The sequence below is a fragment of the Heterocephalus glaber genome, unplaced genomic scaffold (assembly GCF_053883595.1).
Source record: "Heterocephalus glaber isolate CG9 unplaced genomic scaffold, H.glaber_assembly_v1.0 deba00000347, whole genome shotgun sequence".
Classification (NCBI taxonomy): Eukaryota; Metazoa; Chordata; class Mammalia; order Rodentia; family Bathyergidae; genus Heterocephalus; species Heterocephalus glaber.
Genome location: NW_028258143.1, coordinates 29,752,645 through 29,895,962, shown reverse-complemented (window position 1 = coordinate 29,895,962; position 143,318 = coordinate 29,752,645). Strand labels below are relative to the sequence as shown.

At 41.3% G+C, this 143,318-nt stretch overlaps 4 protein-coding genes, 1 long non-coding RNA gene, 1 other non-coding gene and 2 pseudogenes across 22 annotated transcripts in view; 1 reads left to right on the top strand and 7 right to left on the bottom strand.

Moving 5' to 3' along the window:
* Positions 1-4,334, bottom strand: part of LOC101709058 (cryptic protein) — a 10,620-nt gene extending 6,286 nt beyond the window's left edge. Inside the window, exons 1-6 of one of the 5 annotated variants that reach the window (XM_087198689.1) lie at positions 3,273-3,737; positions 3,034-3,188; positions 2,714-2,763; positions 2,453-2,623; positions 1,750-1,861; positions 1,624-1,680 (exon numbers count right to left, since the gene is read on the bottom strand). In XM_087198689.1, coding sequence (XP_087054815.1) covers positions 1,624-1,680; positions 1,750-1,861; positions 2,453-2,623; positions 2,714-2,763; positions 3,034-3,056 — 413 coding nt within the window. In that variant the 5' untranslated portion in view covers positions 3,057-3,188; positions 3,273-3,737. The other 4 variants (XM_087198688.1, XM_087198687.1, XM_004835996.4 and 1 more) reach the window with 4 other exon arrangements.
* A 36,311-nt stretch (positions 4,335-40,645) lies between these two features.
* On the bottom strand, positions 40,646-71,263 carry LOC147829895 (uncharacterized; annotated as a pseudogene). The gene is made up of 2 exons (XR_015445737.1): positions 46,195-71,263; positions 40,646-45,966 (listed from the first exon to the last, which is right to left on the bottom strand). The product of XR_015445737.1 is annotated as an uncharacterized LOC147829895 (transcript).
* Positions 71,264-71,442: 179 nt separating this feature from the next.
* Ptpn18 (protein tyrosine phosphatase non-receptor type 18) lies at positions 71,443-102,264 on the bottom strand. Of its 8 annotated transcripts, none has more exons than XM_087198675.1 (16): positions 102,080-102,264; positions 100,240-100,348; positions 99,993-100,069; positions 99,813-99,908; positions 99,676-99,714; positions 75,959-76,027; positions 75,200-75,262; positions 74,762-74,904; positions 74,198-74,264; positions 74,040-74,117; positions 73,858-73,947; positions 73,540-73,628; positions 72,704-72,906; positions 72,219-72,293; positions 71,834-72,019; positions 71,443-71,595 (listed from the first exon to the last, which is right to left on the bottom strand). In XM_087198675.1, exons 1-15 carry the CDS (start codon positions 102,170-102,172, stop codon positions 71,952-71,954), a joined length of 1,359 nt encoding a protein of 452 aa, XP_087054801.1. In that variant the 5' UTR covers positions 102,173-102,264; the 3' UTR covers positions 71,443-71,595; positions 71,834-71,951. The 8 variants fall into 8 exon arrangements, with proteins under 8 accessions (XP_087054801.1, XP_004836043.1, XP_004836046.1 ...); XM_004835986.3 differs by having other exon boundaries at positions 71,958-72,019; XM_004835989.3 differs by lacking the exon at positions 102,080-102,264 and adding an exon at positions 101,696-102,011 and having other exon boundaries at positions 71,958-72,019.
* A 13,685-nt stretch (positions 102,265-115,949) lies between these two features.
* On the bottom strand, positions 115,950-118,543 carry LOC147829894 (uncharacterized). The gene is made up of 2 exons (XR_015446334.1): positions 118,395-118,543; positions 115,950-116,114 (listed from the first exon to the last, which is right to left on the bottom strand). It is a non-coding gene; the product is annotated as an uncharacterized LOC147829894 (long non-coding RNA).
* A 1,321-nt stretch (positions 118,544-119,864) lies between these two features.
* Positions 119,865-123,126, bottom strand: Imp4 (IMP U3 small nucleolar ribonucleoprotein 4). 2 transcript variants are annotated; one of them, XM_004835983.4, is made up of 9 exons: positions 122,911-123,126; positions 122,704-122,812; positions 121,692-121,775; positions 120,999-121,108; positions 120,786-120,918; positions 120,550-120,704; positions 120,383-120,477; positions 120,200-120,273; positions 119,865-120,107 (listed from the first exon to the last, which is right to left on the bottom strand). In XM_004835983.4, the coding sequence occupies exons 1-9, from the start codon at positions 122,911-122,913 to the stop codon at positions 119,995-119,997; spliced, it is 876 nt and encodes a 291-aa protein (XP_004836040.1). In that variant the 5' UTR covers positions 122,914-123,126; the 3' UTR covers positions 119,865-119,994. The 2 variants fall into 2 exon arrangements, with proteins under 2 accessions (XP_004836040.1, XP_087054760.1); XM_087198634.1 differs by having other exon boundaries at positions 120,383-120,704; positions 122,911-123,101.
* On the bottom strand, positions 122,264-122,413 carry LOC147829893 (small nucleolar RNA SNORA26). The gene has a single exon (XR_015447497.1). It is a non-coding gene; the product is annotated as a small nucleolar RNA SNORA26 (small nucleolar RNA).
* A 336-nt stretch (positions 123,127-123,462) lies between the features above and the next one.
* On the top strand, positions 123,463-127,870 carry Vma22 (vacuolar ATPase assembly factor VMA22). Of its 4 annotated transcripts, none has more exons than XR_001184217.3 (6): positions 123,463-123,731; positions 123,810-123,913; positions 123,997-124,079; positions 124,998-125,129; positions 125,308-125,425; positions 126,816-127,228. XR_001184217.3 is itself a non-coding variant. In XM_021266439.2 (6 exons), the coding sequence occupies exons 1-5, from the start codon at positions 123,489-123,491 to the stop codon at positions 127,429-127,431; spliced, it is 711 nt and encodes a 236-aa protein (XP_021122098.1). In that variant the 5' UTR covers positions 123,463-123,488; the 3' UTR covers positions 127,432-127,433; positions 127,686-127,870. The 4 variants fall into 4 exon arrangements, 3 of the variants coding, with proteins under 3 accessions (XP_021122098.1, XP_021122094.1, XP_004836041.1); XM_021266439.2 differs by lacking the exons at positions 125,308-125,425; positions 126,816-127,228 and adding exons at positions 127,283-127,433; positions 127,686-127,870; XM_021266435.2 differs by lacking the exons at positions 125,308-125,425; positions 126,816-127,228 and adding an exon at positions 127,283-127,649.
* LOC101705438 (inactive tyrosine-protein kinase RYK pseudogene) lies at positions 127,795-129,596 on the bottom strand (annotated as a pseudogene).
* Between the last annotated feature and the right edge of the window lie 13,722 nt (positions 129,597-143,318).

Below are 143,318 nucleotides of genomic sequence, written 5' to 3'. Positions count from 1 at the left end.
TTTTCATACTGAGAACTATTGTTTTAGGAGGGACACAAGAATGTCACAACAGTTCATTTACCATCTGTAGAAGTTAACTTCTCTGAGCCTCAGTTTCCTCAAATATGAAAGGTACAACCTACTTACTTCATAGCCTACCCAGGAGCTGACTGGGTTAGTGGGTAAGGAGTGCCTCAGTTGAGTGGAGAGCTCACAGATACAGCAATCATCATAGTCACCCTAATGTCATGAGCACTACCAGCACAGCCCTCACCACTATCACTGCAGCGTTAAGCAAGACCAATTGATCAAAGACCACAATGGTGTTATTGTCCTATCTGTACCCAACAAACTACTCTGAAAGAAGATATATTGTTTTGTACAGATTTGATGAATAGAAGTCACACTTTCAGAGGCCATTTGTCACTGTCCATGGCAGACAGACAACAGTCCAAGCCTTGGGTATGTCCAAGTAGCATGTAAATAGTGATCAGATATCCTGGAACCTATAGGCCTTTGCACTGGAGCCTGGAAATGAGTCCACCTAGCCGCTTCCCCACATTCCCACTGGGTTTGTGTGGCGAACAACTGCAGGTGGAAACTGATGTGCCTCTGAGACACAGGCTTCACCTGCAACTCTGATGCCTATCCCCAAAATCTGTGTCCTCTGATCTTGGGGTCACAGAAGAAGTGGCTGGTGAACTGGAGGCATAAGCCCAGCAAAAGCATAACTGATAGATGAGAAGGAGTTCTGGGGAAATATCTGCACTATGGGAAGAGAGAAGTGGAGAGAGAGGTGCCATGGAATAATTTTGCTTTATGGGCATCAAGCAGAGTGAGCTGGGAGGAAATGGGAAGGTAGGTGAAGAGCTGAGCATTCACTGATGTGCTCCTTCATTCATGGCTCCACCAAGAGCAAAGGTGGAAGACAGAATGTGGAACTAAAGGGCTTTGGCCCCACTGGCAGTTCCCTTGCAGTCCTGTGGCTGCCTGAGGACAGAGGGCCTGGCAGTGGAGTTGAAAGGCTATGCATCATTAAGGGTTCCCCTCCCCTGCTGGAGGCCTCCAGAGCTGACAGGTGAGGGAGGGGCAAGAAAGTGGCCAGAGGTTTGGCGTCCTTGAGTGTTGTCTGGACTCACTGCACAACCAAGCCACCAAGGGATGACACAGGCAGATTCGGGGACTTGGGCTGAAGGGTGGTGCCTTCCCTGAGTGTGCCCACCACTGCTGAGAAGGAGAGGAGGGAAGGCCTAGGATTCGGAACTGAAATGCAGTGCTGCCTGACTCTGCAGGGACATCACCACTGATTCACTCAGCCAGCTTGACTCCCATGGTGAACTCTGCTTACCAGCTGGTCAGCTCCTGAAACTGGCTCACTGTCAAGGACGTTTAAGGACAGTCAAACCCAGTAATCTGGATGTTTAAAAAACTTGAAATTTTAAAATAATAATTCACTACCCGATTCACAAAGCTCGTGACCTTCTTAAATGATGACTCCACCAAGTCTGCTCCTTTCGAGGTCCCTGACACATAGGATGCCATACAAGGCGCAGTGGGCCGGAGTGAGCGGAGCGCAGTAGGGTCTTCTTACCACAGCTGCCGTGCGTCTGGCTAGGCAGGCAGTGCAGAGCCCCAAACACACACCTGCAGAGGTGGCAGCTGCGAACGGTCCAGGCTCCGTGCCCCAGGGCGCCGCAGTCGCTGCGGAGAGGGGAGCGCATCAGTCCCGTGATCGGAGACCGCCCCGCACCCCCGCACGCCCTCACCCACCTGCGCCTCTGGTCATGCTCGCAGTAGCGGCCGGTGAAGTGCGCGGGGCACACGCAGAAGCTGCCCAGCACGCAGGTGCCACCGTTCCTGCAGCAGCGCGGTGGCGGCGCACCTGTGGGGTCACCTGGCGTCACCGCGATTGCCTCTGCCTGGAGAGGACAGGACGCGACCACCAGGAAAGCAACAAAACCAACTCCCTGCTGAGCATGTGTGCTCGGGTAAACTCTGCTTGTTAATTCAGGGATTAAAAACAAACTACTGAGGGCTATGGTGGTCAGGAGAGGCCGGAGTACAATCTGCAAGTTGGATTCTCTCTCCCTCTTCCTTTCACATGTTAAAGTCTGGCTGTGGCTCCCTGGGACAGTGATTAAAGACAGGCCTCCCAGTCGGGACCACCAACAGGCGCGACGTCAGCCAGCCCCCCGCCTGGGGACCTGGAACCCTTCTCTGTGTAAGCCGAGTCAGGGTTTAGCGAATGCAATGCTTTACGAATTAAATAGCAAGACTTTTAAAAGAATAAACACCTCACTAGGATTTTTTTTTAATTTTGAAGTGATTTATGAAGATGATGAGATGTTCCCTTTTGATTTCTCATTCTATCCGTAACTTATCCCATTTTTTTTTCTTCTTTTTTCCAGATTTTAAACTCAGTGTCCACTAACCAGAATCACCCAAAGGTTTCTCTGTTGGCAAGGAGACTTACGCTCTGCGTAGACCCTGGAATGGAGAGGAGATGGCTGAGGCCTCCAGCTCTCATCGCTTCCATTGCCCCCCCTGAAATTATTCGGGGTCCTAGGGAGAGTAGTCGGCTGGAGCTTTGGAGCTGCGACGTTGCTGACTTCTCTGCCACCTTTATGTTTCTCTCCATGATAGCCTTTCAAAAATATTAGATATGAGGCTGATAATGATCGAGAAAGATGTTTTATGCAATTACCATTGAGACTATGAACAAAATGCTTCTTACTGTTTCCCAAGTGGATGATCTGTAATGCCAAACATACTAGACACAGCAGCCTAGAATATTTAAGAAAATTATTAAAGTTTGAAAGCAGAAATTTAAAATGTAATGCAATGATTATATATAAATATATAACTAAAATATCTAATAATATAATAAAATGCAATCATTTTGGAACTTAAATTTGGCTAATGTTGTCATAGTTTAGAAAGATTTAGAGCTGAAAGTGAATTCTTCCTCTAGTAGAAGCAGTGGCACATACACTGCAGTTTATTCTGAGAGCTTTAACCCTGTTTTGACTCCAAGATCTGGATGATTTCTCTTACCTGACATGGTGCCTCCAGGTCATTTTCTCACTGACCAGTCTGGTTGGTATGAGCGTCTCCTTCCTTCATCAGTACAATGAAAACCAATTTCCAAGGAGGTTGAGTCTGGACAGTTTTTATACTGGAAGGTATCTGCATTCCACTCTTTGGAACAACTGCATCAGGACACAGAGTGGGTTAGTATGGGAGACACAGGCACTTACTTCCTGTGCTTCAGCCAAGAAAAACAGCCATGAGACCTTTCAGTTCTCCTATGGAAACCCGTTAGGAGCTCTTGCTGTGGCATCAAGGAGCCTGAAGGACTGTCCCTCAATGAATCATGGCTGAGGAGGGGGTGGAGACACAGGCTGATCTACCCCCACTGGCAACTTGGCCCCAGCAGTATTTACAGTGCTGATAGCAGCAGGGGTGGCCAATCCCTGATGTAAAACATTGATGACCAAGGGAGCAAGGTTTTTACCTCAGTGAAAAACAAAGTAATTAAAATCCAACACAAACAGAAAAGCTTTCATAGGAAAATGGAGATTTTTCTAATGTATACTTCTTGTCCTCAAGATAGTGAGGCAGCCCAGTGAAAGGAGCTGGACATCACTAGCAACCTGGGTTACAGAAGGTGTAAATGTGGAGCAGGAGGTGAAGGGCATGGGTTAGGGGGATTTCCACTCCTGCTTTCTCAGAGGCATCCTTCCCGCTACAGATAAGCAAAGTGACCTGCAGCACTTACCTGTGGGAGGCACAAGAAAGGTGAGGAAACTGAGGCTTTGCAATGTTAAGCCCTTGGCGTTGAGATCTTTGAAAAACATGAAGTGCATAAATATGTATGAGAAGCCCATAGAGTATGATATACAAAACCTGTTGCACATAGCAGTCCCTGCTCACTACCTGACACCAATCAGAGTGACTTCCAGCACTGTCTCAGTTTTTCTAATTACCAAACTCAAGACTGGGGCCCTTTTATCAGTATTAGAGAACACCTTGCAACTCACTATGGCAAATTGGATTTTAATAGAACTGATTTCTAAAAAATAATATGCTTTCATAAAAGATTGAATAACTTTTGACACTGATTTGATTTCTTATGCCTTTAAATGTGAGGTTTATTAGAGACCATCAAAGTAGCAAGGTACTGTAAAGCCTAGTTAGCACAAGGTCTCCTGATGCAGGGTTCCGTAAGCTTCCAAGATCAAGTCGAGACTGGCAGACCTCCAGGGTGCAAAACTCACAGAAGATGGCACCTCAGGACTTCAGCAAACATCTCCAGGTGCAGCTATGAAAGTTTCATTTTTAAGTTGAATGGTTATTATTGGTTTATAACATAAAGCTATATACAAAAAATAAATATATTTTATGACTTTAAATTAATAGAAATTTCTATATGAACTAAATGGTGTATATTAAAATAAAACCATGTGTAAACTTCAAGGGTTGTATTTCTTTGTATAAAAAATTTTTAAATTTGTTTAAAGAATGTTACAGAAACAAAAGCTTTCTGGTAGTAGTAAAGTTTTAGATGGGTCACCTAAAATCGAATTCCTCACAATTTCTTAAATTTTTTATATTGGACATTTCCAAACATACACAAAAGTTGGGAGGATTTAGTAAACTCAGGTTCACCGTGTAAGTATTAACCTTTGACATTCTTATTTCCTCTCAAGCTTAATGTCTTGAGTTTTTAAGAGTTCATTCCAGATTTTTGGTACTGGGTATCAAACCTAGAGCCTATACATGCCAGGCCAATTCTCTTCCACCAAGCTATAGCCCCTACCTCTCAAATGGGGTTTTGTTTTGTTTTGTTTTGTTGGTACCGGGGATCGAACTCGGGTCCTTGTGCTTGCAAGGCAGGCAGTGGAACCACTAAGCTAAATCCCCAGCCCAAAATATATATATATATATATATATTTTTTTTTTTTTTTTGGTACTGGGGATTGAACTCGGGACCTTGTGCTTGCAAGGCAGGTGGCAGAACCACTGAGCTAAATCTGCAGCCCTCAAACAGGGTTTTGAAAATCTGCTCTTTACAAATGGAAACTGTAGAAAATGGAAAGGAAATGTTTTGTCTTTAGCAACAAGAAACATTCACAGAATGTCTATCTCTGGCTGTTTGCTTAAGATCTGAGGAGCATCAGGGCTGAGGCCTTAGTGATAAAGCTGCTGATGAACTATCTTTCACCACTCTGTCACTTACTCTCACCAGGCCTCTGTAGTGCCTGGTGTTTCATTTGCTCAAAGGTCTAATAAAAGAAGTTTTGCATCTCCTTGCTGGGAGAGTTGCCATCAACAAAACTAGGCTTGGGAATGGCTAGAGTGGGGGAAGGTGGGTCCCTTGCCTGGGGTGGGGGGTCCTCTTTCTTGTTATCAGCCATAAACAGATAAGACTGGAGCCAGCCATCCAGCCTCCAGTAGATAAAATGTGTGGGAATCGGGACACCCAAGATTAAACACTATCACATTCTCAGCACAGCAAGCAATCACTGCAGCATATTCAGTGTGAAGGGTTCTTTGTAACATTAAAGCTGCTCATGTGGGCTGCTCACTGGGATCCATGGGAGGGTGAAAATTAATCTCTCTTCCTACCCTTGTGCTTTGACTGGGCTACTTTCTATCTGTATGAATTTTCCTTTCCTAGATATCTCATAGGAGTGAAATAATACAGTATTTGTAATTGTTTTTTAGCTTTTGTGGTTCTAGGAATAGAACCCAGGGCCTCATGTGCTAGCCAAATGCTCTATCATTGAGTTCCACCCACAGCCCATGTTTGTCCTTTTGCATCTGGCTTATTTCACATAGCATATTTTTTGGCTTATCCACATGGTATGGTATCAGAACTTCATTTCTATTCATGATTGAATAATATCTCATTGTTTATATGTATTACTATATTGTTTATCCATCACCTATTGATGGACACATGGATTTTTTTTTCTACCTTTTAGGAGAACACAGAGGAAAACAACCACCTACATGCCAATGAGGAAGGTCTCAGGAGAAAGCAAATCTACCAACACATTGGACTTCCAGCCCCCAGAACTGTGAGAAAATTAATTTGTGTTGTTTCAATTGCCCAGTCTATGTTGTTTTGTTGTGGCTGTCTATGGCAGTCCAAGCTAACACCCAAGGTTTTTGTTTTCTTCATAATTTTTAATTTTTTGTAATGGTTGAGATTGAACATATGGGCTCTTGATATAGGGAGAACAGATGTACTAAACCTGCTAGATGTCTGAAATGTGAGTTCACGTTCTCTAAAATTGAAGGATGGATTCTAGGAACAATGGAGGTTAAAAGTAGGAAAAATTTATTGAGAGAAAGAAAGCTTCTGTCTAAGAGAGATGGAAGGGGGACTGGAAAGTGGGCTGCCCGCCCACCCCGCTTTGCAAAGATGTTTTATACTGGACCTGGGATTTAGCTCAGTGGTTCCACCACCTGCTTTGCAAGCACAAGTTCTTGACTTTGATCCCTGGTACCAAAAAAAAAAAGATGTTTTATACAGCAAAGCCATGTGGTGAGGCGGTACAAAGTGAGACAAAACTATAAGACCCATGAGGTGGGACAAAACCATGACCATCCAATAAGATTACAAGTACAATCACCCAGGTAATATTGATTAAATGGGGATCAAATGGGAAAATAAGTCACATAAAAGGAATTTCCCATTTAGAATATCAATCACTGCTATCTCTAGGGGAAGTAGTGCCTCTTTTCTTTTTATAATGCTAACTAGTGAATATGCCTTAATTGTTCTTTATGTTGGGCTGGCATCTTGAGGACTGGGACTTTGAGGGCCCGGTGCCTTGAGGGGGGCCCAGTCTAACTGCCTACAAGATAACTAATTAACTTACCTATCTACAATACTTCCACATGCTAATCACATGCTTTACTACTGAGCTATGCCCCAGACATTTTTTTCCCATTATATTACACATTATTTATCATAGCAATTTTTGCAAACTATAGAGTATATTTCTACTGGCAGCCTTCTAAGGTAAGGAGAACATCTTCTATTCAGTATCTTCCCAAGGACATTTTCATTAACAGGAAAAACTTTGCTGACAATTCCCACAGGCAATGTTATTAGCCCTGCTGTTGTTCTTTAAATCAAATGGTGAATCTGAACTATTTTAGGTGTGACTGCCCAGGCCCCTGAAGAAATCAAGTGCAGTTGGAAATGTTCATCTCATTGACTGAAAAATGACCAACACAGGTGACAAAAGATCATCTCTCAAATGATAGATTTCCACAATTAATTTCCATTTTCCAAATGTGGCCACACCCAGATGAGGATAATCAACAAGACTTTTAGTTTCTAAATAATACAATCTCCTGCAGATTTATTTCCAGAACATGTGGTCATAAAAAAAGGAAAAAGTATACATTCCTTGAAGCAAAGATAGAGGCTTAAAATAAATTCACCTCAAGAGAGAGGTTTAGTTTTACCGGAACTGTGGAGGAAGCAGGCAGTGGTGAACTGAAAGCCAAGCCTGGAATGCAGGAGCACTCTTGGCAGTGCCACCTGTTGACAAGTCTGTCTTCTTGTACCTGGTGGCAAAGCTCAGGAGAGGGAGATCCAGTCTGTCTTCAGCACGGATGCTAAAAGTGCAGTGTGCCTTAGGTTAGTTTTACCTCCCCACCCTGAGCCTTAGGGACCAGGGCACAGTACAGGGGTCTGTGGGGCTGGAAGATTTTATCCTAACCCCAGGATGTTTAATTCTAATGACCTTACTCATGCTCTGTGCCTGCTAGCTTTAGATTGTTAAAATTAGTTAAAATGCCTAAAGTGTGTCACCTAATTCACTGTCCAGAACTGATGTCCTGAACATTGCTATCTATTAGAACAATCTACAAACATTGCAAACATCTGCCAACCACTAGTACGTGACGGCCATGACTATTAGTCAAGATGTCTGGTGATTATCAACATACATCAAGTGACCACTAAACTTTGTCCCCTTTCGTAAATCTGCTTGCTAACTTCCCCTTCAACCCCCTATAAAATAACCTCGGACTCTGAGCCAGTTGCCTCTCTTAGCTATTTTGCTTTGAGAGTGCCGTCTGGCCAGACTAATAAAGGTCTGTTTCATTTTTCCAACTTGTCCGGTGTGTTCCTTCCCAAGTGTTCGTCGCTGCAGTCAGCTCCTCGGAGCGTTTGGTAAGGCCCTCGGTCTTACAGGTCAATAGAGAGCAGACCAATGTGAAAAAGAGAACACAGTGGCCATGAGCTTAATGGCAGTAGTTTTTTGTATATTCACTTCTCAGGCTGATGTCAGATCCAGGCTATCTTACCAAAACCTGCTTGATTTCATGGGAGAGGAATTTAAAACAGCATTTTCAGATTGGTCCCAGGTCCAGGGTTTGGGCACATGTCTCCTAGATCTCTATGACTGAAAGACCATGCCCACTTGCCCAGCCAGATTTTTTTTTTTTTTTTTTTTTTTGTACCGGGGATCGAACTGTGGTCCTTGTGCTTGCAAGGCCAGCAGAACCACTGAGCTAAAACCTCAGCCCACCAGCCAGATTTTTGTCATGCTCTAATCTCCTGCCTCTTTTGTCTCCCTCCTCACTGGAGCTCTTAGGTCACTTAGGATTGATTAACTTCATACTTAGAATATTTAACAATGATTACAAATCATTTAAAGTTCATTTAAAGGTCCTTCAGAGCCTCCATACCCTCCACTCCCACTCCTGTAGCCTCTCCCTAGGACAGACCTATGGCTTCCTGTGAGACAAGATAGATGGGGTGAGAGAGCCATAGTCTTCTCTTCTTGGGACCTGTTACTAGAAGTGAGTTACAGGACCATACTCAGGGAGAGAGTCTCACAGGTCTCCCTGGGTGTTCAGGGGTATGAACACCAGGAAGGCTCTTTAAGGGCTGGGGTAAGACAGAAGAAATAAAGACAGAATGCAGTCTAAGAAAATGATAATTTTAAAACTGTACTTTAAAGGAAAACTGCAGCTTTAGGACACAAAATTTACTCCAGGTTTTTTCCCTTCCAGGAAATTCATTCCAAAAAAATTCCTAAAGTTCTTAAAGACACAGTAATCCTGTTAATTGAGCTCAGGTCCTGTGCTTTTCACCTGTAAATTGCACTTCCTCCACCATCAAGGAAGCAGCGGTATTAGTGAACAGCAGATCTCAACTTGAAACACAGGTAAATGATTTGCACTGTAGCATAGCCTGTGCCAGATGAGTAACTGACAGAAAGTAGGAATACACATCCTAGATCACCCATCTTGAAGACACCCTCAAGACTGCATAAATACACCCAGCTCCAGATCATAACATGCCTTTCTCTCTTGAGGGCCCACACTCTTGTTTCTTTGAGTGTGTACTTTTAAGTTTCTGCCTAATAAATCCCTTTGTGATTCTCACTGATGTGTTTTGAAAATTCTTTCTCTGTGACAGGAGACAGCAATCCTATAACTTAATTTTATGGGTAGGGTGGGTTCAGAAACCTCCTAGGACCCTGTCCAGTAATAGGGCCATGTCAGAGACACAGGTCAAAATTGTTTTGGCATATTTGCTATTTGGTTTTTACCAAAGATATTAAAGTAAATTATATCATTACATCTTCCTCCTCCTAAACATTTCAATATTTAGGATATCTGAAAAGTAAGACCATTTTCCTATATAACCACAAATCTGGGCAGTCGGCCTAGAGAGCTTCTACTCTTCTTTAAATTTGACAAGGAAACCAGGTGAAGAAATGGGAAAACCTTACCATTATATGGTCAATCTATCAATTTTAAATTTTGGGCCCAAGCAGACTGTTTTTGCAGGACAACTTGAAAGATTTAAAATAAAAGTATACTTGCTTTTACATAAAATGTAGAGAGAAGTTTTCTTCAGACTCTAGTCTAACAAAGGACTAGAGAAGGTGCACTGGAACAAAAGAGCAGAGACTTGAGTGCCCCAGATGTGAGAATGGTGTCACACTTGATTCATATAATCATAAACCCAACAAAGGACTCAATTCTAACAACCCAAGACTTGCTATTTTTTTTAATTCATTAAGCTTATTGATACATTTTAGGTGTATGATATGATGACATCCATCATTGGGAATTTGTACCTTTACATGAGATATCTTGATTCTTATTTTTTCCCCCTTCTCCTGCACTACCTTCAATCCCTCCACCCCTCCCTATTTACAAAGACTTTGTTTCCATGTTTTTCAGTTCTTATATTAATTCTATTCCCTTCTTTGCTATTCCCAATACCTCCCCCCTTCCCCTTTGGACCATTTCTTCCTATTTCACACTATCTACTTTAACTTTTGACCCTTATTTACACTTTCAGTTTCTCACATCAGAGAAACTATTTGGTATTTACATATATCTGTCCTATTTATTTCTCTTTTTTTCCATTAAGTTTATTGGTATATTTTTAGGTATACAATACAGTTACATTCATCATTGGGATCTTGTACCTTTAAATGACATATTTTGGTTCATGTTTTTTCCCCATTCCCCCGCCCTCCCTTCACCCCCTTCACCCTTCCCTATTTGCAAAGACTTTGTTTCCATTTTTTTTCTTTTCTCATAGTTTTTCTTTTCCCTTCTTTCCTTTCCCCTACCCCTCCCACTTCCCTTACTCCTTTAGACTTTTTCTTCCTATTATACAACATCAATTATACACTGTTTTAATTACAATACCAAAATTTAGAGGACATTACCATAGATTTTACAGAATTTAAAACGATGTAGAAAGCATATTAAAAAAATGTTTTTGAAATAAATTTGACAACTTCTATGAAGTACCTTGGAAGACAAATTAATGAAACTGACTCTGGAAGAAATATAAAATTTGAGTAGTACCTATTAAAGAAAGTATATTCACAGCTTGAAAATGAACCTATATGACAACAACAGGCTCATATACATTTTAACTGATGAATTGTATCAAACATTTAGAGCAGAAAGAAGAAGGAACACTTCTCCCCTCATTTTAGGAAATCAACATTGTGCCAATACTAAAACTGGATAAACATAATAGAAGAAAAAAGTATGAACATAGATAAAAATTTGTTTAACAAAGCAAACTGTTAGAAGTCAGATCTGGCAGTAGGTAGAAAGTGATTTTATTATAGGGATGGCAGTGTTGGTTCAGCATTGGAAGATCCACCCCCAAAGTCATCATTTTAACAGCAGAAAGGAAAAAGCCATGTGATCCTGTCAGTAGTTGCAGAAAAAGTATTGGACTAAATTCTACAGCTGTTCATGGTAAAAGCTATCAGCAGACTAGAAGTAGAACAGAATCTTCTCAAGAGATCAAAGACATGTACTCCATACTTCCAGCAAAAACACCTTATATGAATGGAAAAGATACAATGCTTTCTCCCTAAGGTAGGGAACAAGGGCAGATATGCCTACGCTTCATCTGTCCATTAAACTTTGAAACATAGGCCCAAACCAAAATAGTCTGGCAATAAAAAGAAACAATTAGCATAGGATTGGCAAGGTAGAAGTAAAATCTTTATATGTAGATGAAATGATCATCTACAGAGAAAATACTAAGAAACCTCTAGGAGCCCCTAGAACTTGTATCTGAATTTAGCAGGATTAGAAAACACAAGGTATATATAAAAATTCAGGTCTATGTAAACTTGCTATAAATGAAGAATTGGATATTGAAATTTAAAAGTTGTGTAGGAGTAGAAAGGACCTAGAAAAGTAAAAAAAAAAAAACAAAATAACAGTGTTAGAAGACATTTATTACCTAATTTTAAGACTTCTTCTAAAGCTACAGTAATTAAGGCAATGGTGGCATACGGAAAGACATACAGATCAATGGAATAAAACAGAGAATCTAGAAATAGAACCACACATATATAGTCCACTGAATTTTGAAAGATTGTTTAACATTAACATTTTATAAAACATAAACTCAACTCAAGAGCAGAGGAAAAGATAGTGTTTTCAACAAATATTACTAGAACACTTGGTATCCATATGTAAAAAATTAATCTCAACCCTTTATTTCCATAAATAAAAACAACTTGAAAGGATCTATGAACCTAAATATGAAAGACTAAACTATAAAACTTTAAGAAGAAATTATAAGGGAAAATGTTCATGAATTTAGGGTAGGCAAGAATTTCCTATGATACAAAAAACATGATGTATAAAAGAAAAAAATTGATAAATGAGATTCCATCAAAATTTAGAACTTTAAAAGACATCGTTAAGAAAATGAAAAGTAGTCCTTAAACAGGTCATATTTATAATACATATAACCTATGACCAGAATATATAAAGAACTCTTACAGCTCATTAATAGACAATCCAATTAAAAGGAGACACAAGAAGATAATAAATAGCCAGAACAGCACAAGGAATTTTGTACAAAACTAGAATCAGAAAAATATTAATCAGTACAATAACAAGATCATATTATACACTCAGGGAGATTAAGTTAAAAGTTTTAAAAGAGCAAATGTCAGCTTAGCTGTGAACCAGTTAGAACTTTCTAATACTGCTAATGTGAATGTAAAATGATAAAACTATTTTGGAAAACAATATAGAAATTTCTTGTATTACTGTTAAGAAACAACAGTTCTGTTCTTAAGTTTTTACTTAAGAGAAATGAAAACACATGTTCACAATAGATTTGTACATACAAGTTGACCATCTCTTATCTGAAATTCTTGGGACCTGAAATGTTTCAGATTTTGGTTTGAAATCCACTTGATCTGCAAAGAGGATAGCTACTCCTGCTTTTGGGGGGGTTCCTGTCACATGGAGTATTGTTTTCCACCCTTTAACTTTCAATCTATGAATTTCTTTTTGAATTAAGTGTGTTTTTGTATGCGGCATATTGTTGGATCTTGCTTCTTGGCCCATTCTGCCAGTCTATTTCTTTTGATTGGTGAACTGATACCATTAACATTGATGGTTCTAACTGATACATATTGACTTATTATTGTCATGACTTTTTCTTTTTGTTGAATTCTCCCCTTTTGTGTTTAATTTCTTGTTGTGTCTGATGAATTCATTCTGCTGGGCTTCCTGGGGTTGTGATCATCATTGTCTTTTCCTAGGATATTGTCTAAAATTTTTTGGAGTGCTAGTTTGGTATTCACGAAGTTCCTAAGGTGCTCTTTGTCATGAAAGTATCTTATTTCTCCATCCATTTTGAAAGATAGTTTTGCAGGGTACATCAATCTGGATTGGAGGCTGTTTTCTTTTAGGGCTTGGAATACATCACTCCAAGCTCTTCTTGCCTTGAGGGTTTGTGTTGAGAAGTCTGCCATGATTCTGCTCATCCTTTATAAATATTTTGTTTCTTTTCTCTAACTTCTTGTAGAATTTTGTTCTTTTGTTGGGTTTCTGGAATCTTAACTATTATATACCTATGTGTAGATTTGCCTTGATCATGGCTAGTTGGAGTCCTATATGCCTCACTTATTTGTATATCAAATTTTTTTCCCCTTGCTTGGGAAGTTTTCTGCCATTACTTCTGTAAACAGTGTTTTTTATGTCATTTGCATTAACTCCTGTTTCTTCATTGACTCTGGTTGACTGTTCTTAAGATATTCTTCTTTACATCATCTATCAGCTGCTCGATTGATTTCTCATGGTCCCTTGCTATTTTAAAGAAATCTTTATTTTCCTGGCCACTAATTGCAATCCTGTCTTCTATATCTGATATTCTTTCCTCACATTCATTCATTCTACTGCATAAATTTTCAGTGGAGTTTTTAATCTCCTTGATATCTGTTTGCATCTGTTTTATGGATTCCATTTGTTTCCTATGCTGGGATTCCATCATATTCCTGAGCTCATCTATTTTTTAAAATCTGTGTCTGCTCTAGTGTTATTTAACACGTCTTTCATGATGGACACAATCTCCATTGTTATCTGAGAAATGATTTCTAATTTTATTTTTTCCAGATCCTCTTTTGTTGCCAGTTCAGGGAGTCCAGGCTGAGTTTCAGATTGTTCCATCTCATTTCCCTTGGGGTTGTCTTTGGTGATCTGGAATTCTGGTTTTGAGACTTGTTTATGTGTCTTCTCATTTCGACCAGGGCAGTGTGCTGTTCCTTTACTGAGGTGACTCTTTGCACTCCCAGTGGCTTTCAATTCTCAGCAAGCCTCAGAGAGAGCTTCTCTCTGCTACTCACCACTGTGCCAATACCTGAGATTGGAATGATGACCTTCTGGATCCCCACGCTGGGCTGTTGTCTTGGCTTGGTTTGTGGCTGGGGTCTGTGTGAACTTACTGATGGTATCTGGACAGGCCTTTCGCTGGGGCCTCTGTGCCTGAGAAGCTGTTTTCCAGGAGGGCCTTCAGCTGGGGCCTGCAAGCCAAAGTTGCTGGTGCCTGGGTGGGGCCCTGGCTGAGGCCTGGACACCCATGCCGCTATTGTCCAGGTGGGCTTCTGGTTTGGGAATGTGCTGCCTTCCTAGTTACTGGTGTCTGGTTGGGCCTCTGACTGGGAAGTCTTCCTAGTTTTTCAAGACAGCAGTTCTTCCACTGGATGGTTTATTAACTATTGATTTTGTGTTTTAGCTGCAAATAACTATTAGCACATAATTGTCTATGAACAAAAGCCCCCTAGGAAGTGTCCTCATTCACTCCAGTAGGTGAGATAATGTCCTAATTCACCCACCTAATTCAGCCACTAATGGTCTGAAGAGCCTGCTCAAGCAACCAGTTTTATAGCTTGCTTTGGAATGTGAGGGATTCTAGTCTCTATGACCTGTGTTAAAGAAGATTTAGTCTGGTTTCTATAACTAACTTTGGGGGAAAACAAAGGACAAATACACAAAGTTTGAAGATCAGCAAAATCTTGGTTTTCTGCTACTTCTAAGGTCTTTTAATGTTTATTACCTCAAAATACTGCGTATGCCTAAGTACTATACAGCATTATTTTCTGAGTCTCAACAAAAGTGATTCTTACTATTAAATGGGGCTTAGACTTGACATCTGAACTTCTTAAAAGGTCATTGGTGACAATAAAATGGTTTCAGTGTAGTGCAAAGGTTAAGAGAAAAATTGGAGTAACTCAAATGGTGAAAGAAAATAGGATGTATTTTTTTAGTCTTTGTTTGTGACAGGGTCTCCATTATTTTGCCCAGGCTGACTTCAAACTTCTGGGCAACACAGTCCTCCTTGCTTCAGCCTCCAGAGTAGCTGGCATACAGGTGCAAGACACTGCCCAGCTAGGGGAGAGGTAATTGCGGTGAATAGAGACCTCTATTTTGGACCCATTTTGCTCTAAAAGGGAGCAGAAAAATAAGGATGAAGATTGAGGGTAATTGGGCACCATGGTTTAGATTTGAAAGGTCCCACAAATGCCTATATGTTATCACAGCCTGTGGCAGTATTGAGAAATGGTGAAACCTTTGGAAAGTGATGTTTGATGGGTGGAACATAGGTCAGGTGTGTGTGCCCTTGAAAGGCACACACACACAAAAATTTTAAGCAACTTCTCCAGACTTCCTCCTGCAGAGCACATAACCAATACTGAGTCCTCTCCTCAGCCAAAAGGAAGTGATAGAATATGCAGATGCCAGTCCCAAGAGGTTGGAGCCCAGTTTCCATTCCATAAAGAAAATAAAAAGATGATGAGTTGAAGATGCCTGGAGGTGATAAAGCAAGTGTGGAATACAAAAGGCAATCTAACTGGCCGGTCGAGTGTTTCTTAAACTACTGTAGACAGGTAAGTTAATTAGATATCTTGTAAGCAGTTAGACAGGGATGGCCCTCAAGAAGCCAACATGGAGGACACTTGAGGAGCCAACATAGAGAAGAATCAAGGAGCCAACAGGGAGAACAATTGAGGCACATTCACTGGTTAGCATTATAAAAAGGAAAAGAGGTACTACTTCCCCCTAGAGATGAATAACAGTGGTTGATATTCTGCTGTTGTTTTTTTTTTTTTTTTTTTTTGGTACCAGGGATCAAACTCGGGACCTTGCACTTTCAGGGCAGGCGGTGGAACCACTGAGCTAAATCCCTAGCCCTAGTTGGTATTCTAAATGTGGAAATTCATTACATGTGACATGTTTTACCATTTGATCGCCATTTAATCAATATTACCTGAGTTACTGTACTTGTAATCTTATTGGTTGGTAAGACCCACCTCATGCCCACCTTGTAATTTTTTCCTTTGGGTCTTATAGTTGTGCCCCACTTTGTACCTACCTCACCTCATGGCTTTGCCACATAAAACACCTTTGAAATATGAGGTGGGTGGACAACCCATTTTCTGGTCCCCCTTCTGTTTCTCTTAGGCAGAAGCTGTCTCTCAATAAATTTTTCCTACTCTTAACCTCTGTTGTTCCTAGAATTCATTGTTTGATTTTAGAGAACACAAACTTGCATTTCAGATATCTAGCAGATTTGGGAGTTACATCCATTTCCCCATATCAAAACCTTACAATGTATTGTTAGATTCTGGAACATTATTTACTCTGGCAGTTTCTGTTTCCTACATGATGTCTGGGTGGCAACTCACTCCTGTCAGAAAAATCTTTAAGACTTAGGAAAGGATTTTTGCTTTCTTTTTGACCATTCTGGAGCCATTTTACCATTTATGATGTGGACACTTTGCAGTGAGAGACAACCAGCAGATTTATTTTACTGAGAGAATCAAGGCAAAAGCAAGGCCATAAACTGAGCAGATGGATGAGACAGAAAGTTTTGAAGGGTTTAGCAAAGAGAGGGTATGAAAAAGTTATCCTCAGGAAGGGCAAAGAATGCCATATGACTCTGAAAGCACCAAAGGGCTCCTGCATTGGAGACATAACTCTGTTATGTCTCTGCAAAGTTGGGAAGATAGCTTTTTAAATCCTGAGAAGAATCTAAACAGGGAGTAACATCATCAGAGTTCAACTTCAGAGATGGGTAGCCAGAGGAGGAATCCAGGGACCAGTTAGGATGCTATGCAGGAAGATAATGAACTTTGCACAGGGGGTTGGAGCAGGAAGGGGAACCTGCTCATTTATTGACAGTGATAGTCAGCAATAATGGGGCTTCTTGCTAAAATGATTTAGCAGAGTTCTTACTAAAAGTAAATTTTACCCAAAAGTGCAGAAATCAGCTTAGGAGAAGACCAAAGGAGATGGCTAAAATATGGTCAAGTGGAGAATCTGCCCATCCCTTCAGAGGTGAAAGTACACTGTGGCTGAGAGGCTGCTACAAGAGGCAATGGACACAAAACTCAAACTCTTCCATATCCAGTTGTTTTTAGTACAACACAAATATGCACATTTTAAGCCATTTTTATCTGCTTGCTTTGCATACCCCATGAAACTCTACCCAGATATGTTAGCTATGTATAAGAGGGCTTGAGGGCTGCAAAAGAACCCAAGCCACTGCTGCATTCAGAGTACTCTGATCCACAGCCTCCCTACTGTGTTAAGCTGACATTACTTGGACCTTATGTCCTTCTCAGATTCTTTCCTTTCCCCAGGAATATCGTTGACTTCTTCCCCTTCTGAAGGTGGTCCTGCACCATGGTTTCTGGAAGGTCTCATGCCACGAAAGCTGTTTTTCACCAGGCAATTCTGTTAAAGCACCGTCTGTGTACATTTTATATGCTATTGCCACCTCATGTTCATCCCTATATTTGATCAGCCCAGAAATCCCTTAACTTACTATATACTCCATTGAATAGTTTTGTCATCTTTGTTGAAAATGTTGATCATATGAGTGAAGGTTTATTTCTGGAATTTCTATTCTATCTCATTGGTCTCCAAGTCCACCTTATGGTGGTACATACTAAACTTTAATTTTTTTGTGTGATATTGGTGATTGAACTTTGGGGTTTCATGTTGAGCTACTTCCCCAGCCCTTTTTATTTTTATTTTGAGATGGGGTTTCACTATGTCACTAAATTGTCCAGGCAGTACTTGAACTTGTGATCCTTCTGCCTCAGCCTCCCAGAATGCTGGACTTACAGGCATGCACCACCACACTCAGCTTACTGCTTTGATTACTATAGTCCTCACTCTGCCTTACTGGAAGTCAAACCCAGGGTCTTTCACAAGCTGGGTGAACACTATCACTGAGCTATACCCCCTACCCTTTAAAAATGTTTTAAATATGTTTTATGTCTCCTGCCTTAGCCTTCTAAGTCCCACTGAACTACTATATCTTTGTCAAAGTTTTAAAATTTGGAAGGGTGAATACTGTCTTTGATCACATTTTTTTTTTTCATACCTGGGATCGAACTCGGGACCTTGTGCTTGTGAGGCAGGCAGTGGAACCACTGAGCTAAATCCCCAGCCCTGTTCACATTTTTTAAAAGATTGTATTTGCTATTCAGGGTCTCTTGAGATTCCATATGATATTTAGATTAGTACTGTTCATGAAAAAAATGAGATTTTTACTAGGAGGTTTAGATTTTTATTTGAATATTTAAAAATATGAGCTCTAGTTATAAGTTTGATTGTCTCATAATGCATTTGTACATATCTGTAGCTGCATAAAGTTCAAATGAATTTTAGGATGAATTTCTCTGTGCAAAATATGTATTTCATAGGTATTGAATCTATGGATTGCTTTGAGTGCTGTCAGTTCATTTTGTGCTCTTATAGAAGAATGTCACAGTCTGTATGATTTGTTTTTTGAAACAGGGTCATGCCATGCAGTCCAGGCTGACCTTGAACTCACAATGTAGCCCACACTGTCCTCAAACTTGTGGCAATCCTCCTGCCTCAGCCTCCCAAGTGCTAGCATTACAGGCATGTGCCAACACACTCGGCTTGGCTGTATAATTTGTAATAACAGAAAATAATTAATTAATTGTCTAGGGGGTTGAATTTGGGTCTTGCACATTCTATGTAAGCACTCTGCCACTGAATTACATCCCCAAAGCAGGGTTTCTATTTATGAGATTATATCATTAGCAAATAGAGATAATTTTACTTCTTCTTTTCCAGTTTGGATGATTTTTCTCTTCATTGCCTAATTGCTCTAGTTACAAATTTCAGCACTGTGTTGCAAATAAGTGGTAAAAACATATGAGAAAAATTTCATGACTTGTATCATTGAACATGCTAGATTCTGTTAAATACCTTGTCCATGAAGTGATCACTTAGTTCTTTTCCTTAGTTCTATTAATATGGTATATTATGTTGACTAATTTTTTTGTATTAAATTCTTTCATTGATACATTGTAGGTATACAACACAATTACATTTCTTATTGGGAATTGTACCTTTACATAATGCATCTTGGTTCTTATTTTTTCCCCATTCCTAGCCCTCCCTTCATGCCCTCCACCCTTCCCTATTTACAAAGACTTTATTTCCATTTTTTCCATTTCTCATCATTTTTCCTTTCCCTTCTTATCTTTCCCCTGCCCTGCCCACTGCCCCTACCCCTTTGGACCTTTTCTTCCTATTTTACATTATCGATTATTCATTCTAATCATTGGTACATTTTAGGTATACAATATAATGACATTCATCATTGGAAATTTGCACCTTTACATAGTCTTTCTTGGTTCTTATTTTTCACCCTTGCCCAGCCTTCCCTTCAACCCCTCCAGTCTCCCCTATTTACAAAGATTTTGATCCTATTTTTCCATTTTCTCATATTAATCCCATTCCCTTCTATCCTTTCCCCTAGCTCTCCCACTTCCTTCCCCTTTACCCCTTTTCTTCCTATTTCACATTACCTATTATACATTTAGTCCTAATTTACACTTTCAGTTTCTCACACCAGAGAAACTCTTTGGCATTTACACATGTGTGTCCTATTTATTTCACTTAAGAGTATCGTCTCAATGTGCATCCACTTAGCTATAAATGTCTCTAATTTCTCATTTTTTATGGCTCAGTAGTACTCCATGTTATACAAAACCCACATTTTCTTTATCCAGTCTCCAGTTGATGGGCATTTGGGCTGTTTCCAAGTTTTAGCTATCACAAACTCTGCTGCTAAGAACAATAGGACACATATATCACTGTGGTATGATTCTTTTAATTCTTTGGGGAAGATCCCCAGCAGTGGAATAGTGGGGTCAAATGGGACTTTCAGTCCTAGTTCTTTGAGGTATCTCCATACTGATTTCCACAGTGCTTGCACCAGTCTACACTCCCACCAGCAGTGCAACAGGGTTCCTCTTTCCCCACAGCCCCACCAGCATTTGTTATTGGTTCATTTCATGATAGAAGCCATTCTTTCTGGAGTGAAGTGGAATCTCAGCTTTGTTTTCATGTACATCTCTCCAATGACGAGTGATGTTGAACATTTTTTCATGTATTTATTTGCTATTTCTACTTCTTTGTCTGAGAAATGTCTGTTCATTTCAGATGCCCATTTTTGGATTGGGTCTTTAAATATGGGAGGTCTGTTCTTTTTAAGTTCTTTATAGATTCGAGATAGTAGACCTTTGTCTGAGAAAGAGCAGGTGAAGATTTTTTCCCACATTGTGGGTTGTCTCTTCACACTGGTGGTGGTTTCTCTTGCTGTGGAGAAGCTTTTTAATAAGAAGAGATCCCATTTGTTGATTGTTTGTGCTAGTTCACGGGCACCTGAGGTTTTGTTCATAAAATCTTTTCCTACACTGATGTCTTCAAGGGTTCTACCTAACCTCTGTTCCAACTGGTTCAGAGTTTCTATTTTAATATTTAGATCTTTAATCCATTTTGATTTTAGTTTAGTGCATGGTGAGAGATACAGGTCTAGTTTTAATCTTTGGCAAGTTGAAGCCCAATTTTTCCAGCACCATTTATTAAAGAGGCTATATTTCCTCCACTGAGGGTGTTTAGCTCCTTTATCGAAGATGAGATGGCTGAGTGTGTCTGGCATTGTTTCTGCATCTTCTAATCTGTTCTACTGGTCCTCAAGTCTGTTTCTTAGCCAGTACCATGCTGTTTTTATCACAGTAGCTTTGTAGTATAGTTGCAGGGTGGGGACTGTGATGCCCCCTGCCATGTCTCTGTTACCTAGAATTGCTTTTGCTATTCTGGGTCTCTTCTTGTTCCAAATGAATTTTTGGATTGTTTTCTCAACATCCGTGAAGTATGCTGCTGGGATCTCATTTGGAATTGCATTAAATCTATGTAGCAGTTTTGGAAGTATGGCCATTTTCACTATACTAATCCTTCCTACCCAGGAGCAGGGGATGTCTGTCTATTTTCTGATATCATCTTCAATCTCTCTTTTCAGAGTGCCATAGTTTTCAGAGAAGAGGTCTTTGATTTCTTTCATTAGGATGATTCCTAAGTATTTCAGTTTTTTGAATGCTATTGCAAAAGGAATTACTTGCCCTATTTCTCTCTCAGTGAGTCTGTCATTGGTGTAGAGGAAAGCTATTGATTTTTGTGTGTTGACCTTGTAACCAGCTACTTGACTGAATTTGGTTATTAAGTCTAGAAGACTTTTGATGGAGTTCTTGAGGTCTTCTATATAGAGTATCATGTCATCTGCAAATAATGACAATTTGACTTCTTCATTACCTATCTTTATTCCTTTTATTTCTTTCTCTTGTCTAATTGCTGTGGCTAATGTTTCCAGAACTATATTGAACAAGAGTGGTGAGAGTGGACATCCTTGTCTTGTTCCTGATTTTAGTGTGAAGGATTTCAGTTTTTGACCATTTAGTATGATATTGGCTGTTGGTTTTTCATAGATGGCTTCTATCAGTTTGAGGGACAGACCATCTATTCCAATTTTTTGTAGGGTTTTTATCATAAATGCATGTTGGATTTTGTCAAATGCTTTTTCCGCATCTATGGAGATAATCATATGGTTTTTGTCCTTGGCTTTATTGATATAGTGTATTACATTAATTGATTTTCGTATATTGACCCATCCCTGTATCCCTGGAATGAATCCCACTTGATCAGGGTGTATGATCTTCTTGATGATCTTCTGCATTCTGTTTGCCAGTATCTTAGTAAGGATTTTTGCATCTATATTCATTAGTGAGATTGGCCTATAGTTCTCTTTTTCAGTTGGGTCTTTCTCTGCTTTGGGGATCAAGGTGATGCTTGCTTCTAGGAATGAATTTGGGAGTATTGTTTCCCTTTCAATTTCATTGAAGAGTTTAAACACTAGTAGCAGCAATTCCTCTCTAAATGTGTTGTAGAATTCAACAGTGAAGCCATCAGGGCCCAGGCTTTTCTTAGTTGATAAGTTTTAATTACATTTTCAATTTCATTGGTTGATAGTGGGTTGTTCAGAATTTTTAGGTCTTCTTCGTTCAACTTTGTTAATTCTTATGTATCTAGGAATCTGTCCATTTCTTCTGTGTTGTCCATCTTATTGGTGTATAGGTTCTGGAAGTGCATATTGATGATCCTCTAGATTTCTGTTGGGTCTGTTGTAATTTCACCCTTTTCATTCCTAATTGCATGGATTTGGGCCTTTTCTTTCCTTTTTCTGACAAGGTTGGCTAAGGGTTTGTCAATTTTATTGATTCTTTCGAAGAACCAACTCTTGGCTTCATTGATTTTTTGTATCGTTCTCTTAGTCTCCATTGCATTGATTTCTCCTCTGATCTTTATAATTTCCTCCCTTGTATGAGCTTTGGGGTTGTCCTGCTCTTCTTCTTCTAGAAGCTTGAGGTTCAGCATCAGGTTGTTTAATTGGGCTCATTCTGTTTTCCTAATATGCGTATTCACTGCTATGAATTTCCCTCGTAAGACTGCTTTCATTGTGTCCCATAGATTCCTATATGTTGTATTGTCATTGTCATTGAATTGAAGGAACTGTCTGATTTCTTCTTTAATTTCCTGTGTAACCCATTGGTTATTTAGAAGTGTGTTGTTCAATTTCCACGTGTTTATGAAAGTTTTTGAGTTTCTTTTGCTGTGGATCTCCAATTTCATCGCACTATGGTCTGATAATATACAGGGGATAACTTCAATTCCTTTGCACTTACTTAAATGTTCTATGTGTGAGTATGTGGTCTATTTTGAAGAATGACCCATGTGCAGCTGAGAAAAATGTGTATACTGATTTTGTGGGGTGGAAGACTCTGTAAACATCTGTGAAGTTTATTTGTTCAAGAGTTCAATTGAGTTCTAGTATTTCATTACTTATTTTTTGTCTAGTTGATCTATCTGTGACAGCGGGGTGTTGAGGTCCCCCATTACAATTGTATTAGTGCATATATGACTTCTCATGTCCATTAGTATTTGTTTTATATAGTTGGGTGCACTAGTGTTTGGTGCATAGACATTTATGATTGTCATCTCTTCCTCGTGGATTCTTCCCTTTACAAGGATATAGTGTCCTTCATCTCTCTTAATCAGTGTTGGTTTGAAATCTACTTGATCTGCCAAGAGGATAGCTACTCCTGCTTTTTTTCAGGTTCCTCTCACATGGAGTATTGTTTTCCACCCTTTAACTTTCAGTTTATGAGTTTCCTTTTGAATTAAGTGTGTTTCTTGTATGCAGCATATTGTTGGATTTTGCTTCTTGACCCATTCTGCCAGTCTATTTCTTTTGATTGGTGAATTGAGACCATTAATATTGATGGTTATAACTGAAACGTATTGACTTGTCATTGCCATGACTTTTTCTTTTTGTTGGGTTCTCCCCCTTTACATTTAATTTTTTGTCATGCCAGATGGGTTCATTCTGCTTTGCTTCCTGGGGTTGTGATCCTCAATGTCTGTTCCTAGGATATTGTGTAAAATTCTTTGGAGTGCTGGTTTGGTATTCACGAAGCTCCTAAGGTGCTCTTTGTCATGAAAGTATCTTATTTCTCCATCCATTTTGAAAGATAGTTTTGCAGGGTACATCAATCTGGGTTGGACGCTGTTTTCTTTTAGGGCTTGGAATATGTCACTCCAAGCTCTTCTTGCCTTGATGGTCTGTGTTGAGAAGTCTGCTGTGATTCTGATGGACTTTCCTTTGTATGTGATTTGTTTCTTTTGTCTGACTGCTTGGAGAACTTTGTTCTTCTGTTGTGTTTCTGGAATCTTAACAATTATATGCCTCTGTGTAGAGTTTTTTTGATCAAGGCTATTTGGAGTCCTATATACCTCACTTATCTGTATGTCAAGCTCTTTTCCCCTGCTTGGGAAGTTTTCTGCCATTATTTCTGTGAAGAGATTTTTTATGTCATCTCCACTCTCTCCTGTTTCTTCATTGAGCCCAGTCAGTCTTATGGTATTCTTCTTTGCATCATCTACCAGCTGCTGGATTAATTTCTCATGTTCCCTTATAATTTTGTAATAATTTTTCTTTTCCTGGTCACTAATTGCAATCTTATCTTCTATATCTGAAATTCTGTCCTCACATTGGCTCATTCTGCTGTGTAGACTTTCAGTGGAGTTTTTCATGTCCTGGAAATCTATTTGCATCTGTTTTATGGATTCCATTTGTTTCTTATGTTGGGATTCCATCATGTTCCTGAGCTCCTCTCTAGATTTATTAATCATGTCTTGCACTAGGGGCACAATTTCTCCTGTTATCTGAGAAATTATTTCTGATTTCATTTTTTCCAGATCCTCTTTTGTTGCCAGTTCAGTGGGTCCAGGTGGTTGAGTATCAGAGTGTTCCATCTCATTTCTCTTTGGGGTTGCTGTAGGTCATCTGGAAGTCTGGTTTTGAGACTTATTTATGTGTTTTCTCATTTCGACTGGGGCGGGGGGCTGTTAGCGCCTACACGGATTACCTCCTCTGAGCTGGGTGAGGTGGGAATGGGGCCAGGAGCAGTGGTAGGGGTGGTGACCCAAAAGCCCTTTTCTGTGGGCTGGGAGCAGCGGGAGGGATGCTGGCCGGGAAGCCCCTTCCTCTGGACCAGGAGCAGTGGGATGGTGGCTCAGAAGCTCCTCCCTCTGGGCTGGGAGCGGTGGGAGGGATGGTGGCCTGGAAGCCCCTTCCTCTGGGCCAGGAGCAGCAGAACAGTAGGTAGCCCAAAACCCCTTTCCCCTGCACTGGGAGCAGCGGGAGGGATGGTGACTGGGAAGCCCCTTCCTCTGGACCAGGAGCAGTGGGACAACAGTTCAGAAGCCCCTACCTCTGGGCCGGTAACAGTGGGACTCAGTACCTTGGTCTGGTGGGCTGGTGTCCTCTGTGTCTTTGTAGTGTGGAACTAGGTGGCTGCCTGTTTGCAGCGGGGTGATTAGGTGTCTTCCGCGCAACTCAGGACCTTGGTAGGGCGTCCACAGACCTTCCTGTGTGCAGGGGGCTGATTCAGCATATTCGGCTCGACTGGGGACCTCGGTAGGGCTTGGGCAGACCTGCCTGTCTGCAGCGGGCTGATTCAGCGTGTTCTGTGTGACTCAGGACCTAGGTAGGGCCTGTTGACTAATTTTCATATGTTGAGCTACCCTTCAATTTCTGGCAGAAATACTACTCAGTAATGGTATAATTTTTTTTTTTTTTTTTTTTTTTTTTTTTTTACTATTCTCCTGAATTTAAATTTCTGTAAAGGGTTTTTGCCTCTATATTCATAAGTGATATTTGTCTGATGAATCTTTGGCTCTGGTATCAGGCTAATGCTGGCCTCATAGGATTTTAGGAAGTATTGACACTGCAATTTTTTTGGAAGAGTGTCAAAAATTCTTATTAATTATTCTTTAAATGCATCCTAGAATTTACCAGAGAAATTATCAGGTCCTGGGATTTTTTTGTTAGGAAGTTTTTAATTTAATCTCTTTATTTGTAATAAAACTATTCAAACATTCTATTTCTTCTTGAGTCAATTTTGGTAATTGTATGGTCCTAAGAATTATTCTTTTCAGATTTCTGGGAAGATGGTGAAGTAGTAAGCAACAATTAATCAACCTCTCCATGATTCAGAATCTAGACACTAGAAAACCACAACTTGGGGAAGAAAAGAAGGAAGGTGGATCCCTGGGACCCAGGAAGGATCTCAAGGGAAAATTGGATCCCACAGAGAAATTGAAAAGACAGACCATAACACAGAAAAATGAAGGGGCGATCTATACTTTCTCCCTGGCTCTTGGCTCATGGAGTAAGAAAGGCAGATTGAAACTACAGAGACACAGTGAAAGTATGTTACTCCAGAGGCCTTCAGGGACAAATGCATCAGTGAAATGAAGCAGTGGGTGCTGTATGATACAACAGCTGGTGTAATGACTGCAGTCCCCTGGAAACAGTGCTTGGTAGGACATTATTTTAGGAGGGGCCAACTGAACCCAGAACATAGAGCAGCCATGGGTAGGGTTTATCCCAGGGCTTCCCTAAACTGCCACAGTGATAGGTTATAAGGGACAACCACTGGAGATGTCCAAGGTCAGGGAGCCGTGGTCAGATGGGCAAGAAATACCCAGACTGTTTTAAGCTAAATGATTCAGGCCCCAACCCCACAATGAGAGGTCAGGCTCAGCTTGAACTTCTGTGGATTTGAAAGCACCAGAACCAGCACCCTGCCCTAAACCTACTAAAGGCTTGCTGGGATCATCCAGCACAGATCTGGGCTCTGACTGTCTCCTTTGTCTATCAGCAAGAGCAGAGCCATGCCCTAAATCGGACACCACCACAAAATTATAAAACCCAAATGATAACCAAAGGTTTGAAATCACAGAGAAATGTCTTCCTTTTCCTTTCTCTCTATGCTTTTGTTTCTTCTGTTTGTTTTTTATTGTTTATTTTTGTTTTATTTCATGAGTGTGAACATTGTTTTTAGTTTTTTGTTTTGCCTTGCTCTTGTTCTCCTCCACTTCTTTTCTTCCCTCCTGTATTCTTCTCCCATTTCCTGAGGCTTAGGTAATCTTCTTTTGTCCTTCAGCCTTGTCTTTAATCTCTTTCTCTTCTTTATTTCTCTATTTTTCTTCTTGTCCATTTTAAATTTTCTCCCTTCAGGGCAAAATCTCCCTATTGTGTGGACATTTACTGTGTATCATTTTCTGATTTATCTTAGATTTTGTTAGACAACTATAAATCTTGTACCCATGCTTAAAGCCAGTAAATAATAGTTATTACAGTTTGTCATTTCCCAGTCTGTGCCTGATGCTATTATTATTATTGATTGTACTAGTTTAGCCAAGGTGATGTAGTTAATTGTGATCAATTCCTCTTCCTTGTATGCCATTATCTAGATTGTCTGGGGAACATAAGCAATAATATAGTCCAGTACCAAAGAATTTGGTGCTAGGTCAAACAAGCTACAATCTTTCATCCCGAATAAATTGAAGAGGCAGGATCCTGGAACAGACTCAAAAGTCAAAAGCAAGCTATCCCTAGAAGACATCTTTGAAAAATAATAATTTCCTAAAGAGTTCTTGATATTAGTAATAAAGCCACTTGCAATAAGCAATATAAGCTATGATAAGCTTCAATGGAGAAAACAAATAAAAAATAGAAAGTGAGAAAACACAGAAACCAAGATGCAACTCATAATCCCCAAGTCATCCAAAGCAAATCAAGGGAGCACTGAGGTTGGAGAAATAAAAAAAGCCACTCAGCTGAATTTTCTGAAATGATAGCAGCACAAGCAACAAAACAGATCAATAAGCCTCTTGATAAAAACAAAATAGAGATAATTGAAGAGATGCTGACCATAATGAAGGAAATGATTAGTGAGTATAGAACAGATACAGATTTTTTTAAAAAAGAAGAGCTTTAATTGATAATGTGAAATAGGTTGAAAAGGTCTAAAGGGGTAGGGGAAGTGGGAGGGGTAGGGTAAGGAAAGAAGGGAAAGGGGAAAGGAAAAAATATGAGAAAAGGGAAAAAATGGAAACAAAATCTTTGTAAAAAGGGAGGGGTGGATGGGGTTGAAGGGAGGGCAGGGAAATGGGGAAAAATAAGAACCAAGATATAACATGTAAAGGTACAAGTACTCAGTGATGAATGTAACTGTACTGTATACCTAAAATGTACCAATAAACTTAATGAAAAAAAAAAGAGGAGCTTAAGAAACACATGCAAACCATGAATGCCCAACATAGAAAATAACTGCATTCCACAAAACAGACTCAAATAGAAATCACAGAGACTAAAAGTTCTACTGAGAGTATACACAGCACAGTCAAATAATATGAAGATAGAATATAAGATCTGCCAGACAGGGTTATAGTCAGTAATTCTCCAATGAAAGACCTCTTAAAAATAGCAAGGGGCCACCAAAAATCAATTCACAGATATTGGGAACCCTGGCCTTTGGTCTCAATCTCCTGCAAGGCAACACGATGCAAGTGAGAAAGAAAAGACACAGAAACAAGACTTAAAAAGAAAGGTGGGTCTTGGCTGGTCCAAGCTGCTCTGGGCAACAAAGACAAAAGGCACCATAGACTTCCAGTGTTTATTGATTACAAGCATGGGAAGAAATAGAGCAGGGTATATGTGAGACACCTGGTGATAGAGCCTGAGATATCTGGCAACAGTGATTGTCACAAGCAAGATTGTAAAAAGGGAGGCACTGCTTTCTTGCAGGAGAGAACAAAGGGAGATTAGGACTCAGTTGTAATTAACCAGCAACCCATCTTATCAGTGAGGGAAGCCACAACTGAGGGAAAAGAATTTAATTGAGGTCACACTGACCTCAGCTGGAAGTTAACTCAATAGGGCCCTGCCGCTTCACAGACAAGAACTCAGGTTTCCATAGCAGCCATTGGCACTGGAGCTATGCTCACCCAGCTCTGCCATCTGACCTGCCCATATGAATTACATAGGCTTTGGTTAGACTCCTAATATAATACAGCCAAATTATGGAAAAGCAAGAAGTTTGGGCCACTTATAGCCTGCTGGTAAGCTGGGCAGGGGTGTCTACTACACAAGATGCTAGACAAGAAGATTAATGTAAGATTAACTGGAATCAATGAAGAATCAGAAGACACCAAAAAAGGGAATTAAAAAAAAAACTGTTTACAGAAGTACTAGCAGAAAAATTATCAAGAATGGAAAAAGAACTTGAGATGCAGAAAGTGAGGCATATGAACTCCAAATAGTCATGATCAGAAAAAACTAAACCAAAGCAAGCATATAATAGTCAAGATTCCAAAAATTCAGCACAAGAACAGAATATTAAAAGCTGTTAGAGAAAATAAAAAAAACCTATAAATAAAAACCATCAGGATCACAGTGAACTTCTCAACACAAACCCTTAAGTCAAGGAGTGCTTGAGTGAAGTATGATAATACCTCAGTTCATAGGCTCTTCTTTTTGTAACAGTTCAGTTTGTGAACAGAAGCATTTGACAACATTTTGCTTCCACTTGTGAACTCTGCATTGGGTCACATTGAATCCCACAGGGAAATTTGATTTGGTTCATGAACAATTTGCTTCATGACCAAAATCATGGAACGAATTAAGATTGTGAACCAAGGTACCACTGTATTTCAAATCCTAAAAGAAAACAACCTCTAATGCAGACAGATTTACCCAAAAAAATTATCTTTCAAAATTTATGGAGAAATAAGGTGATAAAGAGCACCTATAGAAATTCATGACCACCAAACCAGCACTACAAAAAGTTTTGAAGGATATTGTAGAAAAGAAAAATGAAGGCAAAAATTCCAAGAGTCCCAGTAGAATGAATCCACCAGGCATGGCAAGCTATTAAGCACAAGGGAAAAAAGGGAACCAACAACAGGAAAATGATACATCAAGGTAAGTGGACACACATCAGTTATAACCTTCAATCTAAATGGCCTCAATTCACCAATCAAAAGAAACATGTTGGCATAATGTATCAAAAAACAAGAGACGTGAAAGTAGTGAAGGGTAGAGGGGGTGAAGGGAGGGCAAGGGAAGGGGAAAAAATAAGAACCAAGATACTCATGTAATGGTACAAGATCCCAATGATGAATGTAACTGTATTTTATACCTAAAATGTACCAATAAACTTAATGGAAAAAAAAAAAACACCAAGAGACAACAATATCCTGCATACAGGAAACACATCTAACTCAAAAGGAAATTCATAGACTAAAAATCAAAGGATGAAAAACATTTCATGTGACAGGAACCCTAAAAAAAGGAGTAGCTATTCTATTTGCAAACAAAGTGAACTTCAAGCCAAGACTGATCAAAAGAGACAAAGAAAATCACTATATACTTATTAAGGGAAAACTCAAAGAGGAAGAGATAACAATCATAAAAATATATGCACCAAAAAAATATATATATATATGCACCAAATACTGGTGCACCCAACTATATAAAATAAATATTAATGGACATGAAAAATCAAATAAACACTAATACAATTATAATGAGGAACCTCAATATCCAACTATCACAAATAGATCAACTTGAGAAAAAAATCAACAACGAAATATCAGAGCTGAACCAAACCTTTGAAGAAATGGACTTAGTGAATATATACAGAATGTACCACCCCAAAACATTGGAATACACATTCTTCTCAGGTGCACATGGGATGTTCTCCAAAATAGACCACATACTAGCCCATAGAATATGCTTAAGTAAATGAAAGGAACTGAAAGTATCTCATGCATATTATCTGACCATAGCACAATAAAACTGGAAATCAATGGCAAAAGAAACCACAAAAACTTCATAAACACATAAAAATTAAATAATACCCCCAGAGCAACTAATGGGTTACAGATGAAATTAAAGAAGAAATTGAATTGTATTTAATATACAATTAAATGATAACGCCATTACAACATACTGAAACCTACGGGACACAATGAAATAAATCATAAGAGGGAAATTTATAGCGGTAAATTCTCACATCAGGAAAAAAGAATGAGATCAAATAAACAACCAAATGTTGAACCTCAAACATTTAGAAAAAGAAGAACAAGTGAAGCTTGTACCAGGGAGGAAATTATGAAGATCAGAGGAGAAATTAATGCAACTGAGCCTAAGAAAAAAAAAAGAAGAATCAATGAATCAAAGAGTTCATTCTTCGAAAGATTCAATAAAATTTACAAACACCCAATCTTATCAAAAAAAGGAAAGAAAAGACTCTAATCCATGCAATTAGGAAGGAAAAGGGTGAAATCACAATGATATACACATTTAGTGCAATCTCAATCAAAATATCAGTAGCATACCTCATGGAACTAGAGAAATCATTCCTAAAATTCATTTGGAATCAGAAGAGACCAAGAGTACAGAAGACACAGGTAAAAAAAATAGAGGAACTAAGGAACATGATGGAATCACAATACAGGAAACAAATGGAATCCATAAAACAAATGCAAACAGATTTCCAGGAGATTAAAAACTCCATTGAAAGCTTACATAGCAGAATGAGCCAATGCTAGGACAGAATGTCAGATATAGAAGATAAGATTGCATTTAGTGACCAGGAAAAGAAAAATTGCTTTAAAATAGTAAGAGACCATGAGAAATCAATCCAGCAGCGGGTAGACAATGCAAAGAAGAATAACATAAGACTGATCAGAGTCAATGAAGAAACAGGAGACAGTGCAGATGACATAAAAAAACTGTTCACAAAAGTGATGGCAGAAAACTTCCCAAGCTGGGAAAAACAACTCACATACAGATAAGTGAGGCATATAAGACTCCAACTAGCCTTGATCAAAAAAAAAAAAATCTACACATAGGCATATAATATGAAACCCAACAGAAGAACAAAATTCTACAAGCAGAGAAAAGAAACAAAACATATACAAAAGAAAGTCCATCAGAATCACAGCAGACTTCTCAATGGAAATCCTCAAGGCAAGAAGAGCCCTAAAGGAAAACAGCCTCCAACCCAGATTGATGTACCCTGCAAAACTATCTTTCAAATTTGATGGAGAAATAAGATACTTTCATGACAAAGAGCACCTTAGGAACTTCGTGAATACCAAACCAGCACTCCAAAAAATTTTAGACAATATCCTAGGAAAAGACAATGATGATCACAACCCCAGGAACCCCAGCAGAATGAACTCATCAGGCACAAAAAGAAATTAAACACAAAGGGGGAGAATCCAACAAAAAGAAAAAGTCATGACAATGATAAGTCAATATGTATCAGTTATAACCATCAATGTTAATGGTCTTAATTCACCAATCAAAAGAAATAGAATGGCAGAATGAGTTAAGAAGCAAGGTCTAACAATATGCTGCATACAAGAAACACACTTAATACAAAAAAGAAACTCATAGACTGAAAGTTAAAGGGTGGAAAACAATACTCCATGTGACAGGAACCCCTAAAAAAGCAGGAGTATCCTCCTTGCAGATCAAGTGGATTTCAAACCAAAATCTGAAGCACTTCAGGTCCCAAGAATTTCAGATAAGGGATAGTCAACTTGTATGTACAAATCTATTGTGAACATGTGTTTTCATTTCTCTTAAGTAAAAACTTAAGAACAGAACTGTTGGTTCTTAATAGTAATACAAGAAATTTCTATATTTTTTTCCAAAATAGTTTTATCTTTTTACATTCACATTAGCAGTATTAGAAAGTTCTAACTGGTTCACACCTAAGCTGACATTTGCTTTTATAAAACTTTTAACTTAATCTGCCTGAATGTATAATATGATCTTGTTATTGTACTGATTAATATTTTTCTGATTCTAGTTTTGTACACAATTCTTTGTGCTGTACTGACTATTAATCATCTTCTTGTGTCTACTTTTTAATTGGGTTGTCTATTAATGAGCTGTAAGAGTTCTTTATATATTCTGGTCATAGGTTATATGTATTATAAATATGGCCTGTTTAAGGACAACTTTTCATTTTCTTAACGATGTCATTTAAAGTTCTAAATTTTGATGGAATCTCATTTATCAATTTTTTTCTTTTATACATTATGTTTTTTGTATCCTAGAAAATTCTTGCCTACCCTAAATTCATGAACATTTTCCCTTATAATTTCTTCTTAAAGTTTTATAGTTTTAGTCTTTCATATTTAGGTTCATAGATCCTTTCAAGTTATTTTTATGTATGGAAATAAAAGGTTGAGGTTAACTTTTCACATACGGATACCAGGTGTCCTAGTACCATTTGCTGAAAACACTATTTTTTCTTCTACTCTTGAGTTGAGTTTATGTTCTATAAAATGTTAATGTTAAATAATCTTTCAAAACTCAGTGGACCATATATGTGTGGTTCTATTTCTAGATTCTGTGTTTTATTCCAATGATCTGTATGTCTTTCCTTATGCCAACACTGCCTTGATTACTGTAGTTTTAGAAGAAGTCTTAAAATTAGGTAATAAATGTCTTCTAACACTGTTTTTCTTTCTTTTTTTTCTTTTTACTTTTCCAGATCCTTGTACCCTTAATAACTTTTAAATTTCCATATCCAATTCTTCATTTATAGCAAGTATACATAGACCTGAATTTTTATATATACCTTGTGTTCTCTTTTCTTTCTTTTTTTCTTTTGGTACTGGGGCTGTAACTCATGGCCTTGCACTTTCAAGGCAGGCATGGTGTCACTGAGCTAAATCCCCAGCCCTACTTTGTGTTTTCTAATCCTGCTAAATTCAGATACAAGTTCTATGGGCTCCTAGAGATTTCCTAGTATTTTCTCTGTAGATGATCATTTCATCTACATATAAAGATTTTACTTCTACCTTGCCAATCCTATGCTAATTGTTTCTTTTTATTGCCAGACTATTTTGGTTTGGGCCTATGTTTCAAAGTTTAATGGACAGATGAAGCGTAGGCATATCTGCCCTTGTTCCCTACCTTAGGGAGAAAGCATTGTATCTTTTCCATTCATATAAGGTGTTTTTGCTGGAAGTATGGAGTACATGTCTTTGATCTCTTGAGAAGATTCTGTTCTACTTCTAGTCTGCTGATAGCTTTTACCAAGAACAGCTGTAGAATTTAGTCCAATACTTTTTCTGCAACTACTGACAGGATCACATGGCTTTTTCCTTTCTGCTGTTAAAATGATGACTTTGGGGGTGGATCTTCCAATGCTGAACCAACACTGCCATCCCTATAATAAAATCACTTTCTACCTACTGCCAGATCTGACTTCCAACAGTTTGCTTTGTTAAACAAATTTTTATCTATGTTCATACTTTTTTCTTCTATTATGTTTATCCAGTTTTAGTATTGGCACAATGTTGATTTCCTAAAATGAGGGGAGAAGTGTTCCTTCTTCTTTCTGCTCTAAATGTTTGATACAATTCATCAGTTAAAATGTATATGAGCCTGTTGTTGTCATATAGGTAGGTTTTCAAGCTAGGAATATACTTTCTTTAATAGGTGCTATTCAAATTTTATATTTCCTCCACAGTCAATTTCATTAATTTGTCTTCCAAGGTACTTCTTAGAAGTTGTCAAATTTATTTCAAAAAGGATTTTTGTAATATGCTTTCTACATCATTTTAAATTCTGTAAAATCTATGGTAATGTCCTCTAAATTTTGATATTATAATTAAAACAATGTATAATTGATATTGTATAATAGGAAGAAAAGGTCTAAAGGAATAAGGGAAGTGGGGGGGTAGGGGAAAGGAAAGGAGGGAAAAGGAAAACTATGAGAAAAGGAAAAAAATGGAAACAAAGTCTTTGCAAATAGGGGAGGGTGGAGGGGGTGAAGGGAGGGCAGGGGAATGGGGAAAAAATAAGAACCAAGATACTCATGTAATGGTACAAGATCCCAATGATGAACGTAACTGTATTTTATACCTAAAATGTACCAATAAACTTAATGGAAAAAAAATAAAGGCAAGGCAGAGGCATCACAATTCCATTGGGGGAATTCGAATATTGTTTATGCCCAAAGCAGGCTCTAATCAGTGCAGGCTGTAAAGAGTTAACTCCACAATTGGCTTGTTTATTGAAGTGAGTCTAGCCAAAGCTTACACACAGAAGTCAGCGTAACTGGTGCCCATCATGGAGACTTGAACTATGAGTAATTTCCTGCTCAGTAAGACCATTCAGATTGGAAGAGGAATATAGACAACACAAAGTCCTCACATAATGAGTGATAATGATGTTTGACAGGAAGCAAAACCCAGAGAAAAGGTAGGTGCTTCCGAAGTGAGAAGGAAGTCAGCTGTGAATAAAACACTGGGTAATCACTTTAGGCTAAAGAGTAACATTACATCTAGTCGCTCCACACCCTTTTTAAACAAGCAAGCTACATGGTGCTGGCCTGCAGTATTGAAAGAAATGCTGTAAGTGACAATTAAATGTAATTGTTGGTTTACACAAACAAGAACTTTAGATATTATACTTTGGTAGTGTGTCAGAAATAACATCCAGACAGCTCAACAAAGAGGAAAAGTTATCTTCCCCCAGAGACCTTATCTGAGACCTTGACAACTTGGAGCCTTGTGTGCTCTGTTTTGCAGCCCATACCACGGAGCCCAGGAGCTGCTCAAGCTTCCGCTCCATGGTAATCAGCCACTGGTGTGAACTATTTAATTTGGTTTTAGAACAACTGCTTGCCAAATCTGCTGTCTCTCACATAGTGGACTCGCCTCTCTCAGAAAATGTGACATCATTACAGGCAAACCCCAGTGCTCCCCTTCTGGAGGAGCTTGAGCTGCCTCCCCCTCTACCTGTGTTGCTAAGACCACAGGGTGTCTTTAGAGGAAGTAGGGGCAAAAGCATGAGGAGAACTGCTTGGCTTTAGTGCATCAGGATGTGCAGGCGGGGTGCCATGGTCAGACTCAGGGAAAATCAAACAAAACACTCAGATTGTAAAGAACTGAAATGAGAAAATAAATAATGGAATGATAACAGCTAGGAGGGCATAAAGAAAAAGAGTGGAAAAAAATCCCACCACTAGCTTTAAGAGCCCCAAGGCCAGTGCTATGTCATCAGCTTGGTGCTGCCTGCAAATGTCTGGAACCCAAAACAAAGCCAGGAAAATGCAACTGCTCTGTACCAGACATAAAAATTACCCTGATACCAAAACCAGAGAAAGATCCAACTAGAAAGGAAAACTGGCCAATCTCCCTAATCAACATAGATGCAAAAATTCTCAATAGAATACTGTCAAACAGAATGTAGCAATCATCAAGAAGATCATACACCACAGCCAAGTAGAATTCATCCCAGGGATGCAGGAATGGTTACATATGCAAATCAATAAATATAATACACCATATTAACTAGATCCAAGGACAAAACCACATCATCATCTTAATAGAAACAAAAAAAGCATTTGACAAAGTCCAACACCCATCATGATAAAAACCCTACAGAAAATTGAAATAGATGGTCTTTATTTCAATCTGATAAAAGTCATCTATGACAAACCAACAGCCAACATAGATAAGAACTGAAAGTTTTCCCTCTAAAATTAGGAACAAGACAAGGATGCCCACTAACACCATTCCTATTCAATGTAGATCTGAAAACATTAGCCAGAGCAATTAGAAAAGAGACAGAAATAAAAGCAATAAGGACAGAAAAGGAAAAAGTTAAATTATGCTTATTTCCAGATGACACGATACTCTACACAGAAGACCCCAAAAACTCTACCAAAACTTCCAGATTTAATAACCAAATTTAACAGCATAGCATAAAACAGTCAACATGCAAAAATCAATGGCATTACTGTACAGAAATAAGAAAGTGACTGAGAGAGAAATTAGGGAAACCATACCTTTGACAATATCATCAAGAAAATGAAATACTTAGGAATCAGTCTAACAAAGGAAGTGAAAGATCTATAGACTGAAAACATCATTATTTTAAAAAAAAGAAATCAAAGAGGATATCAGAAAATGGAAAGATATCCCCTGTTCTTGGATAGTCAGACCCAATACAGTTAAACAGCCATGATTCCAAAACTGTTACACAGATTAATTTAATACAATCCTGATCAAAATACCAATAGCGTATTTCACAGATCTAGAGAAAACAATCCTAAAATTCATAGGGAGCCAGAAGAGACCTAGAATAGCTAAAGCAATTCTGGACAATAAAGACAAAGCAGGGGGCATCACAATCCCTGACTTTGAAATTAAACTACAAAGCTACTGTGATGAAAATGGCATGGTATTGGCAAAAAAGAGACCCAATGATCAATGGAATGGAACAGAAGAAGCAGAAACAACTCCAAACACACTTAGGTACAATATCTTTGACAAAGGGGCCAAACATTTTCATTGTAAGAAAGATAGGCTCTTTAATAAATGGTACTGATATTCTAGGCAACAAAGACAAGGTAGGGGGTATCACAATCCCCAACCTAAAACTATACTACAAAGCTACTGTGATAAAAACTGCACAGTACTGGCAAAGAAACAGACCTGAGGATCAGTGGAACTGATTAGAAGATGCAGAAACAACTCCAGACACATTCAGCCACCTCATCTTCAAACACCCTCACTGGAGGAAAGATAGCCTCTTTAATAAATGATGCTAGAAAAAGTGGTTTCAACTTGCCAAAGATTAAAACTAGACCTATATCTTTCACCATGCACTAAACTAAAATCAAAATGGATTAAAGATTTAAATATTAAAACAGAAACACCAAACTGGCTGGAAGAGAGGTTAGGTAGAACTCTTGAAGACATTGGTGTGGGCAAAGATTTCATGAACAAAACCTCAGTCACACATGAACTAACACAAAGAATCAACAATTGGGATCTCAAGAGAAAGGAAGAGATTGGAAAGGTTTGGAGATGCCAGATGAAGAATCTGTCCTGGAATGCTGTAAGTCAAACTTAATGGGAGATTCTGGTTAGAGTTCAGAAGACCAGAATGCTGATAGAAGTGCACCCAGTAAAGGCCAGGCTTAGGAGGTTTCAGTTAGAAACAGAAACTTCATTGGCTGCTGGGTTTCAGACCATGTGTATCTGGCTAGGCAGAAAAACTGTCTGCATTTTGCTCATGTCCAGAGACTTTGCCTGAGACTGAGATTAAGAGTGGCACGCTAATCTTGTGGAAGAAATTTCAAGACAGTCTAATATTGAGATGGCAGCAAGGTTACTGTGGGTTGCTTGTAGCAGATTTATGTTGAGAATCAAGAACAAGAGGCCCAGCAGCATAATTTTAAAAGTTTTGAGCCAGGTGTGGTGGCATAAGATGGTAATCTCAGCATTCAGGAGGCTGAGACAGAAGGATGGCTGTGAGTTCAAGGCCAGCCTAGGCTACATAGTGAGACTCTGTCTCAAAAAACCAAAAATAACTAAATAAATAAAAGTTTTGAGTTTGGCCAGAAAGAAAGCACCAGTCAAATTGTGGCCTACAAAGATGGAACAGAGGATAACTTGATTGCTGAAAAGGTTAGCAATAAAAAGTCAAGTATTTTGGAAGAGGACAATAGAAAAGATGGCCTGAGGACATCACAAGAATCATCAGGACTACACACTTTGCATCCTCAGAAGTGCAAAGGTGAAAGACTTTAGTAAGAGATGAGAGCCCCAAAGTACCATGTTCTAGAATAGTGGTTGCCTAAAGAATTTGTTCCTCAATATTAGGTTCATTGTGCCCAGCAATCTAGGCACTCCATCTATACAGTGAAGAAAGAAGCCTGGCTACTGCTTTAGCTGACACAGAGCTTGGTGCCACACACATGGTGCTGGTTTTACGTGCATGGAGAATCAAGGGTTGTGGGGTCAGGAAGGTTTCCACCCAGATTTCAGAAGGCCTGGGAAGCCAAGCAGTGTGCTCCTCAGAGTGGAGTCTGTGAAGCTGTGAGTGTGATGCCAAAGGTGCAATGAAGACTCCCAAAGTTTAGAGAAGCCAGGGATATGGTTCATCTGAGGAAAGCTGCAAGGAGTAAGCAAAGCTGGCCCAAGAGAGAAGACATGAGCACTACAACCACCTGCAGTGCCTTAGGGGTGGAGCCACTCAAGCCCTTTGGTGTTCACATCTTGCCACAGATTGCCACCAATGCTGGACATGGAAATACAGGACTTAATGTTTGCCTTGCTGGATTTTGGACTTTTCCTTGGTCCCAATCCTTTCTATCCCTCATTTGTACCTTTTGGAATGGTAATGCTTATCATTTGCCATTGTATTTTGGAAGTGTTTAACTTTCTTTTCATTTTGTACAGGACCTCATAGTCAGGAGTTTGCCTTAAATCTCAGAGAGACTTTGAACTTGGACTGTTCAGCTATGGCAAAACTGTTAGGACTTTGGCAACTTTTAGAGGTGGGTAAAATCCTTTTGTATAAAGGGATTCATCTTTTTGGGGTCAGGGGCAGAATGCTATAGCTTATATCTAGATGTCCCCCTAAAGCCTCATGAGCTCACAGGTGGGACTTTTCAGAGGTGGCTGAATGGTGTATGAGTGTGGATTAAAACTATTTGATACTAGAGTTAAGAGTGTGTGGTACTAAATTAGTCTGCTGATTGGTTTAGCATAGTTCTGGGTGTGGATGATGGGAAGGCCCACCCCGAGTGTGGGTGGCACTGACCATTAGGCTTGTAGCCTGAATAGAATAAAAGGTTAAGATGGAAGGCAGGCTGTTTGCTGCTTGCTGCCCCCTGCCTACCCTGCCATGGACTGTTTCCTCTATGATGCCCTTCTGCCATGCCACCTTAACTTGGAGTGACTATGTACTGAAATCTCTACAAACTGAGCTGAAATAAACCTTCTCTCCTTGTTAAAAAAAAAAAAATTAAACTTTCTTACAGTTCTGCAGTTCCCATACTGAAACAGGTTTCACTTGGCCAACATCAAGGTATTGGCATGGCTATATTCCTTTCTAAGCTTCTAGAGGAGGACCCATGTTCTTTCTCACTTGGGCTGTTGGCAGAATCCAGTTCCTTGAGCCTGTAGGACTGAGGTTCCTGTTTACTTGCAGGCTGTCAAATGAGTGCAATTCTTAGCTTTTAGAGGCCACCTGTATTCCTCAGTTCATGGCCCTTTTTGCTCATCTTTATACAGCAATGTCAAGTCCCTCTTGTTTTGAATCACTTTTTCTTCAATCACATTCCTCTGATCCATTATTCTGCCTCTTCCTTCCCCCATTAATAGCTCATATGATTAGATTGAATCCACTCAGATATTCTGGGATAATTGTCCTATCTGAAGGCCCTTAACTATGTTTGCAGTCTTCTTTGAACTTTTCTCATGTTCTCCTGGCCCTTAAGTTTTGCAATGAGAAATCTTCAGCACTTTTTATAGGCTCACCTTTATACATGATTTGTCACTTTTCTCTAACAGCTTTTAAAATTCTGTCCTTGGGTCTGGTGTTTTGGTGCATGCCTACAATCCCTGCACTAGGGAGGCTGAGCCAGGAGGATCTCCATGAGTTCAAAGCCAGCCTGGGCTACTTAGTGAGCTCAAGGCCAGCCTAAAATACACAGTGAGACCCTGTCTAAATAAGTAAATAAATAAATAAAACTCTGTCCTTGTGTTGGGCTTCTGGGATTTTGAGTATGAAGTGTTTTGGGAAAGTTCTTTTCTGATCAGGGGTATTTGGAGTTGTACATGTCTTGCTCACCTGTATGTTGAATTTTTTCTTCATACTCGGAAAATTATCTATGATTTTTGTAAACAGAATTTTTATGCCATTCAAAATAACTTCTAATTTCTCTATAATTTCAATTAAACTTGGGTTAGTCTTCATTGTACATCTAGCAGCTATTGGATTCATTTCCTGTCATCTCTTGTTTTGAAGATATCTCCAAGTATATAGTCATCTGCATCAGCCCTACCTTCTAGTTCTGACACTCTTTCTTCACATTGGTCACTTCTGCTGTCCACACCTTCAATAGAATTACTTATCTCCTGGATTTTTGTATCTTTTCATAGACTCTTATTTTTTGCTAAACTGGTCATTAATGTCTTTTCTTTAATCATTGATCATTTCGTTTAGCTCAGCTAGCTTTCCACTTTTGTCTTCTTTAAGCTCATTTTGTTTATTGAGTATCTGTTTAGTCTTTTTTTTTTTTTTTTTTTTTTTTTTTGGTACCAGGGATTGAACTCAGGACCTTGCGCTTTCGAGGCAGTCACCAGAACCACTGAGCTAAATCCCTGGCCCTATCTAGTTATAGTCTTGAACTCACATAACATATTACTGATCATTTTTTTCTTCTCTTATTAGTTTGTATGATTCAGTCATTTGATTTTTTATTTCCTTCTCATCGAAGCCCATTGGATCAGTTTTATGGGAATTAGAAGGTTTTGGAAGTACTTTGTTGTATATTGGGGGTGTGTGTGTGTGTGTGTGTGTGTGTGTGTGTGTGTGTACACTGAGGGTTCAGGATCAACTAGAGTGGAAAGACTTCGTTGCTAGTATTGAGCTCCAAGTTAGTGTCTGTTTCCCAGTGCTGTGATCTTGAATTTTATTATATTTTAGTATTTTTTAACCTCTTTGAACTACTCAGTTTAATAGAGCCAGATCCAGTCACTGTGTTGCAAGAAGAGAATCCCTGCCAGTTACATCAACTTCAACAGATCTTATAGCTACTCACATACATTAAAACTTGTATTAACAATTTCAGCTTTTTATCAATGCTTCATACAGACTGTACTGTAATAACAGGCTGGGATGTGATGGGAGAAAGGAAAGAAAAAGGAAGAGAGAAAGGAAGTGAGTAAATCAGTAATAGAAGAAGACACGAGAATTATCAATAGATGTTTTTGGGGTTTTTTGGTACCAGGGATCGAACTGGGGTCCTTGTGCTTGCAAGGCAGGCAGCAGAACCACTGAGCTAAATTCTTGGGAATTATCAATAGATGAAAAACAGACTGGAGTGGAATTATTTTTATAGCTGGAGTAAAGGGCTAGTGTTGAGGGGGCTTGAAAGAATATTTATGGGAGCGGGAGAAGGAATGCAGATGGAAGGAAGTATAAATGGTGATTGAGGAAACCTGTGAGAATATCAGAACTTTTTAATGTGTTGAGAGTTAGCTTAAGTTTTGATCCTCTATACACAACTTTGGTGAGAGTTACCTTGACTGGCCCATGAAAGGTACTATTTAGAATAAAGCATTGCTTAATACATGCCCTTCTTTGCACTTGTATAGATACTCCCTATATATAAATCAATGCAGGAACAGAAGAGAGGGAAGATGAAGGGATAAGAAAGAGGAAAACAGAGGATAAAAGACTAAAAAAAAGGAAAACAGAAAAAAGAGAAAGAACAAACAAAAAAGCCTCATGCAGGGCCCAGGGATTTAGCTCAGTGGCACTGCATCTGCCTGGGAAGCATAAGGTCCTAAGTTCGATCCCTGGTCAAAAGAACAAAACAAAATAAAACAAAAAGTCTCATGCAATTCCAAAAACACAATATTAAAGCACTGTCATGGGCTGGGGATTTAGCTCAGTGATTCCGCCGCCTGCCCCACAAGTGCAAGGACCTGAGTTCGATCCCTGGTACCAAAAAAAAAAAAAAAAAAAAACCCAAAGCACTGCCATATTCTTATTTATATTAGCAATTCAACTAATAAACTTTTCCCTCCATGTTCACACATGGGGAAGTTTTGACCTATAGGGTGGTATGGGTGGGCCCCTGGGCCTAGCTCTCTTTTTCCCTCATCCTCCTCAGAACATCGCTGTGGCCACAAGTATTCTCTTTTTCTCACTCCTCACTTTCCACAGCATGCTCTGTTGCTGCAGCTCTTGGGGTTTCTCTTCCCCTATGCCCAACTTTCTGCCTGTGAGAGAGGAGGCTTGTTCATCCCAATGGCCTTCTGAGTCTGGCTCTCTGCTGACAACCATGAGGCAGAGGCATAGCCACTTGTGGGCTTGGATTTGTCTTAAGATCCATCCCGCTCTGTTAATTCAAAGAAGGTTTAGCTTAGTACTCAGTTTTCTGCTGATTTCTTCTGGGGCCCTCTCAAACTCCACTCCTTTCCCTGCTCAGCAAATCCCATAGCTGTTCTATATTCTTCCCCCAAAAGCCTTCTGCCAAGCGCTGCTAACACTCTCTAGTGAACACTCCCTGTCTTTGGCCCTTTCTCATTCAGTTAAGTCTCCCCAAAGCTTCACTTTCTAACCCAAAAATTTGGAAAAGACTTTAGCCCTGCTGCATTCAGCAGCCTCTGGCAGGAAACTGTAGGGGCTCCCCTGTGGGTGCCAGATGGTAGGCTTGGGCAGTGAGCTGGATGTCCCATGAACACATTTCCAGTGCTTGGGGGAAGACAGGGTGAGTCCCTATTCCATGGCTGGTTGGTCTCCCCTTTCCCCATGGTTTCTCCATTCACATTCTAGTTACTCCCACAGGGTTCTAGGGCCTCTCCCAAGACGACATATACAGTGGAGTCCGGGGACCCAAGGTCCAGGAAGAGTCTATCTTTCCTAAACCTCCTGACTCTATATTTGGATCTGGTGAGTTTCTCTGCCTTCCCATATCTGTCTTTCTTTTTCACATCCCATCCCCACCCTTTTTCAGTGTACCTGAGGTTTCTGGAAGCCTCATTCTCTCACCTCTGTCACCTAGCAGGCCATGATGGAAAAGTGTACTAAAATTTGAGCTTCCCGGTATCTGATGACTCACATAAATGATGTAAAAGAAATGTGAAGGCTGTCAGAATCAAAATGGAGTCACTTGTGCCAACCCTACCCCATAAAAGTAAATAAAATCAAAAAGTTATAAAGGAAGGGTTCTTGCACATTGCTATGCCTTCTATCCCAAAGGCCATTAAACACCCAAAGGTGTTAAAAGGGTTGGCCACCAGCCTCTGTTGCTATTGGGAGGCAGTAAAACCTTTAGGGTATGTGGCCCAGCGGGAGGCACTCGGGTCATTAGGAGTGCATCAGTGAGTCATATGTTGGGGGTCCTAGTCCCTTCCTTTCTCCACTGATGTGGGTGAGCAGCGTCTTCCTCTTTATGCTTACACCATGATGTACAGTGCTACTAGAGGCCCATGGCAATAGTCAACAACTATGGGCTGAAACTTCTGAAATTATGAGTCTAAATAAACCTCTCCATTATTAACTTGTTTTCTCAGTTATTTTGTCACTGAGACAGAAAGTTGACTAACACACACATAATTGCCTGATAAAACTATCACAAAAGATTGCCAGAACCATAGGTTTTTATAGAAACCATCACAGGCTTCTGTAAATACTTTTACAGGGATCTGCCCAGAATGCTTCAACCTCAGACTGGTGTCACTCTTATTACCATGCAAGCAAGGTCTATTGCTTCAAAAAAGGACTACTGCTTCTGATCCTTCTTATTGTTATCTTTTGGAAACTTCCTCTTGCTTCAGCCCCTTTGAAAATGCGTGTAATTTATAAGGCGTGTGTATTCTCACCACAATGCTCTGCTATTCAAATGCTCTGTCAATCCCAAATAAATATCATAATTCTTTGGAAATTCTTTGATTTTTAAAAACTTAGGTTGAAAGATCTCTCATTGATCTCTCTAGATAAGTTCTTAAAATATGGATTCTCTGGTAAGAATACACAATATTTATAAATAAAGAATAGTAATTACAGATCTATCTGAATGGAATGAGATGTTACATATTTTCCCACTCTGTGAATAAATCCTTGGCTCCTTTACATTGTCAATCATGAAAAAAATAGAAAATAATATAGAAAGACAAAAATGAAAGAGTAAAAGACAAAAAAGAACAGGAAAAGAGAGTTTTGAAGGCAAAATTTGTTTATTTATTTTTGAAAAGCAAAGATAATGAAAAAAAATCTTGAAAGAGGTAGGAACAGGACTGGCATATCATATAAGAGAAGAGGATTTTTTTTTTTTGGTACTAGGGATCGAACTAGGGACCTTGCACTTGTGAGGCAGGCTGAGGAACCACTGAGCTAAATCTCCGACCCGAGGAACAATTAAAAAATAAAACAGAAGTCTTTGACCTCTCATAGAAGACTATAGAAAATTTTGGGGTGGGGGTCAACCAGTATTTCCAAAACTTTTTCATCACCCCCAAACACAAATGCTTTTTTTTTCTTTTGAGACAGGGTCTAGCTATGCACTCCAGGCTAGCCTTGAGCTCACTATAAGGCTCAGGCTGCAGGCTGCCTGGACCGAGATCCAGAGGTTCTCAGGCCTTAGCTGGGACTACAAGTGTGCACCACCACACCCAGCTCTGTTTTATATTTTGAGACAAGGTCTCCTTAAATTTCTCAGGCTGGCTTTGAATTTGTGAATATCCTGTTTCACCCTGCCCAGCAGCTGAGATTACAAGTGTGCTCCTCCACAACCAGGCTGTCCTGTCTTTTTTGTAATGGGCCACCAATGTCACCTCTGCCGAACATATGCCTGGCTTCCTCAGGCTTGTTCCTGTGTCAGTATGCTTTAGATCCTGAGCCAGTAACTTCCTCATGCTTTGGTAGGTGTTGCAGGTGCAGTTCAGTGTCACTCAGCTTGGACTTTTTGCTTTCAGAATCACCCCCCCGTACACACACACACACACACACACACACACACACACACACACACGCACGCACCTGGTTCAGTGGGAGAAGGTGTTGCAGTGGGACCCTGGAACTCAAGGCCAGTGGAAGGTCTTGGATTTCTAGGCAGGGGTCTGGCCCCCTCTCATCCTCAGAGCTCAGGCCTCAGTCACTGGCAGATGAGCTCTGGAGAGCTACCTGCTGCTTCTTGTAGGGACCGGGTGGGGGTGGGGTCACAGGCAGAAGAAGGATAAAATAGGATCTCATTAAGCTTTGTTAAAAAAATTAAGAAATGTTACTAAAGGAAGCTTTTGCCTCTTCAGTTATGTCTTCAAAAATTAGAAAAACAAATGTAAAGAAAAAGAGAAACCAGACCCAGGAAGGCACCCAAGTAAGAATTAACATAAAAATTTAGCAGGAAGAGTCCACAGGAAAAACAGGGACTAGTTGGGAACATGAAACACCAGGGTAACCTGTCCCTCCATACAATAAAATACAAAGGAGATAAGTGGGAGCCACTTCAAGACTCTTATTTAATACATACATGTCCTCTTTAATTTCTAACTCTAAGCTGCCCTTCTATGAAGCGTCCCCCTCCTCACATTTACCCATCACAAATGGGCAAGAAGGTATCAAATGGCCAGAAAGAATGTAGACAGAGGTGTCCAGACTAGGATCAAAGACCGCCAGAGAACCAATCGGATGGCCACAACTTTCAAGTGCCCACATGGGGGGGGGGGGGGATCTCTAGTCTTGAATAAAAAGCTGAGGACAAAACCACACGTGTATTCTCTTCTCATGCCCTCTGCTTTTCCAGAGTAGCTACCTTCTCTTTTATCTGCACCGTTCCAAACAAACTGTCTTCCTTTAAACTCTGCCTCTTTAATTCATTACTGTTTCCGAGTTTACCTCCTGGTAGGGCCCTGGTAGCTGCGTGTTCCCGCTGAGCAGAGGCCTGGCCTGGCCTGGCCTGGCGCACACACCCTAGACGTGACATTATGCCACTCATCCTTCTTCTGTGTAAACAACCTTCAATCAGTGGGCCTCCAGCCAAAACGACCCTGCCAGGCCGGGGCACACAGCAGCCGAAGGGAAGACAGATGAGAGTTCGCTCAGCGTTTATTTTCCACAATAACACGCTGCTCTCTATCCTCCTGCCGCTCAGGTTTGCACACCGACAACGACCTTGGGATTTCATGCTGCACTGTAGGGACTTCCGCCTCGTCCCGCACCTTCTGCCTAGCCTCGGACCCTTTCGCCCCGGGCGTAGTTTCCAGGGGTAGCATTCTCCACCGCATCCCACGGAACTCCTGGCAGCGTGCTTCCGGTCGCAGCACTTCCTGTTGCGAGGTGTGGCTGGGGATTACAAAAGGTCCTCTCCGTGGCGCTGCAGGTTTGGCAGGGGTTCGGGCTCCTGTGTTTCTTCGTCGGAGCACCTAGTCTGCGCTGGCTCTCGGGAGGAGCCCGGCTTGGCCCGTAAAGGGCAGGGAGACAGGTCAGGAGGCCCTCCGGCGGAGAGGGCTGGGCGCACCCTGGTACACTTGTCGGTGAGGAGGGCGGCGCGCTGTTCACGCATGAGCTGCCTGTGACGTTTCCAGGCGTCCGGGGTAGGGCACACTCCGGACATCTTTGCTGCCCAGGCATGTGGCCCAGCGGGACTCAGGAGCGGTCACTCCTTCGCAAGTGAACCTTGTGCCCTCGCCCCGTGTGACTTTGTACCTCGGTGTTAGGGTAAACCGACGCACGACCGAGACCATCAGAGCAGGCAAAAATAAAGCAACAAACGAAGTTTTATTTCCAGCCTGGGTACAAGGCTAGTCAAGGGCGACCAAGCCGTTGACCCTGGGGGCTTGGGGAAGGAGAAACTTTATAGGGGAGTTTGTGTAGGGGAGGGGTACTGCCGGGGGGGGGGGGTCAGGTGATCTCCAGGGTTGTCTGGATCTACACATGTTGCTTCGTGGGTGGGCTGTTTATCTCGAAACCGGGGCTTGGCTTCCTGTTATCCTTTGTGCTTTGCAGCATATGTAACAGCATTGCCTGGTAAGTTTTTTGCCTGGGCAGGGGTCTGACACCCTGGGGTCCCCCCTCGTCTGAGCCTGGTGCTCCCTCCTTCAGTGTGCAGACCACGCCCACGCTGTCTTCCAGTTCTCCTGGCACGGTGCACGAAGGCACAGGGCACAGCTGTGCTGCATGCCCAGGACTTCTTGCTCTGTCGAGAAATGTATTATTTGGTGCAACCAATAGGAAGTTGGAAATATTCTCATTACTGGCCTTAAAGCATTTTTAAAATAAGTTGTCATAAACTCACACATACTAAAACTAGATGAAACCCGACGCAAAATAAAATGATCCATGTCAAAGAGAAAGCCCTTTTAGAAACCGAGTGCCCAAACTATAACCCCCAAACCACTGATTTATCGCAAAGTGCCAACATTACATTTAAACCTGAATACTGAGGTTTTTGTTTAGAAAAACAACATGGCAGCTCATCTCACGTGTGGACTGAAAGGGAGGGATCTGTGTGCCAGCTGCGGCACAAGTTCCATATGTTCACCATCACGGCCTTGGGGTAACCACATAGTGAACAACTGCAGGACTGATGAGCCCTCAGCTCTCATGTCACAAAGACAGTCTGAACTTATATTTTTCCTGGGAATGACATAAGCTTTCCTTTTACCTGTATTTCATTGTTCATGTGTAGAGCTACCAAGTACAAAGTCTTGTACCTTAGTTGTATCACTTCATGGACAACTATTTTAAGTCCCTTCCAAAAATAAATGTGGTGTTTAAAAGAATGAACTATAATACAGAGCCATTTTCAGTGTTCTGACCCATACAGGCCAGGAGATTCACTGTGTTGCCCTGGTCCTGTAGTTCCTGCTTTCTCTGGACACCCAGATTTTCTGGAGAGGGCTCCAGCTCCCACTCTGGTGCATTCTGACCACAGTTATACAGGAGGAGGCTGTGCAGTAAAGAGAAAACACAAGAATTGTCTTCTGACCCCTGTTGTGTCTTGTGCTGGCCTTAGTTTCAGCTTTGACAAGAACTGTTAAACAAGCACTCCTGTTTGGGCATTTGTTTCTGTTTTAACTACATTTAATTATAATGTTAAGTGAACATCAGAAAATATCCATTAAGAAAACATAAACCTTATTTTAAATAGTTACTCTTTACAATTTTTGTTAAGATTTTTTTCTTTCCAGTTTATGTGGACTCATTTGGGAATAACAAAAATGCTACCTATATGATTCTTAATTTGTTATCAGATAAAAAATTGAGGGGCCAGGGATTTAGTTCAGTGGTTCTGCCTCCTGCCTCAAAAGCACAAGGTCCTGAGTTCGATCCCTGGTACCAAAAAAAAAAGTTTGAAACACTAGATATTTTCAAAGTTCACGTCAAAGCTGAGTCGTGAGTGGTGCTCCCCCAACTGCTTTGCACTTGTGCTCTCTGGCAGCTTACAGCACTTTGGGTCCCCTGAGCAAAGTTTGGCTATGCTGCATCCCTCCATCACCTCATGCAGAAGAATTGCTGATTTCTCCCTTGTCACCTTTGTAGAGATGCTTCAAAAGATACAATAGCGGTCATTTTTAGGGGATGTCTCTTCTAATATCATGCTAGAACTTGCTTTGGGGATAGATCTTATTTTCAGGGAAACAAGGTATCATGTTTCCCCCCAAACAAGACCTACTAAGAGATCAAAAATCCCAGCCCCAATCAACCCATCCTTGCCTTGCCTGCCAGGACAGAGTGGCTATTGAGCACTACATTGAGCAGTAAGATCTGTTATAAAAAATCCACTTGTCAAAAAAACAGGCTCTTTGTTTTGAGAAAAAGAAAAGTTTATTCCAGTGAACAGGAACTAGAATCAGGGAGTAAAATTAGGAGATTTTAGCTGTTAGCTGGGAAAGATTTCATCCGTGAATGGATGGGCTAACGTTGGGAGAGAGAAGTAGCCAGCAGGGAAGCAAGACTATACTTACATAGATTTTGGGGAAGAGATTATAATCATAAGGGATTTTTATGATTTGAATGCCCAAGGATGGTCTTTTCAGGTGGGTATGCAGTTACTGGACTTCTCATTGCCAGGGGAGTTGTAAACCATATTTTGAGTCTATTTGCCCTCTTGCAAATGTGAAGCTGCTATTGTTTGCTGAAAGCAGCCTGTTTGGTTTAGGGCAGGCCTGACAAGATCTAATCTCCATGACACTGGGCATCACCATGGTAATGAACAGCTATTCACTGTAGTTGAAGTTTATTTTCCAGTTAGGTTTTATTTTGGGGGAAACACCTAACCTACTAAATATCATAGCTTAGCTACACAGTACATTGTGGTGTATTGCTTGTTTACCCTTGTGATTGTGTCCTCCTGCCCAGTATTGCCAGATACAACATTTTGGTAGCCTGGGAAAAGACCAAAATTCAAAGTACAGTTTGTACTGAATGTATATTGCTTACATACCATTGTGAGGTCAAAATATCATGCCAAATCATAAGTCAGGTCAAAAATTTCAAATTTTTGATATCTCTTAAAAATTATTCAAAATAGAAAAGACTGAAAAGGACTGAATCAACATAATGAGTATATAATAAGAGAATTAAGTAATGGCAAAAATAAATAATAGATGACCAAAATATATTTTTAATGTTTTAAATACTTTAATGTCTGAAGATTATAACATGAAATAAATGTATTAGCAGTGTTAAAATACAAAAGTACAAATCTATTTTATAAATCTAGTCTAGATACAAATCTAGTTTAGCATATCTTAACTGACTTTATTTGCAAACCTAGAGCTAGACAATAGTCTGGACTAAAAATGATTCAGAATACTGATTAATCACACGGCAGGTTATTCTAGCCAGAGAAAAGGAAGTGAACAGAAGACAGAAATGAGGTAAAGATATTCTGATTGGTTACAGGTCACTGTCTCCTTTGAATGTGATTTGTACAGTTAGCTGCTGTGATTGGCTGAGACTTGGCTACTTCTTACAAGAGTAAGTTACTGTCCGTTTGCACATCAAGTTAGGTTGTAGTTCACTATGCATAGAGAAACCTTTAAGCTAAGCTTAAGACATTTAAGAGGAAAAGCTTTAAGCCAATCTTAATTCAGCTTAACAATAGCAGTCCTATACAGACATAAAACTTCTACTTAAAAAAATATTGAAAATAATCAGATGACAATTTAGATTCACATTCAATACATATTTTGATTAATGTGGTAGATAATTGTTCTAAATGCCTTAGAAAAGCTTACGCACGAAATATAGCTCGACTGTTACCCTCATTTAGAAGGAACATCCTTGATAAAGCTACCACTGATTCATAAACTTGAGGAGTTTAAGAATGCCCATATTCTTGCTGGGGAGACATGCAGAGCATGCCTCAGTGTTACCCAGGTTCTTTCTCTTCAGTGTGACTCCTATTAGAAGTTCCTGAGGTGGTGGGGGTGGTCAGACAGGAGATTCAGACATGGCTTCAGACCTGGGCTCTGTGACATCAGCTGACTGCTGAATGGGCCAAAAGGTGGTGAGTTTAAAAGAAGGCAACATTTAAAACTCTCATGATGAATGAAAAGTAAAGCCAGGCACCTTGGTTCTCATTTTAGTGGAGATTAAAAGGAACCTAGGATGACATATGTTTTGGGCAAGGGGCACAACCAATCCCCCACACATTCGGGGCAGACTGTATTTATCCCCCAGGGTTTCTGGGATGATTGAACAAGAGAAAAGTAATAATAGCGGCTAGACATACAGCCCTGGGACTGTTAGTCTGAGCCAATTCCCTGCCTCCTTCTGTCCCCAGGGGTCTGATGTTTGGGAATATAGAGACTTCACGCAGCTGGAAGTGCCATCCCTTACAGAGATGCTGCAGAGACTTAGTTCTTCCCAGCCTTGGTCACTTTATTGAGGTGCCCAGAGGTAGACATGGCTGATACAGGATGTGGTGTCCTCATGTGACGGGCCCCTTGGGATGTGCAAGTTTCATTTCCTCTTCTCCTACAGGGTTATCAGCTTCAAAATACAGAATAGGTTCATGTTCTTGTCTTTCTGTCCCAGCCCAGACCCTGGAGGGCCCAGAGAAACTTCTGCCTCTGCCATCAATCTGGGTGGGCTTGTGAAGCAATCTTGCCTGAACCAGGCGTGGTGGTGCCTGCCTGTAATACAGCAATTCAGAAAGTTGAAGCAAGAGGATAGCAATTTTCAGGCCAGCCTAGGCAACTTAATGGGACGCTTTGTCAAAAAAAAAAAAACCAACTTTCTAGGAACACACAAATACAGGAGAAAAGAGGTCCTACATTTTGTTTTGCTTTTGTTTTGTTTTGCACCAGGGTCTTACTATGTTGCCCAGACTGGCCTTATACTTAGGATCCTCCTGCCTCAGCCTCTGAAGTAGCACATGCCACTGTGTCTGGCTTCTGTACATGCCTTTCTGAGTATGTATCTTATTACTGAGCTTTTTCTATGGGCTACACACTTCAGTCATAATATCTTATTTAATACTATATGCATAAATTTAACAAATGAATTATTCCTGTTATCAAGAGGGAAAGAGACCTCCTGCCACCCTTCCTAGAGTATTACTGTGAGAAGCCTACTGGCTGTGAATCCTTTCTCTAATCTTCTGAAATGTATGTAATTCTCAAGATGAGCTTCTTTTCAGTTTTGCAGCCCAGGAATGTTCTGGGTGGGATACATCTCTTGAAATGTAAATATGTAGTTGGTTCCACACTATACCTATCACTGTGAATTTTACCAGAGTACCTATTATGGTTTGTATCTTGATGTTCTCCTGTTATAGCTTTTGTCTAGTTGTCCCCCCAAAGCCTCATACAATCATAGGTGGGGCTTTTTCAGAGCTGTCTGGATCTAGAGTATATGATGCTGGGATTCATAATGCAATGCTAGGATCACAGGCACTAGGATTAAGGGTGTGAGTGCTACCCACTCTAAGTAGCCTGGATAAGATATAAGAGATAGAAAAAGCAATGGTCATCCTTTGTTGCTTTGTTACCTTCTGCCCACCATGAATTGTTTTTCCTCTGTGGTGCCTGTCTACCTTGGAGCCAGAGGATTATGGCCTGAAACCTCTACAAACTGTGAACTACAAACTGTGAACCTTTCCTCCCTTAATTTGTATGTTGGCTGTTTTGTCTCAGCAATGAAAAAATAACAGCCCCCAAAGCCTCATATGCTCATAGGCGGGTCTTTTTTGGAGGTGGCTGGATTTAGGGTGTGTATATATGGATTAAGGGTATGATAAATTAGTCCACTGATTGGTTATCATAGTTCTGGGTGTGGATAATAGGAAGCCCCACCCTGGGTGTGGGTGGCACCAACAAATAGGCTTGTAGGCTGGATGGGATAAAAATCTAGAAGGCTCCTTACTATTTGCTGCCTCCTGTCTGCCATGCTATGGACTTTTTCTCCTCTGCCATGCCCTTCGGCTATGCCACCCTGCCTCGGAGCCAGTTGACTATGGACTGAAACCTCTACAAACTGACTAAAATAAACCTTTCCTCCTTTAACTTATGAGTGTCTGGTATTTTGTCCCAGCAATGAGAAAATAACTAAGACAGCACCTGATGATGGGAGCTGGAACCATCTTGATACAAAAGAAGATAATTGAATTTTTTTCCTCTGGATAAAGGAAATTCAAGCAAAAGTCTACCTGGATTCCAAGTGAGTTTAAGCAATGTGCAGTAATGGCACTCAGTCCTCTTATAAGAAAATTTCATTAATCTTGAGAAGTTCTGTATGTCCTGGTTAAAAATGGGGGACTCTGGAAGAATTGTGGCAACTGGCTATATAATTTTTTTTTGAGACGGGGTCTTGCTCTGTAGTTCAGGCTATCCTTGAGCTATGTAGCCCAGGCTGACCTCGAACTCATGGCAGTCCTGCCTCTCCCGAGTTCTGGAACTACAGGTATGTGCCATAATGCCTGGCTAGTTATGTGTCAAACGGTGGCTGTACATAACAGCCTATACTACCCTACCAGAGACAGTATCCTTTTCACACAGTACTAACCTAACCCCAATCTGTGCAGCAAACTCCTCACAGGAACCACTGCCCTCTAGAGCTCTCTCTGTCATGGGAGGGTTCTTTCCTGCAGTCTTTTAGGACAGGAATTGGGTTCTGACATGCACTAGCCTGTTCACCTGGGCCATACTTGCCCATCTTTACCTGTTAAGGACAATGAGAACAGTTCCTCCTCAGGACTCTAAAATAGTATTGAAAAATAAATTGCTAGAGAAACATTCTTCTCCACAAAACAAAATTAAGAAAGTTTTATTAACAGTCATACACAAATATAATGGATTTGGGGTCACTTATAAAAAGGGCTAACACAGACAGAAATCCCACCCACTTATATAGCTAGCTGCCAGCCGGGCATGGTAGTTCATGCCTGTAATCCCAGCACTTGGGAGGCTGAGGCAGGAGGATTGCCAAGAGTTGCCTGTCCTAAAACAGATTCATCTGAAGCCTTCCGGGTGCCCTTGCTGACCACGTCTGTGGAGTCTTTCATGTTCCTGTGACTCCAATTTAGAGTTGTGAATTTGGACAAAACCAATGGAGGAGGTGCTTTTTAAACTGTGAAGTGCTATAAAAATATTAATAAAATGTGTCACCTCAGGCCATTTGTTTAAGATGAGAAGTGAAAGATGGTCTAATGGTAATTTCTAGCTCTAGTCATTTTTTTCCAACTTTTTTCATAACTCACATGCAGTACTGTAATGTATAACAGAACATAAAACTAATTTACTGTGGAAGAAGCCACCATAGGGCTGCACTGCTACTCATTTCCCTGCATCATAAGCCCGAATGTGGGTCGTTAAGTCTGAACAGTTGTTAAATGAGAAATATCAAGTGTTATAGCTCACAGCATCCACTGGTCTATTCCACCGGTGTGTTTTTCCCTGAGGGCTTTTAAAGACCCCCACTTTCACTGCCTCTTGTAGGTTCCACCCACAGGAGCCAGGGAGAAAGTGCAAGTTGCCCCTTTGTTTTTCTGTGTTATGTTCTGTCTCAATTTCTCTGTAAACCTCAACTTTCCCATTGGCTGCTTCATGGGTCCTAGGACTCCATCTCCCTTTTTCTTTTCTTCTCCAAGTTACTATTTTTCAGTGTCTGAATTCCAAATCCTGGAAAGGCTAATCCATTGCTGCTTACCACTCTGCCATCTTCCAGGGAGGACTCTTTATTTATTAATTGATGGTGGTGCTAGGGTCATACACATGCACAGTACCACTGAGCTACATCCTCAGACCCCAATATTCAAATTTATAAAGAGTTTGACGTAATGAAAATATGATTTGGGGGGTTAAAGATTCCTAAGATGAAATTGGTTGTCTAGTATAGAATCTTGGACAAGTTACTGAATTCCTCTGCTAGGTGTGGAAAACCTGCACTCTAGACCTCCAACACACATATGAACACACATATAAATTACTTCTGAAATGCAGGAGTTCAGTAACTTCTAACTCCCCCTCCCTGCTCCCATCACATTTTTGCTAGTCCTAGTCTTGTAAATGGAGCAAACTGAGTGGGAAGATACTGAGACAGACAAGCTTCCCTTTCTGCAGTCAGTTATAAACAAAGATGATAGAGACTACTAGCAACACCCACACACACCATACACACACACACACACACACATACACACAAACACACAAGATGAGGTTGCAGATAATAAGTTCTAAACACTTCAGTGTTAAAGCTAATTTAGGCCACTGACCTAATTTTGAAAAGGCACAGAACATATCTATTTGGAGAGGATATTAATGTGTGGTTAAAAGAGTATCACCTTCATCAAGCAAGTTCTAAGAAAAAGTATGCTGCATGCCTTTCTGAGAATGGCCAAAGACCACGCTTGTGAACCCTGGCTCTACTCCTGTCACCTCTATGGTGCTGGTCTGACTTCTGAGTAATTCATCTGAGATGGGCCCTGGTGTGAATTTTTTTTAACCTCTTCAGAGGATTTAATGTAAATTATGTCTGCTCTCCCTTTATGGGTCCTTCGGCAGAAGGGATTCTGTTGTGAAACAGTGCAGACAAAATCACTTCTAATTTAAATATATACCTAAAATCTACCAATAAAAGAATTTTTTTAAAAATCACTTCTAATTGGAGAAACTGGGGATCCAGAGCCAGGATGTTGTCCAGCACACTGGCTAGGAGACTGAGCCCAGGCCAAGGAGATGGGTGGGAGTAAACCAGAGTGGAAAGAGACCTGCTACTCACTGTCCCAGGGCAGAGACTATGCAGATAAAAGACAGAACATCAGGCTTGTGAGGAACTGACAGGCTTAATGACAGGTAATTATTGACCAGCTGGTAGAACCAATCAACAACCATGTAAACAACCATGTTCAACAACCATGTAAATTGCATTAAAAACTATTAGGATTAAATAGGTGTCTTGTGGGTGCCTCTTCCTGCACAAGTTCTCATTTTATCCTCACTACACCCCATGAAATTGACACGGATTAAAGCCCCATTTTATAGATGAGAAAAATGCATACTTTTGAGATATTAAGTAATGCACCAACAACATGCAGCCAGCAGGGCACTCAAAGTGCTCTGCTAGAAGCTAGAAGCAAGCTACTTGCCCCAAGTGGGGCATGGAGGAACTGCAAATAGAGATGTGCTATAAGTATAAAATTCTCATGAAACTTAGAAAACTACCAAAATCAAGTTAAATATCTAGTTAATAATTGTTTATATTGATTACATGATTAAATAGTAATACTTTGGATACATTGGGCTACATAGGATAATTACTAAAACCAATCTCAGTGTTTTAATGTGCATACTGGAAAATTTTAAACTGTGGCCACACTCTCTTACCATTTGCTTAGTTTTATACTGCTTGCTGATCTCCAGAAAAGACAAGGGACCATTTATTTTGTGAAAAGCTCTATTATTCCATTCAACTCAGCTATTCCCTTCTAGGTATCTTCCTGAGAGAATTGAAGACATCATATTACAGTGATATATGCATACTGATTCTTGTAGCAACACAATTCATAATAGCTGAATCTTGGAAGTGGCCTATATGTCCAGCAAGAGATGAATAAAGAAATTATATCCCCAGTACCAAAAGAGATGAATAAAGAAAATGTGGTATTTATACACAATGGAGTACTACTCAGCCCTAAAGAAGTATAAACTAGTTATTTGTAGGAGAATGGATGTACCTTGAGGCCATAATGCTAACTGAAATAAATCAGACACATAAGCTGAAATATAGCACGATTTCTCTTATATGAGAAACCCCAAAAGTAAGTAGTTTAATGAGCAAAGTAAAAGACAATAGGATATGGAGATCTTTCGCAAAAGGGAAGAGGACCAAGACATAGGTGGGTATTTTTTATTTTATTAAAAAAATTTTTTTTGGTTTTTTGAAACAGGGTCTCAGTATATAATTCAAGCTGGCCTTGAACCCACTGTGTAGCCCAGGCTGGCCTCAAACTCTTGATGATCTTCCTGCCTCAGCTTCCTGAATGCTGGGATTACAGGCATGTGCCACCATGCCCGGCCTAAGGAGAGGGTATTTTAAAAAGGTTTGTTATGTACATATACTACCTCCCCACAAGTAATGTAATCATTATGTACTGGAAGCATATTAATAAATATAAATATTTTAAAAATAGCTAGTTCCTGGGCTGGGGATTTAGCTCAGTGGTTTTGTCGCCTGCTGCACAAGCGCAAGGACCCGAGTTCGCTTGCTGGTACCCCAAAAAAATACCAAAAAAATAAAAACCAGCTAGTTCCAAAGGACATGGAGGGGGCCTCTTACTGCTTCAAATCACCATCTTGTATTTATGTGTGCAAGGGCTTTTATAGTAAAGAAGGAAAGGAAAAGGAAATACAGACAGACAACAGAGTGCTCTAGCTTGTTTTATCCCTAAGCCATTCACACCATCCTCTGCTCTTTCCTTCTCTTGTGGAAAGGAAATGAATTCCTGACCTGGACCAGCACTGGCATAGTCCATCCATTCATCAGATCTGAGGATAGGAGGGGTCGTGAGAAAGTTTGGAGAAGCAGCTCAGTTTTTAAAGAGCCATTTTACCCTGTCAGTTAAATTTCAGTGTACAGTGCTGCTGGGGACCTGCGTCCTACCCATATATGGCACTGTAGCCCAGAGAATGCTGGCCTACAGCCTTGCACCTTGCTGAGAGTACCAGGGCTTCAGGCTCTGGGTCTTGGCTTCACCACCAAGCAGCTGCATGATCCTCAGTAAGACCCTTACTATGCCTGCCTGAGATTAATTTCTAGACTGAAAATGGGACAGAATGCTCATACCACAGAGACACTCCAGTCACAGCCATGCATGTGGAGGCTCCAGGAGCCAGGTGGTGATGGAATCCACTAGGAGCCCAGGCACTCCACCCCAGGGCTGAGGGGCTGAGGGGCAGGGCCTGGCACACAAGGACCTTGGGGACAGAGTGTCAGCAAGGAGGACTCTACCAGCTTCCTGGACCTCTGTTCACTGGACTGTTTCTAACTGGCCACTCAGCCAAGGAACCCTTGACTGTGGAATGCAAGTCACCTCCTGGGTTTCAGGCAGGTGTGGGTCTGACTAAAGACCCCAGCCAGGATGCACTGGCTCCAATGACAACAAAACTAAGAAGATGAACGTTGAATGAAAGCTTCAAAGCCTCCTGGAACAAGGAAGCTGAAGCTGGCAATTCCAAGGACAGTTTAGGTACCCAAAGTCATAAGCACCTGAGTGTTTCCATCCTTCTGCGTGGCCATCAGCAGCAAGAAGCCACTTTATCCCAAAACTTTTCTATTTCTTGGCCACAGACCAGGAAAGAAAGACCAGGGGTGAAGGACTTCACCTTATGAACCTGTTATGTTTAGATAGAAGATGTTCTTTGCCAGCTCCTCTCCTGAGAATCCAGAATGAGTCATCTGGTAACTCTTAGCTGCAAAAAGATTGGGGGTTCCTGAAGGCCTTGCCAAAAATGTCCCCTGCTAGGGATGACAGTACAGGATTAGAGCCATATCATAATGAAATGGAAAAAAATAAAAGACAGGGCAGAGACTGACTGTCTCAAAGCTTGGCAGACTGACAATCTCAAGGGTGACAGTAAGTTTTGCCCCTTCCACTAAACCCACAAAAGTCACTGTGACCAGAAGATGAACTGCTGAAACACAGCTGCCTCGCTCCCTATGTCTTAAAGATAAACTGTAAAAACAACATTTACCTCCCTCTCCCTACCCTTTGCTAAGTTCTGCTTCTGTAAAATTATCCTTGCTTCCCCTCCCTGGCTAAAGAACAGATAAATGTGAGAACAAACTTAGAAACAGGGGGCTGGGGATTTAGCTCAGTGGTTTCGCCGCCTGCTGTGCAAGCGCAAGGACCCAAGTTCGATCCCTGGTACCAAAAAAAAAAACAAAAGAAAAATTGCAGCAAACTTCCCATTTTTTTGTAGCTAAAAATTGCCCTTTGGTACCAAAAAAAAAAACAAAACAAACTTAGAAACAGGGCTCAGATTTTGGAAGGTGACTTCCAATGGGCCTGCTAGCTAGCGAATAAACCTGCCTTTCCTTTCAATTCACTGAGTGCTGCTCTGTTCCTTGGTCTGCCTGCCCTCTGAATGTCACTTTAATAAAGGAGAGTGAGTAGAGGCTACAACAAGTTCTGTATGGGGACTGTGCATCCCTCTTCTGCCACCCATGCCTATTATTAAACATGGAAACCTGGATCATTTTAATAAGCAGCAAAGGGCAATTTTTAGCTACAAAAAAATGGGAAGTTGGCTGCAATTTTTCTTTTCTTTTCTTTTCTTTTTTTTTTGGTACCAGGGATCGAACTCGGGTCCTTGCGCTTGAGCAGCAGGCGACGAAACCACTGAGCTAAATCCCAGGCCCTGCAATTTTTAAAAAGAGGATAATACACACACTACTTACACATGCTTATAATAGCTGTGGTTGGCTGGATGAAAAACTCATGACAGTACTCACTACAGATAGAGCCTGGGTCTGCAGTCTAGACTAAGCAAGAGAGTTCTTTGTACCATAAACACTTTTGTTTGTTTTACATTTTAACACACCCTGTGCCATGATTACATGTTTCCTCCTCTACATAATACAATCAACTAAAGAGAAAGAAGTTCAAACACAGGAGGAGGCCAGTAGAGGTTAAGAGACACACACCAAGAAAGCCTGGGGGAGCTCTCCGTCAATACAGTCTCAGGGAAGCAACATTGCCATCTACCTGTTAGATTTTTCACTGTGCACTCTACTCCCTTTCTGAGCCATGCTGCTCTTTACTGGGAGACAGGATCTGCAAGGTTCTGTAGAAACCACAATAACTTACTGTCTGATGGACTGGTGTGGGATGAGTTGGTGGCTTTTGAGCCTATGTCCCTGGTCAGCCCATTTGGCCAAGAGAGTATCTGTGAGAGTCTTGATGTTATGGGATCACACAGGTGCTGTCTTACAGACTGACCACTGTGCTTTCTAGACCTCCTATTCTCTCCTGAATCTGAAGAATGCTACTGGCCATTTGACTTTGAGCTACCATGGAAAATAAATTCAGGTATGAAGATGTGTTCCTAAGACCAAAATGAGTTATTTCCAGGAGTGAAGGATTTTCAGTGTGGGTGAAAGTCACAAAAGCAGGTGGTAAAATTTCCTTCCATGGAACTCAGTAATAAAAGGGCAGGTAGAGCTTTCCTGTATGGGACATTCAAATCATTGTGTAAGTGCCCATTGTGTGAGTCTGGGGACATGCTCCACTATGTCATGGAACCAAAAACAGCAACTGTTGTGGACAGAAAGTCTTGTGCTCATTGCTGGTATAGTCTGAACTAGCTTGACCAACTCTCCCCCTTCCATGTTCTATCACAAAACAGGTTGGCAATGAAACTCTGTGTGCTAGTGCAAAAAATACTAATAAAAAATCTACAGTGTAACACAAAATTAGAGAGTTTTTTTTTAATAATAATGCATACAGACTATCTATGTCTCTAGTTTTTCAATGTTATAAATTACCTGGTTTCTGGTATTAAGTTATAGCAGCAGAAAACAACAAAGATAGACAGTTGTGACAAATATCATGAAGTTATGCACCAGTGACTGAGTCTAGAAAAATGTAGCTGGGGCAGAGGGAGTCCTTTGACACTTTTGTTTGTGTTGCACATGCCAGTGCAGGAGAAAACGTGTCTTTGGGGACACAAGTACACCTTTTACCCCCTTGTCGCCACCCCTCTCTACCTGTCTACACTTTATCTCTTGATTGGTTTAGTTTAATGTTTATCATTAGAAGCTGCTCTTGCAATTCTATCTCATACACATCCCTGTTTTTATTTTTCAATATTCTCTTCCAAGAAGAGATCATTTTCATGAGGCTATTTGCATTTTTCTGTGGTTGTTGTTATCATGTGGTTAGTTTGCATCTGGCTTACTACATTTGCAGAAACATTTTCCATATTGCATATTGTGTCAAAATAGTTTCATCTGTAAGAGTTGGCTGTTTCCACTATTAATAATAAGTACCATCCTTTTGAGTCCTACTTTCTTTTGGATTTTTAGCTCTTTTCAGAGAATAAATTATTCTAAGTGGGATAAATAGGTTAAAGCATATAAACGTTCATAGTTCTTAACTACCTATTCCAGCTAATCTTGAAACCTCTAAGCTTATAAAAATGATGCTGACCCTTGTTCTTAATATGCAAAGAGTGTTTTCAAAGAACAGAGTAAAAAACCCAATGGAAAAATGACAAATGTTATAATAAAGAAATGATATACACTTAGCCTCAGTGATAATTAAAAACTTGTGAATTCAAGCAAAAAAGTACCTATCTTATAATCAAGGACTGACAAATTTGGTCACATGTCTTGATGGTAAGTTCTGGGGAATCACTTTCATTGTATTCTTTACAGTTAGATTAATTGCCAAAGATTTAGCAGAAGATAATTTAGCAATTGCTGTCAAAACTGAAAATATATGCCTTTTAGGGGTTAGGGTTGTAGCTCAGTGGTAGAGGGCTTTTCTACCCTGTATGAGGCCCTGGGTTTGGTTGTCAATCCTCAACCCCAGTTGAATTGTGAGCAATTCTACTGACAGAACTATATTCTCCAGACTTACTTACAAAAATAGAGATAAAGAAAAAAAACTGTATTCACTTCATGAATGTATGGAACAGGCACATTATATAAACACAGTTGGATCCATTTTTGTTAAACCGAGGAGTAGGAAATATCTATGGTACTTCACTTTATATCTTCTACAGTATTTGAATTAAAAGAATATATTAGCTTTGAATATTAAAGAAGAAAACCCTTTACTTAAAAGCAACAAAAAACCAAGTATTTTAAAAACTAGAAAGGAGCCACTTGGAAATTTATTCACAAAGGGGCTACAGTATTTTCTTTCTCATAGAACTTGCCAGTGAGCTTGTTCTTTTTTCCTCAGTGAATTAGCTAATGACCAAAGTGTTGTTCTATGGAAATTATTAAAAAGTATCATTATTGTTTACTATAGTACTTGATACTTAGGCCAGAGTTATCAGGCAAGAGAAGAAATAAGAGGGATATGTATAGGAAATGACCTCAAGCTATCCTTATTTGAAGATGACACCATCCTGTACAAAGACAAAAAAAAAAAAATCCACCAAAAGATTCTTATAACTAATAAACAAAGTCAGCAAAATAGCAAGATACAAAGCTAGCACACAAAAATCAATAGCATGTCTGTACATCAACAATGAACACACTGAGAATGATATCAAGAAAACAATACCATTCACATTAGCTTCAAAAAAATTAAATACCCAGGGTATTAACCAAGGAAGTGAAAGATCTCTGAAATGAAAACAACAGTATTCTGAAAAAAGAGATCAAAGAGGACACCAGAAAATGGAAAAACATTCTCCGTTCTTGAATAAGCAGAACTAACATTGTCAAAATGGTCACATTACCAAAACTGATTTATAGATTTAATGCAATCCCAAACGAAATACCAACAGCATTCTTAATAGAGGTAAAAAAAAAATCCTAATATCCATATGCAACTAGAAGAGACCCAGAATAGCAAAAGCAATCCTGGACAACACGAACAAACCAGGAGGCATCACAATCCCTGATCTCAAGTTATATTACAAAGCTACAGTGATTAAAAACAGCATAGAACTGGCACAGAAACAAACATATGGATAAGGGAACAGAATAGAGGATGTAGAAACAACCCCAGATGCACACAGACATCTGATCTTTGACAAGGGTGCCAACAATATACACTACATAAAAGATAGTTTCTTCAACAAATGGTGCTGAGAAAACTGGCTATCTACAGGCAGAAGATTTAATTTTCTTTCACCATATCTTTCACCATGAACTTAAATAAAATCAAAGTGGATCAAAGACCTAGCTATTAAAACAGAAACATTTAACTTGCTGGAAAATAAAATAGGTAAAATTCTTGAAGACACAGGCATAGGCAAGGACTTCCTTATCAGAACCTCAACTGCACAAGAAATAACATCAAGAATCAACAGATGAGATTATATAAAATTTTAAAAGCTTCTTACAGCAAAGAAAACTAACAGAATGAAGAGACAACCTACAGAATGAGAACATTTTTTCCAGCTTCTCTTAAGACAGAGGACTAATATCTAGAATATTTAAAGAACTCAGTTAAATTAGACCCCCAAAAGTAAAAGACCCAATTAAAACATGGGCAATTGAAATAAACAGACAGTTCTCGGAAAAGTAAAAATGACCCAGAAATACATGAAAAAATGTTCAATATCTTTAGCCATGTGAGAAATGCAAATTAAAGCAACACTGAGATTTTATCTTACTCCAGAAAGAATGGCTGTCATCAAGATCTCAAAAAACAACAAATGCTTTAGAGGCTGTGGGGAAAAGGGATTCCTTTCACAGTGCTGATGGGAATGTAAACCAGTAAAACTATTATGGAAATCAGTATGGAGATTTCTCAAAAAGAAAACAAAACCCTAAAGGTAGAAATTCCAATTGATCCAGTTATTCCCCTTGTAGGTATCTTCCCCAAAGAATAAAGGACATCATATTACAGTGATACATGCACATCCATGTCTAAAACAGCACAACTCATAATAACTAAATCCTACCAACAGATGAATGGATAAAAAAATGTGCTAGTACTACTTAGCCACAAAAAAGATACATTTGAGTAATTTGTAGGAAATAGATGCACCTTGAGACCATAATGCCCAGTGAAATAAATCAGACCCAGAAGCTTAAATATGGCATGGCTTCTCCTTCATGAGAAGTCCAAAGTATGAATAAATTTAAGAGCAAATTAAAGGACAAAGAAGAGGGAACTGGGAGATAGATCTTTTGCAAATAAGAAGATGGAAGGAGGGAGAATAGAGGGGAAGAGGAAGTAAAAGGGATTAAGATGTGATATGTATATTTGCCAACTCCCCAAGATGAATGTATTCATTATGTATCACCAGGCAAACAGGAACCAATAAAGAAAAAAGAAAAAAATACCATTTTGTTCTTCTCATTAAGTAAGTACCTGGACATCTCCATGTTATGCTAGAAACTCAGTAGGAAATCAAAATGTTTATCACTTATGGATGAGAAAAACTGAAGCCCCCAAAATTTGAGTGACCATGCCTTGGTGCAGAGTAGGCATGGAGAACAAAGCCAGAGCTCAGGACCACACTGGTTATTGTGAGTGTGATGAAGTGTGCCCCAGGACCTGCACAATAGCATCTCCTCCTTTGTCTTGTTCCCTGATTGTGCCTAGCATTTGTCCCTTATGTTTTATAGTGCCAATAACATTGCCCATCAGACCAAAGTTGGAGCAAGTATGAAAGCCTTGCCCTACCCTCACTAGGCTCACCAGGGCTGAAGGTTCCCTCTCCTTCAGAGACAGGTGGGCATTGGCTGGACTCCTTAGTAGCAGCCTGAGAGAAAGCAAGCAGGCAGCTGCAACTTTGGGTGATAAGAGGGAAAAGGAAATCAGGCTGTCAGTGAAGTGAGCAAACCACTATAGTACTTGTGATAAGAAAATGAGAAAAGCAGGCAAACTGAATGAGACTGGTGCAAGCAAAGGTGGAGAGAGATCAGACCAAGAACCAACCCTAAACTTTATTGTACCTTCATTATGGTGTGCTTCCCTAATAAAAATCTCCTCCCAGAGTGGGGGACATAACACATTTGTAAGCACAATTTGGCACATGAACAAATTTACACCCCTTCAGTAATTAAACTCTACCCTCCCTGGAAAACTCTCCCAGTTTTGGAAAAAAAAACCCTTTGGGACCCCATAAAAGTGAAACATATCCTTTGTTAGGGGCTTTTCTGACTGTGGAGTGGCCAACTTTACTTCTTCTTTCCTGGGGTTATCTATGAGGAAGCAAACTTTGGTTTTTTTCTATAATAAACTTTAATTTTATTTTACTCTATAAGTAGTCTGTATTATGATTTCTATCTAATGTGGAAAATGACACCCACTAGCTGGTGACACACCTATTTTCCTGAAAGTTGACCTGGGCAACAACCACTGCTCCTCCCCTGGATGTCCTCCACCTGCTGACTCTCCTCACTCTTCCTTCCGCATATTCAAATCATAGTCCCTATGGGTGTGGAATGATAGGATAAGACCCAGGGTGAAAGCCAGTGAGGCAAATTCTGTCCTTTAAACCAGGATAGAACCAGAAACAATGCTAGCAAACCTATCACTTCCATTCCTCCTTTGTCCTTCTGGCAGGAGCCCAGAGAGAGCTTCAGGGACCATAAGGAGGCCTACAAAATGTGAGCTTATCTCCTGCTCCCCTTCTGGGAATAGTTTCCCTGTTAGTTCTCAGAACTCACAAGATTTGCAGAATGTGAGTAAGTCATTTAATCAGCCAGTCCTGCCTGGAACCTAGACTGTCTCTTGTTCTTAGTGCCTTGAGGAACAAAGACACTCTGCAATAAGCATGCTTTACCTTGGTATAAATGCAAGCTGGCAAGAACTATGTATTTAACCTATTTGCCTGAGAGGTACCAGTACTGAGAAAGTCATTTTATTTTTTTATCCTTTTGTACCTGCATCTCCCTTCATTTTCACTGGTTCCTATCCCCAAAGGAGCTCCTCAACACTGCATCCTGCTTCTTTCTCTACATTCTTTTCATCTAGAAAGCATACTGCTTTCTAGTCTTAACAGACCCTAATTGTTTTTATCTTTCGGTTACCCAAAACACAGTTCTATATAAAAAATATCTGTTAATTTTAGTACCCTAAACTTACAAAACTGCATGAATCAAAAAACTTAGGACTTGGAAAAAGTGTAGAAATAGCTGATGCTGGAGAAAATGTGTAGGAGTTGGTGGTGATAAAGGAAGGAACAAGCCAAAAATTGGGAGGAAATAGCCGTGAAGCATATGAGATGTTATTGAAACAAATGGTAAATGTTTAAAAACATTATCACAGTAAAAGACACATTGCCATTAACATCCCTGAAAATATCACTCTTACTTATCCAATTGTTTTGCCACTTTCTGAAGCAGTTCTGGAAATCCTCTCTCATGTCATTAGCTGCACTGTTGTGGCTGCCTCGATGTCCTGAATAGATTTAAAATGTTTGCCTTTGATAGTCACTTGGAATTTGGGGAAGAGACACAAGTCTCAGAGAGCCAGATCCAGTGAATAAGGTAAATGAAAATACACTGTAATATTTTTATGAGCCTTTCAGTGGGGTGATAGCAGCAGCATTCACCATATTTTTCTATTACACCTCCTAAAAAAACAAAATAGGACTTCTAGAACTGCTTCAGAAAATAGCAAGAATGATGGTGTTATGGTTTGTATCTAGGTGTCCCCCAAGAGCCTCATGTGCTCATAGGTGGGGCGTTTGAAAGATGATTTATCATGGTGCCACTGTAAGTAAAGGTGTGTTAGGAGATGAGGCCTGGTCAGAAGAGGCTAGTAATTGGGGGTGTTACCTGAAAGAGTATAGCTCCTTTTCTGCCTTATTCCTTCACTCTCTGCTTCCTGGCTGCCATAACATGAGCAGCTTTCTTCCCCCAGCTCCTTCCACCATGGCTTTCTGCCTTGGAGCCAGCCAAGTGTGGACTAAAATGTGAGCCAAAATAAACCTCTCCTCTAAGTTGCAGATATCAGTATTTTGTCCCAGTGACGAGAAAGAGACCAAGATGGTGTGTGTTCAAAGAGAGGGGAAGTATTTTGAGGGAGATTAATGACAATGTGTCTTTTACTGTAATCATTTTTTAAAATTTAAACATTCAGCTTAGTTTTTGATCACCCTTTTATATTGTCTTTTTTTTTAGCAAATGCTAAAGCCATTCTAGACATGTACTCATTATACCTCAAGGGAACCGTCAGTCTTGGTTCACCTTAGTTTCTTTGTAATGCACTCTCAATCCAAAACACTTTTCAGACACAAAATTCCCCAACCATCTAAATGTGTCTTTCTGGGGGAACAAAGACAAATATAATGTAATGGTAATCTTGTAAGGGAGGACAGACACTAATGATAAGAGCTGTGCACATAGTTGGTATTTCTAAGTTTCCTGAAGTCTGGTTATTCTAATACAATCAAAATCCACCTCAACTTTAATAGCTCTTGACCAGGTCTTTCAAATAATCTGAAAAGCAGAAAAAATTCAGCACTTGGACAATTCTTAGGCTTCTTATTCTTCTACTGCTTCATGTAGCACATGATCATGTGGCTGCCTGGGAGGTGTGGCTACTATTGCTGCCCAGCATCAAAGATCATACCATATGGCACTAGGTCAGGCAAAGGTAAAAGTTTTCTATTGTATTTCTATTGTTTTTGTACCATCACCACTGTAAAATTGAAAAAGTGTAAGTTGAACATTGTAAGTTGGGGACCATCTACATATATAAAACACCAGACCTCTGAGTCAGAGCAATGGACAGTTTATTTCTTACAGTAAACATGGCAACCAGAATATCGAGTTGAGGTGGTTTCTTACACCCCTCTTCCCAAAGGGATGTGATATGGATTGCATGCTGCCTAGCTACACAATGGGTATCAGTGGAGAGGGATCAGAAATTAAGAGACTTTGAAATTTTAATAGAACCACCCATTCTTTCCCGCAGAGGAAAATTACTCATTATCCTGCAGTGGAAGAAAGTAACTCTGGAATACGAAGGTTTGAGATGTAGGCTGCTATGTTGGCCATGCTCCATCTTCTGCTTCCTTTTCAATTGTCCTTCAAAAGCTAGCCTGTGCCCTCTGCTGAGAAAGCCTGGATATGCAGGAACACATGGGATGCAAGGACAGTTGTGTCCCCAAAATGGACAGAGTGAAGTCATGCAGCAAGAGCATCCCATGAGATTAGTGAGGTTAAAGAGGTAACAGAGACTTTGGTTGGGGCCATGAAGACCCCAAGCAGCAAGATGACATATATTCTGAGCGAAAAGGAAACTAAACAAGGGTTCTGGGCAGAAAAGCGTGTTTCTGTTTTAGTAGTTAGATGTTTGATCCATTTTGATTTAGATTGTTTGTTTTAAGTTAGATGTTTGATCCATTTTGATTTTAGTTTAGTATATGGTGAGACATATGGGTCTAGCTTCAGTCTTCTGAATTTGTTTCCTGGCACCATTTATTAAAGAGGCTGTCTTTCCTCTAATGTATGTTTTTGGCCACTTTGTCAAAGATGAGGTTGCTGTATGTGCCTGGGGTTGTTTCTGTATCCTCTATTCTGTTGCCCTATTCCCATGTCTGTTTTTGTGCCAGGATAGCATGTTTCTCTTTGCAGAATCACTTTTTCCAAAATGGGTAACTTAGAATTGCAAACAGTTCATTCAGCTTAGACTTACTCCCTCAAAAATCTATTGCCTATAGCCCCACAGGACTAGTTTTTGGCCTCTAGAACAGACCCTGAGAGACAGCTCTAAATTGGCATTTGTATTCCTTCCTGGAGCAGGGAGTGTTCCTCCTCTTGGTGTCATAGGACAGAATAATATGTCCCTCCAGGACACTTGCTTTCCTTATGCTGGTCTCCAGAGACAATGAATTGAACATTTCTGGCTTTGAAGTTTGTTTACATTCTAGATGACACCTTGACCCTCCCGAACTCCAGGCAGTCCTCGGCCTCCTTCCTCCCTCTCTCCACATGGCAGTCCCCAACCCCATATTTCCTCTGAAAGTATGGACTCAGAAATGTTGGCTTCCTGTTTCCTATGACTCTAAAGAACTCCAAGGTTTATCTGTTATCCGGGTTTCTGTTAGTTGAGCCCCTTCTTGTGTGGAGACTTCACACAACTTGATAAACAAGTCACTGCAAGCTAGTGTTGTGACCAAGGAAGGAAAGTTTCATCCTCCCTTTACCACCACCCAACAAGCCTAGAGCTGAATACGATCAGATGTTCATGGAGCACAACTCAAGGCTCTTCCAAAAACACTTGATTTGCTCTCTTTCACTGAATTCTCATAATAACTGTTGTGAGGTATGTGTATCTGTTTGGGCAAGTGCCTGGTAGAAGCCTCAGTGGTCTGTGTACATCATGGACATAAATTAGATTTCCAGTTGTCTAGGAAAGGCACTGTGTCAGGAGGGATGGCTGGGAGTTTGCCAGGATGAACCTGACATTGTCAGATAGACACTGACCTGTTGGGAAGGTTATCACATTAGGAGGAAAAAGCACAACAGGGTCAAGGTTTTTGGAGCACCATTCGTAAATCTACTGTTGTCTTTCTGCCAACCTAGAGGACTGTCTGGTTTGAAGCTGTCTTTCTGGATGGGGGACTATTTGTCTTTCTAACTGGTGGTCCATCTGGCTGTCCAACTGGAGAACTTCCTGGCTTATTGGTTGTTTATCTGAGGGTCTGGTTGTCTATTTTGTTTCTGGCTGGTGGTGTGTGCATGGCTGTCCCTCGAGGGGTGTAAAGGCTTTTAAGCTAGGAGCCACTATTATAGAAGACATTATTGAAGACTCTTGCAATGGATCTTGATCATTTGTGAGACAACACAATGCAAGCTGACAAGAACAGAAGAAAGAAACAAGACTTAGAGAGAAAGCTGGTCTTGGGCTGATCTAAGCTGCTCTGGGTAGCAAAGACAAAAGGGACCAAGAGCATCCAGTGTTTATTCATTACCAGTGTAGGAAGGAGAGGAGCAGGTTAGGGTTTGGGACACCTGATGATAGTATTGCAGGCAGGACTGAAAAAGGGAGGCACTAGCATATCTCTGTTGAAGAGAATAAATGGGTAATTCAGAAGAAAAGAATTTATTTGGAGTCAAGCTGATCTTGGCTGGAAATCTGCGCAGCAAGGCCCTGCTACTTCACGGACTAGGACTTAGTCTTCATAGCAGCCATTAGCAGAGAAGCTACACTTGCCCAACTCTGTTATCTGACATGCCCATTGGAGTCATTAAAAGCTTTGATTAGACCCCTAATATAAAACAGCCAAATTATGGAGGGGCAAGAAACTTGTGCCACTAATAGCCTATTAATACTGGGCAGAGATGTCTGCTACAACTATGCCTGGGGTCCATTTCCCAGTGAGTTCCATCTTAGTGGCTCAGCAGTCTGTTTGGCTAGTGATTGGTTTGCCTGTTATTCTGAGGTTTGGTCCATCTGTCTTGTCAGGCTAGAGATCTGTATAGCTGGCTCCAGATACGTCTGCCAAGTGGCAGTCTGTGTATGTCTGTCCAGCCAGGGTGTCTGTGTGGGCAGCTAGGGATCAGGTGGTCTTTCTGCATAGCTGGGGTCTATCTAGATATAGTCTGCTTTGTTGAAGGTCAATCTGTCTAAAGAGCTGGAGATATATATCTATTCATTTGGGAGGATTTCCAGGGGTCATTTGACCAGCTGGAGTCTATCTATCTGGCTGGGGTTTGTTTAGTTGGGGTGGGTGGTTTATCTGTCCATGTAGGTTGAGTTATCTGTCTCTGGCTGAGGGCAGTAAGTCTCCTGTCTGTGTAGGGGCCCACAGATCAAATGGGAAACCCATCTATCTGAGGGGCTTGAAATTTATCTACCTGCTAGTAGTGTGTCTGTCTGCCTAAAGGATCTATCCAACTGAAATGTCTGCCAAGTTGGGAGATGGTCTGGAAAGTGAAGGTTATGTCTAACTTGGGATGCTTCTCTGAGTGTCTGACTGCCTTTGTGGCCAGTTGACTGGTTGGTGGTTCACCCAGCTCTCTGTTCAGAAGCTACACTACTGTGCCTGCCAAAATGGAGGTATTACATTGGAGGGGATTGTCTGCTTGTCTGGGGATCTGTCTGTCTGTCTGGGAGTCTGGCAGGCTAGCTGGTATGTTTATGTGGCCAGGGTTGTTTGTCTGGCGATGACCCCCTGGATGGGGGTCCATCTGGTAAGTTAGAAGGTTGGTTGGCTGGAAGATCCGTCAGTCTGTCAGTCTGTCCATGTGGGATCTGTTTATGACTGTCTAGAATCTTGTCAAGCTAAGAGTCTATCTGCATGTCTAGCTGTCAGAGGGGTCTGTGTTTTGGGGCCATGTTTGTTTGGTGGTCTGAGTGGGACAGGTCTGTCAGGCTGTTTGTGTTGGTCTGTCTCTCTAGCTGGGGTCCCTATGTCTAGCTATGGACTTTATCCCACTGAAGATCTGGCTGTTTAAGGGTCTGGCTCTGTGTGTCCATGCTGGTGATCCATCTGTTCTTTTGCCTATCTGGGGTTTTTTTTTAATCCCACCTGTGTAGAGGCAGTCTGGTTGGCTGTGAGTAGGCCTGGTGTAGATCTGTCTGGATGGCTTGAGGTCTACCCACCTTTCTGAGTCCATCTATCTCTGTGTGGATCATGAAGGGTCTGAGTAAGGGAGCTCAGAGCTCAGATACTGAAGAACTGTCCATTTTTGGTGAGGGGTGTAGTCTGCCCATTATAAATGTGGGGGATGGGCAATGCCCATTCCTATACCAGTCATATCTTCCATTTTTTTCCTCCAACCCTCAGTCCTTTTTTTGGGTAAATAATCACATACTGAGCATCTATATAGTCACCTTTTCAACTCAACAGTTACCATATTCTTTGGTCAAGGCTAGCGAGTAGCCCATGTAAGGACAAACTATTTCCTAGTTATTACTAATGTATAATTATGCCTCTTTCAATTTTTGATTTGTAACACAGTGATCACTGATCATTCTTATACAGATATTGCTGTGTACATATACAAATAAATTCAGAGTATAACTCCTTGGAGTTGGTAACTACTAAGTCAAATACATATGCATTCTACAAGTTGATGTACATTGCTACATAGCTTACCAAGGTGATTACAATCAGAGGGCAGAAGAATCTTTGTTTCACATCACATTTGTCAGCACTGGATGTCACCAAACATTTTAAATAGTTTACAGTCTGAGAGACAAAAATTCTATCTTAGTCTGCTTGGGCCACAATAACAATCTACCATACACTGTGTAGTTTAAATATCAGAAATTTATTTTCTCATAATTCTGGTGCCTGAAAGGCCAAGATCATGGTGGCAGCATGTCAGGTTCTAGTGAGATCCTCTGATTGGCTTCTATTCAGTGCTTCCTGGAGGGATGTTCCCATGGTAGGAAAAGGAAGAGGCTGGAGGGAGAAGCATGCTTTCTGATGTCTGGTAGCTTTTCATAGAAGGGCATTAATCCCATCATGGGCCCTACCCTTATGAGCTCATTTAACTCTAATTGCCTCCCAAAGTCCCTACGTCCAAATACCATCACACTGGGGGTTAGAAATTCAACATATACATTTTGCAGCCCCCCACCCCCACCGCGCCCCATCTTGAGTGCAGTAATTACTGAGGCAAAGTCCTCACATTTCCCACCCTGAGAAACTTGTTTTGATCCAGGTCCAGCATTCTCATTTTGAACACATCAAATGGCAGAGCTATGACTGGTAGCAAAGCACCCTTTTGGAGCAAGAGGCAGGCACAGGCGCAGCACTCATACCCGGGTCCACTCTGCAGGGGGGTCTCGGGGTCCCTTCGGCCTTCCAATGCGCAGGTTGAAGCCTGGAAGAGGAAAGTTGCCATGGGGTCCCATGGTGAAGCTGAGGCTCAAAGAGGCAGGCACTTTGCAAGCCCTTCCGGTTTACTACAGCGACATCCATAGGTCTCTGACAGCCTATGCCTCAGCTCCTGCCCTAACTCCCAAACTCCTGGGGCTCACTGAAAACTGCAGAGCATCCCCATGCCCCAGGCTCTGACTTACCTAGCCCACCAGTCTGAGCTCCATCTGTCACATCCTCATAAGCATCAGGTCCAGCAGGGCTTTGGTCAGCAAGACCTGTGGACGGGCAACACACAGAGAGGGTCAACTCAGGCAGTCCTGGAGTCTCTCACTCCACCTCCCCTAAGGAAGCAAGCCTAGAGGAGGTGGTGCCCAGAGGGAGACTGCGCCATGGCCATGGGCAAGTGGAGACAACCACCTTTGGGGCACAGGGTAACTGGTTGAGCTAGCACCGCCAGAGGCGGAACTGGGGCCTAGATTTCTTACTGGTATCTTCTTCAGAGTGAAAAGACCTGCAAGAGCTTGGGGGCGTGGCCAGGGAGGCAGGCCAGCCTCCGGGGCGCGGTCAGGCCGAGGTAGGGGGCGCAGTCCCGGTGGGCGCAGGTACCCTCCGGGGCCCAGCAGGTTGGGGTAGCGAGGAAGATCAGGAATGCCCAGCTCCACGCCATCCACGAGCCTCTACTCACCGAGGGCAGGCGGCGCCCCCTGCGCATCCTCCGCATGCGCCCTGGGTAGCTGGGCGCGCGCTGTTACCTGGCTGTAGAGTGGCTTCTCCACTGTGCTGCGCTCCCAAGACCCTGGTGCTGCCCCTGCGGGGTCCCTACTCTTCTGTACCACAGCATACGTGTCTGCCATGGCGAGGGTCTGGGTCGCCGGCATGGAGATGCTCCTGCAGGCCGGGAACAGAGGAAGTGAAACCGCAACTCCGAGAAAGGGAAGGGTGGGGTGAGGGCTCTGCCCTAACCGCGGGTTTCCGTCTGGCCCCAGTGGCTGCCGGAAAGGAGGGAAGGGGCGGGCCGAGCTCGGAAAAGAAGAAGGGGTCTCTGGTAGAAGGATCTGGCTTCAGTGTCCAACTAGCACTCCACAGTTAGGTGGAGACAAGGGCCAGCCTGGCAGTTATGTGGGGCAGGGTACTGGTATTGATCTTTTTTGTGTAAATGTGAATAAAAGAATGAAGAAGTAGCATTTTAGGATAGGAGGGGGTCACTCTGGCTTCAAGGATGACAGGTGAAGCTGCCGCAGAAGGTCAGCTGTGTTTGTAGCACCAGACATGAGCCCTGACAGTGAACAGCATCAAGGAATAGTTGCCAAATTCATTACTGACTGGAATGGGCTGACCTGAATGTAGGGCTAACCTTAGAGACAGAGGCAGTGGGATCCTTGGGATCAAACAGTCCCATGTGGGAAGGTTCCTACAGCTTGTTCAAAGAAAGGGCCAACAATATTTGGTGAACTGAAGGACAGGAAGGGGACTTGTCCGGGAGTTTGAAAAACTGAAAGTGAGAGAGGTTGTTGCCGGTACCTGAGGACCCTGCCTGGTGGGCAGGGGATTGCAAGAAGGGCTGGAGAAGTCCAGAGGGAGAGGGCATCATCGTAGAGTGGGGCACAATTCTGGAGGAATACAGAAGGGCAGGGTCATGAGGCTTAGGAAGAGACTTGGCTAGGCTCCTCTTGGGGGTCACGGTAGCCTCTCAAGATGAGTGTAAGAGAGGCAGCCAGAAAAGACAGCCCAGAGGCAAGAGAAGTGGCTGGCACAGGGAGTCAGTGCCTGTTCTCAGGAGTGCAGGGCCTTAGGCTGTCAATGGTGGGCAGGAAGAGAGTGCAAAGTGGCCCTCTATACCTCCTTGAGGTTCTGGTACTGGGGGCTGGTTTTCTGGAGTGCCGAGTAGAACATCTGAGCCACTGTGTGGTGCAGGAATCTGTACTGTTCCTGTTGGAGTAAGGGGGTCATCAAGAAGGGAAGACAAGGGGAGGAAGGATGGAAGCTTGTGTCCTTGGGAATGAGGAGACCAAGGCCCACACCTCTGTCTGCACAACTGAAGGCCGCTGCTTCCGCATCTCAAGGACCACGTCAAAAAGGCTGAAGTCAGGTGGGATCCTCTGGGGCAGAGAGACCAGTGTGTAAATAGGACCACATGGGCATGGGGGCGCACTGCACAACACAGGTGCCCTCATCGTACCTGGGTCAGGAGCAACTGCCTCACATAATCAATTGTGCACAGGACACCTGTTCGCCCGCAGCCAGCACTGACAAGTGAAAATCAGAACAAGCTCAATCAGGGCCTGCTCATAACCCTTTTCTTTTCTTTTCTTTTTGACTGATTGGCCAATTGACTGACTGAATGATTGAGACAGGGTCTTGCTCTGTAGTTCAGGCTGGCCTCAAACTCATGATGATGCTCCCGCCTCAGCCTCCTGAGTGCTGGGATCACAGGTGTGTGCCACCACACCTGGCCTTCACAAACCCTTTTAAATGGGGGTATTTGGAGCTCAGGTGAGGGACCTCTTGATTTGCAGAATTCCCAGATTATAATTTCAAAGCAGAATTTTTAAAATCACATATTTGTTGTGCTTACTCCCCAACAGGCAATAAATGCTGATAATGTCATCCCATGCAGCATGACCAAGTATGGCCTCAGGGTTCTCAAAATAGGTTACTCAGATGGCCAAGACTGGCTGCAAGATTTGCTTCCCACTCCCACTACTTCTACCTCACCAGAGCCTCATAAAGTGTATTCCCTAACCTGCAATGGACACAGAGGGGTCTGGAGCTAGATCCTTGGAGGCGTCGGGCTTCCTCTATCATGGTGAGTACGGTGTCAGGATTGCCAGGGACCCCACGGTCTGGCCAGGACATGTACTGCAGGTGGTGTGCAGAACGGGATTCCTGAGACAGAGGACCAAAGAGAAGAGGGTGAAAAAGCATTTACCAAGTACCTGATACATGCAAAGTTTAAACATCTTCCATTTCAGTCTGCCAGAAATTGCTGGGGTAGTAGTTGAGTAATAGAGTACTTGCCTTGGATGTTCAAAGCCTTGGGTTTTATGCCTAGCACCACAAAGGAAAACATCCACCAGATAATAACTGAGGAAGTGAGTACTATTGTGAATGCCCATTTTACAGAGCAGAAAAGAGCTCTGCCCCTGCAAGAATCCCTTACCTCCTCCTCCCTTTTCAGTACCTTCTGGAAGGTGACTTTGAGGGTCCTGAGGATGATGTCTGCATTCAGTGGTGTCTCCTTTGTCTGGGTTTGTGGGCAAGAGGGAAGAGGAAGAACAAGAAAGAGAACAAATATGCCAAAAGACATACTTATAGAAGCAAACCATTCATTATTAAAAATATAACTAAGCATAAGTCATTTAGCCCAAACATCCTCCAAAGCTTTCATAAAGGAAACATTTGACAAAGAAAAAGGTATTATACAAACCTATACCAGCCCTCTTACAGTCAAAAAAAGAGACATCTTTTGTTCTAAAACAAAGTTTCATTATGTTTATTAAGTGCTAACTGCATGTGTGAAGAGAAATTTCCCCAAGTTCTTCTGAAATGCTAACAGAAATAAGGGTTTCAAGAACCCAACCAGGCATATTAATATTATAGAGATAACTGTGAATGAAGCCAAAATAAAAATGCTGAGGGCTGGGGATGTAGCTCAGTGGTAGAGCACTTGCTTAGAAAGAAGAATTCCATCCCAAGCACCAGAAAACAAACAACAAAACCAAACAAAAATGCTAAGGCAATGCCTTGTTCTGAGTTCTGACTATTTATAGGCTAACATCAGTGCATTCTCTGAGTTTTTCACAGCATGAGGGAGCTGTAGGAAAGGATTAATGCCTTCTAGAGTTCAGTCCAAAGACTTTCCACCCTGTGTACCTTCCTTGAAACCTCCCATAACACCCAAGGCCTATAGAACCCTGTTTCCATCTCTGCCTCAGCTCACCAGAGTGATGCAAAAAGGCCCGATCTGTAGTGGTTCATGTTCCTGGGGCCAGTAACGTTCACATTTTTTCTGCAAAGGGTAAGAAAAGAAGGGCAAGGAGTGAGGAAGGGGAGAAAACTTCAGAGTTTATCCCTACAACACAACCAGGTGCTGCTGGTGAAAGTACAGGAAACAGTGGCTGTCCAGAGGCCTGCCACATTGTATCTCTCTAAACACATGCAGCCTCTAGAGTCAACCATGTCCTACTGGAACACAGTCCAGAACATCCACTTGGAGCAGCAAAAAAGCTGGACAAAATGCATGAGCCACTATTTTCCACCACTGGCTGTCAAGCATTACAGGAATCAAGTTAATGACTACCTCAAAGGGTCACCAGGCTGCAGGACAGAAGCCCAGTGATCCCATTAAATTGAAAAGCCAGAGATCATGACTCAGGGAAGCCAATGCAGCTAGATTTTGTAGGGTGGAATGTTGGGGGAAGAGTAAACAAGATTAGAAAAAAAAATCCTAAAGAAACCTTCATGGGATTTGCAGACAAAGTGGATTTCAAACCAAGACTGATTAAGAAAGACAAAGAAGGTCACTACATCCTGGTAAAGGGGACAATCAAAGAAGAAGAGATAACAATCATAAATATATATGCATTAAATAGCAGTGCAATCAACTATATAAAACAAATATTAAAGGACATGAAAAATCATATAAGCACTAATACAATTGTAATGGGGGACCTCAATACCCCCTGTCACAAATAGATCAACTAGACAAAAAATCAACAATGAAATATTAGAACTGAACCAAACTTATGAACAAATAAATGGACTTAGTAGATGTCTACAGAGTAGTCCACCCCACAACATCAGAATGCACATTCTTCTCAGCTGCACATGGGATGGTCTCCAAAATACATCACATACTAGCCCATAGAACATGCTTAAGTAAATGCAAAGGAAATGAAATTATCCCATGTATATTATCAGACCATAGTGCAATGAAATTGGAAATCAATGGCAAAAAACCCACAAGAACTTCATAAACACATGGAAATTAAATAACACCCCCCCAAACAACCAGTGGGTCACAGATGAAATTAAAGAAGAAAACAGTTTCTATAATTAAACAATAATGACAATACATATCAGAACTTATGGGATACAATGAAAGCAGTCCTATGAGAAAAACGTATAGCAGTGAACAGCCATATCAGGAAAACAGAGCAGGCTCAAATAAACAACCTAATGCTGAACCTCCAGCTTCTAAAAAGAGAAGACCAAGTCAAGCCCAAAGCTTGTATGAGGGAGGAAATTATAGAAGTCAGAGCGGAAATTATAGAAGTCAGAGCAGAAATTAATGCAATGGAATCTAAAAGAAAATACAAAGAATCAATGAATCGAAGAGCTGATTCTTTGAAAGATTAAATAAAATTGAAAACCCTTAGCCAATCTTATCAAAAAAGGGGAAAAAAGACTCAAATGCATGCACTTAGGAATCAAAAAACAAATCACAACAGACCCTGCAGAAATTCAGAAGATCAACACCTACTTCAAGAACCTATATTCTAATAAGATGGAAAATATAGGAGAAATGGACAGATTCCTAGATACATATGAATTACCAAAACTGAATCAAGAAGATATAAAAATTCTAAATAAACAAATATCAGCCAATGAAATTGAAGATGTAATTAAAAACATACCAGAAAGAAAAGCCAGGTCCTGATGGATTCACTGCTGAATTCTACAAGAAATTTAGAGAAGACCTAATGCTAATACTTCTCAAACTCTTTAATGAAACTGAAAGGGAAGTAATACTTCCAAATTCATTCCTGAAAGCAAGCATTACCTTGATATCAAAACCAGAAAAGGATCCAACAAAAAAGAGAACTACAGGCCAATCTCTCTAATGAACATAGATGCAAAAATCCTCAGTAACAAACTGGCAAACAGAAGGAAGAAGATCATCAAGAAGATCATATACCCTGACCAAGTGGGATTCATCCCAGGGATGCAGGGGTGGTTCAACATATGCAAATCAATAAATGTAATACACTCTAGTAACAGAGCCAATGAAAATCATATGATCCTCTCAATAGATGTAGAAAAAGGTCTGACAAGGTCCAACACCCATTCATAATAAAAACCTTACAGAAAATTGATAAAACTATCTTTATCTCAATCTGATAAAGTCCATCTATGAAAAAACCAACAACCTACATCATACTAAATGGACAAAAACTGAAAGCTTTAACTCTAAAATCACCAAAAAGACAAGGATCTCTACCATCACGACTCTAGTTATGGAAACATTAGCCAGAGCAATTACATAAGAGAAAACAATAAAAGGAATAGGGATAGGAAAGGAAGAAGTTAAATTATTATTATTTGCAGATGACATGATACTCTGCATAGACGATCCCCAAAACTACCAAAAGACTTTTAGATTTGATAGACAAATTCAGCACCATAGTTGGATACAAAGTTAACATTCAAAAATCAATAGCATTCCTGTACATAACAAAGTCATGGAGAGATAAATTAGTGAAACAACACCTTTCTCAATAGCAAACAAAAGAATGAAATATCTAGGAGTTAATCTAATGAAGGAAGTAAAAGACCTCCACATTGAAGACTATAGTACTCTGAGAAAGGAGATTGACGAGGATATCAGAAAATGGAAAGCTATCTTCTGCTCTTGGGTAGGAAGAACCACTATAGTGAAAATGGCCATACTTCCAAAATTGTTATACAGGTTCAGAGCATTCCCAATCAAAATTCCAACAGCATATCTCACAGAAGTAGAAAAAACAATCTTAAAATTCACTTGGAACCAGAAAGAGGTCTAGAATAGCAAAGGCAATTCTGGGCAACAAAGGCAAGGCAGAGGGCATCACAATCTCTGACCTGAAATTATGCTACAAAGCTACTGTGATAAAAACAGCATGGTAATGGCAAAAGAACAGACCTGAGGATCAGTGGAACAGATTAGAAGATGCAGAAACAACTCCAGACATACTCAGCCATCTTATCTTTGACAAAGGAGCCAAACACCTTCATTGGAAGAAAGCCTCTTTAATAAATGGTTCTGAAAAACTGGCTTTCCATGTGCTAAAGATTGAAATTAGACCCATATTTTAAATGGAGTAACTTAAAATAGAAATGGATTGAAGATTTAAATGGTAAAATAGAAACACTAAATCTGCTGGAAGACAGTAGACACTTGAGGATATCAGAGTAGGCAAAGACTTCATGAACAAAACCCAGACTACATGGGAAATACTATAAAGAATCAACAACTTGGACCTTGTTTTATTAAAAGGCTTTTGCACATCAAGAGGAACTACACAAGAGTGATGTGACAACCCGCAGTGTGGGATTTTTTTTTTTTGCCAGCTCTTCCTCAGACAAAGGACTATTATCTAGAATAGATAGAACTCAATGAAAGAACTCAAAAAAAATCAGACCCCTCAAATTTAAAGACCCAGTCCAAAAATGGGCATCTGAAATGAATAAACACTTCTCAGATGACAAAGTTGAAACAGCAAATAAATATATGAGAAAATGTTTAATACCTCTGGTCATTTGAGAGATGTAAATTAAAACAATGCTGAGATTCCATCTCCAGAAATAATGGCTGTTATCATGAAATCAACCAATAACAAATGCTGGAAGGGCTGTGGGGTAAAAGGAACCCTTTTCCACTATTGGTGGGAATGTAGACTGGTGCAACCACTATGGAAATCAGTGTGCAGATTCCTCAACAAAACTAGAGGTTCCATTCAATACAGCTATTCCCCTTCTTGATGTCTTCCCAAAAGAATTAAAAGCATCATACCACAGCAATATATGCACATCCATGTGTATAGTGGCACAGTTTGTAATAGCTAAATCTTGAAAACAGCCCATCAACCAACAAATGGATAAAGAAGTGTGGGTTACTTTACAAATGCAGTACTACTCTGCCAGTAAAGAAGGACGAGCTTCAGACATTTATAGCTAAATGGCTGCACCCTGAGACCATACTCTTAAGTGAAATAAATTGGACACACATGTTCAAATACCATATTGTTTAAATGGTGTTAAGAAACCGAAAGTGGAAATAACGACTAAAATGTATAACAGATATTGGGAAATGGGAAGAAAATGTTCAGATGGGAAGGGGAACAAGGGAGGAGTGAGGGAGAAAAGAAGGACTGGATTAAAAAAAAAGTGAAAATAGAACAGAAATGGAAACAAAGCTTTTGTACATAGGAGAGGGAAGCTCGAGGAGGGGGGAGTGGTAAAACAACAAAACAAAACAAGAAATCTTTATGGGGTCCAACCCCCATCTTTAATTGAATAATAATCTGAGTACATACATACATATAAGCCAGGAAAGAATAACTTCTCATGAAAGAATATAACTAAGAATCTCTGGGTAAACATTTCCTAGAATTCACAAGGGGACAGAAATAATTTATATTCCCTCTAGCTGGAGTGGGGAGGCCTCATTAATTCTAAGGCACATTTAATAGAGATCTCAGTAATCACACATTAGAAGCAGAATTAAATTAGTTCTAGAATAAGGACTTCAGTAGACCTGCCCTAAAAAAGCTTAAAAACAAACCCCAGAGGCTGGAGGCATACCTCAGTGGCATTACCACCAAGGGATAAACAAACACACACAAAAAAATTCCCAAGTGATCAAATATAAAAAAGAAACAAGTAAAACTTCTTTTTGGGGGTATCCTGCTGTGAATTAAACTCAGGGCTTCAAATGTGCCAGGCATTTACTCTATGACTGAGCTACATCCCCAGCCCTAGAACATTCTTTTAAGAAGACAGCAGAATCCAACACTTATCTGTGTGAAATTTAAAATATCAAGTATTCAATAAATATTTACTTCATATACAAAAAGTAGGAAAAAGTATAGCAATAGAAAGTATTCAAAATGAAAAAAAGAAGACTAGAAAAATAACAGAATCAATTTTGTGTGGAAATATACATATATGTATCTAGAAAAAGAGTACATAATGGAAACTGTATGTGTAGAAGTAGTAGTTGAAAAATTTCCCTAATTTAATGAAGCTATGAACCTGTAGAACCAAGAAAGTTAATGAAAGATGGGGAAAATAAACATAAAAAAAGTTACTTGGACACAGATCATGACCAAAATATTGAAAAACAACTGTAAAGAAAATACCTTAAAAGAAAAAAAAAAAGGAAGTGACAACTTATATGAATGGTAGTAGAATTTTTTCAGGAACCCCACAAGCCATAAAACCTTTTACTAAAAGTAAAAGGATGGTGGTGGGGAGGGGAGGAAAACAAAAAACCTTTTTAGACCAAAAAAAAAAAAAATGCCAAGCAACATCAGCACAAGCAAACTTGTACCATGAAAAAAAAAAAAAAGAAACATGATACAAATGGAAACATGGATCTGTACAAAATAATAAACAGGAAAAAGAAGGTGGCTACGTGGTCAGATTTAAAAGGTATTTCTTTTATTTTTACTACAGTTAAAAGATACACTACTGAATTTTACCGAACAATTAAGGAATAATAAATACCAGTCCTTCACATACTCTTGCAAAAAGAACTGTGGAGTGAACATTACCCAGTATACATACTGCATGAGGCCCAGTAATATCCTGATACCTAAACCAAGCCAGGATATTACAAGAAAAGGAAACTACTAATGAATGTCTCATGAAGGTAGACACAAAAAATTCTCAACAAAATACCAGCAAAGTACTATACATCATGACCAAATAGAAGTAATCCCAGATTTGCAAAATTGATTCAACATATATGAAACCATTGAATGTCACACATCGTATTAATAGACTACAAAACAATCATCTGTAGAGGTGAAGAAAGAAAACTTTACAAAAACTAACACCCTTTTATGATAACGACATGAAAGGAACTAGGAATAGGAATAATATTTCTAAACATGAAAACAGCATTTACAAAAATCCCCCAGAAAAATTATAAAAGAATGAAGCAAGCAGTATAAGACAAGTCGTACTTTCTGCTTCTCTTCAAATGGAAATTCTAGCTAGTTAGGAAAAGGGAACAAGGAGAAGTTGGTGGAGCTGGGGGAAGAAAGAGGAAGGAGAAGAGGGAGAGAGAAGAGAAGATGACAAAGAAGGAGGAGGAAGAGGGGGAAATGGTGATGATGGTAGAGGGAGAGAGGGAGGGTGGGTAGGCAGCAAGACTGAAAAAGTAAAGAAAACTTGATTTATAGATGATATGATTTTATATATAGAAAACTAAATAATGCAACACACCATTAAAGCTGAATGGCTGCAGATACAACATCAGTGTGGAAAAAATCAACTCTCTGTATCTCTACATAATGTAACTATTTAGTTTGTAATAAACTAATAAAACTTACACTAATGTTAAAAGTATAAAGTACAGGGCCGGGGATTTAGCTCAGTGGTTTCAAAGCCTGCTGCACAAGCGCAAGGACCCAAGTTCAATCCCCGACACCAAAAAAAAAAAGTAAAGTACATACAAATGAATTTAAGAAAAGTGCAAAAATTTTTCAACTAAGCACTACAAAGCATTTATTAAAGAAATTAAGGATGGTCTGGGTAAATGGAAAAACATTTATGTGCATGCATCAGAAGACAATATTGTTGGGCTGGGGATTTAGCTCAGTGGTTCTGGTGCCTGGCTCACAAGTGCAGGGTTCCAAGATCAATCCTTGGTACCAAAACAAAAGAAGACAATATTGTTAAGAAAGTTGGCAGTATCTTCCAAACTGACCTACAAATTCAATCATTAATGGAATAAAATTGACATTTCAGAAGTAAAATTTTGTACTTATAGTCAATTAATTTTCCATAAAGGTACCAAGGCCATTCAATGGAGAAAGCATAATCTTTAACAAATGGTGTGGCATGGTGGACAGCAGAGAAATAGCCACTCTGAGGTTTGGTGTCCAGATGCTGGAATACAGCAATGTGAAGAAGAGAATGAGGGAACTGGGTCCCCAGGACCCAGCAAGGATCTGAAGCAAGAATTGAAGCCCACCAGGAAAGTGGAGAGACCTCAATGCAGAAGAAGGAAGTGGTAAGTGGTGCTTTCACCTTAAGCACTGACTATGTGGGAGGGGCAGCTTGGACCTACAGATGCATGGTCCCTTCTGGTGACCTCAGAGGACTTCATGGAGAAACACACATGTGGAACAGAGCAGTGGATGCAGTGGACTGCAGTGGCTGGTGAGTTATTCAGGTTCAGATGTCCCCCAGGAGGGAGATTGGCTGGTTCCCATCTTCGAGAGGGGAAACCTGAGATTGGAACTCACAGCAGCAGCAAGCTGGCTCCATCTAGCAGCTCGAAGTGTCAGAGTGAGGCAGAACAAAGTTTAAGTTGGCAGAAGGTCAAGGAGATGAGTTCAAACTGGCAAGAGGCACACAGAGTGTTGGAGGCTGAACACCGTGGGTTCCAGCCTCACAGCCAGAAACCAGCCTGAACTTCAATGGGACTAAAGGGGAAGGCTTGCTGGGATTATCCACTATCTCGCTGTAAAGCTACTGCTGGCTTGCTGGGATTAATCAACATGAATCTGGGCTCTGTCTGCCTACTCTATCTACTAATGACAGTAGTGACCTTCTGAAATAGACATTATTTTTTCTTATTTTTATGTTTTTAATCTTTGTTCTGTTTTTCTTGGTTGTTCTTGTTTTTATATGACTGTGAACATTGTTTCTAGTTGTGTTGTTGTTCTATTCGGTTCTCATTTATTATTTCTTCCTTGTTTCTTTTCCTGTCTTCTTCAACAGTGTCTCAAAGTTTTTGTAATCTTTTCTTGTCCTCCAGGCTTGCTCTTTGAAACCTCATCTTTTTCTATTTCTCTATTTCCCCCTAACCCCTTTTAAATTTTCTCCCTGAGGGTAAAATCACCATATTGAGGGGATATTTACTATATACAATTTTATGGTTTGTTTTAGATTTTGCTATATACTTACAAATATACTACATACAGTTAAAGGCAAATTAATAGTTATCACAGTTTGTCATTTTCTAGCCTGTGCTTGATGCTATTGTTACTGCTGATTGTACTACTTTAACCATGAAGACATAATTGTTCTAATCTGTTGTTCTTTCTGGTATGCCAAGACTGAGATTGCCTGACAGTCATAAACAGTACTACAGGCCAGTGCCAAAGAACCAGGGGCTAGGCCAAATAGGCAGCAACTTCTGAATCCCAATAAATTGAAGAGGTAGGATCTTGCAACAGAATCAAAACCCGAAAGCCAGCTACACCTTAGAAGACATCTCTGAGAAGTAGTCATTTTCTAAGGGATCTAAATACTACCAATAAAGTTACCTGCCATAAGCAATTTACAAGCATCAACCCCAGAATTAAGCAACAACAACAAAAATAGAAAATGAGAAGACACTTAAATAAGATGTACCCCCCCCCGACTTTCAGCTCATCAAAGGAAAACCAAGGGGGCAATGAAATGGAATAGTATGAAAGCCACTCACCTGGTCTCTCTGAAATAGTAATAGTGGAAATAACAAAGCAGATGAATGAGGCTGTAGAAAAAAATCAACTCAGAATTAATTTCTCAGATAACTACAGAGATGGTTACTATAATGAATGACATGGTTAGTTACTCTAGAGCAAATACAGATAAAAAAAAATAGAAGCTTAGGAAAATGATGGAAACCATCATCACCCAGCATAGGAAAGAAATGGAATCCATGAAAAAGATTCAAACAGATATCCAGATGAAAAATTCCATTGAAAGTATATGCAGTGAAATGAGCCAATGTGAGGATGAAATATCAAGTATAGAAGACAGGATTACAGTCAGCAATCATGAAAAGAAAGATTTCTTAAAAATAGCAAGTGACCATGAGAAATCAATCCAGTAGCTGCTAGATGATGCAAAGAATAACATAAGATCAATAAGAGTCAATGAAAAAGCAAAAAATAGTGCAAATGACATCAAAAACCTGTTTCAGAAGTAATGGCAGAAAACTTCCCAAGTATGGAAAAAGAATTTCACATACAGATGAGTGAGGCATATCAAACTACAATTACCCATAATAAAAAAAATTCCACACCAAGGCATATAATAGACAAGATTCCAGAAATTCAACACAAGAATAGAATATTAAAAAGCTGTTAGAAAAAAGAAACAGACCACATATGAAGGAAAGCCCATCAGAACAATAGGAGAGTTCTCAGCACAAACCCTTAAGTCAAGGAGAGCTTGCAGTGAAGTATTTCAAGTCCTGAATGAAAATAACCTCCAATGCAGATTGACGGACCCTGCGAAATTTTTTTCAAAATTGATGGAGAAATAAGATATTTTCATGACAAAAAACTCCTGAAGAAATTCATGACCACCAAAACAGCATTCCAAAAGGTTCTGCAATATATTCTAGAAAGAGATAATAAGGATTACAACACCATGAACCCCAACAGAATGAATCTACCAGGGAAGAGAACTATAGGCCAATCTCCATTATGAACACAGAGGCAAAAATCCTCAACAAGATACTAGTAAACAGAATGCAACAAATCATCAAGAAGATTATACACCCTGACCAGGTAGGATTCATCGCTGGGATGTAGGGATGGCTCAACATATGCAAATCTATAAATGTAATATATCATATTGGACAATATATCATATTGGAGCTAAGGACAAAAACCACACAATCATCTCAATACATGCATAAAAAGCATCTGACAAAGCCCACCACCCATTTAAGATAAATAAAAAAAACTGTTGGGAGCAATGCTACATAATTCTAGGGAAAAATCATTTGAGTAGGCCTAGTTCTCCTGCCTACAGGCCAGCTACGACATTCCAGACATAATTGCATTTTGGCCTCGGGTCACAACTGAGACCTCAGTGATCCCCGGATGCTGTAATGCTCCAGGACAAGAACACACCTGTGGGAGATGCCAGGGAGGAACCAAATCTTCATCTGCATAGTTCCTCATTGTTCTTAGATTTCCACTGCCCCCCAATCTTTTGTTACACCTTGTTTATCCCAATGTAAAGTACTGAACTCTGCATTTTCACTTGTTACATCTGTTTCTCCATGTACTGAATAAAAAGTGCTGCAAGCTAGGGGGCTTTTGTCTTTGCTGCCCAGAGCAGCACTGATCAGACCCAAAGCTCAGCTTCTTAGTCTCATTTTTCTACCTTTCCTGTAATTTGCCATGTGCTGCCCTGGCTCGCAGGAAACTAGGACTTACTGCAGAGGTTCTGGTAATGTCCCCTTCCCCTGTTCCCTACAAAAAACACCTACAGAAAATTGATTACAATGTCTTTATCTCAATCTGGTAAAAGCCATCTATGAAAAACCAACAACCTACATCATACTAAGTGGACAAAAACTGAAATCTTTTACTCTAATATCAGCAATAAGACAAAGATGTCCACTATCACCACTCTTACTCAATAAAGTTATGGAAAAATTAGCCAGAGCACTTAAACAAGAGGTAGAGATAGAAAAGGAAAAAGTAAAATTATCATAATTTGTGGAAGACATGATATTCTACATAGAAGACCCCCAAAACTCCATTTCAAGACTTCTAGATTTAATAGCCAAATCCAGCAGCATAGTTAGATTCAAAGTCAACATTCAAACATCAATAGCCTTCCCGTACACAAATAACAAACTCAATGAGAGAGACATCAGGAAAAACTACACCTTTCATAATAGCATCCAAGGCCAGGGATTTAGCTCAGGGGTGCTGTGTCTGCCTGGCAAGTGAAAGGTCCTGAGTTCAATCCCTGGTATCAGAAAAAAAAAACACAATAGCATCCAAAAAAATTGAAATATTTAAGAATCAATCTAAAGAAGGAAGTAAAATTCCTCTACATTGAAAACTACAGTACTCCAAAAAAGGAGATCAAAGAGGGTATCAGAAAATGAAAAGATGTCCTCTGTTCTTGGGTAGAAAGAATGAATATAGTGAAAATGACCATACTTCCAAAATTGTCATACAGATTTAATGCAATCTCAATCAAAATACCAATAGCATACCTCACAGAATTAGAGAAAAACAATCTTAAAATTCATTTGGAACCAGAAAGAGACCCAGAATAGCAAAGGCAATTCTGGGCAACAAGGGTAGGGCAAGGGATATCACAATACCTAATTTGAAATTATGCTACAAAGCTACTGTGATAAAAACAGCATGGTACTGGCAAAAACCCCCACATACCCAAGGATCAATGGAATTGCTTAGAAAGTGAAAAACAACTCCAAACACACCCAGCTGCCTTACTGTTGATAAAGGAGCCAAACACTTTCACTGAAAGAAAGCCTCTTTAATAAATGGTGCTGGAAAAAGTGACTTTCCACATGTCAAAGACCCATATCTTTCACCATGCACTACACTAAAATCAAAATAGAGCGGAGGTCTAAATATTAAAACACAAACACTAAATCTGCTAGAAGAGAGAAAGGTAGACTTCTTGAAGACACTGGTGTAGATAAAGACTCTATGAATAAAATCCCAGTCACACATGAATTATCACACAGTATCAAAAACTGGGATCACTTCTTAGCAAAAAGCTTTTGCACAGCAAAAGAAACTACCAACAGAGTGAAGAGACAACATAGGGTGTGGGGAAAAAGTTTTGTCTGCTGTTATTCAGAGAGGGAATAATATCTAGAATATATAAGGAACTAAAAAAAACCCAGGCCCCCCAAATATAAAAACCCAATCCAAAAATGGGCATCAGAAATGAATAGGCATGTTTCAGATGAAGAAGTACAAATGGTAAATAAATATATGAAAAAATGTTCAACATCACTGGTTAAAAAATATTGACAGCTGGGTGTGGTGGCACACACCTGTAATCCTAGCATTCAGGAGGCTGAGACAGGAGAATCACTGCACGTACAAGGCCAGGCTGAGCTACATAGTTAGATCCTATCTCAAAAAACCAACCAAACAAACAAACAAAACACTGAGATTCCATCTCACTCCAGAAAGAATGGCTGTCATGGAGAAATCAAGCAATAGGCCTGCCACCATTCCACCGCTCCTAGGGCAGAGGAGGTAAGCCAACCCCAGCGCTCAGGAGGAGGCTCCCCACCACCACTCCACTGCTCCTAGGGCAGAGAAGGTGAGCCAATTTTAGCCCCCAGGAGGAGGTGAGCCACATGGGCTCCAGAAGCAGCCCCCACCCCGTTGAAATGAGAAGACACATAAACAAGCCCCCAAAACAGACTTCCAGATCACCTACAGCAACCCCAAAGGGAAATGAGATGGAACAATCTGATACTTAATCACCTAAACTCCCTGAACTGGCAACAAAAGAGGATCTGGAAAAAATGAAATCAGAAATAATTTCTCAGATAATGGCAAAGATTGTGCCCATAGTGCAAGACATGATTAATAAATCTAGAGAGGACACAGATAAAAAAAATAGAGGAGCTGAGGAACATGATGGAATCCCAACATAGGAAATAAATGGAATCCATAAAACAGATGCAAATAGATTTCCAGGAGATTAAAAATTCCATTGAAAGCCTATGCAGCAGAATGAACCAACGTGAGGATAGAATTTCAGATATAGAAGAAAAGATTGCAATTAGTGACCAGGAAAAGAAAAATTGCTTTAAAATTGTAAGGGACCATGAGAAATCAATCCAGCAGCTGCTAGATGATGCAAAGAAGCATAACATAAGACTGATTGGAATCAATGAAGAAACAGAAGACAGTGCAGATGACATAAAAAAACTGTTCACAGAAGTGATGCCAGAAAATTTCCCAAGGAGGGGAAAAGAACTTGACATACAGATAAGTGAGGCATATAGGTCTCCAAATAGCCTTGATCAAAAAAAATCTACACATAGGCATATAATAGTTAGGATTCCAGAAATCCAACAGAAGAATAAAATTCTACAAGCAGTGAGAGAAAAGAAACAAATCACATACAAAGAATCACAGCAAACTTCTCAATGCAAACCCTCAAGGCAAGAAGAGCTTTGGAGTGATGTATTTCAAGCCCTAAAGGAAAACAGCCTCCAACCCAGATTGATGTACCCCACAAAACTATCTTCCAAAATGGATGGAGAAATAAGATACTTTCATGATAAAGAGAACCTTAGGAACTTCATGAATACCAAACCAGCATTCCAAAAAATTTTAGACAAAATCGTAGAAAAAGACAATGCGGATTACAACCCCAGGAAGCTCAGCAGAATGAAGCCATTAGGTGTGATGAATTAAATGCAAAGGGGGAGAATCTAACAAAAAGAAAAGGTCATGACAAGGCTTTTAAAACTTTTAAGTTTATCTCCCTAATGAGTGTGTAATTCAATCTTGTTATTGTACTGATTAGTATTTTTCTGATTCTAGTGTTGCACACCTTTCCTTGTGCTGTACTGGCTATTTATCATCTTCTTGTGTCTATTTTTTAACTGGGTTGTCTATTAATGAGCTGTAAGAGTTATTTATATGTTCTGGTCATAGGTTATATGCATTGTAAATATGGTCTGTTTAAGGACTACTTTTCATTTTAACAGTGCCATTAAAAGTTCTAAATTTTGATGGAATCTCATTTATCAATCTTTATACATCATGTTTTTCATATCCTAGGAAGTTCTTGCCGACCTTAAATTCATGAACATTTTCCCTTATAATTTCTTCTTAATGTTTTATAGTTTTAGGCTGTCATATTTAGGTTCATAGATCCTTTCAAGTTATTTTTATGTAACGAAATAAAGGGTCGAGGTTAATTTTTTACATATACGGATACCAGGTATTCTAGTGCCATTTGCTGAAAACAGTATCTTTTCCTCGGCTCTTGAATTGAGTTTATATTCTATAAAATGTTAATGTTTAATAATCTTTCAAAACTCAGTGGACCATATATGTGTGGTTCTATTTCTAGATTCTGTGTTTTATTCCAATGATCTATATGTCTTTCCTTACACCAAGATTGCCTAGATTACTTTAGCTTTAGAGGAAGTCTTAAAGTTAGATACTAAACATCTTCCAAAACTGTTTTTTTTTCTTTTCTTTTTTTTTTCACTTTTCTAGGTCCTTTGTATTCCTACATAACTTTTAAATTTCAATATCCAATTCTTCATTTATAGCAAGTATACATAGACCTGAATTTTTACATACACCTTGTGTTTTCTAATCCTGCTAAATTCAAATACAAGTTCTAGGGGCTCCTAGGGATTTAATATTTTCTCTGTAGATGATCATTTCATGTACATATAAAGATTTGGCTTTTACCTTGGAATCCTATCCTAATTGTGTCATTTTATTGCCAGAATATTTTGGTTTAGGCCTATCTAAACCAAAATATCTGCCATTGTTCCCCACCTTATGGAGAAACCATTGTATCTTCTCCATTCATATAAGGCAGATTTGCTGGAAGTATGGTGTACATGTCTTTAATCTGTTGAGAAGATTCTGTTCTACTTCTAGTCTCCTGATAGCTTTTACCATGAACAGCTGTGGAATTTAGTCCAATACTTTTCTCCAACTAGTGACAGGATCATATGGCTTTTTCCCTTCCTCTGTTAAAATGATGACTTTTGGGGGTGGATCTTCCAATGCTGAACCAACACTGCCATCCCTATAATAAAACCACTTTCTACGTCCTGCCAGATCTGACTTCCAATAGTTTGTTTTGTTAAACAAATTTCTATCTATATTCACACTTTTTTCTTCTATTATCTTTATCCAGTTTTAGGATTAGCACAATGTTGAGTTCCTAAAATGAGGGGAGAAGTGTTCCTTTTTTTTCTGCTTTAAATGTTTGATATAATTTATCAGTTAAAATGTATATGAGCCTGTTGTTGTCATACAGGTAGGTTTTCAAGCTAGGAATATACTTTAATAGGTGCCATTCAAATTTGATATTTCCTCCAGAGTTAGTTCCATTAATTTGTCTTCCAAGGCACTTCTTAGAAGTTGTCAAATTTATTTCAAAACAGATTTTTGTAATATGCTTTCTACACCCTTTTAAATTCTCTAAAATATATAGTAATGTCTCCTAGATCTTGATATTATAATTTTAAAAATGTTTAATTGATATTGTGTAATAGGAAGTAAAGGTCTAAAGGAGCAAGGGAAGTGGGAGGGGTAGGGGAAAGGAAAGAAGGGAAAAGAAAAAATATGAGAAAAGGAAAAAAATGGAAACAAAGTCTTTGCAAATAGGGAAGGGTGGAGGGAGTGAAGGAAGGGCAGGGGAAGGGGAAAAAAATAAGAACCAAGATACTCATGTAAAGGTACAAGATCCCAATGATGAATATAACTGTATTTTATACCTAAAATGTACCGATAAACTTAATGAGGAAAAAAAAAGAAATCAAGCAATAACAAATGCTGTTGAGGCTGTGGTGAAAAAGGAACACTTCTCCACTGTTGGTGGGAGTATAGACTGGTGCAACCACTGTGGAAATCATCAAGAAGATTATACACCATGACCAAGTAAGATTCATCCCAGGGATACAGGGATGGCTCAACATACACACATCAATAGATGTAATATACCATATTAACAGAGCCAAGGGCAAGAACCACATGATTACCTCACTAGATGCAGAAAAAGCATTTGAGATCCGTCAAAAAACTAAAACTAGAGGTTCCACTTTACCCAGCTATTCCCCTTTTTGGTATCTTTCCCAAAGAATTGAAAGTATCATACCACAGCAATATATGCACACCCATGTTTATAGCAGCACAGTTTGTAATAGCTAAATCTTGGAAACTGTGGGGGGCCTTGCCCCCCCCCCCCGCTGGAATTCTTGAGTGCCTATTACGGACATGCCCGGGCTTGTTGCAGATCTACCCGGCAACAAGGAAGTAGCCCCAGTACACTCCTCTTGCTCCTCCCCTCTCGCCCTACGGTATATATGTTGTAGCAGCTTCCGCAATAAACGAGACTTGATCAGAAACCTGTCTTGTCTCCATCTCTCGTGTGCCCTGTCCCCTCTCATCCTCGCTCCCCCTCTAGGGTCTCCGTTGACTTACCCGCGGGCCGGGACAAGTGGCGCCCAACGTGCGGCCAGAGAATGGGGGATCCAGTGAAGGACGCTGCTCAGGGGCCCTAAGATTAAGATTGAGGAACAAAGAGCACACTCGACACAGGAGAGGCTTGCAATTGACATAGACCTGCCGTCTTTTTCGCACCTCGGTAAGTTGAGCAGCGATTATGGGACAGGGCATTAATCAGCACGAATTGTTTGTGCAAGGTCTCAAGGAGACATTACAGGCACGAGGGGTAAAGGTTACAGTCAAACAATTGCTGAAATTTTTTGATTATATTAAAGATCTCTATCCCTGGTTCCCTGCTGAGGGAACCATTGACGAAAAGAGATGGAAAAGGGTAGGGGAAGCTCTTCAGGATTACTATGCCGCTTGCGGACCCGGAAAGGTCCCGATTGCGGCGTTCTCGTATTGGAATTTTATCAATGATATTATTTCCCAAAAAAAGAGGGACCCACTGGTAGCTCAAGCTATCCAGGTTGGGGAGATAGCCCTCCGTACGGGTGAGGATCCAACGCCTCCAGGCGGCTCCGACGCAGTCTCCCGGGACGCCAATATGGCGCCGGGACCCAGGCCCGTTAAGGCCATGACTTCCTCGCCAGACGAGGAGGAGGACTTGATGTCCTTTGACAGTGACGATGATCCCGCCCCCGACGGACGTAACGCTCCCTCGGACCAATCCCAGATGGCCACGATCCCTGCCAAGCCCTATAAGGCAAAGCTTCGCCGGACCCCTGCCTCCTCTCCTTCCGCTCCTGCTTCTGAAGCAGCCCCACCCCTCCGGGAGGTTCCGCCCCTATATCCCTCCCTTCAAGCCTATCGCTGCCCGCCTCCACTCCCAGATCCGCCCCAACATGGCTCCGGGACTGACGAGTGGGGGGGGGCCACTGCGGGGCGGCTCTGGGTGCCCCCCTCCTTACATTCCTCCGGGCCCCAACACTCCTGCTCTGGCATATCCTGTTGTTGATCCCCAAAAGGAACTCCGGGACAAGATAAAATTTCTAAAAGTACAAATAAGATTAGAAAAGGAACATCAAGAACTTATTACCCAGCTTGAAGGCTTAAGAACAGGCAAAGCCTATAAAAATGTCCGTAGAGAAGACAAACTTAAGCCACGACCCCCCGTTAGAGGGGCGGCCCCTAGGGTGCCATCCGGGTCAGGAGTATCCCTGAAACTTAAAAATGCGGAAGCCTTTCCCGTAACTAAAACTACTGACGCACAGAGACAGGCGTGAAGACACCACAGTGGTTTCGATTTTAAGGTCATTAAAAAATTTAAAACGGCCGCAGCTCAATACGGGGCCACTGCACCTTACACCATGGCTATTTTAGAATCGGTGGCAGAAAATTGGCTCACCCCAATTGATTGGCAGACTCTGGCCCGCGCCACCCTTACAGGAGGTGATTATTTATTATGGAAATCTAAATATGTTAAAAATTGCCGAGAAACTGCTAGGCGCAATGCTCAGGCGGGGAATGGATGGGTGCTTGACATGCTCCTTGGGGAGGGGGCCTACGCCGCCAACGACCAACAAATACAATTTGATGCGGGGTTATATGCCCAGATTCAGACCGCCGCCACTAGGGCCTGGAAAAAGCTCCCCTCCAAAGGAGACGTGAGTGCCTCCCTCACTAACATTCGGCAGGGCCCAGACGAGCCGTTTGCGGACTTTGTCCACCGCCTTCTCACGGCGGCAGGCCAAATTTTTGGGAGCGCAGAAACCGGGACAGATTTTGTTAAACAGCTTGCTTTTAAAAATGCAAATGCTGCTTGCCAGGCCACCATCCGCCCTTATAAAAAAACTGATCTCTTAGGTTACATTCGCCTTTGCTCAGAAATTGGGACCGCCTACCAACAGGGACTTGCTATGGCTGTTGCCATACAGGGTTACAAGGTCAAACAGTTTTTGTCGCGCCGCCCAGGTAACAAATGTTTCCGGGTGCGAGACAACGGGTCATTTTGCCAAAGAATGTCAGGCCCCTAGGGCGTCGGCCCCTAGGGCCACACCTCCGGGGCCTTGCCCTCGATACAGATACAATAAACGGAGACATTGGGCAAATAAATACAAGTCCATGACTGACGCTCAAGGCTGGCCCCTCCCGCTTGTCCATAACCTGGACCAGGGAAATGGGAAAGGGGGCCAGCCCCGGGCCCCCGCACCCAAACAAATTTACGGGGCACTCAATTTTGCTCCAACAAACAACAATCCATTTCAGACCTCTTCAGAACAACAACGGGAAGTGCCAGACTGGACCTCAGTTCCACCGCCCACACAGTATTGACTCCAAAAATAGGGGTACAGGCCCCCCCGACAGGGGTCTTTGGACCCCTACCTAAAGAGACCTTTGGGCTTGTAATAGACAAGAGCAACAGCACTATGGATGGGCTGCTGATCTACCCGGGGGTGATTGATAGTGATTATTCCGGAGAGATTAGAGTTATGGTTTCTTCCCCCAAAGTCATTAACACCATTCAATCAGGCCGAAGATTTGCTCAATTGTTACTCCTTCCCCTTCTCTCTACCTCTAATAAGGCTCTTAACAACGCCCGAGGCAGCCAGGGATTCGGCTCATCCGATGTCTACTGGTCGGAGATGCTTTCAGCCCAGAAGCCTCTCATGACCTTGTGGTTAGATGGGAGACAGTTTTCTGGATTGGTAGACACTGGTGCTGATGTAACTATCATCAAGGGAAAAAACTGGCCTCAGGCGTGGCCATTAAAAGACACCCTCACCCATCTCAGGGGTATAGGGCAGAGTCAAAATCCTAAACAAAGTGCCAAAGATCTGACCTGGAGAGACCAAGATGGTAATCAGGGCACCATTCAACCTTATATCATCTCAGGGTTACCCATTAATCTATGGGGGAGAGACCTATTATCACAAATGGGGATGATTATTTCTAGCCCTAATGAAATTGTCACTATGCAGATGTTTAAAAATGGGTACATTCCAGGCAAAGGGCTAGGTAAACACTCTACAGGTATTGTGCAGCCCATTAAGCCAGTCCTTTGTAGCTTCAGCTATTCAGGCCGTACATAAATCTTGGGCCCAAATGTATGTTATACACTATATGGATGTCACACATTACCCTAAATTTGGAAATCTTAAATACATACATGTCAACATTAATACATATAGTGGATTCATATTTGCCACCCTGCAGTCTGGGAAAGCTACTAAACATGTCATCGCTCATCTCATTGCCTTCTCAGTACTTGGATGTCCACAACAAATTAAAACAGACAATGGTCCAGGCTATACCAGCTCTGGCTTCTCAAAATTTTGCAAACAATTTGAAATAACACACATAACGGGAATCCCATATAATCCTCAGGGACAAGGCATTATAGAAAGGGCTAATCTCACACTCAAAATTACTTTAGACAAAATAAAAAAGGGGGAATGGTACCCTACCAAGGGGTCTCCTAGAAACCTGATATCACATGCACTATTTATTCTTAACTTCTTAAATTTGGATGCCAAAGGTTTATCTGCAGCCAATCGTTTCTGGCAACCAGAGACGCAATGACAATTTGCCTCGGTGATGTGGAAAGACCCCCTGGACCACTCATGGCACAGGCCCGATCCTGTACTTATCTGGGGCCGAGGATCGGTGTGTATTTACTCCAAGGAAATGAAGTCAGCCAGGTGGCTCCTAGAACGCCTAGTAAAACAAGTTGATAGGCGTGCTGATGATGCCGATGACCTGACGTTGTCCAATCTTAACCAGTTAACAATGGCGCCTACAATTACAATCTAATAATCATCAAGAGTATAGTATAATTCAATTTGGCTAGTTGTGTTTGGGTGCACCCTAGTTTTATACGCTGTCTTATATGTTTGTCTATTGTCTGTTGTTTGTGTTCGTACAGTTGAGCTCAATATGTTCCTTCCTCTTCAAAGGATATTCACCTATTGTTAAATTGACTTATAGATAATATTATTAAACTAAAGACATGCTTTTCTTCCCAGGTTGTTAATTGATCAAAGTACCACTGAAATTTATTTTATGAAAGTGACGTGCATTGTCACCCACACGCAACAATCAAATTGCAATTAACAGTTATAAAATAAAAAGATATATATTCTTAATTGTTTGTCAAAACGATTATAGATGGGAACTCCCTTTGATGAATATAGAAGTGGCCACCCAGAAAATGATTATTCTGGTCTTAATTCATTAAAGGGACCCCCTAGTAAATTTTATATTATATAATCTTATGGGAGACATATCACAATGAATATTATCTAAATATGTTATAAATTGATTGTATTGGTTGTCCTTGATATTTAAGCACTGAATATGTTGTTACAAAACGTTCATATTGGTTAAGTTCTGAATATGTTATTGTAGCATGTCCACATTGGTTATCTTCAAAAGCTTAATCAGGGTAGCTTAACTCTCTTATTCACAGTCTAGCCTTAAATGAACATTGCTGTTTTTATGCCAACAAATCTGGGATCGTCAGGGGAAAAATTCGCGAACTTCAAGAAGATTTGAACAGAAGACGACAAGAACTCATACAAAATCCCCTTTGGACTGGCCTCAATGGTTTTCTCCCCTATCTCCTCCCTTTGTTGGGGCCTCTATTGGGTCTACTCTTGCTCATTTCTTTAGGGCCCATACTTTATAACAAAATCGTGGCCTTCCTAAAAGCCCAAATCGAGGCAATAAAAAAAACAGCGCCCATACAGGTCCATTATAATCGGTTAGCCATGGCTGATCAGGATGAGTACCTGGTGAGAGGGCTGGCAAGCCAATGACGGGCAACTGAGCAAGCGTGCCATGCTATGAAAAAGGCCCTCGTGCGCCGCCTAAGACAGGTGCCAGAGCTTTAATTCTCTGGTTAACCGAGGACGGGTAAGGTGCACGGTGCAGACACGTTTGTTGCTCTGACCCAAGACAGGCTCAGCCCCCGCAGGCTTGGCTCTCCTGACGCCTTTCTTCTAATTATAATTTTAAAGGGAGGGCCTGTGGGGGGCCTTGCCCCCCCCCCCCGCTGGAATTCTTGAGTGCCTATTACGGACATGCCCGGGCTTGTTGCAGATCTACCCGGCAACAAGGAAGTAGCCCCAGTACACTCCTCTTGCTCCTCCCCTCTCGCCCTACGGTATATATGTTGTAGCAGCTTCCGCAATAAACGAGACTTGATCAGAAACCTGTCTTGTCTCCATCTCTCGTGTCCCCTGTCCCCTCTCATCCTCGCTCCCCCTCTAGGGTCTCCGTTGACTTACCCGCGGGCTGGGACAGGAAACAGTCCAAGTACCCATCAAGTGAAGAGTGGGTAAAGAAGATGTAGTTTTTTTATACAATGGCATACCTCTCTAAGAATGATAAGCTAGAGACATTTCTAGCTAAATGGCTGCACCTTGAGACCATACTCTTCAGTGACATAAATCGAACATTTTCAAATATCGCATGGTTTCTCTGGTGTGAGAAACCAGAAGTGTAAATAAGGACCAAAATGTATAATAGATATTGGGAAATAGGAAGAACATGTTCATATGAGAAGGGGAACAAGGGAGGGAGGAGGGAAAGGAAGGAAGGGACAAGAAAAAGTAGATTAGGCAGAAAAAATGGAAACAAAGTTTTTATAAATAATGAGAGGAAGAGCGGTTGAAGGTAGGGGAAGGGCATGGGAAAAAAAGGAGCAAGCTATATCATGTACAGGTATAAACCCCTATGATGAATGTGATCATTATATATATCTAAAATGAATACATGTTTGTCCAGAGAAGATACACAATTGGACAAAAAGTACACAAGAATCAAAAACAAAATGAGTGGCTTTTCTAATGGAAAGTGTAAAACAGCAAGTGATGGCAAGTATGAGGAAGAACTGTAACCCCTTGTGCACTGCAGCTGGGGATGTAAAATGATACAACCACTGTAGGAAACATTAACATAGAATTGTTATACCTACCAATCCTACCCTAGGTGCATATCCAAAGAACTAAATAGAGATGCCAACAGATATTTAGCAACACACACAAGCAGCACTATTCACAACAGCTAAAATGTAGAAACAACTCAAATGTTCATCAACAAGATCAGTGGATTATCAAAATGTGACACATACATTCTATGTATGTATGTCATAATGGCATATTTTTCAGCTTTAAAAAGAACAATATTCTGATACATGCTGGCACATGGATGAACCTTGAAAACATTAACTGAAAGAAACCAGAGACAAAAGGATAAGTATTACATAATTCTACTTATAGGACATACCTAGAATAGCCAAATAAATAAAGGCAGAAAACAGAATTGAGGTGATCAGGATTTGGGAGTTATTTAATGTTAGTGTTGTTTAAACTCTGTGTACAGAGTTTGGGATGATGAATAAGTTCTAGAAATGGATTATGGTGATGGCTGCACAACAATGTGAATGTATTTCCTGACACTGAATTATACACTTAAATGGTTAAGAGACAAATTTTATAGGTGTTTTAGCATAATTTTTTAAAAAGACACAATGAAATATTACTTTACATTCTGTAGTATGGCTATAAGACAGGCAACAAATGTTGATGATGTGAAAAATTGAAATCATCACACATTCCTGAATGTCAAATAGCTTCTATGGGAAATGACTTGTCATTTCCTCAAAATATTATAGAGTTCCTATATGACCCAACAATTCTACTGTTCAGTACATACTCAAAAGAAATGAATATATATGTCTACACAAAGACTAATAAGCATGAATTTTCATAACAGCATTATCATAACAGTCCAAAGTGCAAATAACTCAAATTCTATAAGCTCCTTAATGGGTAAGTAAAATGTGATACATCCATTGAATGGGATATTAGTCAGCAATAAAAGGGAATGAAGTATTAATACTTGTTACAGTATAATGAACCTTAAAAATATGCAACATGAAAGAAGCCAGTCACAAAAGAACACATGTTGTATGACTCCATTGATATGAACTGTCCACAGTAGGCAAATCTGTAGAGATCAGACATGTATTGGGGGTTGCCTAGGTACAGAGTGAGCTGGAAAAGGGGGAGTGACTGGTAATGGGGTGATGAAAATGATCAAAATTTCTTGGAAGGATGGTTGCTAACTTGAGAATATACCAAAACTAACTGAATTATATGCTTTAAATATGTGGATTATATCTCATTAACGCTGTTCTTTAAAGACAGTTAAAGGCAAAAAATAATAGTGTATATGGAATGTATTTAGTATTTAGAATTATCTAGTATGTTACAAATTGGTAAGAATTATGAAGAAAACTGGGAAAGTAGGAGAACAATGGGTGTGGTGAGAGTCTGAGTGATATGAGGAAGTTCTCACAGAGGAAGTAAAGACAGGAGAAGCCAATAGAAGGAGCCATGGGGAGTAAGGTTCCAAGTAGAGGGAATGCTCAACACACAGGCCCTGAAGCAGGATGCTCCCTGGCACATCTGAAGACTAGAAGAGGCCAGCATGATTAGAGATGGTAGAGAGGTGGAAAAGGGGTAGAGGCGTGGGGAACTTGTAGGTGAGGCCTTATGCTCTGTGGTGCACTTTGCTTGGGAGCCCCAGCAGGGAGAGGGGGAATAAGCTCCATGAATGAAAGGAGGCAAAATTAGAGAGCAATAGTGGCTTCCCACAGAGTCACAGTGAGACCACTCTAGGAACTGAGCTCTTGGGTCCTAGGTCAGGGAGGAGCTAGCAAGATTCCCTCTCCTTCCTCCCTGCATAGGCCACAGCATTGGGGCGGGGGCAGGACACCTACCCGGTCATTCTCTGTCTCTCGGCATGCCATCAGGATCACCTAGATAAGAGGGGTTGAGGAGATGGTAACTTGGGTTAGAGGAAACAGGGCCATGGGCAGACTCAGAATCCTGCCCCTCTCTCTCCCCCAAATCTGACCTTGACCCCAAACTCCCAGACCAGGCGCCAGAAGTCCAGCAAGGTGTGAGGCAGGGGTCCTTGTGTGGCGATGTAGGCCTGGCTTCCATCTGCACCCTGAGAAAGGCCCATTTACTATGAAGACCCTACTACCCCCCTTACCACACCCACTCCTCCCCTTTCCTTGACCACCATACTGACCCGAATGAAACTGCCATTGATGTAGTCGCCATGTCCCTCCTCCTGGAGCAGGGAGAGGATTGATCGTGTGTGGTCATCTGCCAGAGAGTAAGGTGAGAGACTTGGAGTTTGGGGTGAAAAGGGCATGAAAGCTGGCAGAGGAAAACACACACACAGCGCTGGTGGCCAGCGGGGTGTGTGCAGACACCTGCAGTGCGGCTGGGAGTGTGCGGAGGGGCACCTACTCTGTCCGAAGCCCAAAACTTACATGGCACCACATCTTTGTAGCGGTTCTTCCTCACGTTTCTAGGTAGATTGCCTGCCTCTGTGGAGCACTTTTCATCTGTCTTCCAGGCCGCTGAGCGGGCCCTGATGTCCTGGAGAGAGATACGGTAGGGTGTGTGAGTAGAAAAGGAGGAGAGATGAGGAAAAGAACCCGGTCAGCCCTGGACACCTAGGCGCTCATAGAAACGCACATCCTGGTGGAGGTCAGTGCAGTCTCTGCGCCACAGCCACGTCAGCATCGCCAGGACCCTACAGAAGTGAATACTATTCCTGACCTTCTCGCGCAGGTGAGAAAGCTGATGGAACATGTGATTGGGAGATTTGCCAAAGGTCCCACCCAGGAAGCACCGAATGAGAATCGAACAGAGACCTCTCAGTACCTACCTCCCCCACTCGCAGTTCATGCTACATTGTAAACAATAATAATGTAATTAAATAGGGACTGTGGCTGTGGCTCAGTGGTAGTGTGTGCAATGTGTTAATATACAAATGGTCATATTACAATATATAGTATAGCGAGTTATGATGTGTAACACGTTACTGATGTAACAAGACACCACGGGTACTTCATCAGGTAGTCATAATCACAGTGATAATGAATAACACCTGCCAAGCCGCCATTGTATGAAAGTCGCCATTCCGAGTCCTGCACTAATGTTCATGGGGTCATTTGAGCCCCCCTGGACACCTACGTGTCCAGGCAATGCCTCCCTCCTCACAAAGAAACCGAGGCCCACGCATGAAGGTGGCAGGCTGGGGAGCAGGGGGTGTACTCCACCCAACCATCCTCATAGGGCCCTCAGCGCTGTTCAGCAGCTGAATCTTCAGATCCCACACGGCTACTGACTGTTCTGTACATCTTCATATTTATGTTATATATTTTACATTTATTATGCATTTTAATTTTTATACTATTTCACATGTGTACATTTAATTTTATATTTATCTGTGCTACTTTGTTTACTAATGACTTACTGAATAACCATGGCTTTTTAATTAACAATTATGCTATCGTATTGTTTTATGAAGTTTTTTTGTGTAAACTGTCATTTAAAATCACATTTATTTTTATGTTTATATCCCATATTTCTAAATTAGACACATATATTGTGTTTACATATTTTCATAGTGCTCTTCTATGTTTGGTAATACGTTATTAAATTTTAATTATTTCATTACCTATAGGATGCTGTGCCTTCGGAGCTACATTAGCATTCATTGGGCTTGGCTTAAACTACTACCCATTGCTTAAGAATCTCTGTAAGTGGTGACAATGACATCTACGAAGTGAGTGTCAAGACCTTTTTACCCCCACCATGTACGTACTCTCAAGTCACTTGGGTCATTAACTTAAAGGAGAAACAGGCCAGACGAAAGAGTAAACCGCTCTGAGTCACAGCCCGGAGTAGTCCAGCGCTGATCCAAAATCGACGTCTTACCCTAGGCATCACAGGTTCCCGGTTCCTCTCTTCCCTGCGCCCAGTCCCTTAATGGGATCGCAGGTATTCCCAGGTCGCCTGGGGCCAGAGGTACTCCGCCCTTCCCAGCTACGCCCGCGCCAGCCCGCGGGCAGGAGGATAGTCCCGGGGACTCCTGAACCCCTTCCAGCCGGAGAGGACTCGGCCCTCTGGGGCTCCACAGGCCGAGAAGACGAGACTGCGTGCAGGAGCGACAGAAGTCCCGGGGTGGGGAGGGAAAAGGGCCCTGGAGCGGGGGACACCCAGGACAACCAGCGAAAGAGGCAGAGCCTAAGGTGCGCCTGGGACTGGGACATGGTCCGGCCGGGTCAGGGTGCCAGCTTGACGAAGCGCGCTGCCACTCACGCTGAACTCGCGGGCGAGGGCTGCCCCCTCCCGGCCGCCGCGCGCCTCCAGCCGCTCCAGGAAGCTCCGCACTGCGTCCAGGCTGCAGCTCATGGCGCTGCGCCGGGAGCAGTCCAGGAAGTGGGCTCCGCTCCAGAGAGCTTATAGTGGAGGCTGAGGCGCTCTTCGAGGCCTGGCCTCCCGCGGGAGCGCCGAGGGTTGGCAGGCACGCCCTTGGGCCAATTTCATTGGAGTTCGCCTGGCCCTGCCCACAGGCTGAGGGCTGCGGGGGGAGGGGGGAGGGGGGGGGGGCGGGGCTGGGGCTGGGGCTCTGGCTGGGGCCTCAGGTCTAAATCCCGGGTCTTTGCTGTGAAGTGAGTCTTGAGCTGGCGCCCTGTTTGCTTGGCTTTGTTTTAGGTCTCTGAGGCCGGTTCGTTGAATCCTCACTGTCCCACAAACTCTTGCGCCCTCTTGGACCTGCCCCTAATCCTGCCGGTGTTCGCCCCAGCTGACCTCCAGGTGCCCGCTCTGGAGGGGTTTCCCCTGGCCCTACGCCAGGCAGGCTACATGGGGTATGAACCCAGGTGGTGCGCGGCAGTCAGAAGGTTCCTCCAGCTCCGGGACCCGTGGGCGGGGGTCTCACGCTGTCGCTGCAGCTGGATCGGAGGAAAGTCCGAGGAGGGGGGTGACTGAGAGGAAACCACCCTTTGTTTATAAAGATGGAGGGGAACCAGAAGCGTCTGGATCTGTGCATTTCCTAAGAGTCAATCTTTATTCGGGATCTGCTGGAGAAACTTGGTACGCCGGGATCCAGTCTTACGATCTCAGCCCTTAGTTTCTGGGAAACTGAGAACTGAGTCACTGAAAATGGGTTCCAGGGTTCGAGATGTTCTCCACACTTTTAAAGGGCTTTATCTGCCCCCACATCCAGCAGCGGCTGTCCCAGTTCTGGGGGACCTGGAGGGGAGGCTGCAGTGGATGGCTGCGAGAATCTGTCAAGGACAGGCCTGAGTGGATGGGTTAGTGCCTCACTGGCCTCAGGGAATTCTGAGGGGTGTCATTAAAGGTGCAGTCAGTGGACACCAGTTTGAGATTGTAGTGTCAGAGGGTAATTGTGGACTGGAGTTGTTCTTTAAGTCACTGGAGGATCAACAGGGTCATTGGTAACATGTCAGTTTAATTCATTAGAGGTCATAAGAGTGTTAGGGAAGGCCACCTTTGTTTAAAAAAGAAAGAAAAAAAGAAAAGGCTGGGTAGGAAGTGGTTTTGGCCTTGCTGTCTCTGGTCTCTGTCTCAGCTACTTCGTTCTGATGAGGCAGCACTGAAGTAGACAGACATTATGTAAAAAACAGTTGCTATATTCAAATAAAACTATTTATGGTTTTATTTGATCACCGAGCCTTGAATTTCATATAATTTTCCTGTCACAATTTTTAAAATTCAACTTATTTTTTGGCCTGCAGACTCTAGTTTCAGTTGCAGGTATCTAAATGGATGAGCAAGATCAAACAGGTAGGGGTGTTTCACTTATAGTGGGGTCAGTGGGGGGTCACTGTGGACTATTTAAGTGTTCCAATGGGGTCAGGTGTGATCATTAAGTTGAAGTCAGTGGATATTAATGACAATCACCAGGAAGTCAATGAAAAGACAGGAAAAGTAATTTGGGGGTGATTAGGATTTAGTGTTTAGTCAGAAGTTAAGGAAGTGCTTGTTGCACAGTGAATGCCAATGGAATTATCACTGGTGTTTTGTGGATCAGCATGGCTTGTTGGAAACTCAGGGAGGTGGCATTACAGAAGTATCCATGAACTTGTAGAAAACAGATTGAGGGAGTCCTGGAGGTTCTCTGAATCCTTGAGTTGCTAATGGCAGTCATCTGGGCCAGGGATGCCAGAAGAAATGCAGGTCAATGAGGGATCAGGAAAGGTCTCTGGACTATGATGTTAGTGGTTATCACTGGAGGTTAATGGTCAGTAGGCGCAATGGCAGCACTGAGGAGTCACTGGGCCATCTATGGTAGTAAGCAGGGATAGGATGGCTGATCCCTCAACTGGAATCTCTCTGCCTTGCTAGCTGGGGATCTTCTGTCCAGGCAGGGGCTGAGTTGAGAGTCTGCCTGACTGGAGTGGCTGGTCAGGAACTGTCTTCCCAGAAGGCAAGATCATGGTTAAGGTATCTTTCTCATAGGATAAGGTTTGTCTTACTGGTGGAGGATAAGTCTGTCCAGCTAAAGGCTGACTAGGTGGTGGATTAGATGTCTTTCCACAGAGGTAACAACCTCTCATTGTCAACTTGGGGAGGGGTTCTCTCATCTGCTTGGAATTTGGGGTCCAGCTTCCAGTCACCTGGGGGAGGGGGTCTATATTTCCCCCTGGCCACAGATCTATCTTGATATCTGTCTGTGGTGGGGGGAAGGTGTACCTTCCATCTGTGCAAAGATCTTCATTTGGCTGTCCAGCTGGAAGTTTATTGCTCTGGGATTCTTCTGTCCATCTGAAAGAATGTCTAGGGTTGGTTGAATGACTCAGGAGCTGCAAGATTGGCTAGATACTGCTTTGTGGCCTATGAAAATTAAGTGCCTGGAGCTTTATCTGTTAAGTCATGCTACCAGCTGGATTGGGTGTCTGTCTTTCTGACCATCCCACCCTTACTCCCTGACATCTCTCATTTAACTCACCCACCCTCCTGATGTCTGGCTCTCCTTCCATGTCTCCCCAAATAGCCCAATGCTTTTGGCCTGCTGGGTGTGAATGCTAAGACCCCAGGCTGAGTGTCTCAAGCTTATCCCAGAGACCACCCCCAGCAGTCCTGGCCCTCCCAGGGAGTTCCAGTTATGCTCTTGAAATGTGACTTGTTGCTGCTAGTGGTCCTTCAGCTGGCAGCAGTTCCCTGCTGTGAGAGCAGCTGCACTTCTGTGTGCTTTCTTCATGGGCCATTCAGCAGAGCTGAGGACTGGGTGTTGGTCAGTGCCTGGGGATGCCTGTGCAGTGCCGGGATGGGTTCAGCCTATGCTGATGTGATGTTTCAAAGAGGAAAGGAGAAACTACAGTGAAGGAACCCAGGAAGATATCCCACCCCCTCAACTCAGGAAGCATGTGAGATTTTTTTTCTGACTATTGACATTTCTACTGTATTTCTCTGGCTTCCTTGTTATGAGGGAAAAAGGCACAAGAAACATGAAAGTTGTTTTTCCACAAATCCCTCTGTTAAAAACCTACAGGCTGAGTGAGCTGTCCCATTGGCCCACTCACAAGTCTGGCATTTGGCAGATAGGCGAATGGTCCTCCTCTCCAATTGTAAGCAGGTACTTGGGTCCAGCAAGTACCTGGGAACTCAGTTCCTCTGTGAGTTTTTGCTAAGCTTCTCCTTATTTTAGGGGTTTCAGGTTTTAGTGTTCTGCAAGGATTCCCTCCCTGTGAAAGGGATCAGCAGCTCAGAACTATGGGAACACAGCCCAAGGTGAAAGTCATTCTGCCCCTCTGGCCCTCCTGCCAATCCCCTGTCCTCTTTGAGGAGGATGGGTTACTACCCTTAAGACCTGCCCTGCAATTCTGCTTTAGGAAAGGGGGAAACTCTTGGAATAAATATAGAGGAGTACGCCCTCTTTCCCACCTTAAAAAAAGACATCCTTAAATGTGTGGACCAACTTTTCCCCAGGCTAGCCACCTTTCCAGGAAGAGCCTGGGTATCTCCATGGATACAGTAGGCTCCAGACATTTTCTGTGGAGAACATGCACTCAAGATAGACCCTGGATGTCCCTGGCAGCTGGTTGGAAGCCTGTGTTTTTGGTCTGCAGTTGATATACCTGTGCACACTTTCCCTTTGTGTGGTGGTGCTTTATTTAGAACAGACCAACCAGTCATTATTTGCAGCTCAGGCTGGCTGAAGTCCTGCAGTTTAGGGCCCTCTGTAGTCAGTGAATGCAGAGCCACTGGTGTCATGAACAACCAAAGGAAGACCTAAATCTGTCTGCTGAATCTGGCCCCCTAATTGTGAGAGAAATCATGTAACTCCATATTTGGGTGTGTGTAAACCTGATTCGGAGGTACCTTCACTGCTGCTACTGACCACGGTGTTCTGCAATGCAGTGTTGCAAGGAAAAAGGAAGGTTCTTTCAGAAACACTAACTGGCATATGGTATTATCATCTAGAAAGTTCTGGATAACCCTGGGAAAAACCATAAGAACTTACAGGAATAATCCAGTAAGGCACACAATGGCATGTTTATGTCATTTCCCCATAGCCAAAGAGTAATAAATTTGAAACTGTAATACAAAAAAAAAGATTTCAGATTAATTTCTTGAGAAATAGACCTCAAGTTTGATACCCCTAGTAAATTAATAGAGCTAAACAATGATAGTGTCTGCTAACATAGCAAAATCAATGCCCTAATGTTATAAGCCTTTTAGTGAAAGAAGACAGTATGCCTGTCAAACATTCTTGACAAGAAATATCAAACCTCTGTCTGGATTGAGCCTTTAGATCTAAACATTAAGAGGAAACATAACTGCACATGAAAATGTTTTGAAATGACACCTCAGACTGAAAACTGAGGACAAACCAGTTTCCCAACTAAATAAATTGCAAAGAAAAAATTTTAAAAACACAATCTTGGAAGACACTTAGAACAGATGCTCATAAAAAGCCCAAATTTCATCAACTGATGAATGGAGGTGTTGGGGTGTATACACATAAGAGAATCTTATTTAGCAATAAAAAGTAATTAAGTACTAACATAAGCTACAATATAGATGAACTCTGAAAATATAACTGAAAAAAAGCCAGCCAGAAAAGAGGGCAAACTGTATGATTCCACTTACATGAAACAATCAGAATAGGCAAGTCTGTAGAGACCAAAAGTAGATTAGTGGTTATCAGGGGATAGGGGTACAGTTGGGAGGACTGGAGAATAACAGCTGATGGGTATGAAGTTTTTCTTAGCAGGGGACAAAAATGGTCTAAAATTAGTTTGTGGTGATGCACAACCCTGTGAAAATAATTTTAAAAACCACATTGACCTATCCCTGGCTCCTTCCACTCAGCAATAGAGGGCAAATCGCTCAGCAGCAGCTCCTCTTTTCTGCGCTGTGAAGAGGTTGCTACAGCCCACTATTCCAGCCTGTCTGAGCTCATACTGAATCTCTGTTTTGTTCTTTAACATATTTGATACACATATACTGCCAATTTTGAGCTACCATGTGCTAGGGGTGAAACTTAGTATCCAGATCAGATGGGTGGAAACATTCATACAAACCCACAACCCAAGCCACAGCACAAGGAGAAATTCACTTACTAAAAAGACCCCCATAAGACAGTGGAAGAGATATCCTGCCCAATTAATGTGTAAACTTCAACAGAAATACAACTATAATCAGAAAATAAGGCAATAAGATGCCTCCAAAAATTCCCAAGTCCCCAGAAGCAAATCCCACAGATAGTGATAAAATTCTTGAAAAGAATTTAAGAAACTGACAGTTAAAATGATCAATGAGCTCAAAGGCCCTCTATGAAAAATCAACAGCCGATATCACACTAAAAGATCAAAAACTGAAACCCTTCATGATAAAATCAGGAACAAGACAAGGACGTCCACTATCACCACTCCTGTTCAGTATAGTTCTGAAAACAATAGCCACAGTAATTAGACAAGAAAGAAATAAAAGGAATAAAGATAGGAAATAAAGGTAAATTGTCATTATTTGTGGATGACACATGCTACTCTATAGAAGACCCCCAAACTCCACCAAAAGTCTTCTAGACTTAATAAGCAAATTCAGTACAGTAGCTGGATACAAGGTCAACACACTAACATCAACAGCCTTCCTGTACAGCAACAACAGACTCACTGAGGAACTGGAGAAAAAACTCCTTTTACAAGGAGTTTTCATCCAAAAAAATGAAATACCTGGGAATCAATCTAACAAAAGAAACCAAAGACCTCTACTCTGAAAACTACAGTACACTGAAAAAAGAGATCGAAGAGGATATCAAAAAATGGAAAGTTATCCTTTGCTACTGGGTAGGAAGAACCAATATAGTGAAAATGGCCACACTTCCAAAATTGCTATATAGATCCAAAGCCTTCCCAATTGAAATGCCAACAGTATGCTTCACAGACTTTGAGAAAACAATCCAAAAAATCATTTGGGAATGAGAAGAGACCCAGAATAGCAAAAGCAATTCTAGGCAACAAAGACAAGGTAAGGGGTATCACAATCCCCAACTTGAAACTATACTACAAAGCTACTGTGCTAAAAACAGCATGGTACTGGCAAAGAAACAGACCTGAGGATCAGTGGAACAGATTACAAGATGCACAAACAACTCTAGACATACTCAGCCACCTCATCTTTGACAAAGGAGCCTAACACCCTCACTGGAGGCAAGATAGACTCTTTAATAAATGGTGCTGGACAACTGGCCATCAACTGGAGACTGCATAAAGAAGATTTTTTTTTATAAAATGGAGTACTACTCAGCCATAAAGAATGAAAACTAGAGACATTTACAGCTCAATGGCTGCACACTGAGGCCATGTTCTTAAGTGAAATAAATAGGACACACATGTAAATACCAAATAGTTTCTCTGGTGCATGAAACTGAAAGTGTAAATAAAGAGTCAAAATGTATAATAGATAAAGTGAAATAGGAAGAAAAGTTCTAAAGGGGAAGAGGAAGTGGGAGGAGTAGGGGAAAGGAAAGAAGGTAAAGGAAAAAAATGTAAGAAAAGGTAAAAATGGAAACAAAGTCTTTGTAAATAGGGAGGGTGGAGGGCTTGGAGGGCAGGGGATTGGGGAAAAACTAAGAACCAAGATGTATCATGTAAAGGTAGAAATTCCCAATGATGAATGTCATCATATTGTATACCTAAAATGTAATAATAAACTTAATGAAAAAATAAATTAAAATTTAAAAAAAGAATTTAAATGCCTTCATATGCCTTATAACCTTCACTTGCTACATTTGAAATAAATCATTTATATATAAAAAACGGTGCTGGAAAAATTGAGTTTCAACTTGCCAAAGATTAAAATTAGACCTAAATATCTCACTATGCAGTAAACTAAAATCGAAATGCATCAAAGATCTAAACATTAAAACAGAAACACTAAACTGGCTGGAAGAGAGGTTAGGTAGAACTCTTGAAGACAATGGTGTGGGTAAAGATTTCATGAACAAAACCTCAGTCACACGTGAAATAGCTATTAAAAAGCTTCTTCACAGCAAGAGAAACCACCAACAGAATAAAGAGACAACCCAAAACGTGGGAAAAAATTTTCACCAGCTGTTCTTCCAGACAAAGGTCTACTATCTAGAATATATATAGAACTTAAAAATATCAGACCTCCCAAATTTAAAGACCCAATACAAAAATGGGCATATGAAATGAACAGACATTTCTCAGTCAACGAAGTAGAAATAGCAAATAAACATATGAAAAAGAGTTAAGCATCACTGATTATTTGAGGGATGCAAATGAAAACAATCCTGAGATTCCACCTCCCTCCAGAAGGAATGGCTGCTATCAAGATATCAACCAATAACAAACGCTGGTGGGGCTGTGGGGAAAAGGGAACCCTTCTCCACTGTAGTGGGAGTATAGAATGTTGCAACCACTGTGGAAATCAGTATGCAGATACCTCAAAAAACTAGAATTAGAGGTCCCATTTGACCCAGCTATTCCCCTGCTGAATATCTCCCCCAAAGATTTACAAGAATCATACTACAGTGATATATGTGCACCCATGTTTATACTGGCACAGTTTGTAATAACTAAAACTTGGAAACAGCCCAATTGCCCATCAACTGGAGAATGGATAAAGAAGATGTGATATTTTTTAAAAATAAAATTGAGTACTACTCAGCCATAAAGAATGAGAAACTAGAGACATTTATAGGAAAATGGATGCACATTGAGGCGCTACTCTTAAGTGAAATAAATAGGACACACACATGTAAATAGCAAATAGTTTCTCTGGTGTGAGAAACTGAAAGTGTAAATAAGGATCAAAATGTGTAACAGATAATGTGAAATAGGAAGAAAAGGTCCAAAGGGGAAGGGGAAGTGGGAGGGGTAGGAGAAAGGGAAGAAGGAAAAAGAATAAATAGGAGAAAAGGAAAACATGGAAACAAAGACTTTGTAAATAGGAAGGGTACAGGTGTTGAAGGGAGGCCAGAGAAATAGGGAAAAAAAATAAGAACCAAGATGTATCATGTAAAGGTACAAATTCCCAATGATGAATGTTATCATATTGTATGGCTAAAATGTACCAATAAACAATGAATAAAAAAAAAAGATGTCAACCATCTGCAATGAATGGTTCTAATTTGGATCCTTGTTCAAATAAACATAGTACAACAGAGACTAAACTTTAACTGAGTATTTGATAATTTAATGAAATAACTATTGATAAATTTAACTGTGATAAGGTTATTAAGTGCTTCTTAGTGATAAATAAAAATATTTATGATGAGATGATGTGATACTTGGGATTTGCTTTAAAATACAGTGATAGAATAGACATAAGGACTGTGCAGGGATCCAAAGGCCAAGACCTCCCAACATTGAGACTGGCTTCTCTGTACCATCCTGTTTGCTCTTGCAAGTTTGAAATTTCCCACAACTAACTGATTGAGAACAATCAATGCAGAGGTGAGCAACTGTTTCTACAGCGAAAGTGAGCTGATGGTCACAGAAAACATGCAGAAATACACAAAGGTGGCCAATAAGTACTTGAAATGATGCACAACCTCTGTCATAATTAAACACACAGGGTGAGTACAGTACAATGAGATATTCTGAAAGAAAGAAAAACCATTACTCATGTCATTTTTTATCACAACTTTTATTTTAGTCAATAGTGACGACCTCTAGAGAGTAAGGGTGAATTGCTAGAAGTGGAGGGAGGAGAAAGCTGGTTAATTTTTCATTGTGCACATTTCTGTATTTTTCTAACATGAGGATGTGTTAATTTTAACTTTATAATTAGGACTAGGAAAAAACATCCAAGTGTCCCTCACCTCCCACTGTGAAGAAAATGATGCAGAGAACGCAGAAAGTAGCTCACTGGGATCACTAGGTAAATGAAATGTTTATACAAAGTAACAATAAGGGGAAGGGGGATGCAAACATTCAGATCAAAACACTATCCAAGACATAAGGAATTCAAACAACTCAACAGCCAAGAAACAAATATCCAATTTAAGAAATGGGTAAAGGTCCTGAATAGACATTTCTCCAAAGACAATATGTAAATTACCAATACTTATATGAAAAAAATGCTCAACATCACTAATCAGGGAAATGCAAATCAAAACCACAATGAGACAACACCTCACATAGGACAGTTATTAAAAAGAACAAAAGAGGGCCAGGAATTTAGCTCAGTGGTTTCGCTGCCTGCTACACAAGCACAAGGACCCGAGTTTGATCCCCGGTACCAAAAAAAAAAAGAAGACTCCATTTTGGGAGGGGGTTGTGTAAGACTGAGACACAGAACAACTACAGAACAACTCTACTTTAGTGTTTCAGTGTTATCCTCCCAGTGACTGGGTGACAGGCAGCCATGGTAGTCAGCTGCAGAGAAGGTACAAGCTAGATCAGGAAGGACATGATGCTGCTCTCCATTATGAGAAGCCAGACCCTGCAAGTGTGACTTTCAAAGGTGGCTGGATCTGAAAGTGCTGGCATTAGGTCCATCAGTCTGTGAATCCTTCACCCACTCCTTACATCCAGTGAGACCAATGGCCTGATTGCTCTTCCCATCTATCAATGTGAGCAAGGACATACCTTGGCTTACATAGCTGACACATAGTCTGGGGTGTAAGAAAGAGGGGCCACCTCACAAACCCATAGGTCATGAAGCTAGGCAGAGAAAATCATGACTTGCCGGAGTCCAAGACTGCAGATCTTGGAAGAAACCACTCATTCAAAAATAGAGGAATTTCTTTTAACTCAGATTTTATTTCTCCTTCATTGGTTTTTTGGGGCCTGGGGGTTTTGCTTTTTCTTCTCCTTTTAACTTTTTCCTTTTGTTTTCCTTTATTTTACTGTTCTTTTCTGTTACTTTCATCTAACACCATTAATTTCCTTTGACTCAAAAGGATTCTCTCACTTTTCTCTCATCTTCCAATGATTTTTAAAATTCTGCTTTTTTCATTCTTTGGTTCTCCACCCCTTCCGTCTTTACTATTATAACAATAGGGTTTATGACTCTTTGGATAGCTAGCTAACTATATTTTTACTATTGGATACTGTTTTATTATTAATGGAGGAATTGTTGTTGCATTTAGTAGATATTTACTGTATGTCAATGTTTGGTTTGTCTTAGTGTTTACAGTATACCCCATCCAAGTTGTGGTTCAGAATTCATGGACTCAGATTTTTCCTTATAACCTAACTAATAATTGTTCATGGAAACTCCCACAATTTCGTGGAAACTGCAAATATTCTCCACCGTTGCTTTTTTTGGTGGGAGGTTTACAAGTAGCCAATCTGAGAGCGTTACTCAGTTCTCCTTGCTGCCGACTGGCTGCTGCCATTACCCATTTCAGGCATATGCACCAGCATTCTCGCATAACAAGTTGCTGTACCACATGTAACTATCTTGAGTGTCCTCGGTTTTGTTCTTCTTAAAGCTCTAAGATCCCTAACATGCTGCCAAAACACCCTGTACTTCCTAAGCCTTCATTAATACAGTATTTTATTGAATTAAATTACAAAACTGTGGGAGACATAACATATTTAGGGTTTAAACTATAAAAATAGGCATTTATAGGCATTTTTCTGGCCATACATGAAATTGTTTTTCCACAATTTCCAAGTGCTCTAGGAATGTAGCCTCTACAAATTTCGAGGGTCCTCTGTATACTATAATTATAGATCTCTTTTCTGTAGTTAAAGGTTCATTATTGGTTCTTAGAATGTATTAATAGCCAGTTTGTCTTTGATGCTATTATTGTTGCTGACTTCACTGCTAATGCCAAGTGACTCAGTTGTTGTTATTAACTGTTTATCTCTGTACGTCAATATCTGGATTGCCTTTGGGTCATTAACAATATTGAAGAGAATGACAGATGTGTTACCAATGAACTATGAGCGGGCTACATGGACAAGAAGTGCTCATTTAAGGAGAACTCTATTTCTGGACATGTGAGAATGGGGACAGTGGCTCTACAGGAAATGAAGTCACAAGAAATTCAGGCCAGAATAAGGTATTTAGAGAGTTATGACAATGTTCCAGAAGAAGATGACATGACTGTATTTAAGTAAATATAATTTTTTGAACATGAATAAATGTAGATTGTTATACATGAAAAAGTAAGACACCCCCTGAAAATAAGCCCTACTGCATCTTGTGGAGCAAAACTTAATATAAGACTTGAGGTCTTATTTCTGGGGAACTACAGTAAGAAAAACCCATGTCATGATTCACTGCTGAATTCTACAAGAACTTAAAGGAAGATCTAATGCCAGTACATCTCAAACTCTTTAATCAAAGTGAAAGGGAAGGAGTACTGATCTCCAAACTTATTCCTGGAAGCGACCATTATCCTGATTCTAAAACCTGACAAAGACCGAGCCAAAAAAGAAAAGTACAGGTTAATCCCTTTCATGAACATAGACACAAAAATCCTCAATAGGATACTGGCAAGCAGAATAGAACAAATCATCAAAAAGATCACATATCATACATCATACAAAGTAGGCTTCATTACAGGGATGCAGGATGGTTCAACATATGTAAATCAATAAATGCAACACATGAGATAAACAGAAGGAAAAAATCACATGATCATCTCAATTGGCACAGAAAAAGCCTTTGACAAAATCCAACATCCATTCATGATATAATAAATATGAATAGGTATAGAATACATATAATGATATGAAGAATAGGTGGAGAATGTCAGTATCTCAATCTAATAAAAGACACTTATGACAAACCTGTCAACAACATATTGAATGGGAGGAAAGCCAGGTATAGTGACACACATCTGTAATTACATCTCTTGGGACTGAGACAGGAGGATCACCACGAATTTGAGGCCAGTTTGAACTAGGATAGTTAAGTTCAAGACCAGTCTGAACTACACAGTAAAACCTTGTCTCAAAGGGATCGGGGGTGGAGGGTGGAGGGAGAGAAAGCTTTCCCTCTAAAATCAGAAACAGATGTCCTGGTGGCACAGGCCTGTAATCTTAGCACTTGGGAGCCTGAGGCAAGAGGACTGCCACAAGTTCAAGGCTAGCCTGGGCTACATAGTGAGCTCAAGGCCAGCCTGTACTACAAAGTGAGACCCTATCTCAAAAAATCAAAAAAAAAAAAAAAATCAGGAAAAGGACAAGAATATCTACTATTACAACTTCTGTTTAATAAAGTACAGTACTCAAAACATTAGCCAGAGCAATCAGGCAAGAGAAAGAAACAGAAGGGATATGTATAGGAAGAAAGAAGTCAAATCACCATTATTTGCAGATGACATCTTCAACAGAGAAGACCCAAAAAATTCCACAAAATTAGAACAACCAATTCAGCACTGTAGCAGAATACAATATCAAAACCCAAAATCAACAGCATTCCTGTACAATAATAATGAACTCACTGAGAAAGAGCTTAGGAAAACAATACCATTCACAATAGCATCAAGAAAAATTAAGCATGTAGGAATTCACCAAACCAAGGAAGGGAAAGACCTCCACAGTAAAATCTTTGAAGGAGATTAAGAGGACATCAAAAAATGGAAAGATAGTCCCTGTTCCTGGATACGCAGAACCAGTAGAGTCAAAAATGACCATACTGAAAACTAGCATACAGATTTGGTGAAATCTCAAAATACCAACACCTGCCCCAAAATATAAAGAGCAAAATAAAAGACAAATAAAAACAGGAAAGATAGATCTTTTGCAAATTTGACGGGGACAAAGAGATGGAGGTGGCAAGAGGGGAGAAAGGGGATGAAAAAAGAATTGAGATGTGTTATGTACATGTACTAACTCCCCGTGAGGAATGTCATCATTATGGCAAACATGCACTAATAAAAAATAAAAATCTAAAAAATAAAACAATTCACAGCAGCAGAGATAGTGGTTACCAACATCTGGGAAGCAAGGGCAACAGTGAGTTGTTGCCGAAACAATACAACATAAGTCCCAGAGAGCTCTTGTACAGGACGTTGCTTATAATTAATAGTACTATATTGTATATCTGGAAATATGTCGAGTGTAGATGTGATTAAGCATTCTTATCACAGTATAACTGTAGCTGTTGACAAACATCAAGTTTCCTTTTTGCTGCTACAAACTAGTCTTCACTGGACTCTTGTTCCAGTGAGTCCCTCAGGCCCATTCCTAACAGTCAGTCCAATAAGTCAGAGTAGATGTGTACCAATACTTTTGGGGAAATTATGAAATTGCCCTCTTAAATTCTGTACTGACTGTGAGCTCAATTCCCATACCTTTACCATCTATGTTCTAACTTTTTCACCTTACTAATCTAATAGGTAAAAAGAGACTGAGGCTATAAACTTCGTAATTATTAAGTCTTAAACCTGGGCATCTCCGTGGATCACAAATTCCAGTTCTAGGACTGTTCCCTAGGAGAGAACCCAGAATGGAGGGCAAGGTGTTCACTCAGCCAGTCTAGCGGGATGTGGACTTCTGCTTAACATACTCACACTATGCTTCAATTTTTACTTTTTTGGGGGGATAAATAATGAATACATGCTTATTTTTAAATCTTCAAATACTTAATAACTCCTTCTCACCCTTTGCCCTGAGTGGCTTTCAACTATCACTAAAAGGCTGGCATGTCTCATGAACTTTTTAGTTGAATATTTTTAATAATTTGAAGCAAAAATGTGAAAGCTGATTTAATAACAAGGAAAAGTGCATGTAATTATTATTCTTTTAATTTACAACACAGATGTAGAGACAACAACACTCTTATGTTTCACCTAAATCTGACAATATTTTACTTCAACTACTTTTTAGTTCCTCTGCTGCAGCATTTTCAAGTATAACTTTCATTTTCCCCTCAAATACTTCAGTACTGGCGTCTGAAAATTAAAGACATTTTCCACAATAACCTCCCAATAGAGCCATAATCTCCAGGTTGCAGTCATTTTGCAGGTGGGAAGGGGACCAAGGGATGGAGGGAGAGGACAGAGAGGGGAGAAGGGGAAATAAAAGGGACTAAGATGTAATATGCATATATACCAACTCACCACAATGTATTTATGTATTGCAAATATGGACTCATAAAAAATTTAAAATAAAGCTGTAATCTCACAAGATTAACAGCTCTTAGAAACTTTAGAACTTTATATAATTTGAAATAATTGGAGACTTTATATCAAAGTTGCAAAAATAGGGTACAGATCTCCCACATGCTCCTCACTTGCATTCTCCCTCTCATAATATTCCTAATATGGACAATAATCTTGACCCTTGAGAATTAACTAAAATGCCTGTGCACAAGGTTGTTCTCCTCCGGGCACATTCTTACTTCTATCTCCTTCCTTGTCCTTCACATTTCCAAGTTATTCAAGTACTACCTGTTTTCTTAATGGGAAGAAAAAAATGAGATACACAAAACATCATTTCAGTGCTACATCAGCCAAAGACTCAATTTCTTGCCAGCACCTGAGGTGTGGACCCCATGGACTCCCTCCATAGAGCACATGCAGCAATCTCTGCACAGCCCTCTTCCCCCACGCACTTCTCTCCATTTTAACTACCATTACTTCCTGGTCTCATTTTACAAACTCCTAGCACAAAGATCAAGATTAAAGTCTTTCTAAGCTTTATCTAACCAACTGCATCCCAGAAAACATTTCTGGCCCTAGGATGGTGACTCAAGGATAATCACATTTTATTGTTTGGTGCTGGGATGGAACTCAGGCCCTTGTGCACTAGGTAAGTGAACTACCACTGAACTACATTCCCAGAAACAGAACCACATTTTAAATGCTAAAAATTCCTACCTAACTGTTTCTCACAAAGCCTTTACCCTTAGGTTCTCCTACCAGTGGACTTGAAGGGCCACATCTGAGTTTCATCAACAAATAGATATACGCCATCACAACCCAAGAGGCTCGAAACATCCAATTAACGGTGATGCCAGTTGTCTTTTATAAAGTCTTCTAGTGCTGCTGAACATGAGCACGTTCAATTAGGAAGAATGATTCTAAAAGGCTCTTAAACACAGTGAATGCCACAATAAATGGTGTCTGTTCCCATCTTAATTACTCTGTCCTTGGCTAAGAGCTAGCCCATGGATGTCACAGTCACTTTAAATGAGTTTTTGGTGCTCAAGTTATTAAAATGAATTACCAGCCAGTGTGGTGGCATGCACTGGGAATACCAGCTTTTCAGGATGCTAAGACAGGAGTATCATTTGAGCCCACAAGTTTGAGAGCAGCTTTGACAACAAAGTAAGACCCTGTCTCTTAAAAACCAAATCAAACCAAAAGCACATAAACACTAAGCCCCAGTTCTACACTGGGCAACTGGAATGGGTGGGGAGATAGCAGGGGTACCCTTGGCCATGCCTGGAATGGCTGTGTGAGGTGTGGACTGGAGAAATGCAGGAAGCTTGCAACCACAAGTGTTATGGGCATATGCAGTGGGTCAAATGGTGGCCACCCCTGAAAAATATCCATATATTGGAATTTCTGGGACCTGTGAATGTGACTTCCAAAGAAAAGGTCTTTGTGGATATAATTAAGTCCTGAATCTTGAAATAAGAGATGACTTGAGATCATCTATTGGCCCTAAACCCAAGAGTTCTTAGACACACAGAAGAGATTTGGTAGAAGAACAAGAAGCAAGCATGGTAGCATACACCTATAATCCTAGCATTTGGCACAGGCAGAATGGTTTCAAGTTTGAAGCCAGTCTGGATTACGTAGTGAGATCTTGTCTTAAAAATTAAAAAGGGCTGGGCATGGTGGCTGGTAAATTTATATTTAGATGTTCCCCATGGACCTCATACACTCACAGGCAGGGCTTTTGGAAGGTGATTAGATTATGGAGGTTTATAACTGACTTGCTATTAAGGGGTGGATCTGGTTGGAAGAGACAGGTCACTGGAGGTATGACTTGGAAAGGTTTATCTCCCTTCCCAATTTCTCCCTTTACTCTCTCTCTCTGCTTCCTGGCTTCTATGATGTGAGCCTTCCACCGTGCCCCTGTGCCATGTGTATTGCCTTAGAGCCAATGGACTATGAACTGAAACCTCTACAAACTGTGAGGCAAAATACATCGCTCCTTTCATTTGTGGATGTGGGGTATTTTGGCTCAGTGACAAAGAAAGTGATTAAAACAGTGGTACATACCTGTAATCCTCTGGGAGGCTAAGGCAGGAAGATCATAAATTCAAGCCACAAGCTTGGGGGGATCCAGTCTCAAAATAAAACAGAAAACAAGGGCTGGGGATGTAGCTTAGTACAAAGGCCCTGTGTTCAATCCTCAGTATGGGTGGGTGGGGTGGGGTGGCGTGGGGGTAGATAATAAACTACCTATAATCCTAACACTTAGAGTGAAACAGAAGAATAATGAGTTCAAAGCCAACCTAGGCTACTGGAGATGAAGCCTGATACTGAAGTGAAATAGCTCCCTGCCAAAGAACACCAAAGATTGCTGGCAACCACTGGAGTTTGGCAAGAAGCAAGCAATGGATCCTCGCCCCTATTCCCCTTAACCATCACCACAACCAATCCTTGGGAGGGAGGTGACATCTTGATCTTGGAAAATAGCCTCCAGAACTGTAAGAGAAGAAATTTGTTTAAGCTACCTAATCTGTAGTAATTCATTATGGTAGCCATGGGAAGTGAACACAGGATATTATGCTATTGTACTCATGTTTTAAAATTTCCATAATTTGCAAAAGACCAACGACACATTCTTCATGGATGAAGAAAGGCTGTGGCAAGGTTGCAGAGACCTTACACAAGGATTCATGCCAGTGTGGCTCAAGGTCAGATCAAAGTCCCATCCCAGCTCTCCCACTAAATGAGTCCCTGGCCCTCCTTCTCAAGTCCCCTCTCAAAATAAGGGATTCAGGACCTTTCCACGGATCATCCAGATGGCACCTGTCACCTTATACTATCTATCATTCAGCTTTCAATACACCAATGCAGAGGCCTCCGGTTCTTCTTCCTGCCTGTCTGAACATGTTTCTTCACAGAACTCTTCTTGTGTGGACTTCGTCACCACTTCTTGTTCTATAAACTCAAGTGCATTCTATAGTGTCTTGACAGCCACTCTGCATAAAACCAGGGCCCAAAGGTACATAGAGAAAATGTGGGCAAAGAGAGGGCTTAAGTGGGAAGAGGTTGAAGGGGAACTCACCTTCTTGTGGGGCAGTGCCCCTTTTGTGTGACTTCAGATCAACTCTCCATGGGAGAGCTAGAGGTAGGGCAAGAGAAGTGGCCTTTGGGGCTACCATGTCTAGTTAGTGGAAGGAAGGCTTAGTCACTTGCCTAGGACAAGGGAAGGATCTCACTGAACACTGAATAGCCTGGCCTGGCCCCTCCAAGTCAGACTCATTCACAGGGAGTCAGCATGCTCCCAGTAACAGAGCCTCCCATTATCATCTGCAGCCACCCCAATGAGTACTCACAAGGCCTGACTCCTGAGGCTACATCTGCACCAAATCTTCCAGAGGAGACTATAGTAACCCTACGGTAATTTAAGGCCTGATATACCTCAAAGCTATCAGGTCTCCCACCTGAGAAGACTCTAAGGGCTTTGTCTTTCAGGCTTGGCCTAACAGCAGCCCCATCCTGACCACTCAGAGGCATGCAGGCAGTGTGACACAGAGGGTTTATTTCGACCATATTAGCTCGCCATTATTCCACGCCTGGGCTCAGCAAGCCTGTCTGTGGTAAGTCCCCTCTTCATTTTCCAAGTCCATACCCTGACTGACCAGCAGGCTTACTCAGCACTCAAGAACACTCTCTTGCGTGAAGTGTTTGTATAGGGGTGCCAGCGCCATTCCACGTCTGCTGTAGCCTCTTGCTCCAGTGTGCCCAAGCGAATCATGTACACTGCAGAGAGAGAGGGAGGGACATTATCGCCTGCCCAGAAACCTCTACTCCATTGGCTTCCCCATGGGTGGGGGAAAAAGCCCAAAACTTACACTTTAGCTCAAAGCGAGGCCCGACCTCTGTCAGTTCTATGTTCCGGTGGTCGGTCTTCTTGTAGACATGGTGCCTGAGAAGCCAGGGTAGGAGTGTGGGTTGGCTGCAGGTATAGATCAGCCATAGCAGCACAAAGGACACAGAAATCATGATAGCAACTCAGGCCCAACCCATGAACCCACCGGAATGAGATGTAGTCGTCCTGATTTGCAAAGGTAATAACCCGGTGGCTGTCATCTTTGGGCACAGGGAACAGGTATCTGAGGATGTCAGAGACCTGAAGCACAAGGAAAGAGTGGCAAATGCCTGGCCTGGCCCCTAGCCCTCTCCCCAAGAGCCCCAGACTTACCCGTTTGCCCAGATGAGAGGAGAAGCCATGGAAGATGAGGTGGGGCTTAGCCTCTGACATGGTTCCCAGGTCTGGGATGTCATGCCGCATGACAACATTACATATTGTGAAGTAAGCAGTGGGGCCAAATGGCAGGTGGCTGATAATGAGTCCCACTGTGGAGGCCAGGCAGACCATCAGAGACAATGTCTGATCTCAGGCCACTCCCAGACTTCTCTCCATCCCACCAACCTTACCAGGCGTGCCTCGATGTTCATGGACAACTAAGAGGTCAGTGACTCCATTGGCTTTGCAGGCTCTCACCAGTGCCCCCACCTCATGTCGGCCTCTGTTCATGCGCTGGGCACCAGGGAACACCAGCTTCAGTTCCTATACATGGACCACAGTGTCCCATTAGGCTTAGGGCCACTGATGCTAGGCATCTCCTCTCACTGCCTGCCAACTGGTACCTTTGCAAACATCTTCAGGCGGGAACTGGGATCTCGGGAGGTAGTGATCATGACCTTGGGATCCTCAACCCCTGCCCATCGATATTCATCATCCACGTGGCTGGTCACACCTGTCAGGAGCCCAAAGTGCAAGAATGTCACCCTGTCTTGGATGTGAAATACTAACCTGGAAGCGGCAAATCTGTTTGAGAAAATGTTCAATGATGCGAACATGCCATACCCACACTGGTCAAGAGGGCAGCCATCAGCCCACTGGCTACAAGTACAACGAGATCTGAGGAATGGAATCTCAGTGTTGGGAAGATTTTGCTAAGACCTACTTCTTTCCTTCAAAACAAATACCTATAATGTTTATGATTCCTATTTGTTGAATAATGCAATGAATGAGATTTGGGCACTAAAGATGTGCTGTGTTAGGGATACTATCCTGCCCCGGTGGACACTCCAGTGGGGATGACAACTAATAAAGAAAGTGGAGCACTACTGTGTTGCACAAATGAACTGGAAGTACTGAAAGAAAGCCCCTGTGGTGCCATCTGTACAGGCATAAAAGCTCCTACAGGACAGACAGTTCAGGAGCAGCTTCCATGTACAATTTTCTCAGGTGGGAAAGTGCACTTTGTGTCTGGGAAGGGGATGGGTGCCACTGGGCAGAGGAGTCAGCTCAGCGTTGGGAGTTACACTGTATAGTACCTTCACCACCAGCGTCATCAAACTCCAGGGACCCCTGTAAGGCCAGAGCCTCCCGGCGTAATTCAGTGGGAATGATGTGGTTTTCTGCAGAGAAAAGACAGAGGGGCCAAATGAAAATCAAGTAGGAAGCCCTCGGTTTTTATCACACTTAAGCAGTAAAACGTTTTTTTCCAGCTGTGACCCCAGATAGGTTCCAAAAAGAAGTTTCACAGCCTCTTTGTTACCAGCCACTTACTCATATACTCAGGTTTGCCTGCTTGCTGCTGACCCAATCAAAGGAGGCCATATATTTGGGTAAAAAGGAAAAAGGACATATTTAAACTCAGCTCCCAGGAGGTGGAGGGGCCCGTATGTCTCAAATCACCATCTCACCATCCACAGGTGGGCAAGGTCTTTACATTAAGGAACAGAGGAGAAAGAGAGCACAGAGAGATACAGAAATGTACATCTGCACATTTATCACTTTCGGCTATCTTCAGCTCATTGTTCCCTTTTCTGTGGAAAGGAAACTGGGCTCCAGGTTTCCTCTGGTCAGCACCTGAATATTCTAGTTCATTCATCTGGGAGGAGCCCACTTTTTTCTAAAGAAAAACCAAACCAAACCAATACTAACTTTTAAAGTTCCATTTTGCAGTGCCGGCTACACCTCTGGGTTTTATAGAAGCTTCCTTTATCTTTCTGTGTTAGCCTCTAGAGGCACTGTGTCAACCTTAAAAGAGCATAGGGGGCCAGGATGTAGCGAGGTCAGCCGCACAGCACCTGGCTGGCAAGCAAGAGATTCTCAGTTCGATCTCCGGTAGCAAAAAGGGGGGTGGGGGATAGGGAAGGGCGATCAAGCTGTAAAACTCGGAACTTCGGCATGTGACAATTAGTACCAACACATGAAAGGAACACTGAAAAGTCAACAGGAAGCCCCAACAGGCAAGGAAAATGGCATGTAAATATTGAAAATATCCTCGGCCACAGTAACACAAAGACGTTTTCTTGCCCCGCTTGGGCTGGGCAACAGTACCTTCGAGCGCGCGCCGGACCTTCTCCTTCCTTTCCAAAGCGGTGCACTGCGCCTCCTCCCGGGCCTTGCGGTACAGGTATTCGCGGCGCAGGCGGGCCTCGCGGCGCAGCTAGACAACAAAGAAACAGCTAGCAGGATCAGTCCGGACGACTCTCGAGGACCACAGTCCCAGCCCTCCTCTAGACCCAGACTCAAATACCTCCTTACCATCCTGAGGGCCACTTCCACGTGAATCTAGAACTATAGGTGTCTCCAGCGTCTGGGAGTCCTCGCTTCCGCCCTCAACCTGGAGCTTCTTAGGCCCTAGGGCCGGCGAGAATGCCCGATGTTAAGATGGCAAACAGCGGAAGTTGTAACAGCGTAGTCGTTGGAGAAACCAATAAACTGTAGTATGTTATCACGTGGCTCGCTACCGCCTTTAGTAAAGATGTCTGCCCACAGCTTCACCACTGGCTACTTCGGTGGAGGATGGCCAATTTTAATCCGAAGAACCGCTGAAACAACCACAACTGCGGCTCGAAACAGCCATCAACTGCAGAAGTCGCACAGCGAATGACTGTTAGAATTGTTTAAAGCCGCTGCTCCCTTAGAAAGGTTCTCATCCAGCTTTGTTTTCTTTCATAGCCTGCCTTTAAAGTTTTAAAAATTCATAGCTTCTGGAAGCGATAGAAACCACCCTTCGCAACCACCTCGCAAACAGTCGGTTGACTGGTTCCTTGCGGGAAGAGTCGGGGTCACAGGTTGCTCCGCGTTGCTTGGGAAGGTTACTGGCTTCCGGGCCACGAATGGAAACGCCCTTTGGGGCGGGCCTCGCGAACATATTGGTTGTCCTGCCGGCGCGACTAGCGGTGATTGGACAACCTGAAAGGCGACGGCTCCTTAGCCTTAGCGTAACCGAGAAGAGACTGTGGCTGGCCATGGCTGGTCAGGACCTGCGGAAAGAGCTGGACTCACTGCTCCTGCAGCTGCTCAGGGACCTGGAGGAGCTGGAGGCGAAGAGGGTGGCGCTGAACACCCGGGTGGAGGAGGTGAGCGTCTGGGGAGGGAGGGAAGGAAGGAAGGTATACAAACGTAAACTGAATGTCCACACTCTTTCATCTCTTCAGGGCTGGCTGTTGCTCGCCAAGGCTCGCTATGTCATGGGTACCAAGTCGGTCGGGCCCCTGCAGTATCCCTCTTGCATGGAACCTCGGGTCTTCGTGCGAGCCAGGTGAGGAACCGGCAATACTGAAGTGGGTAGGTGGGGCCCAGGCTCAGATCATCGACGGTCTATCATCCCTTCTTGTTCTTCAGCGAGAACCAGGACACAATGCAGACATTCAGGCTGGTGAGAGCTGACGCCCAGACTCCAGAGGAGGTGGAGCCTCGAGAAGCAGGTGAGTTGCCTTAAAAGTCATGAAATAGTTGAAAAATGACTATTCAGGCTTTGGCAATAGAGAGAACTCCCCTGAACTGAAGATTGCCATAGGGAGGTTTTGCTTTAGACTTACAGGGAGGATTAGAGAAGTTATATGTGTGTGCCTTACATTTGGGATAGTTTTGCAATCAAAGGAAGTCTCAATCAGCTGATCAGAAGATAAAATATTCACCTTTGTGTCCGGTTATTTTGGAGGAAAAATCTTCTAATTCCAGTGAATCATTCCCGGGATAAAGAATAGGGGCTTGGAGGGTCTGTGTCAGATCTTTTGGCGTGTTCAGGTAAAATGAATAAGGTCAGTATGTGGCCTTGTCATGGGCAAATGACTCATCTGTGGGTTTTATAGGAGCCATGAGAGAGAATGGACAGGGTATTTGAATTATAAGGGTGGTGATGTTTCCATGAACACAGAAGTTTGGGAGGGTTTTCCTGGCTATTTTAGTTACTTGTTTTGAGGACACAAAACCTGACACAACTTAAGGAAGGAGAGATTTGGCTCACTTTCAGTGCACAATCAGCTAGCTCCAAGGGAGGGTGTTATGGCAGAGGGGAGGACAGCTGCACATGATGTGGTGGACAGGAAGCAGACAGGGTCAAGGAAGGTACCAGGAAGGGAGATACAATCTTCCAGGTCCATAGGAACCACCTCTTCCAATCAGAGCCTGCCCCCACCCCTTAACAGCAAGTCAGCTGTAACACACCCCCATAATTCAATCGCCTTCCAAAAACCCCACCTCTGAGCCCATGAGGCTCTTGGGGGACATCTAGATATAAACTATAAAAGCATCCTTCAGTGTTTTGCAGAATCAGAGATTAAACTAAGCTCAATGTTGTCACTAAGACAATAAAGGCCAGCCTCTAGCCTTTCTTTCCTCAGCGCTGCGCAGGCGGAAGGGCCCCAACAAGTCTCCAGAACCAGAGCTCTCTGCAGCCCCACAGGACCCCCTGAACTGGTTCGGAATCCTGGTTTCTCACAGTCTTCGACAGGCCCAAGCCAGCTTTCAGGATGGTAAGCAGATCTGGCTAGTTGGCCATGTGGCCCTGGATTAAATTCTGGCCCTCTGTCTACAGAGATCGCTTTAGTACTAACACCACGTTAAGGCTTTGCAGGTTTTCTCCATTGCAAATGTTTGTTGCATTCTGCCGTTTATTCCAAAAGCATTCATTGGCTGATTGCATCATTCTAGGCTCATGCTAGCTGCCAAGGATACAGCAAGGAACAAAAAGGACAAAGTTCCCTCGTGGAATGTTTATTCTGTAGAAGAGAGAAAGGGAATGCACAAGTAAATAGGCCTTTAATATGATGTAAGTCTGTGAAAATTGTTATTAAAAAAAGTAATATAGGATGGAATAGAACAGGAGTGGGCTCGGGAGTGTTGCATGAAGGGTTAGGGAAAGTCTCTGAGGAGATGAAGGGAAGCTCTCGGTGTTGTGGGGGAACTGTTCAAGTCAAAACGATTCTGAGGGGAGATGTGTCTTGTGTGTTGAAAGAGCAGAGAAGAAGCCAATGGGCCAGAGTGGAGTCGGTGCAAGAGGAGTGCCAGTATCTGTGGGCAGGGGGTCATGGCTTGGGTGAAATAACTCCTGATTGAGGACCTAAGAAGCTGCGGTATGGCTTTGAGCTGAGGATTAGGAAGTAGAACTCAGGTTAATAGGACTCCTTTGGGCATTTGGTGGAGACAGATTGGATGGCAAAGACCAAAGTTTCCAGGAGCAGATGCAGATAGAAGTGGGGCATTTTGAGAACCTACCAGTTTTGAATAGAAGCCCCAGCACTTATGGTCAGATGGATGCAGAGGTGGGAAGAAAAAGGAACCCAAGAGAGAAGGCTGGGGGGATGGAGCTATTCTCACTTAGATTGGGCAGGCTGTAGAGTAGAAGCCAAGGGGAACGTGAGAGGTCAGTGTGGTGCATTCTTGTGTGCTGTGTAGTGTCTGCCAATGCCCAGATGCGACATCTTGGTCGTAGTTGGGGTACCTGCCTCTGGAGTGTGTAAGATCTTGGGCTGGAGAGAGATTTGGGAATTCACTCTGTAAGTGCTGGTGTTTAAATCCTCAAGTTGTTGACACAGATTCAGGGTTAAAGCTGAGATGGGATGAGATCAGAGTGGGCCCAAGAATGTGGATGGAGCTATAGGAAAGGAGACTGAGGAACAGCACCTGGAGGGTGGGGTGTCCCAGATAACAAGAGGAGGAAATGTTACCTGGAAAGAGTGATAAGATGTACTGCCAAGTAGGAGGACTGGTTGATGTGAAGCTCTAGATGGCAAAGGTGTTGGCAAAAGCTACCTAGAGGTTGATCCAAAGTCTGTATCACTTTCAGAAGCAAAGAAAAAAGATGGAGGGAGAGTGGGTAAGAACAGCAAGGAAGTATGATGATGGAAGGAGGAGGGAAATGAGCCCACAAGGAGGTGTTAAGATCTGAATTTTCATTCTTGGTGGGTGATAAAGGGTGTTAAGGAAGCTTTCTGAAGAGGTGGCGCCTTAGCACAGACCTGAAGCAGGTCAGAGTTTGGGTTCAGTAAGCTGCAGAAGTAGCCAATGCATGGCCATACCTGGAATGTTTTAGGGATAGGGTGGAGGCCAGAGAGACCTGAAGCCTTTGCAGTCCAGGGGGATAGGCTGAGGTGTCCAGAACTTCCTGGGTCATGTTTCACACCACAATATCATGGTGACATTTTCTCTTTCTTCTCCAGCCCTTCAGCTAGCTGCAGATATAGCCAGCCTCCAGATCCACATTGACTGGTGTCAAAACCAGTCCCAGGGGCTACGGGAGAAGCTCAGGCAGCTGGATTCCGGTGCTGCTTGACTTGTGTCCACAGAGCCAGACATTGAGCACTGCTGTTCCTGAATGTGGCTGCCTTATCTCAGGCCTTCTTTCTTCACAGATAGCCCCTACTCCTACCACTTTCTGGAATTGCATCCTGTCCTTTCCCAGAGAGTAAAAATAAATACAATTGTCATTACTTCCTACTCATCTGCCTCAAACCCACTTCTGGCTCACAGGAAAGTTAATTTCTAACAAATTTAAGATGTAAGGAACTCAGCTCATGTTTCCCCCAAAATAAGAAAGCAGAATTGCTTTTCATTAAAAAAATTTTAAAATTTTCATGCAAGGGCAGTTTGTTTCTAGTATTTTTAAAAATTCTTTTTTTTTCTCTAGCTTTTTTCTCCCTCCAGTATTGCCTTTTCCAGTACAACGTAAATCAGACATCTTTTTATGCTGCTTTTTCTTTCCTAAGAAAAGTACTGTATCTTGAAGACAAACCATTCCCAAGAGTAATGATAAAAATAATATTAAAACAACTTTAAAGGTAAGCCACCTACATTACCTTGATGAACTAAAAACAAAAGCAGTTGACACTAAGACAGCTATTCCAAATATGTGTCTAAACAATTTTAAAAACTGCTTATTTATTTAGTAAGAATGCACCCTTAGTCCAAAGTAACTATGTTTTAAAATTTTTTTGACCCAACAATTTATAAAACCCCTTTTAATTCAACTTAATAAAAATGATACCTAGAAAATATTCCACATTATTAAGTCTATCTTTAAAAAATTTCAGATTCTGAAGTATTCCTAAGGCATGGTGTTCTGGAAGACAAATGTGCTTCTGCTGGCATTGTGTTACACATGAAGCAGTGTGGCAGGAACTGTCCTCTGATGCCGTGGGACTGAGAGAACTCAGATGTAGGCTCCCAGGGCGGTATGGAGCTCTGTAAGACACTGGACCAGCTGCTGAAACTTGAGCCTCTCCTCCGGATCTAAGGCCCAGCAACAGGCCATCACAGCAAATAATTCATCAGGACAGTTGATTAGCTGGGCTATTCGGTAATCATCTTTTAGGTATGTGGCCATCTCAAAGGGGTCAATGTCCACATAAGGCATCTGGCCCAGAGTCATAAGCTCCCACAGTGTTACTCCAAAGGCCCACACATCACTAGCACTAGAGAACTCATTATTAACCAGACTTTGAAGAGCCATCCATCGAACTGGCCTGTTTTCATTGTCCCCCAGACAGTGATAGTCCATAGGGAACAAGTCTCTGGAGAAGGCATTGTCTGTGATCTTAACTTGAAGTGTGTCATCAGTGACACAGTTTCTAGCAGCCAGGTCTTTGTGGATGACTTCCCTTCTTGCCAGGTAGCTCATTCCACAGGCAATCTGAATAGCCATATGTACCAGGTCTTGCTGAGAGATTGCCTGTGGGTTATTGGCCTCTACTAATTTGCATTGCTGTAAAAACAATTTAAGATTCCCCCAATTCATGTAAGGCAGCATCACCATGGGCTTTTCTCCTGTACACATATGAGTAATAGGAAGAAGATTTCTGTGTTGAAGACCTCGCAGCTTATAGCTTTCTGTCAGCATCCTGGTTACCTGGATCTCAGAGGCATGATCTTTAACTGTTTTTATAAATGTATGTTTTTCTTTATTTGGATCTTTTTCATCCACTAAAATTCCACGGAAAATACGCCCAAAGGTACTTTCTTGGAGAACATCTTTTAGTGTTATCCTCTCCCTGGATATTGCTATATCCTTCACTTTGGCTTTGGCTTCCAAAAGAGTGACACTTCTCAGGTTGTTCTTCTCTATCCGCAAGGTTGGATAACCTGAGGAGCTGGTGATGGGAGTTGCATTGTTGGGTGTGTTGGCCCTCAGGTACTGAGTTGTCTGGGTGGATGGCTGGGACAGCCCCTGGGAACTACTACTGGCACTGATGCTGTCATCCAGTTCAATTCTTTCCATACTATGAAGGTGCAAAACAGCTAGTATTATTGCTACAAGAAATATTACTGCACAACAAACCCCTACACTGATATAAAATACAGACGTAGAAGTGGTTGGAGCTGCATGTACAGGATCCTAAATAGTTCTGCTAGTGTTTTTGTCCAATGCTGAAGTTTTTACTTAAGTTTTTTGTAGCACATTTTCCTTCGCTTAAAATTTAGGACTAAAATTTTTTGAAGAATTTACTGTCAAGTTGAGCTGCATTAGTATCATAACTTCAGCATCTACTTTGCCAGTACAAGAAAGCGCAACCTGAAACACTGATAAAGTGCGTGGAACTTCCCCCCTGAACAGAAATGTTGACCTGGAGCATGTCCATGGCCACAAAATTGTCTACTTGGAATCCAAGTTTACCTTCAACCTTGGACTTTGCATGCATACCAAGTGAAGTGCAGGACATTTGTCTCACTGGGTACTAACAGGTTAAATGACAGCGTAGTGACTAATGTCGTTTCTCACAAAATGAAGTTCTGCATCAAGACCAATGAGCCGACGCACCTCGTCCTCGCTCAGCTAGAGGCTCACGCTGGGCCCCGCGCCCGCGGGCTGCAGGGCCAGGGGTGGCGGCGGCACCGGGCATGGGCAGCAAAGGTAGCAGAGCTAGCAGCTGGGGAGGGACCCCCAGACCACGGGCTCTGGAGAGGCGGCCCCGGCCCAGCCGCCCAAACCGCGCCGCCCCGCGCATGGCTGCCGCTGCCGCCGCGGAGGGGAGCCCGCCGCCCGCCGTGCGGCCACCCACCCCTGGCTCCGAGCCCCTCGCAGCCCCGAGCCGGGGGCGGTCACCCAGCTCATCGCACCGGCCCGTGACAGCCAGCCGCAGCTTCAGCGCGCCGCCGCCGCCTGCTCGGCGGCTGCGTCCACGGCTGGGGGCTGTCCGCGGAGGCGCGCCCGTGCGACCTCTGCCCCACTTAATGCCTCTTCTTAAGATGTTTCCTACTACATGTTTCTAACTTTGTAAGGTATGAAGTTTGAAGAGGCCAACTGAATAATGTTGAAAGCCACTTCTAGGCCTGAGTTCCCATAGGACCTACCCTCCAGGGAACAGGTAAAGGGCTGTTTATGTAATTCAACAATTGAACAGCCTCAGGTCAGTCAGCTGTGGTATTGTTTCCAGATGATGAAACACTGTGAACAGTGGCAAGAAAGGACAAGAAGGAATGCTTCAGGGTCACCAGATCATCAGAACTAACATGGATGGAGGAAAAGACCATGCACAACTGATATATCAGGACAGTAAGATTCTAGTCAGTAAAAACACAGCTAATGGGTGTAGTTGTACACACCTGTAGCCCCAGTTACTTTCAAAGCTAAGTTAGGAGAATCACTGGAGAGCTCCAGTGAGGAATCAGCCTGGGTAACAGTGAGATACCATGTCAAAACAACAGAAAGAACAATACAAAAAAATAACCCAGGTACATGGGCAGCCCTTAAGTTCTAAACAAGGAAATAAAAGATCTGACAGATTTTCAAGGAAGAAGAGACCTTGCAGGTTTATAAACTTTCCTTATATTTTCTGGACTTTATCTTTCTCTCTTCATTTGTTGAAAAGTTATACTTCCTGCTCTGGGAACTCTGTCCTTGCTTGGCTTTTCTACAGGGTTGTTACCTTTGTAAGCAGTTTCTGGCAACTCTTTCTGTTTGGTGGGTGGTCTGTAATCCTTTTTGTTCATAATAAGATGTAATTCGTTTTTCTGTTTGTCTTTTACCTTTGTTTTTAGTGTTTAAAAATTTTCTACATTGCAAAATAAAACATTACATCAAACTGCACTGAGTAATTGAACAGTTAATTAGTAATGTGAAAACTTGTATTTTTTAATCAATTTTTAAAGGTGCTATATGTTTAGATTTGGGGTTGTAATTAATGTGATAAAAGGGGATTACCATTTCCCTCATGAACATCTGTGCATTCATTTGGGGTATCCAGTGAGTCCTTCACCTACCTTTTCTATAATGTATCTTGTATGGTGTTGATCAGTATACCCTACTCCTGATCTGAAACGCCATATTCTGCATCCTTACAGTGTAAACTCTTGATCTGGAGCTTCTGTTGTTCTTCATTGGTCTTACTGTCCATTATTACACTGGTTCCACACATTTTAATTCTTGGCCTTTGTATTTCAATGGAGGTAGGGGAGATGTGTCCTTGTGTTGTGGGAGTGTCTTTTTTTGACCACGTTGAGCTTGAGTTGCCAGTAAGAAGCCTAATGAAAGAATTCAAATGGGATCTGCTGTGACTAAAGCAGAAAAGGATCTCCTGTCTATCCCCTGCCTCTCAAAGGTTGAGATTCTTAAAATCCTGCTATCAACAAAGTGAAATCTTCAGGCCGAGGAGGGAAAAAAAAGGAACACAGTTGTTGCTTTGACTGAAATTCACATGTTATGCCAGTACCAGCTGTATTGTTTATGTCATGTCTACGTATCAGATGATGGTCAGGCAGGAGTTCTAATTTCCTTAGAATTAAGATGTGTCATGTGAATGTTTCAATATCTCATGATGAATGTAATCATTACACACTGCAAATATAGTACCAAAAATTGAAAAGAAAAAAAAAAGCTTTCACTTACTGTGTAGTTGGGTTTAAAGCTGCACATGTGGGTGCAGGGGGTGAGACTATGCCTCTCTGCTGAGGGGTTTGGCAAAATGCCATTAACCCACCATCTTGACTCCAGCTCTCTGGTAAATTTCCTGAAGGAGGCTATCCCCTAACCCTGCCTGGGACAAGCCAGTAGTCATCCAGTACCCCTTGAAATGAAAGTCTAGGGTGCCAGGGGTCTTGCAGTTGCAGCCAGACAACTGCTACAAGAGTCAGGTAAGGTTATTACTGTGTAATCCCTGTGGGAGGAGTGGGCAGCTGGATGACTGAAATGTCCCTTAGTGACACAGGAAAGAAATGTAAGTGGTTCCCCTATGGTCTAGCATTTAAGATTCCTGTTTTTCACCCAGGTGGGCCATATTGAACTGGAAATCAGACTAGGTTCAACTACTGTTCCTGGATTGGTTGGTTTCGTTTTTCTTCCAACATGGAAGCATTTGCCAGAATTTTAGCTGCCCAGTACTAGAATGCCTGAGGCCAAATTGGAAATTTCCTCTCTGTTAGAATCTAGAGATATGGAAGCTAAGCAAACTCTGGGCCTTGTGTTTTCATTAAAGGGACAATTTTTGGTATAATCTAGTTTTATCTATCAATAACTGTATATTGATATCCACATTATGAATGTGACTAGTGCTATAAATATTGAAATATAATATTCAAGACTCATTGTGATCAGTATCCTTTGTGGAGGGCTAGGCTGACCCTAATCTCACCCTGGAGTATAGAGCAAATACAGGATAAGGGGCTGGGGATGAGAGGAGACAGTGGGGAGGGAAAAGATGACGGGTTCAGAACTGAACAGGTGCTGCCTTCCTTGGCAGGAACTGCTGAGAGGGCACAAGAGTAAGATGAAGTCTGAAAAGAGGTTGAAAGAGGAGGCGAGAAGCTGAGAGGCGATCACTAACAATTCAGCTTTCTCTGACCTTGCTGCTGTTTGTCTGCTTTGTTTGGCCTAGAGGTCAAGGGTCTTAGTTTCTCACTCCCAATCTGGGCTTGATACCCTCCCTCATGTATAGAACCAACTTCAAACTTTTAAATGACCCCTCTGTGTCAACACACACACTTCCCACTATAAAGAGAACCTAGTGAGCACTGTGGCATGTGCTTGTGCTCCCAGCACTTGAGAGGTTGAGGCAGGAGGGTGGCAAGTTCAAGGCCAGTCCAGGCAACTTAGGCACTTAGACTGAAAATAAGAAATTTTTAAAAAGAATGGTGGTGATGCAGATGTAGCTCAGTGCACAGGCCCTGACTTCAACAATTTCCAGTACTGACAAAAAAAAAAAAAAAGAAACAAACAAACAAACCTATTTAGCTTGCTAATTTGTTCTCTTAATCTAAGAAGATTTACACAGGGCTGAGGTCCTGTTTTCAGGACTGTACCACTACACTCATTGGTTCAACCATCCATATTTTCCTATTTTGGAAAATTGCTTCTACAATAACTTTATACCAATTAAAATAAAATACAATGGTTGCTAGTCCAGCATGTAAAGATTGTAGAAGTCACTTTCATCACACTTGTGGTGGTAATTATGTCCTTATGTTCTTGATGAGAGAATTAAGTCACAGAAAATCACTGTGAAAGAAAAAGCAGGATTTATTGCAAAATAAACAGCATAATGTGAAAATTCTTCCTTATGATAAAGGGCGACAAGAGCCAAGGTAGCTGCTGCACCAAATACAAGTTTAAATTTTATTTATATAATTTCTGTTAGGATATTCCACCTTTTGGGGCCCAATCAAGTCCTTTTCTGAGTCCTTTCAAATGTCAATAAGGAAAGGAAAAGACTGACATCAGTATTTGTGAAAAATCAAATGAAACCTTCCTAGGATCTCTTCAGAATCAGGCACGTTGGTTACCTTGGAGATTATATTGTTCCTAAATATGTTCCACAGTTAAAGTCTTACCCCAATCTGGGTAGATCTTAAATTTTATTTTTATTCTCTTTTATTGAAATGAGGGGGCTGTAGGCCATGGCAACTAGGAATGTGGAATGTCTAACTTTTTAAAAAAATAAATGGCTAACTGTGTGGTGCAGCTGTGCACATTTCTGACCTTAAGATTTCATTGTGCTCCTAATACAAAGTCAGTCATAGCACCCCATGATTCAATCACCATGGAAATGAGCATGCGAGGCCTTTGGAGGACAGTCTTGTTATAAATTATAATAGACTTGCTAATATCTAACTACATGTGTAACTGCCATTACTCTATTCCTCACAACAAGAAAAAACATGAGGCTGAATTCAATGGCATATGCCTGTAATCCCAGTGATTTTGGAGGCTGAGACAAGAGAATAACAAGTTTGAAGCTAGCCTGGGCAACTTATTGAGTCTCAATCTCAAAATAAAATTAAAATTAAAAAGGTTGGTGATTTAGCTTAGTGATAGAACACTTGCCTAGCATGGGTTCAATGGCCAGTACGACAAACAAACAAGCAATTTATCTTAGACTCAACAAAAAATTGAAGTTATAGATCAAACTGCTGTAAAAACTGGAAAGAAAAGTGAATACAGAGTCACAGCTTACCAGGCACAGAATCAGCTGCTGGAGCCAGTAACTGGTAGAGAAATTTGCAGAATATTTACTGATTGGTGGAGACTAATGGGTGTACTGGCATAAGAGATTAAAATTTCTGGGAGACCCAGTCCTAAGGAACTCCACACTCTCATAGGTTTTATGTTCAGGAACCCTACCTGGTTCTCAGGTGATAACCAGAGAAAACTTCCCTGAAGTTTGTGGCAATGGGAGGAGAACCATGGGTACCATGGATCCTTGCTTTAAGGATAATGTGAGATGGCTGTAGTCCTGTTGGTGAGAAATCTCTGAAACAGATTAATTAGAAATGGCAAAAATTGACATCCAAACCCTGGAAGGAGATGTGGCTTCAAAAGGGAAGAATCCCAGATAGGATGCGAGCATCTGTGAGGGCCAGGTAAGAGAGGACTGGAGGGCAAGTGCCTTTTCTTTGAGGTGTTGTGCCCCATCTTTGACTAAGCTGGTCTATAGGAAGGTCTAAACCCTTTTGATTTTGGAATACCACTGAGGCAAAGGAGTCTAACTGGTCTTAAATGGTGATTATCTTCTCTCAGATTTCCTTGAGGCTTTTTGAGAGCTGTTTATGTAGATGGGAGACTTGATATAAGGAGACACCACGTTCAGTGGTGCCTGTCCCAGCACTGGCCAGGATTCCCAGGGTGGACAGGAAGGGAATTAGTTGTAGTTCTCTCTTGGCCCTTACAGATGTGGGCCTCATACATAAGTTAGGGGCCATGCTTTATATGTGTACTCTCCGTGAGGCTACAAAATTCTTACTTCTCTACTGGAAAGACAAACCTACTAAATTCAGCCTACCTGTTCTTATCAAGATGTAGGAAGATCACTTTCCGTATTGTGCTGTACACAAGAGGTGTCTACAAGGGGTGCACTTGGAGCCCCTTTATATGACTGCAGAAACAGGAGAGCAAGCCAGCACCCTAAGAAAACTGAAGTGAACACAAAGACTAGTTCCAGTATTGATAAGGAAAGAAATGGCCTTACCAGATACCATCTTGATAACCCTGGGTTCTGTGGGGTCACTTTCTGTGAGAGCAATAGATTCCAGGCACCTCAACCCTTCATTGTTAAAGTCACAAGGTGAGACAGATAATGATTAGCCAGGGTTTTGGTGAGAGGCTATTCCCAAACTGGAAGAACATTCTTTCTGGGAACAGTTCACCTTCCATTATCCCCACTAACCACAGGTAGGGCATGGCTTAGTTGGAGAGTGAGGGTTAGGGCAGTTTTTTGCCAAATGCCCATCAATGCCACTTCTGTAACAAGTGCCAGGAGGGGTAATAGAGGCCCCTTTCGTAGGTTTGTGAATAGCAGAAGCAAACATTTAGAATTTTAATTTAGTATGTTTTCTCTTTTGGGCCCATTGCTCATCCTCCCAGTTAATAAAAACACAGAAGGCAGCCTTACGAGGTCTTTTTTTAAAAAAAAACTTTTGAAGCATTTAAAAAATATATCAGGAGCAGACTGGGAAATGAACTGGAGGTGGAGGAAGATCTGCCTTTCTCAGGAGTCAGGGTTCATATCAGTATAATTTAATTTCTATTCCTAGCAGGATTTTTCAGAGAAGGATCCCAGGTGTTGTTTGACCTGAGCTAGTTTGTTCATGGAAAAAAGGAACATGGGCATCTACTAATCCCTAAACCCCCATCACTTGTCAGATGACGTGTGTGTGTAACGGGATCAGGTAACTTGGAGGGAGGGGTGGGGGGAGGGAATAGAGTGTTGACCTGGGATGAACTGCTTTTGCAGCTCCCTAAGCTGTCTCTGTAGCAGAAAGTAGTGCCAGTAAAGAGGGGAGGGGCTTGAAGGTCGGTATGGTAAGTGCTCCTTTTTTGGGTTAGGGTCAGAGTCTAAGAGGCTAGATGTAGACTTTTCCTCTAGTAGGAGGACCTGATGGGTGGTACAGGTTTGACAGAGAAAGAGATGTGAGTGGGGAACAAAAAAGGCTTGGACATAGGGACCCTCTTGCCACTTGTCACTTCTCTGTGGATAGTTATCCTGATATAGGGTGTATGATCTATGGACCTCCAAATAATATAAAGGAAATATTATAACTCCCAACCTTCTAGATGTTCAAAATGCTGAGTTTGTGTTCTCTAAAATCTAAGAATAAATTCTAGGAACAATGGAGGTTAAGAGTAGGAAGAAGTTATTGAGAGAAAGAGCTTCTAACTAAGAGAGACCAAAGGGGGGCCTGGAAAGTGGGTTCCCAGCCGAACCTGCTTCTCAAAGGTATTTTATTGAGCAAAGCCACAAAGTGAGGCAGGTTCAAGGTGGGACAAAACTATAATCAACTAATAAGATTAAAAGTATAGTTGATTAGATAATCTTGATCAATGAGAAATAAAAAGGTGAGTATGACGTGAGATGAAACTATGGTCAACCAATAGGACTACAACTAGTATATTACTGAGGTAATATAGATTAAATGTGGATCAAATAGGGAAGCAAGCATACATGGATGAATAGGGATTTTCTGGAAAGGAATGGTCTAGGGAGGTTTTTTAAAAATATTTTTATTTTTATTTTTTTTCTTAAATTCTTTTATTGGTACATTGTAGGTATACAACACAATTACATTTCTCATTGGGAATTGTACCTTTACATGATGCATCTTGGTTCTTATTTTTTCCCCATTTCTAGCCCTCCCTTCACCCCCTCCACCCTTCCCTATTTACAAAGACTTTATTTCCATTTTTTCCATTTCTCATCATTTTTCCTTTTCCTTCTTTCCTTTCCCCTGCCTCTCCCACTACCCCTACCCCTTTGGACCTTTTCTTCCTATTTTGCATTATCAATTATTCATTCTAATCATTGGTACATTTTAGGTATACAATATAATGACATTCATCATTGGAAATTTGCACCTTTACATAATCTCTCTTGGTTCCCATCTTTCACCCTTGCCCAGCCCTCCCTTCAACCCCTCCATTTCTCCCTATTTACAAAAATTTTGTTCCTATTTTTCCATTTTCTCATATTAATTCCATTCCCTTCTTTCCTTTCCCTTAGCCCTCCCACTTCCTTCCCCTTTGTCCCTTTTCTTCCTATTTCACATTACCTATTACACATCTTAGTCCCCATTTACACTTTCAGTTTCTCACACCAGAGAAACAATTTGGTATGATCCCCACCCAAAATGATTAATGCCTATTTAGAATATCAGTCACTGCTGTTCATCCCTAAGGGAAGTATGTGGGTATAGTAGTTCCTCTTTTTCTTGAATCTTTGTCTTCAGTGAATGTGCCTTTGGCCACAATTTTCTTCTGTGCTTAGGGCCCAGCCCTACCTAACTGCCTCATATTTTCTAACTAATTTTGCTGTCTACAATAACCCCAATCATGGAGAATTTGAAAGTCAAATGTACTGAATTCAGACAATTGGCTTTTATTATCTAATTTATGAGGCCAAATGGTGAATGAATAGAAAATACAGAATTTGGGTTGAATATCTCCCTTTAGGCCGAGAGGCAAAAGTTTTTGAGAGGACAGTCCAAAGGAGAATTGGGTGGAATTTTGGAAATTTGGGAGCCCATGGCATCTGATAAGAGAATGGCTTGTATCAGGCATTCCCTGGACAAGACTGGAGACCCAGATGGATTCTCTAGTGGACATGGCCTGGCCATATCAGAGAAGGTGGCTTCCTGAGAGATTGGGCAGGAATCCCCACTTTAATTTCTAGGAAGTCCCCCTTGGTGTCCCAGGATAAAAGGCCTGCACCCCAAGTATAGATAGAGAGGAGGCTTAATAGAGCAGTTTAAATTGAGGAAGGCTAGGGGTGAGCAAAGTGGAATTTTACTGAAGGAGAAGTTTTTAGCAGAGAAGCAGTGCTGTAATTGTCCTGAGGTTAGGGGCATTTTGAGTACATAGTGAGAAGTTTAAGGCTAACAAAATAACAAGATACAGCTAGTATGAAAATAACAGGATACAGCCAGTAATGTTCTGTGGTTACATATATTGTGGTTATATTTAAGTACAAAACATCACCTCTTGGGAGGGGCTGTGGGGCTGCATGTTTCTGTGTAGGCTGAAACAAGGTAAGAGTCTGGGGTCTTTAAGGCTTAAAGATTTAATTTTTTGTGTTATTTCCCCCTTTTATCTCCTATAAAGGTGTAGCCTCATAGGGCCTCACTAGTTGCCAGGGGATGGTAGCCTGGGTAAGCTTTTACCAGTAGTTGGTGTACTGTTTGGTAAGAGCTTGAACCCTATTTTGAAGGAAGCCAGTTAATAGTCTAAACAAGCAGGGACCAAAGAGCAATATGAGTAATAGGCAGCTAAGGAGCCCAAGTAAGGGAAGGAGCCACACAGTCTAATTAAACCCAAAGAGGGACCAGGGGCCTCCTTGTGAGTTGTCTCTGAGGAGTTGGGCTCTTTTTCTTAATTTTAAACTTTTTTTTCATTAAATTTATTGATACATTTTAGGTATACAATGCAGTTACATTCATCATTGGGATCTTGTATCTTTACGTGATGTATCTTGGTTATTTTTTCCCCACTCCCCTGCCCTCCCTTCACCCCCCCCCGTCATTCTTCCTGATTTACAAAGAATTTGTTTCCATTTTTTCCTTTTCTCATATTTTTTCTTTTCTCTTCTTTCCTTTCCCCTACCCCTCCCACTTCCCCTACTCCTTTGGACCTTTTCTTCCTATTTCACAATATCATTAATTTTTAACTTTTGACATAAATATTTCAGATTGATTAATAAAATAACAGCATTCCACATTTAAAAACACACCAGTTTCTCTTTTTTCTGCAGTGAGGAGGTCTAAGGCTCACCTATTTTGGAGAGTTACCCCAGATAATGAATTAATTTGTTGTTGTAACATGGCCAGAGAATCTGCAATGTGGTACATGTCTGATGACAGTTCTTGGGATAACTTGTAGTGTAATCCTACTGAGGACCCAATTCCTTCTATCCTTATTCTCATCCTGGCAGCAATGCCAGCTCTTATCAAAATGGATGATAAGACAGCACTCTTTTTTCTGGGGTTGGGGGCTAAAGCTTGAGTTAACTTGGAGTCACCATAGATTGAGATTTCTGGGGTGAAGAACACATTTATGCAAATGTTTGGCCAGTTGGCTTTGAGGCATCAGTAGAATGCATCTCTGCACAGAAAGAAGACTCCAGGTGGGCTTCATTTGGCTTTGTTAGCAGTGAGGGTTAAATTTTTAGAGCACAGTGCAAGAGGTAGATTTCCTGGCAAGGTCTGATCAGTAAGAACTTTTGGACTGAAAACACAGGACAGGTTTGTGTATATGGAACTTAAACAGGTCCCCTTGGTAATGGGTCTAAGGAGTATTTATGTATTGTTATCAGGGTTTTTACATGGAGGAATCCAACCTGCTGGAATAGGGATTCCCTTATAGGTCTGTTTATGGAGGGAAAGGCACATCCAAGGAGACATTGTGGACAGTTTTGATAGCCTGGCTTTAAAGGCCAAAGGAGGTATTAAACAACCATTCAAGATAAAGTAGGAGGCCCTGTGGTTTGGTCAGCTGGCAAAAAACAGTTAAATCTATGTGATGGTATTATTGTTTAGCCTAACTATGTTTAATTATTTTAACTACTTGTTTTTGGATCTTTTAAACTTTTTTATTATTATTACAAGACCCAGGTCTGGGTCTTGTATTGAGTAGCTGTTTATAACCACCTACCAGCAGTTTGTCCTGTTTTTTAGTGAAATTGTTCTCCTTGGGCAATAATATGGCCGAAGATGTAACACCTTCCTTGGTATGTGCAGGGTAGAATTGAGTGAAAACAGCCATCTGACATGGTTCCATAAGGAAAGAACCTGGGGATGAATTTAGATTCCAATTCACCTATGTGATATCCTTTGTTATCATTGTTTCTCAGCAGGGAGTGTCTTGAGTAGAACCCTTATTAATCAAGAAGGAGAATAGGGTGAATGAGGTCAGGATATTGACAATAATCATAATATCTTGTGTTGTAAGTCACTGGCAGAGATGTTGGATAAAAGTTAGGTGTATAGGGTAAGCTACAAGAGGCCCTAGATAGAAGTTAGGCACCTGAAATAAATTGTAAAGCAGTTGGTTATGAGGGTTCTCTGGACAGGAGTCCAATCGCTAGGTTCAGTTATGGCAAGACCGGTGGCAAAGATTAGGGTTAGAAGACCTAGGAGTCCCAGAAACCAGTGATGGCAATGCATGGAACAGTCTTTTCATCCTGTAAATGATATCCTCAATCTTTTTTGTGTGTGTATCCTTTTATTGGTACATTTTAGATGTACAATATGATGACATTCATCATTGGAAATATGCACCTTTACATAATCTCTCTTGGTTCTTATTTTTTCCCCCTTCCCCTGCCCTCCCTTCAATCCCTCCATCCCTCCCTATTTACAAAGACATTGTTTCCTTTTTTTCATTTTCTCATATTAATTCCATTCCCTTCTTTGCTTTCCTGTACCCCTCCCACTTCCCCTTCCCCTTTGCCCCTTTTCTTCCTATTTCACATTATCTATTATAACTTTTAGTCATTATATACATTTTCAGTTTCTCACACCAGAGAAACTATTTGGTATTTAGACACGTGTCCTATTTATTTCACATAAGGTATGTCCTCAATGTGCATCCATTTAGCAATAAATGTCTCTAATTTCTCATTTTTTATGGCTGAGTAGTACTCCATTTTATTTTAAAAAACCACATTTTCTTTATCTAGTCTCCAGTTGATGGGCATTTGGGCTGTTTCCGAGTTTTTTCTTTTTTTTTTTTTTTTTTTGGTACCAGGGATCGAACTTGGGTCCTTGCACTTGCAAGGCAAACAACGGAACCACTGAGCTAAATCCCTGGCCCTGTTTCCAAGTTTTAGCTATTACAAACTGTGCTGCTATAAACATGGGTGCACATATATCACTGTGGTATGATTCTTTTAATTCTTTGGGGAAGATCCCCAGCAGGGGAATAGAGGGGTCAAATGGGACTTCCAGTCCGAGTTCTCCATACTGATTTCCACAGCGGTTGCACCAGTCTACACTCCTACCAGCAATGGAGCAGCATTCCTCTTTCCCCACAGCCCTACCAACATTTGTTATTGGTTGATTTCATGATAGCAGCCATTCTTTCTGGAGTGAGGTGGAATCTCAGCATTGTTTTCATTTGCATCTCTTGAATGACCAATGATGTTGAACATTTTTTCATATGTTTATTTGCCATTTCTACTTTTTTGTGTGAGAGATGTCTGTTCATATCAGATGCCCATTTTTGGATTGGGTCTTTCAATTTGGGAGGTCTGATTTTTTAAAATTCTTTATAGATTCGAGATAGCAGACCTTTGTCTGAGGGACCACTGGTGAAAATTATTTCTCACATTGTGGGTTGTCTCTTCACACTGCTGGTGGTTTCTCTTGCTGTGGAGAAGCTTTTTAGTAAGAAGAGATCCTACTTGTTGATTGTTTGTGCTAGTACACGGGCAACTGAGGTTTTGTTCATAAAGACTTTTCCTACACCAATGCCTTCAAGGGTTCTACCTAACCTCTGTTTCAGCCGGTCCAGCATTTCTGTTTTATTTAGATCTTTAATCCATTTCGATTTTAGTTGAGTGCATGGTGAGAGATATAGCTCTAGTTTTAGTCTTTGGCAAGTTGAAATCCAATTTCCCCAGCACCATTTGTTAAAAAAGCTATCTTTCCTCCAGTGAGGGTGTTTTAGCTCCTTTGTCAAAGATGAGGTGGGTGAGTGTGTCTGGAGCTGTTTCTGCATCCTCTAATGTGTCCCACTGGTCCTCAGGTCTGTTTCTTTGCCAGTACCATGTTGGTTTTATCACAGTAGCTTTGTAGTATAGTTTCAAGTTGGGGGTTGTAATACCCCCTTGTCATGTCTCTGTTACCTAGAATTGCTTTTGCTATTCTGGGTCTCTTCCTGTTCCAAATAAATTTTTGGATTGTTTTCTCAAGGTCCATGAAGGATGCTGCTGGGATTTCAATTGGGATTGCATTGAATCTATATAGCAATTTTGGAAGTATGGCCATTTTCACTATGTTGATCCTTCCTACCCAGGAGCAAGGGATGTCTTTCTATTTTTTGATAACCTCTCCAATCTCCTTTTTCAAAGTGCTATAGTTTTCAGAGAAAAGGTCTTTGATTTCTTTCGTTAGGTTGATTCCTAGGTATGTCAGGTTTTTTGATGCTATTGTGAAAGGAATTGTTTGCCCTATTTCTGTCTCAGTGAGTCTGTTGTGTAGAGGAATGCTATTGATTTTTGTGTGTTGACCTTGTATCCAGCTACTTTACTGAATTTGATTATTAATTCTAGAAGACTTTTGGTGGAGTTCTTGGGGTCTTCCATATAGAGTATCGTGTCATCTGCAAATAATGACAATTTAACTTCTTCAGTTCCTATCTTTATTCCTTTTCTTTCTTTCTCTTGTCTAATTACTGTGGCTAATGTTTCCAAAACTATATTGAACAGGAGCGGTGATAGTGGACATCCTTGTCTTGTTCCTGATTTTAGTGTGAAGGATTTCACAAGGATTTTTGACCATTTAGTATGATATTGGCTGTTGGTTTTTCATAGATGGCTTTTATCAGATTGAGGTAGAGACCGTCTATTTCAATTTTTTGTAGGGTTTTATCATAAATGCATGTTGGATTTTGTCACATGTTTTTTCTGCATCTATTGAGATGATCATATGGTTTTTGTCCCTGGATTTATTGATATAGTGTATTACATTGATTGATTTGCATATGTTGAACCATCCCTGCATCCCTGGGATGAATCTCACTTGGTCAGGGTGCATGATCTTCTTGATGATCTGCATTCTATTTGCCAGTATCTTACTAAGGATTTTTGCATCTATGTTCATTAGTGACATTGGCCTATAGCCTATAGTTCCCTTTTTCAGTTGGGTCTTTCTGTGCTTTGGGGATCAAGGTGAAGCTTGCTTCCAGTAATGAATTCAGGAGTATTGCTTCCCTTTCAATTTCGTTCAAGAGTTTAATCAGTAGTGGCAGTAGTTCCTCTCTAAATGTCTTGTAGAATTCAGCAGTGAAACCATCAGGACCTGGGATTTTCTTGGTTGGTAAGTTTTTGATTACATTTTCAGTTTCATTGATTGATACTGGGTTGTTTAGAATGTTTAGGTCTTCTTCATTCAACTTTGATAATTCATATGAATCTAGGAATCTGTCCATTTCTTCTGTGTTTTCCATCTTATTGTCATATAAGTTCTCAAAGTAGGTATTGATCCTCTGGATTTCTGCTGGTTCTGTTGTAATTTCACCCTTTTCATTCCTA

What these genes read in the sequence shown, in the direction of transcription:
- Vma22 (XM_021266439.2), top strand. Translation starts at nt 123,489, where the DNA reads ATGGAAACGCCCTTTGGGGCGGGCCTCGCGAACATATTGGTTGTCCTG. An exon ending in TGAACACCCGGGTGGAGGAG is followed by an intron (nt 123,732 to 123,809) that starts GTGAGCGTCTGG and finishes TCATCTCTTCAG; the next exon opens with GGCTGGCTGTTGCTCGCCAA. An exon ending in GGTGGAGCCTCGAGAAGCAG is followed by an intron (nt 124,080 to 124,997) that starts GTGAGTTGCCTT and finishes TTCTTTCCTCAG; the next exon opens with CGCTGCGCAGGCGGAAGGGC.
- Ptpn18 (XM_004835986.3), bottom strand. Translation starts at nt 102,172, where the DNA reads ATGAGCTGCAGCCTGGACGCAGTGCGGAGCTTCCTGGAGCGGCTGGAG. An exon ending in AGTACCAGAACCTCAAGGAG is followed by an intron (nt 73,629 to 73,857) that starts GTATAGAGGGCC and finishes GTATTCCTCCAG; the next exon opens with AATTGTGCCCCACTCTACGA. An exon ending in CCCCTGCAGAGTGGACCCGG is followed by an intron (nt 71,596 to 71,957) that starts GTATGAGTGCTG and finishes TTCTCCCTCCAG; the next exon opens with CCTCTTCCTTTTCCTACCAT.
- Imp4 (XM_087198634.1), bottom strand. An exon ending in TGAACATCGAGGCACGCCTG is followed by an intron (nt 120,705 to 120,785) that starts GTAAGGTTGGTG and finishes TGGCCTCCACAG; the next exon opens with TGGGACTCATTATCAGCCAC. An exon ending in GACGACTACATCTCATTCCG is followed by an intron (nt 120,274 to 120,382) that starts GTGGGTTCATGG and finishes CTGGCTTCTCAG; the next exon opens with GCACCATGTCTACAAGAAGA.